This window comes from Haemorhous mexicanus, chromosome 21 (genome assembly GCF_027477595.1).
Source record: "Haemorhous mexicanus isolate bHaeMex1 chromosome 21, bHaeMex1.pri, whole genome shotgun sequence".
In the NCBI taxonomy this organism is placed as follows: domain Eukaryota; kingdom Metazoa; phylum Chordata; class Aves; order Passeriformes; family Fringillidae; genus Haemorhous; species Haemorhous mexicanus.
Window position 1 is genome coordinate 5421655 of NC_082361.1, and position 101871 is coordinate 5523525.

Here is a 101871-nt window from a genome sequence, read left to right on the forward strand (position 1 = left end):
TGATGGAAGGCAGGATGCTCACACTGATGTGAGAGGCACGTGCTGAGCACATGCAAGAGGGAGCAAAGACAGAGTCTCTCCATCACCCACACAGGCAGGAGGAACTCAAAGTTTGTCTTCCTCCACCCAGAGCCACAAGACAGAGCCACGCTCCAGCAAGAAGTTCATTAAAGCACAGGTAAACCCAGTACTTGGCAAGGGAAGCCAACTAAAAAGTCATGCAAGTGGACAGCTGGTATTATCCAAAAGATTGTAGATAACCCCACTGAAACTGAGACAAAATGAGAAAGCAGCTCTTCATTTCTCCTCCCTATCCTCCACCTCCTCCCTCACACTGGGGCACCATCATAGCTTAGAAAAAGAAACTCCAGCCCTACACTCAGATTGAGACAGACATACTCCAATCCCACCCAAGCCACAATAAATTGTGCAGGTCCTCAGATTTAGTTCCATTATCCCACTCAAGTAGCACCCAGCAAGGGAGCCACCCATTTCAGGTGTTTCAACATATTAACAGCCAAAACCTGACCCAGAATTTTTACCTTAAATAAAGGAACAGAAAAGAATAGACAGAGAAAAACCACATGAATTGGGAGTGGCTGGACGGCATCCCATATTTTGTGGTCACTGTTGAATGGGCTTCTGGGAAGAGAAGAAAAAAAGAATATGGTCAAGGTATGGTCAGCAGCTGGAACACTCCAGATGTGAAGCCAGCCCATGCTGCTGAAGCATGCACAAAGCTCACAGGACATGTCCCTGCTCAGGAGGCTCTGTCAGCCTTTTTGCACCCAAACATCCACAGCCAACATGAGGCAAAGGGGGAAAACCCCTCTAACCCCCCCAGTCAGCATTCCACCCAAAACTCCCCTGACACCACCACACTCATGGTCCACACCCTACCTTCGCACGGCCGAGGCTCCCGGATTACATTTTTTATTAACCAGTTCACTGCCTCGTTGAACACCAGCCCTCCCAAGAAAGAGATCTGTGAAGGCAAGACAGCTGTGTCATCCCCTCTAAGAGATCCTTCTACTTACCAGGCTCTCTCTGTTGACAAAACCCCAAACACTATGCTTCTAATTTTCTTTTTTGACTACTAGAGTTAAAACCAATGGCTTCCAAATTCTATACCTGAGAAGAACAGCATTTATTTTCATCTCACTTTATATTTGGCAACATATTGTGTACATGCAGCTTTTCAGCAGATGATACACAGAAAGACAAAAACGACACAGTAGGGCACTTCTGCCAGCACCTTGCACCAGGGAGTGCAGAAAGTGACCTTTTTAATAGGGCAGGTTTTGGGAACTGGCTTTTCCCAATGACCAACAGGGGGAGTGCAGACACTGTTATTTGGGTAAATAGTTTAAAACAAAGGTGACTTTTTAGGCTTTCTGGCTTTTCCTTCTATGAATATTTTCATCTTGAAGCTGCTGTCTTCAGTCTAAGATGAATTCACATTCTGAGCTAAGCAAGACCTGGTAGCATTTATTTTTGCTCTTCAACTTCACAGTTCATACACCTCCCCTAAATTAGTCGTGCTGCTGTGATCAAATTGCCAGCTGGTGATGACACTGCCTCCTTAGCACTCAGTCCCATTCCACATGATGAAGCAATTTTTCACTCCACATCCTGAGCCACAGATCAGACTGCTGCAAGGCAGCCAGGGTCTCTCTCCAGCCCAGTGGTGACTTCCCACATGAAGAACAGAGAATCAACCTCAACACTTGTCTTGCTACCAACACCAAGCAATTGAGAAACCTGTAAATCTGTGCAATAGTTACTCTGGCTTCTTTTCTCTTTTGGGCCAACACAAAACCTTTGAGTTGTCAAAGCTGTACAGTTGCCTTCCCTAGTTAAAAGTTCCCTATTCCCAGGTCCCTTGGGCCACTGGTTCCCATGACACTGTGGCCCTACGTTCAAAATGTGCTGTCAAAATCCTTTCAGTGGCCCCAGTTTTATCTGTTTACTGAGGACAAATGCTACAAGAGGTTTTTATGTCCTAGAGGGAGTTTATTCATGACACTGATTCCCAACTACCTGGCAGAGCAGATAAAAAGCATTTTAAGAATTTGGATTGAAACAAGTCTCTTCTGCCCCTGGTATTCAACTCACATTTGAAATACAAGCCCTTAAAGACAGATCCACTCCCTTGGAAAGCTGTAGGTTTTGTTTTTATCCCCTTTTCTGCCTCAGTAGCTCAAAGAAAGTGCATCCCCCTGAGTTACACACACCATTTCCTGCATATGCTGCCCAGTGCTATGATCCTACTGGATCTTGGGAGTGTTCCCACTCTGCAACAGCATTCTGTACTTCCTCAGACATCTCCCTCGATGGCTCTGGACAGATAATGTCCAAAACACACCAGCATAACAGAGAAGTCAGAAAAGGCTGAGCAGCCTTTTAACCTGGTACTGGTGCTAAGTGTCTCCTGCTGTTCCCTGACAGGAAGATGGCTTTCCTCAGCTTGCTCCTTTTAGAGAGAAAAAGAAGTGTGAATACAGGAGCCCCAGGTGACAAAGGAAAAGAATTTTGTCATAAGGAGAGGCTGGGAAGGGAGAGAAGGACTCACCGTGTGAAGCTCTCTCTTGAATATGATGAGTGTTACAAAGCCAACAATAATGAATATTGGACCAAGACTCAAATAAGCTAAAAGCTGGCCAGAGAAATCACCTGGGGAAACAAACAAGAGAAAGAAATCAGTGTGAACTTCACAGGTACTTGCCAGCCACCACAATATGAGTCAGTCAGAGCCCTGCATCACAGAGCAGAGGGACAAACTCAGCAGTGCAGCAAGTCCCTGTGTTCCAGAACAACAGAGGAGCTGAGGCAGGGAGACAGCAGTGCTTCCAAGCAGGTTCAAAATCAAGAGTGAAAGGAGCCTGGAATCATCCAGCAGAGATTTATACCCAGTTTACAACAATAACCATGGGTGTGGGCCCAGAGCCACTTTAATCCAACATGAGCACAGGCTGCTGCAAAAGAGGCAGCATCTTTCCCTTCCTCTCATTCCTATTTCTTCTCTGAGCCAGCAAACAGACCCCAAACAAATCCTTTCCCACTCCCTCACTAAAATGGGTTAGTTTTCAGCTGGATCAGCTTCCTAATCTGTCTCACCATGTGTCTGCATGAACACCAGCATTAGCAAAATGGGAAGGAAATAAATAGCTAAACATAGCAGGAGATGTCAGGGAAATAAAGGAGACTCTGCCTTTTTAACCAGTAGCCCACTTGTACCACACAGAGGGGGATTTGGGCCTCCAACCCAAATAATTAACAGTCTAGTTATCCCCCAGGGAGAATCAGGGAGCTGCAATGGGACCTCACAGAGGTCATAAGGTCCCTCAAAACCTTTATTCTGAACTACAACAGACACAGAAGTGGGCAGCAACAGTAAGGAGCAGCTGTGCATTTTGATCCAAATTTCTCTTGCCTCTCTTCCCCAAAAAGGGACACCTACAGAAATATCTGGAGAAAAGATGTCAGCACAAATTCCGAGGACACAAAAAATTATCAGAGCAATTTTGCTCCAAATCAGCAATTTGTATGGGAAGAGTGAGAACTGTCTGCCAAAGAATCTTTAAATACAGAAGTCACTACAAACTCACTGTATGAACCCAGCAAGCAGCAGAAGAGATGGGTACTTTGAGTATTGGTTCTCACAGACCAGATCCTCTCCATCCCATCACTGAACACAAAAGGCTCAGCCCCCACATAAATTTGTCCTTCTTCCCTCCTCTCAGAAGGAAACAGGATGCCTCTGCAAGTCTGAGCATTGGACTCATTCCTAGATCAATTCCACTGCAAGACACCCAGGCTCCCCAGCCCACACACCCACATTTCAAAGCAGCACTTGGTGAAAAGGACTTTAACCTCAGCCTCTGAGTGATGGAACTGATAAAAAAAGAAGTTATTGCCCCTTCACAACAAAGTTCATGCTGCTGATGTTATGGCCACATAGTTGTGGTTACATCAGGTACAGTGCATGGAAGCCTCTGGAATTCCAAACTCTGGGTTAAATTTGGGAACCAGCAACATCATCAGCAAAGATTATTAGCAGGAGTTAGGTGAAAGGAGGAAGATTTGGAGGACAAAACCCCCAGGCATGCTGGGTTTCCACTGAAATGAGGCTCTGCTTTGGTTTTAACCTGAAAAGAGTTGGAAGATGTTGAATTTGAAACTTTTCTTGCTCCATATGGCAGGTTTGTCTTGCATCAGGTGCATTCCAAATGCTCCCAAAGCAATGGATTATGGTAACACAAAGGGGATGTAAGTGACAGTACCAGTTACTTGGCAATGGACAATCAAGCCCCTTGTGGTTTTACATAAATCACAAACTCTCAACAAAATGAGTTCCATCATCAACGATCAGGGAATTCATGAGAGAAGCCACCTTGTCAAGAGACAATTAAACTGCCCTGAAAGCCTTAGGAATACGATCCAAAAGTCTCAATTCCAGCATTGCCAAATAAAGAGAGCTCATCTTCAAAAGATCACCATGTTTCAGATCACTTACTCTGTTAATCCACGGTACATAAAGGCTTAGCACTTCCACATTAAAAGCCATAATTTTGTCAAGTAGAAATAAAACCAGATTATTTATCTTCTCAGAGGGTTCTATTTCTTGTGCAGATGGTGGAAAGGTACTTAAACAAGTAGTCTTTTAATTTAAATAGGATCAGCAGTGGCAAACTCAAAATCCTCTGTTATGTTACATGATAACATTCCCAAAAAATCAAATCACCCAGGCTTCACAGGCACAAAAACCACACCTGAGAGGGGAACCAGACACCATCAAGTCCCAGATGTGCCTACAGGCACCAAGACCTTCACTCAATCTTAACACAAAAGCTCCTCAAATATTTCAGCAGTCCATTTAGAGCAGATATCACTAATAGCACTTCATGTTCCTGTGGCTAATGGCAATTAAACACAGTCACATTCTGAAGCCACTTTTTCTACAGAGGAGGCAAATAAACAGCTGGGCACTGAAGGCAGCACTGGACCTACCCCAGAAACACACTAATGCCATCACAAACAGCCCCACTGGATCAGCAGCTCAAGGCAGAGCTTCAGTGACTAACCCAGCTCAGAAAGGACTGGAAATCCCCAGTGGAGGAGGCAAAGTGAGCTCTGAGAGAAAGGCCAGCGCTGCTCAGCGCTCCAGGGGCCTTGGAGCGTGATTACTTCTGTCACTCCTGTCTCCTCTCACGCTCCAGTGCGCTCTGAGACTTATTCCCAGGGAAAGGAGACGTGCAGGAGAGCCACAGTTTAAAGTCCAGTCAGATCTAGCAAGCAGCACCCCTGTCTTTTTTTATAAAAAATTATTTTCCCTTTAATTTGCTAAACTTGGGAATTTTAAAGCAGTTCCTCCAACCAGCAGGAACAGAGGCAAAATCTCCACAAAAATACAAAAGGAGAATCTACTTAATACATATCTTAGGTTTCATTTAGTTTTAAATTCTGCTTTGTTCAAGTCCAGCTTTCCCTGGACATTATTTGGAGCTCAAAAAGCAAAAATAAAGGATGCAACTACCCCATTTTTGGGCAGCCAAGAGATAAGTGCATGCAGCACTATACATAGCTCAGACACACGCTATTTTTTCAGCCTTCATTCAGCATCTACTTCTGCTCCAATTCAACATTTTACCCAGCATCCTGTCGGTAGAAATAGCTGAGCTTCACCACATCTACTTAACCTGTATAGGATGTAAAAATGTGAATCAACAGCCCCCAACCACATCCTACCACAAGACTGAGCTTTGCCACCACCACTTCCTATTGAAGGATCTATTTGTGGCACTGCCACTGGTTGTGTGTTCTTGGCTAAGTGCACATGTGCAAGTTGCACAGACAGCATGCAGTGTATGTGTCTCACTAAATATTCATGATATAAAAGAGTCGTTTCCTCTGCTTGTGCATATGCCTATAACATGAGCTGGGGGACAGCAATAATATCTACAGCAGGCTTTAAATTATGGCACAAAGGCAGGAATCAGACATAACTTCTGCAGGGAGATTAGACATAAACCCTGCATTAAAGCAGCCAAACAAGAGTGGGATCTGCTTCTTCCAAGAGATACTGCTTAGCTCTGGAATGAGACCTGACTTGTGAGCTCCCAGCTCGCACAGAACCACAGGAGGGTTATCAGAACAAACATTCCTATAGGAGCTGCATGTGCTGATACTGAACAGCAACAAGAACTGCTGAGCCAAAGCACAGACACAGCACCTTTGAACATCTTTATCCACTGCACACCTGCCTCTCCAGCTCTGTCTGGCTGTAGGAAACATCCTGGAGAAACTGGGAAAATGGGAAGATTCTGTCATTCTGCAGAGAAAAGGTTTGGCACACCAGGTTTCTCTCCTTAAAGAATTTGTCCAGTGTGAGAAGGTCCAGAAAGTCCCAGAGCTCTAAGAATCCCAGCTGCACTGAAGAGAGGAAGTTTTCTTTCTTTTCTCCAAATAATAATAAAAAACCCAAACAAACCAGGAACTCAATGTTTCTCCAGTGAAACTCACCCTACAGGCAGGAAGTCCCTGAAGATGAGTTTTAAGTCTGCAGCACAAAGTCATCCCATGCAAAGCAATGCATACGGGAAAAAACAACCCTAATTATACCCATGACATGACAGGATTTAGTTCAGTTGTTATCAAACAAAAACCCTAAGACTCAGTGTGTGCCAATACCTTCAGAGTAGCATCCAGTGCTCTGCAGCAGTCAAAAAGCAAGAAGAACATTTTTAAGAGCACAACAGAAGTTACTGTTACAGCACTATAAAAATTTATTATGCAATTGTGGTGTCACCAGCTAAAAAGGGAGAGTACATACAGAAAAGGCAAATAGAATGGGGACAAAGATAAATATGCAACAGCAACCATTCAGAAAACACCAAATAAATCAGATTTTCAGCTGAAAAAGGAAAACAGATGATACAACAGCTCTATGAAGTCATGAATTATACGGAGAAATTGACAGCAAACAATTGCTGCCTCTCACTGCACATGAGAGAGTGTTTGATGAAATTACTGAGCAGTGGACTTAACAGAAAAGAAACAACAACCACATTAAGCTACAAAGCTCAGTGCCAAAGATACCGTGAGATCCAAAGCAGAAATGGATTCAAAGAACAATTAGAGATACAGCTTTTATACATCCATCAAAGGATTTCACAGTCCTGATGCAATCACCAGCTCATTACTGGAAGGACATAGGGAAGAAGGATTATTCCTGCCTACCTGCCAGCAACCTGACACTATGCCAGATCATTCCTTGGTCTCACCAAAACAGAGCTGGTAATATGAAAAGCTCCAGGATCAAAAAATTCCGAAAGCAGCATCAGGATGATATTTTTACAGGCTGTCCTCTGCAGCAGCGTGCTTTAGCACACGCAGCCAGCACTGCCATGGCTGATTTTTTTTCTCCCTATGTTTAATCCTAACATTCCCTATGGGTAGTATTTCAGTCAGGTCTCCAAGACTGCATTCCTCAGACCAGTCTGCAGTTGATTACCACAGCATTCATTTGCTGTTTCTCATTTGTTTTGCTCAAAGTGGACATCACAGAAAGCCCTGGAGAGCCACACAAGCAACTCGGGATGGGTTTGATGTATCACTATTGATAAGGAAACATTAGATCAGAACAGGGAGCACCTTTCTGGAGACACCTCTCCCCTTCACAATTAGAAGCAGAAGCCCAAATCCAGGCTTCATCTGCCAGGCAGGAATCAGCAGTGACACCATTTTACCTGGCCCCAGGGAGCAGGACCATCACCCATGGCAGATGAAAGCTGGGGTTCTGCACTGGAAATCTTTAAAGATGTGAGATTTTCAGAGGCAGTTGCCACAGCAGCTCAGCAGCCTCTGGGATCAGCCAAGAGCCGAAGCTGTTTGCCACAGAGCAGTGCATGACATGCCAAGACAGTTTAATAATTGATGCTGGTAAAAGCAGGATCCATTTCTCGTTCCAACCCTCTCAGCAGCACAAGGCTACATTAACTCCACTGTGCTGAGCCTGCTGCCAACATCACTCCTTTATAAATATACATTACCTAGGTACTTTACGGACCTGGAGTTCAGATGTGCCCAGGCTGAATGTGAACAGCTTTCTAAATAAAGTTAAGAGCACTTTCCCCAAATCCAGGTAAAGGCTTCAGATCTATGGTTTACTGCAAGTCACTATTTTAGACCAAAATGTTGTCTACCTTGCCTTAGTAAAGCCTTTGACAATGCTTTCCACAGCACTCTCCTGGAGAATACCCACAGCTTGGATAGATGCTCTGTTTTCCAGGTAAAAAACCTGTCCAGGCCCAGATTGGTGGGGAAAGGACCTAAATCCAGCTGGGGCTGGGCTCAGTTCTTAGGCAGGTTCTGTTTATATGTTTATTAATGAACTGGCCAAGGAGATCAAGTGCACTCTCACTTCACTGATGACACCAAGTCTCCCTGTGCTGGACACTGCTAAGGCCCCACCTCAAATCCTCAGGGCAGCTTTGTGCCCCTCGCAACAAGAGAGACATTAAGGGGCTGAAGCATGTCCAGAGGAGGGAACAGAGCTGGGGAAGGATCTGGAGCACCAGGAGCAGCTGAGGGAGATGAGGGAGCTCAGCCTGGAGAAAAAAGGAGGCCTGGGGGAACCTTCTGGCTCTGCACAACTCACTGACAGCTGAGGGGCCCGCATCAGGCTCTGCTCCCAGGGAACAGGGACAGGAGAAGAGGAAGCAGCCAAAAGCTGCACCAGGGGAGGTCTAACTTGTATATCAGGAAAAGCTTCTTCACAGAAAGTGTTGTCCAGCCCTGGCACAGCTGCCCAGACAGTGGTGGACTCCCTGTGCCTGGAGGGATTTAAGAGCTGTGTAAATGTGGCACTTGAGGATGGGGTTTAGTGGTGGCCTTGGCAGTGCTGGAGGAACAGCTGGACTTGGTGATCTCAGGGGCTTCTCCAACTTAAATGATTCTATGAAAATAAATTAACAAACTTTTATACCTCCAGCTGTTTTATGGTTTTAGTCCTTTGTCTCCACTTTGTAGGCTTTCAAGAACTCATGTTTTACCCAAGATAAACACAATGCCCATCCCCTCCAAACACAACCCTAAGTTGGGTGGTGATTTACCCCTCCAGACAATCATCTCCTCCCTTTGCCTGTCTAAGAGCTCTCAACACAGAGTGAAAATATTCAGGTTATGTCACACTGTTCAAGATCTGACAGATAACCCTAGTGCAGAGATTTCCACCACCTTCATTTCCCAAACCAATCCAACAAATGGAGCACAGGACGCTCTGTGTATACTGCCAGGTTCAGATAAGGAGATAAGATACAAAGATGAATATATCAGTACTACTGGCAAGATTATTTCCCATCTCTCCCAAACTGACACATTAATATATTTGAGAAGGGGGAAGGCAGAGGAGCTGACAGTGGAAAGAGACAGAAAAGGAAATGCCAGTATTTCACATAAAGCATCACAGAAAACCATGAAACAGCCATAAGGGGGAGGGCCAAGAAATAATGTATCTCCAGTGCCAGATATTTTTTCAGTGTTGCCACATTTCAAGTCTCCTATCTAAATAGGCACTTTCAACCCAGAAGATCCCTAAGCACTTTAAAAGCTTTAGGAATTGCACTGCTGAGAGGAGCTTTCATCAGGAACTAAAATCCAGCTACTGAAACAGGACATACAACAACACTCCATGGCAAGCTGGGGGCTCACTAGAACTGGAAATACTGAGAACACTGTTTAGACAATACTTGGATTTTGAGCAAATGGTTAATGCTAGAACTCTGACATTTCATTTTTCTATTATCTCTGATTATAACAAGCACCCAAACCCAGCACAGCACAAAGCACCCACAGGAGCCTCCAAAGGACCACAGGCACCGATGGGACACAGTTTAGGCAGCTGAACACAGACGCATTTGCTCTTACACATGAGGAATTCATTCCACCTGGTGTGCAGGACCTTTGTGGATCATACCTGTCCCAGCTGGAACAGCCCATCCTGCACTCAGGCACTTACTGCTCCTCAACGCTGCCAGGACACAAACCCACCTTGCCAAGAGCTGAGCCACAAAGCCTCCTGTGCCTGGAGCCCTCGGGGCATTTCCCTCAGCGCTGACTGACCAAAGAGCTCCCAGGAACAGCACCAGAAGCACGGGGACAGGGACACGCTGCCACCCTCACTGCCAGCACAGCCCCCAAACTCCCCCGGCAGCCGAGCCCACCCAGGGGACACGGCCACCCTGGCACATCCCCGCTCCCTGAGGGGGCACGAGGGCCCCAGAGTCCGCCGGCACGGTGGCACACCGAGCCAGACCCGCAGCGCTCGGAGCAGGGAGGTGACACCGATACCGGCACGCTGCCGGGGCGGCAGCGGGAGCTACACACCGTGGGTGGGATCCTCGCCTCGAAGCCAGGGGCACCGCACATGGCCAGAGGGCTGCAGGGGCGGCGAGGCAGCGGTGTGGAGCGGGCAGGGCGGCAGTGGAGGGCCGGGCGGCTCCGGGATCCCCGGGACCGAGCCGCCCCCCCGAGCCCATTCCCGGTCCCCTTCCCCGTACCCCCCCCCGCAGCCCCCCAGCCCGGAGCCCCCACCGCGCATGCGCAACGCCGCTCCCGCCGTGGCTCCCAATCTGGCAGAGAGCCTCGCCGCCCCCAACGCGCACGCGCGCCCTGCCGCCTCAGCGCTGCTGCTCAATGGCTCACAATTTGGCAGCCGCCAGCGCGGCCCTCGGCGGCGCCGCGGGGCGGCGGAAAGGGGCCCGCCGCGCCCGGAGGTGCAGTGGGGAGGCCCGGCGGCGGCGAAACGGAGCGTTACCTGCGGGATACTCGACGTGAGTGAGGGAGACCGGCCGCCACGGCGCGGGCAGCGAGCACTCCCCGACTGCGGCCATCTTACCCGGATACCGGGCCGGGCCGCTATGGCCAATCGGGACGCTCTTGAGGGGCGGTGCGGCCAATGGGCGGGGGCGCGGGGAGCGGCAGGCCAATGGCGGTGCGCGGCATGTGAGGCGCCGGGCAGCCCAGCACCGCCCAATTAAACATCCAGCCCGGGGAGCGCCTCAGCCAATCGGCTGGCGGCACCGCGGCCCGGCAGTGGGCGGGCGCAGGGAGCGGCACAGCCAGTCGGAGGAAAGGCGGGCTGCAGGACGTTTCGTCATTGGCCAGCGGTGCCGTGCGGATGGGCTAATCAGCAGCTCGTACTGGCGCCAGTTCTCAGCCAATCAGCGGCGTCGCTGGCGCGGCGGGCGCGGGGCGCTGAGGCGGGGGCTCGGCGGGAAAATGGCCGGGCTGGGCTCCCCTCAGAGCCCGGCCGGAACGGCCTGGGCTCCTCTCACATCCCTGCGCCCGGGGAGACCGGCCCCAGGTTCCCCTCACACCTCGGCGGGATCAGCCCGGGCTTCCCTCACATCTCTCACCCCCCGCGGGTTCCCGCTCTGGTGCCGTCCAGGCTGCCCTCACACCCCGCTGCAGCCGCCACAGTTGCTGTTAAAAAAAAAAAAAAAAGAAACAAAAAAAAATTACCGAAAATACGAAGGGAAAAAAAAAAGAAAATAAGGATTTAAATGAGAATCGTTCATTTCAGAAGGGTATTACTACATTCAGCTCTACATCACTGCCCTACCCCGGCACATTTCTCTGCCCCACACAGAGATGTGAATCACACAGAAGTGATTCACTGGTAACGTCTAAGTCTCGTTGAAAGTGAATATTTGGATTTTTTTGTATAACACCTAGGAACCACAGGTGTAAAGAATGAACAGCTCCTGTATGGGTGTGCACACATGAAAATAAAAAGCTGAAGTAAAGTCATCGAATCTCAGAATGGTTTGTTTGAGAAGGCACCTTAAGGCCCATCTCATTTCACCCCTGCCATGGCAGGGACACCTTCCACTAGTCCAGGTGGCTCCAAGCCCTGTCCAACCTGGCTTTACTCACAAGGAACAATTTATTCCTAAGTCCTGGCAGAAAATCCTTTAAAGATTCTGCAAAGGCCAGGCAAACATCCAGTCCAGGTGATACTTTCCCCCTCCAAATACCTTTAACTACTGAAATCACTTTGAAGACCAAGCCAAAAGGAGTGCTCTCATATGTGAGCCCAGAAATAAGACTTACCTGGGGAGCCTCAGGAAAAGCAGAACATGGAGCAGCATTGGACAGAAAAGCTTTCTGAAGGCAAATCCACCTTCAGACCAAACAACCAAAGTTAATTCAATATTAAAAAAAAAAAAAAAACTTATAGAAAAATAAATATGCAAGAGGCCCACACAAAGTGATCAACAAAGGCATGGGGTTGCCTTTAGTTTGCGTCAGAGAAGCACATGGACCAGGATTTCTATCCTGTTAATTAAGATTTCAAACAGGGTAGAAAACTCCTTCTCCTGCAGTTGTAATATGCCCCTCTTCAATTATGATTATATCCCATTAATTTCAACAAGCTCTTCATAGCTGACATTCTCCCTGGCATTTCAAGAAGTAAAATAGCATTAAAGTCTTATTATTTGGAAAGGAAGAGAAAATATTTACTGCAGGAGCTCAGTTCGTCGCAGAAGACTGCTATGAGGGAGCATGAGTGATTTACTCCTTTCATTATTCAAGTTAAATAAATCTCCTCCTTTCCAAGCTATTGAATGTAGAGTTATGCTGGCAGAGTGGATTACATTTGATCTATGTACCATGACAAGTACTGAAAATTGTGGGCTTCATTGCTGTATTCACCCACTCCTTCCTCAACAGGAGAAAAAAGTGTCAATACATGGAGCAGCCTTTGCTCTGTGCCTCAGCACAAGAAAGCACAAAGCTGCTCTGGAGCTGTAATGAGTGTGGAGTCTGACTCCATGGAAACTGAGATAAACTCCTTTTAACTCTCTCTACTAATGATCAGGGTGTGGCGTGAGACAAAAATTTTCCCATCCATGAACATTTTATTTGCATATATCCGAATTCATGACAGGCTTGCATTAATGCTAACAGGGTCTCGTTTTCACTTTCTTTATTTTCAAGAGTAGGGATGAACTTTAATCACTGTGGAAGAATCAGCCAATCTGATTCAGTCTGGTTTCTCTATCATTTGAAAATGAAAGTATTTAAATCCACTGTAGTTGTTTCAGGAGAGCAAGAAGATGATTTTCTTGCCTTGCTCAGCAGATAAGCAGCTCTGATACCAACCCACAGGCTTTAGTCTGGGTTTCACAGAGTTTGGGAAGCTGGTAAATGCTGCAGGAACTTGGACAATGTTTAAGAGGTTCTGCTCCTCACTGGGATTTCTGTTATCTCTTCATCACAGCCTACTCACACCACACCTCAACACAGCCAAACCACCACAGAAAAATCTGAAAAATGAAACTCCACAGTTTCCAACCACAGCTCAAAGTACAAGGAGTTGTTTTGTTTATTTTATAGCCCTCTTCATTTGTGGACTTTTCAGCAGACCCAGGAAGACTCCCCATGCAATCAAACCCTTTAACTTTACACTTAAATCTTTCAAGTTCCTCATTTTAGACCTAGGAACAGCAAGATGTTTGATACCATCACTAGCAGCAGAGGTGCCACCACAACTGTTCCCTAAATAAGAAACCAAAGACTGAGTTTCTAGCATGTTTCTCCGGGAAATTTAGGAAAAAAAACCACAATCATGATGGAAATTTTTATTTTACTTGTAATGCCCACATCCTAAGATTAAAGATATTTTTAAAAAATTAGCTGCAAAGAAAAAGATAAAAGCAAAACAAGAACAGATTTTTACACCTTTAGGAAATCAAGAAAAAATAGGCACAAGTTTACATTCATTAGTTTCAGATATGGCAAAGGAATGTTCTACTAAAGAGGGATAAATAAAATTCCTCTTTCCCACTTCCCTGTATGAGACAACACAAGTCATGCTCTTCAAAGCCACACTGATCTTGTAGATACAAGGCAGATTTTTCCTCATAATTTTTTTATTAATGTGCTTTAAAGACCATAAAGACCCTCCTAGAGCCATTTGGCATAGTCTCTACATACATACTAAAGTACCAAGGATGTACTTTAACCTCTGGTGAAGCTTGTTACAACCTCCACATCAAAAATGAAAGTCATGCATATTTTAAATTCTGTTTAAGCATCAGACACTATTGAGGGATTTTATTTCATTGCTGCTAAGCCACTTTAAATCCCCATCAGTGTTAAAATCTTGCAAGTGTCAGCCCAGGATGATTTAACCCCTTGAGAATAAGAGTTCATCATAAAAAAAGGTGAACATCTTATCTCAAGGGGTTCTATCCCAATACACAGCTGCTACTATACTGCAGAATTTCTGTTGCTAAACACAATATGCTGGGGAAGGAGTTTTCTAGGGATCTCCGGAAGCCAGAGGGCAGGCAGGTGTTCCATCACACCCTTTAACTCTACCCTGCAATACAGGTGAATAGGAAAGTCACCTTTTGGGCTGGGCCCTGCTCTGGGTGGGATCAGTGGAAGCAGCCTGAGGGCTGCATCCGAAGGACTTGAACACAGCAGGTGCCTGACACCACTGCTCAGGCCAGGGAAAGCTTCTTCCACAGGAACAGCTCCTGTCAACCCCCTGATCCTTGAAGCTCCCTTCAGAGGCTGCAGACACCTTTCTACCTTTCCTCTGGAGCTACACCGGGACTGGGGAGGGACAAAAAGCAGCGATGAAGTGAGGGGTAGGTGAAGAGAATTTTAACATCCATCCCAGTAAAGATAAAACCAGTTTGTCTCGGCAAACATCCCTGGCTGGTGCAGGACCAAGTCACTGCTGGTGGAAAAAGGCGGAGAATTCGACCTTCAAGAAGCTGCGGATGTTCCCGAGGCAGATTCCTCTTTACCTTCACTGGACGGGATGTGTAACCTACTTGCAATTAGGGCTAAGGAAAAGCATCAAGCTGTAATAAAACAGTCTTTCTTCATTTGATTGATAAGGAATTTACAATTTCTCAGCTTAAAAAGCCACACAGTGCAAGTTAGTGTTTGCTTCGGGGGGACCCTGTTTCAGTATCCTCTCCTGCAAGGATGCAAAAGCCCAAAGTCAGCAGCCAGTGTTTTTGTCTGTACACAAAACAGGCAGGCTGCCCAAGAACTGAGGACAAAGACACTCAAAATAGTAAATAAATACACATAAAACAACACTAAAAATAAACAAAAAAAATTAACAGCACTGATTGTTTAGAATTACAGTCCATCTCATTATATTAATATTCACATTTTATCTTTTTAACCACTATACAAAAGCTGCTGAAGTGACTTTCTTCTAAACCAGCCATACAGGAGCACAAAGCACAATCAACATTATTTTTTTGGCAAAGTAACTTGCTTTCAGAATATACCATACTTTCGAATCACAGTTTATAGGTAGCAGGTGTGTCATGCTAATACAACATTCTCCATTTCTTTTCTTCCTGCACACTACCAGGAGCCAGACACCTCAGAGACCCTTCCTAGTTCCAACTGCTGTCTCTTAAAGCCTTCTCATAACAGTTTATTCCACGCAGCCTCACCTGGGGCAGCTGATCCTAATTTCTGCCTCAGCATTGTCCTGTTTATTGCATTAATCTGGTTACCAGCATAAGCCACATCAGTCTGATGTGCTTACAGAGCACCAGATGTTACTGTGCTCTACAAGCACCCCCCTGCAAACAATTCAGGAGCATTTCAAGGAATCACAGAACCACAGAAGGGTCAGGTTGGAAGGAACCACAGTGGGTCATCTGGTCCCACCTCCCTGCCTAGGGAGTGTTATGAGCAAAAAGAGTTACTCTTTTTTTTTTTAAAGGGTTGCAGAATTACAAGTTAAGTTGAGATTTGATTGCTGGCCTGCTGGCCAAGGAAGGTTCTTTTGTTAGCTGACTGTTGTAATCACCTGTTAAGTATCTTTAACCATCTATTGTTGAGAATTCTCCTTTCTCAGTACCACCCTTGCCTGCTGCCAGGAGGATGGCATCCCCTGGGACAGCGGGACCAGGAGGAGACCTCATGAGTCTATTCAAATTATCTCAAGCCCAGAATGCAACATGAGGGGATCCCCATCAAATCCAGGAAAAGACTCCAAAAGCAGCAGAATTAAGAGATCAAAGTAGTGTCTGGACATCAGGGGCGAGGTCCGGAGCCAGCAGAGACGCTGAAAACCTTAGTGGCTCTTCACCATAACCTAGAAGATGTTGGTTGGAGCCAGGACCCAAGACTGCAAACTCTAAAGCAGAACACGGGGTATACCCCCATTGCCCTTTAAGGATGGGACCCCCAGCTCTGCTCCCTGGGGGACAGAGCTGTACTTCTCTCCTCCTCTGAGTTACTCCTGGGACTGGCAACAGGTAACCATGGACTTGTCAACCTCCCCATCCTGAATTATTCACTTTTAATAACGGTATTAAAAGGAGAAAAATCTCCTGCCTCATTTTATCTCAACTGGGGACTCTAGGAGTGCTGTTCCAGACTGCAAGGCAAAATGTATTCTATTACCATCTGTATGGCAGTTGTCTGGTGTCAAGTGGGCAATTTCTCCTTATCTCTCTCCCTGAGTGATCATAATCACTAGTCCCTTGGCAGGGGACATCTGCTGATAAGAAGCTATTGAATGTCACCGCATGGCTGATAAGAACTGTAACATCCCATTGTGAGATGCTCCGCCCAGAGGGAGGAGCCAAACTTGCTACCCAGATATAATCTGGAGATTCTGACACCCCAGCACAGCTTCCCACTGGATTCACCAGAGGAACAGCAGCTGCTTCTACTTCCACAGATCTGCAGAGGAAGAATACACCCTTTCTCTACAGGACACCCCTGCTCCAACAGAACCACACCTGACACTTCAGGAGGACTGCAGCCACTTTTCCAACTGGACTTGAGTTCTGACTCTATCAGGGTTGTTCAAGTGTATTGCATTGTTTTATTTTATCCTTTTATTTTTTTTCCTTCCCTATCAAAGAACTGTTATTTCCTGCTCCCATATTTTTTGTCTGAGAGCCCCTTAATTTAAAATTCATAGCAATTCGGAGGGGTGGGGAAGGTTTGCCTTCTCCATTTCAGAGGAGGCTCCTGCCTTCTTTAGCAGGCACCTGTCTTTCCAAACCAAGACAAGCACTGGTGTCCAGGGCCCAGTGAACGGGGCAGGATGAGCGGCAAGGATGGAAACGAGGAGTTCTACCGGCAGCTGCAGCTCCAGCAGCAGTACGAGGCCAAGCCAGCCGAGGGTGAGTCTGACCCCTTTACCTATGTGGACCCGGCAGATGGGGCTGCCTACGAGTGGGCCTTGGAGAAGAAGGCCTGGTTCCCCAAGATAACAGAAGATTTCCTGGCAACCTATCATGCCAACTATGGCTTCCATGCAGATGAGACAGATACTTCATCTGCTTCTGGTACAGCCACTGAAAGTAAGCAACCAGTATGTTTTAAGAAATCAGGAACACAACCATCAGCCAATGAAACAGGACGAAAACAAACAGATCCAAAACAAAAATTGGAAAAAAGGAAGCTAGAGCCAGGGTGGTTTCACGTTGAAGAAGATAGGAACACAAATGTTTATGTGACAGGTTTACCTCCAGACATTAGGAAAGATGAATTTGTACAAGTCATGTCAAAATGTGGTATCATCATGAGAGATCCTCAGACAGAAGAACACAAGATCAAACTGTACAAAGATAAGGACGGAAAACTTAAAGGAGATGGCCTCTGTTGTTATCTGAAGAGAGAATCAGTTCAACTTGCTTTGAGGCTTCTGGATGAAGCAGAAATCCGAGGCTATAAATTGCATGTGGAAGTTGCAAAGTTCCAACTGAAGGGGGAGTATGATGCAAGCAAAAAGAAGAAGAAGTGTAAAGACTACAAGAAGAAGTTGTCACAGCAGCAGAAACAGCTGGATTGGAGGCCGGAGAAGAAAGATGGGACAACTCGAATGCGGCATGAACGCATCGTTATTATCAGGAATATGTTTCACCCCAAGGACTTTGAGGAGGACCCTCTAGTGCTAAATGAAATAAGAGAAGATCTGCGGACGGAGTGTGAAAAGTATGGTCAAGTAAAGAAGGTTCTCATATTTGATAGGCACCCTGATGGTGTCGCTTCTGTGTCATTTAAAGAAGCAACAGAAGCTGATTTGTGCAAGCTGACTCTAAATGGAAGGTGGTTTGGTGGCCGTCAGCTCAGTGCTGAAACATGGGATGGTGTAACAGATTATCAGGTGGAGGAGACTGCAAGAGAAAGGGAAGAAAGGCTCAAGGTGTGGGAGTCATTTTTAGGGGACCCTGATGCAAAGGAGCAGCAGACTACATCTGATTAGTGGCCCCTCACCATAACCTAAGAAGATGTGGGTTGGAGCCAGGACCCAAGACTGGAACTCAAAAAGCGGAACATGGGGTATACCCCCATTGCCCTCGTGAGGAAGGGACCCCCAGCTCTGCCCCCTGGGGGACAGAGCTGCACTTTCCTCCTCGTCACTCCTGGGAGCGGTGGCAGGGAACCGCGGACCTGTCAACACCCACCCCCCCCCCCCTCCTTCATCCTGACCTGATCACTTTTAATAAAGGCATTAAAAGGAGAAAGATCTCCTGCCCTGTTTTATTTCAGGGAGGGTGTCCCTAAAACACATGGCACAGCACATTTATCTGTTCCTTTTACATCCTCCTGTTTACTTTTTTCTCTGTTTATTTCCTTACTGCTTTTACCAGCAGAATCCACATTAGATATCTGAAGAGGAAGAAAGCATTTGTATTCTCCAAGCCCACACACTGACTTTCCACTCATATGGAAATTCCAGACTCTTACATATTTTTTCCACTTGCAAAAATACATCCGGGTAAGCCTTGTGTTTTTCACCCAGCACAGGCACAAGGGGTAACTAATCAGTCTGGAACAAAAACAGTGAGGCTCATGTTTTTGTGGAAGTCCTGAAGTCCTCCTCATTCCAAGGGTTGGACTTGGACCTTTATTTGGACTGAAACAGAAGAAGGCACAGGCTGGATCTCTACTTTTATCTGTGGCATTGTACTCACAGAGGACTCAGCAAATCATTGCAAACCTCAGTCCTGCAAGTCAGGACTGCCTCAAGTCAACAGCATGAAGCTGAGTCAGGAGAGGTTTAGGTTAGATATCAGGAAAAGGTTTTCTACCCAGAGGGTGGATGGGCACTGAACAGGCTCCCCAGGGAAGCAGTCACAGCACCAAGACTGACAGAGTTCAAGAAGTTTGGGCAATTCCTTCAGCCCGTGGTGGGAATGTTGGGGTGTCCTGTACAGAGACAGAAGTTGGGCTCAATCCTTACGTGTCCCTTACAACTCAGCATATTCTATTATTCTGTGATTTTTATGATTCACTAAGTCCAGCACACTCCACTGCTGCTGTCCTACACGAGTATCCAGCTCAGTTCACATCCCAAAGCAGCCAGCTTCCAGGTGCTGGCTGGGCAGTCAGAATCACAGCATTTGAGAAGCACTACCATACACACACACATCTGATCATTACCCAAAATTATGTTGTATTTCCTAGAACTGACAAACTGTAAAGAGTCATTTCCTCTCTAGAAGCTTGATCCCAGCTCTCCAACTATCCACACACTTAACCTCACATCCAACTTCTACACCTCTCACTACCCTGTGCACAACAGCAATAGGCACCACGTTATTACCCCTTCCCCCTGCTTGTACACACCCCACACCTCCTACCCAGCAAAAGCTGCTGCTGGCTCATTCTGAAATCCAGCAAGGCACTTTGATGGGTGTCAAAGACTTTGTGCAAGCACAGGCAAAATGCAAATCACCCCCCCTTCTCAAACCAACCTGCCTTAGGGGCAAACATAAACCTCAGCAACCTCCTAAGCAAGGATGACCAGGACACAGAGCTCGTCATCTGGTCTCCAAAGAGCAGCAATTCCAAGGGAACAGACCAATTTCCCCAGAGCTTCAGACTCCTTTACAAAAGTCTGCATTTTACTTCAGTGCTTTACAGAACTATTTCTTCCTCCCCAGGAAAGAAATCTTTGCTAGTCACACTGCATATGTTATCACACTTAAGGTACAAATCAGCAGTCATTAGTGTCTGTAGGAACACAGCAGAGAAGAACGGTAATAAAAATCCCAAAGCACGCAAAGCCTCCTTGAGAAGCTAATGGTCAAGTGGAGAATTTACCAACAATATTCCTGTTCCCACACACAATCGTAAACGTCAGTGATTCACCTCCCGGAACACACAAAGGCAAAACAGGTACATACATTGCCCTATTCAAGAGAATTGGGCAAAAATCTGGGCCCGGGCAGTTCAGGACACAATGTATATATGAAACAGTGAAAGTAATAATAATGACAGGAAGGTGGAACAAAGAAGAAATTCAAACCATAACTTGGCAAGTGGTCCTGGATCCATCCCAGCAAACACTACTGGCTACAAAAAGCAGAAGGTCCCACCAGATTGCTGTGTGTTCACATAGTCTTGCTGCCACCACTGCACTTTGCAGGTAGTTTTATCCATCTCTGGGAGGAAAAGGTCCTTGTACAAAAGTGTTTTCCTCCACTGACATCAGATGAGCTCCTCCTTCAGCGGCTCGGTTTCCGCAGGAAGCACGCCGTTCATCTCCGGGGCAGTCTCGGTGCCCAGATATCCCAAGAGGATCTCGCTGCGCCGCCGCGACAGCTGCAGGATGTCCTCTGCCAGCAGCTGCACCGTCGTGTACCTCACATTGTCGAAGTCAAACATGTCCTTCAGATACTGCACGATCTGGTGCTGCAAGAAAAGGAAGGTTACAGTCAGGCCTCCTTCACCTGCTGGTACCAGCCACCAAGAGCACACATCAACAGCTTTATGCCAGCAGACAGGAGTCCCACACAGATGAGGCACAGAAAAACCACCTTACCTTGAAGAAACTGCAGACTTCAGATAGCTGCTGCTTGGGCCCCAAAAAACCAAAGGCAAGAACAGGACTGACATGCTCCGATACGGAGTAGAAATGAGAGATAAAGCCATCTGGTACCTGTCACAGGGAAGGACAGAATTAGTTTGTCTTCATTCTCAGACAGAATTAGCAGCTTATTCCATATCACCCATCAACTTCCCTGCCAGAAAGCTTCAGTATCTGAAATTAAGAGGTATTTGGAACATCTCTTCCTGCAAAACTACATTTATCTTTCAGATCCCTTGAAGAGCTTTTTATCTTCATGTTTCTAAACTGCTATTTCAAGAGGAAAATGAACAGAAGAAAATGAAAAGCAATCACCAGCCAGCCTTTATAGCCTCTATTTATAATTTGCTGACCAAGCCAGGAAAGGACATGCAAATATCCAAGGCAGAGCTACTGCATGACAGCACCAGTAGAGCTTCCAATTCTCTCATTTCTTTCTGTGCTATCTTAGGAGCCAAACCCTGTCATACCAGCTGGCTGTGGGATCGAGCTGAAAAACTGCCAGAGACCACAGACCCTGTGGCAGAACCAGGGTTGTGAAGTTGTGGCTTCCTGTTCCCCTGCTCCATAAACTCATCTGCTGTGATACTTTAGAAAGTCACAGATTTAAGTGAAACTCATCAAGTAATGGCTAATTAGCATCAGCACTGGGGAGTGGAGCAGTGCCTGAACCTTTCTTTTGCTGCCAGCAAGGAAAGCATAATTCAGGAGCAGTCCCTTGTTGCTTGGGGTCTGTGCCATTCCTACAGTATTGTGAGCAGGGAGCGGGAATTCCAGACAGGCAACGCTGTCCTTTGAATCCTCACATTAAGAAAAAGGGAGAATACACTCAGGCTGATTCAATCAAATACTGGCAGAGCACTGGAGCAGTGACTGCAGGACCCCAGGGCTCTAAAGCATCACAAAGAACATGACTCTGTTCAGACTTCTACCACGTAAGATTTCACACTTTGTCAAGATCTATGTGTTCTCTTTTCAGCCTCAAATACATTAGATTCTTTCCCTTTTGATTAATTTTGCTTACCATCAGAAGCCTCCTTTTTGCTTTCAGAACTGACCAGCAAGCAGTTGCTAGAGCCTACAATTAACAGAGAGAGCCCATTAGTTACTCAGATTATTTAAAAAACCCCAAGTTTACCAACACATTGTCATCAAAACATCAAAGCAGTCACCCTTTTGTGCCAAAACCTCTTTAAAATGACAAAATTAAAGCAAACTGGAAGCAGATTTAGCCACTTCAGATCCATTCCAGAGAAGCCAAAGGGTTTTTGAAGATTGTTAATATGATCTGACATAGTTGCCCAACAGCTCACGATCCCCTGTAAGCAGACAGCTGTTACAAAGTGCCATTTTACTCACAATCTATCAAACTAATCAGTCTTAAAAATACAGCTGGGGGGCAGAACTAAAGGAAAGCTTTGCAATTTGAACTTCAGTGTCTGCTGAGGTACTACCAGAAAATGGCCACATGCTAAAACCCACATATTTTCCCCTACATTTTGGCCCTTTTATTCTCATTCATAAAAATAGGTGCTGTCATCTTTTAACATCTCCATGGCACCACTGATAAAAGCCCCTAGAGCCATAAGTCTGGTTGCCAGCCAGATGCTTGCAAAATAAGGAAAGCTTTCCTGTAAACAAATTCCATGCACAAGCAGGCTGTTGTTTAGAACTTCAGGAAAGCGTGGCAATTATAAAGAGAGAATTCAGCTCAGCTGGGAAAGATGAGGTTATGCCCTTTCCTGGCCTTGGCACTGATCTCACACTCACAGCAGCCCTCCCTGTCTCACACACCGTCTCCTTGAAGCTGTCGGACAGCCAGCGGTTGCGCAGCACAGCCAGCACTGAGGAGGGAGGGTTCTCCAGATCCTCAAAAGCATCCATGAGGATGAAGTCCAGCACAATATCAAAGAAGCTCATGCACACCACCTGTCAGGGAGCAGAACAGTCTGTAAGGGGAACAGGTTTTAAAAAGAGAGACAGACTCTTTTGGTTTGAAGCAAGAAGATGTAACAAGCTGAAGTCAATGTAATCATATTTCAACAGCAGGTCTTTCCTACCTGGGCCATTCCTACATATGCATTGTAATACAATCACAGTGGTTTGGCTTGTAAGGGACTTAAAAACCATCCAGCTCCACCCCCTGCCATGGGCAGGGACACCTTTCACTAAATCAGGTTGCTTCAAGCCCTATCCAGCCTGCCCTTGAGCACTTTCAGGGATGGGAATTCCACAACCTATCTGGGCAAGGATTATCTTGCATCTCCTCTGCAGCTCTGTACAGACAATGTTTTTACCAACCCCTCTTCCCTCGAGCTCCTGCTGAGTGGTTGGCCAGGTCTCCTGCTTCAAGGCATAACGCAGCATCTCCTCATAGCTTTCCAGGAAAGCTTTGGGATTCTGGGAGAGCAGAGAAACAAAACAGAAGTTAAACTACTTGGATTTGAGCTGACATCAACATCACAGTAATCACCAGGTGATGAAGTTTTCTTCTTCCAACACACTGGAAAAAATCTGAGTTGGGATGGGGGAACAAGTATCCCTGTGCTCAAGACACAGTTTAGTTGTTACACAAACTTCCTACCTTTTCAGCTTTTGTCATCAGTCCTATCATCATCTGCTTCCCAACCTCCCCAAAAAACAGCTGATTGCTTTCATCCTCCAGCAGCTCCTGCAAAGGGAACACAGATGTCTCTTGTGAGCACCTACACACCCTCAAATTCTAAGCTGGGGAAAAAACCCAAAAGGGCAGGACACGAAGCAGTGCAATGCTGCACCCACCAGTGTTGTTAACCTTTAATAAGCTGGAACCTAGGAAACAAAACTGCACAGCCATGTGCCATGGAAACCTGGGAGCCTGGAGCCATTCTCACCTGGAATGCCTGCCTGACACAATGCAGCTTTGCCAGGAAATCCTGGTCACTGTAGCAGCCAAGGAGCTCTGTCCTAGAGGGAAACAGGAAGAATTGTGTAAATTCCAGTTCTGATGTTGTTGTTCCTACCACTATGGTCCCCTAAAAACAAAAAACTAAATTCCCAGTCTGTGCATAGGAGAAAGGAACAGTCACATTCCCTTTATCCAGTTTCCTGGCGGAACAGAGCACATCTGCCAGGCTGGTACAGGACTATGCCAGCCTCCCAGAACAGTCACACTTCCTGTCACTGATTTCCTGGGACAATTACTCTTTCTTAACTTGTGGGTCCCTAAAATCTGGGGTTAATTCCCTGGGAAGGCCAAACCAGCAGGAAGGATGCTGCGATTTTATGACCCCAGAGGGTTATTCTGGTTATGGGGCTGCTCAAAGGCAGATGATGTGTTCACAGAGCCCCAGGGGACACCAGGTCCCACAGTTCCAGCTGGCTCTTCACCTCAGCGTCCGGCACGCGACCTTCCCTTCCTTCACCAGCTGCAGAGCTTCTTCGTATGCTGCCACTGGCTTGGAGAGGTGGAATGGCATTTGCTCAAAGGGGAGAGAGTCAAAGAGCTGTAGAGGTAACAAGAGACATGGGAAGAACAAAATGAGCTCATTAAATAATTGCAAACACGCAAGCGAGTGCACACAAGCAAGGTAAGCCTTTTTCAGAGAATCTTCAGCTAGCAGAGTTTGTCAGTGACAATTGTTTCATGCAAAGATATTTCACTCTTCATTAAAATTTAGCCCTGACACAGCTCAGTATTCCATAAAATTTACACCACCAAGCCATCTTACATAGATATCAGCACTTTCCCAGCTGTTATGGCATGTTTTCAGTAGTAGATAACAAGACAACATGGAAGTGCTGGTTGGAAAAGCCTGCCCTATCCCCCTCATTAAAACCTTTTCCTAACATCCATCATGAACCTCCCAGTCTGGGGCTGTTGCTCTGTGTTTGATCATCTTCCTCTCCCAAGATATGTTTGGCTCTGCTGCCTTTGTGCCTTTCCCTCCAAAGCCACTGGGCTGTGACACACAGGTGACACTTCAGTCACCTCTGCTGCAGAGAAGAAGGAATCCTCCGAAGTGGAGCTGTCCTCATCATCCGTCCGCAGCCGCAAGGATCCGTCCGCCAACGGAAGCATCAAAGTCTTCTCTGGAGGAGAGAAAGAAGCCACATGTGTTGGAGTTCATGGACCAACATTCCTCTTAGCTCCTGTGCTCTCTTCCACTCCCACTTTGTCACTCCTCCTTCACTTGGCTTACAGAAAAGACACAAAACCAGGCAGAAAATTGACATTTTACTGCAGCCAGGTGCCCTACCCAGATCCAGCAGCACGCTGTCCGATGGGAGAGAGGAGCCAAACTCTTCCTGGAGGTGGTAGGCTCGGTGCAAGAGGGACTCCAGCTTCTCAGCAAACTCCCTTTTCTGGGAGTCCTCCTGGAACACACAGAAATGTCACCCTTAGTTAGCCAGCTGGGCACAGACAGATTGGACAGCACAAATACGGGAGGAAATTTTCAGTAAAAATGGGATTTGCAGTCTGCAGATTAAATGATTAAAAATAAAAAGAGAGAGGAGTCATTAATCCTACAATGCAGCTAATAATGCATAGGGAGGGAAGCTTCTACACAGCCTACTCAAACCCTCTGGCTTTTGAGCTTCACAATTTTGTTTTCCTGATAAAAAGGGAAGAAAGAACTAAAGAACTTTAACCTGCCACCCAGAAAAATAGATATTTTAATAAATTATACACCACTTAAATCTCCTGCCTTTTGACTTTAGCCTAACTTCAAGGAGAAATCGCATCAGAAAACCTGTGTTGAATATAACAGGATATCCAGAATTGGATAACAGAAAATTTAGATTAAGATGCTGGGCATAAGCAAAGTTTGCTGTAAACAACACAGAAGGATGGGAAAAAAAAAGAAAAAGGGCATGGGAAAAATAAGGCAAACAAATCTTGCCTTCATGCCCCTATGTTTGCATGAGTATCTCACCCAGAAGACAGAAGCATTAACAAGAAGCACTGAATCTATTTTCATAATGAATCAACCAGTTTTTAGGCAGTTTTAGAAACACTACAGGGCCCTTCAAGGAGAGCCAACAACAACAGAATCCAGATTTGCCTTGGATAAATATGATCCAGCACAAAAGACAAATGTCCCACATACTTACTACACCAGACTCTGTTTACAAAAGGCTGGGAACACTTTTTTTTCCAGTGAGAACTCCTGGAGAGTTCAGCTCCTTTCACAGTCCTGAGTTACAGCAGGTTTTTTAGCTTTGTGGCTGTCACTGAGCCATTCTAGTTTAAATCTCCCTTAACACAGGTCTTCCATGTGGAGCCCACAAGTCCCAGACAGCAAGGGGTGTACTAAAATCCTGGTTTCTGTAGCTGCAGAGGTGGAATGAGGTACACATCTCTCTGCAGGGACCAGGGCCATACACAGCTCCTACCAAATTCCCTCATCCACACACACAGAGCTGGGCTCTGCTCTCCACCCAGCTCCCACAAATGGCAGTGACCATCAAGATCTCCATTTTAAATCCATTAAAAAGTTACAGAGACAACACTGCCAGCCAAAGCAGTGCTGCATTCATCACAGCCTTCTCTCACCACAGGCTGTGCCACGGGAGGACACGTGTGACAGTGAGTGACACAGGGCTGGAAGGTGGATGGAAACGCTGGGGAATGAGGGGGCGAGACGTATTAAAAAGAGAAAGAAATTAAAACCACCCACTCCCATTGCATAAGGAAGCTGCAGATACAGACAGCTCTTAAACAGAGTCTGGCCTGACTCTGCCCTTAATTTGCTCTCCTTTTAACCTCCCACTGTTTACTGCTTCCAGCACCCAGGCTGGCCTTTCAGCATGTGGGGACCTACCTCTGAAATGTTCTCAGACATGCTCTCTTGCTGTTTGCTGCTGTCCCAGGGCACAGGGGTGCTGGTACAAGCACTGTCCCTCTGCCTGATGCTCAGTGCTTGTTCCCATTTCTGCAGGGCCTCCTCAAAGAGCTCCATGCCTGGAAACCCAACAAACACTGGCTGTGAGAGTCCTGGGGCACTCAGGAACAAAGAGATACAGGATGAGTCTTTGCTCACTCAGACAATCCAGCAAAGAGGGAAATCCCAAAATAAAGAATAAACATATTCTATTTCCTGTTTAAATATGGTTTACTTTGGATTAGAAGAAGAACATCCCCAAACTGGTTAAAGCATCATCCATGATACTGCCAAAATACTGTTCTCTGCACAAGATAAGCCTGTGGCTCAAGAACAGTATTTTGGAAGTAAATTATTCACTGACAAAAAAGGTTTGGTTTTTTGTAAGAGAAGATGGGATTTTTACTTGAGCTTAAGCTGAGAATGGAAGGAATCTTTCTGTTAGAGCTCTACATTGAGCTGCTGATGCTCTGTGTCAATTCTCATCCCCTTCTTGTTCTCACAGTGATTAACAACCCCCCCAGAGCAATGTTACCCTTGTGCCTGCTTACCTTGAACATAGAGGCTTTCTGCACTGGAATCACCAATGGCTCCAACATCTCCCATTGCCTGGGCCTCCCACATCCCTGGGGGAACTGGACTTGAGGAGTTGACTGCTACCATCTGCAGGAGGGGAACAGAGAGCAGCAAGTGCCTTTTGAATTCTCTTAATGTTAGAGATGCTAAGATCAAACAAGCACCACCAGCCTTCAGCAAAAAGGCATTTTCCTTCCCCCTTGTGCTCCCCTGTATTGATGAGCACTGAAAGGAGAGCCCTGATGGAGGAACAGCCCAGGAAAGTTCCAGAGTCATTGCTACAAAGGCATCAGGATTTTGATGGAAAGCTCACATTAGCTCCAGCTGCCTTTATGAAAAACACTGGAGATGGCAAAGAAGCAAGCACAGTCCAAACAAAAGAAACAGTTTTCCAGAAAAAATACAGCTGAGGATTCCCCAGAGGGCAAGGGGAATCCTCACTCTCCTCTTTGTAACCAGACCCTCTGGTGGGAGGGCTGAGCTTACAATCCACACAGCAGTGTCAGTTCAGCTTTGTCCAATTTCCCACAAGGCATCACTGTCTTCTAAAGTCTGACCCAATAAAGTGCTGGATTCCTCACTATCAGTGACCAGTGTTTTCCTGTTGCTTACAGAAGGATGTCCAAACATGAGCCTGGTACTAAAAATAAGCTACAATAATCAGCTGACAGATGAATTCCTGTCCTGCCTCCATTGATCAATCCCTGTGGAGTGTTAATAAATCACCTTGAGATCCTGAACTGCAAATCATCAGTTCACTGCTGCCAATTTACTGACTGGATGGCAAAGAGGAGCCAGGAAGCAAATGCTCAGGCAAAACATGCAGCTGTGCAAAGGATGAGCTGGATTTTACCACCAAGTAATATAAAAACTGTAAGTACAGGGTCAGCTAATCTGTACAGAAACAGATGCCTGTCCGTGGGGATATCCCCACCCAGGCACCAGCAGTAGAAAAAGGTATTTATTTATTTATGGATTGCTTTTTATTTAAAGAGAAACAGAACTTCAGTGATACAAAACCTGGACAGCATCTGTGTGAACTGAGAAGCCATGGGGGAATTACATAGAGTCCCTGTGGAGGGAGGGGAAAGAGCTGGACACAGCTTGGTGCTCACGGACACATCCCAGCTCCCCAGGGAATGCTGTGCCTGCCCAGCGCCGTGCCGGCACTGCCGCCTGCTGGAGACACACTTCGGCCAGCACGGATTCTGGCAACTCCTGGTGCTTCAGCTCTACTAAAAACAGCAACACCAGCATGTGCTGAGGAGTGCTGGCACCCAACAGCTCCTTTCAAAGGGGTGATTTTTCCCCTCTCCTTGCCCCAGCATTGCCAAGCAGCCTCTGAGCCCGGGTGATGATGAGGGAGGGCTTTGCAGCAGCTCACAGAGGTTCATCTGTGTCCCTCCTGCTCCAACAGAACGTTAGCTCTGAGCAATGGGGATGTGAAACAGGTCTTGAAGACATGAATGCTTCCAGTTCTGGTCTCACAAAAGGTGGATATAAGCACTGATGGCTTCTCCTGCCTGGTTAAGCCTGAATTACCTGTACTCATAGACTGCTTCTTTGGCTTTGGAGGAGGTAGAATGACTGGGCTGTGTTCTCACCCTGTGCTGTTTCCTGAACAGAGCTATCAGATTTTGGTAGCTAATTTGGTTTTAAGAAGAAAGCAAGCTGTGAGCAGCCCCAGCACAGAAGGGAGGGGCCGCTGGGCCACCCAAACCCCCATCACAGAGGGAAGCAAACAAGCTCCCCATTGCTGTGAGACCAGAAACAACCCAGCCTAACTCCTTGAGGGGATCACAGAGAGCTCCAAGGAATCATGGCCATGTCCCACAGGGAAATCCCTCCTGAGACTCCTCCTAGACCAAAGAACTGGCCAAGGAACCCAGGCCACAAAAATTGCTGCTCACAGGGAATTCCAGACACTCAGTGCAAGGTTAACATCAGAACCTGCCCTACAATTATCTGCAGCAATCTGTTTTGCTCCATGGGCCAGCACAAGCCCAAGGACTTGGTGATCCCACGACAGGTCTGTGCCCTGACATCTCCCAGCCCTGCTAACCAGATCCTTACCGAGGCCAGGCTGTGGGAGGAACTGGAATGTTTGCTGGGCTCAATGGAGGAAATCCCACTGAGTGTGTCATTGCTCTTGCTCCCAGGGCTCTGCACTCTCCTGCTGGAGTATCCTGCAGTTGGGAAGATCACACAAAAACAGATTTTAGGCCCAGGTGACTGCAGAAGGGAATAGGGAGGAGAACATCACCTTGTCCAGTATAAGTGTGAATGGACAAAGCAGTATGCAATACCTAGAATAAGCCACAGATCTCCTGTCTGCTCTGCTTTGCTCTGAGACTGGTGTCAGTGGGGATCTGAGGCTGAGGAATGTATTCACTGCTTGTGGACAGCAAGAGCAAGAGGAAACAATCAAGCAAAAACTCGTCCTCCTTCCCTCAGGACAGGCAGAACACGGACACTGCTCCCTTGATTTTCATGTTTCACCAAACAAATGCTTAATCCCTAAAATGTTTTGCTGAGGGCCTGGGTCAGTCTTACCCCTAAAATCAATACAAGTGGTGAGGAAGCTGACCAAGGACAGGGAGTCACCACAGAGCTGGATGGACACTCCCAACTGCCCAGCCTGGCTCAGGCCACCCTCCCCTCCCCTCAGCTGAGCACTGACATCACGAGATCAATGGAGAACCAGGTCACTGCATGCCCAGGTCGTTATTATTGGGGCCTATTATTGGTAATGGTCCACAGACTGCCTACAGGGAAGGGGATGGGAACTGCAAACCTCAGGGAAAACATCAGGACACCTTTTATTCCCAAGACTGTGAGCTTACAGTCTCTCCCATTGCTCCCCAAACCCCGAGCTCACAGCACTGCTCTTCAGAATTCCCACTTCATTCCACATCGGAGCACTACACAAAGGCTTTGCTCTCCCCTCCCCACACCTCCCCATCGCTCCCTGTACCACCTCCTTGGGGATCTTCCCCTTTGTGTGAGGCCAACCTTTCTTCACAGAGGAGACCCTCCTGGTTGGCAGGATGGGCACTGCGATCCCTCCTGGTTTAAAGCCACATTTGTCCGGAGCAATTTGCTTCTTTCGGCGGCGGCGCCGCTTCAGCTGATGAGCTGCGAGAGCCAAGGCCACGGTCCCCAGGGCTGTGGCAAAGAGCACCTTGCGCAGGCCTGGAGAGAGCCGCAGCTGAGAGAACACAGACTTCAAACACAAAAGAAATGGAAGAGCAACAATGAAAAACCAATTCCGCCGCTCTTTTAAAAAAAAAATAAAAAATTAAAACAGTGTTAAACATGACACACCTCGGCTTTACCCTCTCACCCATAAAACACGCCCTCTGCTACACAACTAAGACATAGCAGCAGAGAGACTGTGGAACATCATTTTGACAGGTGCTGGAGAACTTGGTCTCAATCCTCACTACTCAAACACATTGTAAAATCTGCACACAGCCTGAGACAGATGCAATCCAGGTTACCCAAATTCAGCTCTGAAACCCTGGTGTGAAGCTGAGCTTTACTGCTCCGAGTGCTGCATCACTACAAATGGGGAACATATTACTCTTCTTTAAATGACAAGTCTTTTTTTAGAACCTTTGATGAAGAGAAAGATTGAACCTGGGTGTTCTCCCAGGGAGGGATGTGGGAAGCGCTTTTCTCTCCACTCCAAACCCACTCAGAACTCTCTTCCACCACCCCAAACTCCCACTGCAATTGCTCCAATCCCTCAAACTGCCCAGGTCTCCCAGCACCACCCCACTGTGCCTCCATCTCACACAGACAACCCCGCAGAGCCAGCCCAAGGAATGTGACAGGAAAACCCTTCCTGCTCCTCGTACCTGCCCAAAGGTTGTGTAAACGAACACGGGGATCTCTGCCACAGTCATTGCCAAGGCCTGCATGATGGACATTCCCTCTGTCCTTCTGAATGCCATGGCTGCACCAGGATCTGGGCACCTTCGGGAGCCACAACGGGGAAGGGCACTTGTGGATGCTGTGTGAGCTGCTCACAAAAGAATCCAACTTTTCTCTGACATCTGGCTCAGAGTCCTGGAGTTGGCCTTCATCCAACAATCCTCCTCCTGCGGGAAGAGGAGGAAAATCAGGTGAGTGAGGGGAGCACCCACCCTGTTCCTTCCTGCACTTTACAAAACACACACCAGGTCACTTGGAGCAGTGAATCTAAAATATCTTCTCACCAGCAGCAGCAATTCCTTTGTTTGTCCTACCAACCACGGGGACAGATTTCCAAACTGCTCTAAAGCAGCAGCACTCTGGGGTTTGACAGCTCCCAGAGATTTCTACATGTACCAGACCTGGCTGCACATGGTTGGAGGGATTTTGTTCGCAGTCCCCATACAAAAAAAGTCCCAATTATCCCAAACAACCATACACGTTTTCATTGCCAAAACTCTGCTTTCACAGTTTCCTGTGCATTACAGCCCTGCTCGAGAGCCACCAAGCAAAGGGGGTTTGCCCAGGAGGTTTCACTGCTGCCAGCGGGACTGGGCAGGAGGGATGTGCTCAGGTCAAGGACAGAGCGACAGAAGGCGCCGATGTGTGACCCCAGAAGGCGGTGACAAAGCCCTGTCCCCGTCTGACACCCTCCCCGTACCCACCGCCCCGAGAACATTACGGAATGTTCTCCGGGCAGTGCGAGCCCGCAGGGACCGGACACCGGACATGGGCTCTCCCCACAAGGTTAAACACAACGTCCTGGCCACAGCAGAGATTAGAAGATCAAAGTGCGAGGAATTTTGGGCACAGAAAGCAGCCCGGGGTTACCGTACCGGCATAGGGAGCGCAGGCACCGAGGTACCAAGGGCAGCCCGTCTGTCCGGGCATCTCCCCCCATCCCTGCCCGCCGTGGGCACCCGGGGCCGGGGTTCAACCCTCCGGCCCGGCGGGGAGCGTCCCACGGGAGCCCTGCACCTGCACCTGCACTGCAGCACACTGGGCCCTGCAGAAAGGGCTCCCGCACACCCCGCAGCATCCCCGACATCCCCCGCATCCCTGAGCATCCCCCCTGCGCCCTCGGGTGCCTCGCACCCCTGCTGCATCCCCGGCCCCCCGCATTCATTCACCCCGGGGGCATCCCCGCCGCATCCCCGCCGCCCCCGCACCCGGCGATTCCGCACCCTCCACGCCTCCCACCCCCATGACCGGCTTCAGCCAGGGGTCCCCGGCTCGGCGCTCCCCTCTGCTTCCCCCCCGACTAACGATGGTGCGGCCCGGCGGGCCCGGCCCTCGCAAGCGGGCGCGGGCGGCACCACTCACCGCGGCGGGGGGGGCGCGCGGCCCCGCTCGGCGCCCTCTCCCCGTGCCGCGCGCCATGGCCGCGGAAGGGCAGCGTCTCCTTCCCCCGCGCCGCAGCCCACCCCTCTGGGGCGGGGCCAAACGGAGTTACCGCCCCCGCGCCCATTCCAGCCAATCAGAGCGGAGAGCCGCCCGCCTCCGCGCCAATCGGAACGCGGCCGGCTCGGGGATGCGGCGGCGATCGCGGCGGAGCGGGAAGAGAAGGGGCGGGGAGCGCGGCACGAGTTCCTATTGGCAGGTGCTGACAGCTCCCTCCGCCGCAGCTGCCGTCCCTAAAGGGGCCCCGCCCGTGCACCCGCCCGCCGAGGAACAGCCGGGGCTCACGGACGCTGTAAGAAGCCGTAGCCCTTTTAAGACGCGCGGAGCGGGCGTCACCCGATGCTATAAAAGGCGGCGGCGCGGCGGGTGCGGTGACAGCGGGGGCGCGGTGCGGCCGGTGCGGCTTCGGGGCCGCCATGGAGTTCAACGTGAAGAAGCTGGCGTCGGACGCGGGGGTCTTCTTCTCCCGCGCCATGCAGGTGAGGCGGGGCGGAGCGCCACGGCAGGAGGCCGCGGGGCGGGGGATCCGCGGGTCTAGGCCCCGGCGGAGCTCGGGGGGTTTGCTCGGGCCCGGGGAGGCTGGAGAGGGAGATCGGAGCTGGGTGGGTCCGTCCGTGTGAGCCGCGGTCCCCGGAGCACCGCCCGCAGGTGCATCCCCTGGGGAGCATCGCCCCCGGCCGTGGCTCGGGGGTGCCGGGGATGGTGCAGGGGAGAGCCCTGGGGGTGGCTCTCAGAATGGGGAGGGGATGCGGGGGGCAGTCGTGCCTGGCGTTACTGACCTTAAAGAAACAAAGCTGTATGGTCTGGCCTGCGGGTGCTTTGTCCGTGCCCAGACCCGCCGGAGGGGATGCAGAGATCTGGAAGAGCTGCCCAGGGGGGATGTGGAGTCTCCCACTCTGGAGACATTCCAAATCCACCTGGACGCGCTCCTGTGACACCTGCTCCAGGTGACCCTGCCTTGGCAGGGGACTCGGACAGGATGCTCTCCAGAGGTCCCTTCCAGCCCTAGTTTTTGTGGGATTCTGTGGGACGGTCCCTGTCGCTGGGGAAGGGTGCTGGAGGTGCCCTGCACCTGGTCTGCGCTTCAGCCCCTGGGGAGGAGCAGGAGGTGCCAGGCCCTGGGAAAACACTGGGGCTATAAAGGGATGGGAAGGAGCTGCTGGGAGCCAGCAGGTTGGGCCTCACGGGGCTGCTGAGGCACCGGGACCACGCAAGGAAACGGCAGGAGCTGAGTTGGGCAGTTAGGTTGGAATTAGGAAAAAGCTCTTCCCCAAGAGGGCAGTGGGGCACTGAACAGTCTCCCCAGGAAGGGTGACAGTCCCAGGCCCTGTAGAGCTCCAGGAGCCTTTGGACAACGCTCTCAGGCACAGCGGGGGATTCTTGGGGCTGCTTCTGTGCAGGGCCAGGAGTTGTACTTTGATGATCCCTGTGGGTCCTTCCAACTCAAAATATTCTGGTATTCACAACCTTGAGATCAGGAGTTTCTGGGGATGAAGTAACCCCCTCGGAGCTGTGAAGAAATTTGGGTTCGCATAAGCAGCAGACGTGGAGCAGGTGGTGAGATGGAACTGCTGTGTGTATTCATTTCATGGGCATAATGAGTGAAAAACTGCTCTTGTTTGGCCAGGAGGGGAGAGAGGCAGGTCAGAACTGGTTGGGATCCTGCCTGGAAGGTGAGGTCCAGCTGGTGGCTCTGGGACTGGGCTTCTTGCTCTGCCCATTGTGTGGGGGCTGGTAAACAAAGAGAGCAGAGCTGCCTCGTTCCAGACCTTCTGTGCAGTGGAGTAATTCTGGCTCTGTTGAGGACCGGTCTCCTGTAAGCAGATATCACCTCCTGCAACCGTGCCAGTGAGTCATATGTTATGAAAAAGGGAGATATTAACTACAGGTGCAAAATAAAGAGCAGATGGAAAACCTAAAGATGCTGTTCTCATGTAAATGACCTTGGATGCAGAAGAAATGCTGGAACGAAATCTTATGTTTAGAAGCCTTATTGTAAGTCTCTGATAAGTGTTTTTTAGCTTCAAAGCGTAGGAAGGAGACAGGCCTGGGAACAGTGTCTGCACACAGTGATTCCAGAGCAAGGAGGCGTTCATAAATCGTGGCTGCTGCCTTCTACACCTACTCCACTGTCTCGTACATGAATATTCATATGCCTAATTACAGTAGTAATTTCTTGAAACCAAATGAGCACTGGCACTTGTGGACAGCAAGCAGGTGTGTAAGGAGGGGGAACTGGAAGGAAGGAGATCTCTGAGGCTGAAAACCACCTCATGAGGGGTCACTGCTGGGGGAATTCAGCCTTTTTGGGTGCCCACGGAGCCCTGGTGTGGGTGAGCCCTGCCCCATCTCCCCCAGAGCCACCACTGACAGCTGAGCTCTGCTGTGGGCAGTAAGGGCTGGCTTTGTAGCCCTCTTTAGCGCTGCAGATCTTCTAGCATGGGAATAAGCTGTCTAGAAAAAGCTGTTTTCTGTAGTGTTTGGAGATGCTTTCTCCAGCTCCAGGCATTTAACAAAGTGATGTTTTACTGGAACTGCAGCGACTGGGAGATAAATGGACTGGCCATTATGTGCTGTTCCACTCAGACAGCATTTGCTCCTGCTGTCTGGCAGAGCTGTCTGACCAACACAGGAGCTTCACTTGAACTGGAATTAGGGCTCATCCAGGAGGAAAGGAGACAGGGCATGGTGAACACAACACCTCTGGGCTGGCTCAGGGCAGGAGCTGGTTTGAAATCAATCAAATAAAACCCAATGTAGGTGCTGGAAGAATGATTTTAGTCTAGGCTCCTCATGACAAAACCCAATCCAAACAGCTCAAACCCACTGCTTCCTTTACCTGGCACTTCCTTGTTCAGGCTTCAGTCACAGGACTCCTCCTGAAAAGCAGAGCAGCCAGGAAAGTTGGGGTAGGAAAGCAATGGACAGCTCTGCTACCCTGGAAGTGGGGAACGAGCTTCTAGGCTGGGGCACTGCAAGGGCACAGAGCTTGTGTAGGATTCAGCATTCAGCTGAGGATGGCCTCTGTTGCCACTTGCACCAGTTGCAGCCATCAGATCAGTACTCTCTGAGGGATGCAGCACCTGCAGACAGACTCCTATCAGGTCACCCTTCATCTTCACTTGAAGAAAGGCCTCTGTCTTTGGTCACCTTCCAGCTATCATAAGTGGGTCTGATTCCAAACCTTGGCCAGTGGAAGCTGTGTGGCCACACATTGGATTTCTCTGTTCTAGACAGGCTGCAAGCCAGGCTCTTTCAGGGAGGTCTGGAAATAACTGTAGGTGTCTGCCTTTTGTCAGTTCTGATGTAAACAGGCTCTGGGTAAAAATGCCCAAGGGTGAATGCAGCTTTTGGGTGCTTTTCCTCCCCTAATGTCATTACTAAGACAGCTAGAGGCTGACTTACTCATCTTGAAGCCCCTGCAGACAGACAGACTGCCCCACCTCCCTGAACTCTGGTGATAAAATAGACTTTTATCATTTGTAGATAAAATAAACCCTCTGCTTGCCAACCTTATTTGTGCTCACACTTTAAAAGTTGAGAGAGCAGAAGCTGACCCAAGGAAAGGACAAGGTCTTGGTAGGGATACAGCCAGGACAGCTGACCCAAGCTGCCCAAAGGGATATTCCAGACCATAGGACATTGCTCAGCAATAAAACCTGAGAGAGAGGAGGAGGTGGGACTTTATTGTAGAGCACATTTGTCTTTTGGAGTAACCTGGTCGTGGACTGAGGCCCAGCTTCCCAGGAAGTAGTCACACATCACTTCAGATGGGGAGGAGACAAGAAAATCTTTTGGTTTCCTTTGCTTCCACACACAACTTTATTCTTCATTAAGCTGCCTTAATCTTGAACTATGAGGTTTTTCCATCTTATTTTCAACTCCCCTGTTGTGCTGAGGAGGGAAATGATAGAGAGGCAGGGTGGCACCTCACGTCCAGCCAAGGTCACCCACCAGCGCAGTGTTTTTCCTCTCCTGAATGCCTGCTCATGAGTTAACCAAGCTGTCCCTGTTAATGGCTTCCTTCTGTCCTCTAGCACAGTTTCACTTGGCTCCCAGCCTGGCTTTCCTGCCTCCTGGTGACCAAATACTTGGAGCAAACTCTCTATCTGGTCCAGAGTTGCTGAAAATTGAGTAGTTTTCAGATGCTGAGTGGCTATGGCCTCTTTCCTACTGCAACCCTGTGCAAAGAGGGAGCCTGATTTGCTGAACTGACTGTGTTGAGCTTTTGATCACCAAAAGAGCAAATGTTACTGTGTTTTGGGCATTTTGAGCTATTTGGAGGCTTTGAAAAACCCAACAGTCTAAATCTACTGGCAGCTACAGGAGACTATGCCTGGTTTAAGTCTCCTGGCCCCAGTTAGATCTTTGAAATTTAAAGTGGAAAGTCATAAGTAACATCCAGCTGGATAAAATGGGGACCCTGCAAGTGGTACAAGGGCCTGAACTCTGCCACCAGATGCTCTGCAAGGGGGCTGCAGCCACCCTGTCAGAGATACAGCATACAGGCCTGGGCTTTTATTGTACTGGGACTTTATTCCCCTTTTAAGGAGAGGAAGGTGCTGGTGCTCTCAGCATGGGCTGTTTTAAAGCCTAACTCTGATGTCCTTCAGTCACAGGCCCAGCCTGGCTGATCTGTACCTCTGGTGCAGAGGGGCCCCTCCAGCTCAGCACTACTTGCTGACCCTCCTGACATCCCAGACTTGTGTCTGCCATCTCTTCCTTGGGGAGGGGGCTTTTCCCCAAGCTGTGAATGCTTAGGGCAGCTGCCCTAAGTGCAGTCCAGCACATCCATGCTCCTGCTGGGCCTGTGGCCCAAGTGCTGCTTTCCTGCTGGGTCACCCTGTTTGCCCATCTGGGCCCTGATAAAGCATCTCTTGTTCCTGCTGGCCAGCCAAGCCTCCCAGAGGAAACCCAACCTTTGGCTGAATTATTGATGTCCTGGAATGCAGCACAGCTCTGTTCTTCCTGGAGAGTGAGAGTGGCACTGACAAAAGGCTGCCCTGAATTATTAAGCACCTGCTCTGGGTCAGCTGCAAGGATGTTTCCTGCAGGGGAGCAGCCTCAGCACTGCCACCTGGCTCATGATCCCGGGATGCAGATCTGGGACTTGGTTCAGAGCTGTTGACCCAGTCCTCAGGCTCTAGAAAACAAATGGGAGTAGTTCTACCATGGCAGAATGGAGGAGCTGGAGGTTCTTCTCAGCACTGCAATTGCCTGTGCTCTGCCAGCCCTGCCTCTCTCCCCAGGGATCTGTGACAGACCAAGCCTGTAAATCAACTTGATAAAACCCAGTACCACTCCCATTTTTGGCAATCTGTTGTAAAAGACATCAGTGCTTCTAATCTGGGAGCAGCAAGATATAAAATACTCAAAATCTGTCTTTTTACAGTCAGGAGGCTTGAGAGTATGATGAGTTCATTTCTCTTGCATCTCTTGGTGTCACAGTGAAATATTTTTAATCAAATTTCTGTGTTATGAAAACAGATTCTCAAGAATAGAAATTCTTTACAGGAGAGTTCTGCTTGAAGCGCTTGAGTAGCCAAAGTTCCTAAACTGCTGTTCTTGTACCCTTCTTTTCACTGGTAAGAAGGGCCCAGCAGCTGAGATCTGTTGCTGCCCAAAATCTCAGATTTCTACTTGCAGCAGACAAAAACACAAGCCAGCTTGTAGGTCAGTGTAACTTACCTGTGATCTACTGAGCTGGCTGTGCCTCCAGGAAAAGCTTCATCTGATCTCATGGAGGCTGCTCCTGCAGCAGCAGGTGGTCCTGCTCTCCTTGCACTTCATGGCACATCCCCACGACTGCTGTGAAGTCAGGTGGGTTCTCTGATAGGTCTACAAAGTCACATTGTAGATCAAATTGAGCTGGATCAGTGACTCTGTGCACAGGGGCGAGGAGGAGGAGGTAGCACTGGGCAGGGCAGCCCCTGCAGTGAGGCACCAACCACCCAAGGCTGTGCCTGGGCTGGGTTCAGAACATCCAGCTCCTGTCCAGGGGTCAGGGAGGCACTGAGGGAGTTAAGTGTCAGTGCAGTCACAGCCTCCTGTGCCTTGCACCCACTTCATGCCCTCCTTTCCAACCCTGAAAGAAAGCCTGAATAAGAGATTGTTTTCTGGCCTGACCCTTTGGAACCAGGGGCTGTGACTGAGATTCCTGCCCACCCTCCCCTTCTGGCATTGCCAGGCATCCCCAGGCTTGCTGTGGTCCTGGTGCTGCTGCCCTCAGCTTTGTTTGCAATACAAACAGCTTCAGTGCCTGACTTGAGATAAGAATTGAGTTTCTGAGTTCTGCAAATGCTGAGCTGTGACCCCTGCACTGGGTTACACAAAAAGCCACAGAGGACAGTGATGCCAGAGATGTCATTTGCTAATAGAGCAAAGGACCCCAGAGCTGGAGTGGCTCAGGACAGTGGCAGTAGCACTGTGGAGATGCTGAAGGGCTTCAGCAGTGATCTGGCACTGCAGCAATGCTGTAAGAAGCTGACTCAATTCAGCTGAAAAGAAATTGGGTTTAGGTTTGACAGCTCCAGGGCAGATGCTGATGCAGGATAAGCCTAAACTGCAGGAAAAAGAGCTGGACTTGAAAGTGAGATGAGGTCTCAAAGTGCTGTCTGGGAAAGGGGGGGGAGAGAGACTTACCTTTGCATCAAAGAGTCTTGTTTAGGAAAGATCTTTAACAGATGACTCAAGAATTGGTGCCAGATACCTGGGAAGTCCCAGTTTGCTGCATGGCAGTGACTCAGCCCAGCCTGGCAGAGTCTGCAAACAGCCCTGGGCTCCCAAACAAAGGAAAGCAGCCTCAGCCACTGAGAGCTATGTGTGACCCCCAAAGAAATCACAGACCAAACAATACAAACACCCTCTCACACTGAATCTGCTTTTACCCCTGTCCAGCAATGGCCAGGGGACCATGGCAAGACCTGGGTAAAATTACATGGCAGTATCCAGGGGCTGCTGGTGCAGAGACCAGGGACAGGATCTCTGTCCCTGCAGCTGAGGAGCTGTCCCTGCAGCTGAGGAGCTGTCCCCACCCACATCTGACAAAGCACTCCAGTGCATGGTGCCAAACAGGTCACTGTGTAAACATACCTGGAGGCCTTGTATATCTCAGCCAGCTGGTAACAGGACTCCAAGGGCTGTTTGCCTCTGCTCTGGCCTCTCCTTATCTCACTTGGTTCCCAGCATTGGGCTGGGTGGGGAAGGCAAGAGCTGGCCAGGAAGCCTTTCAGGAAGGGCAGCAGGCTTCAGGTCAAGACCCCATGGAAGGGGCATCTCAGCCCACCTAGAGCTGAGCTCTGGAGTAGGGAGACAGAGAGAAGAAGGTACCAGTGGTAGATGAGACAGGAGCTGTGTTTCATCTCAGAGCTTTAGCCAGGCTGTAATCTTTGGCATCTGCCAGTGCCAGTATTGCACAGCACCATGTCCTGATGACTCAGCAATGGCATCAGAGACCAGTAACAAGGGTTAAGGGACAGCTGGAGCCTCCGTTGGACCTCAAATGGCACAGCTGTGCAAAGGGTCTTTTAGCATGATCCAACAAGATGCTGGTTCTGTCAGGAGCAGGGAATTGTGCTTAAAAATACACTGATATTGGCCAACTTTACTGAAAGGAGCAAGTGGGAAATGGGGATGGGATGAGAGGGAATGGGCTCTTCTCTCAGAAATCCCTCAAGGAAGCAATGGAGGGTGTCCAGGCCATCTGAGGCTGCATCTGACAAACCTGGTCAGATGCCACTGCCCAGTGTGAAAACACTGGAGACTTGCACCACCTAATTCTCCCTACTGCTAATTTTAGACTTAAAAGGAATTGCAGAGAGAGGGATTGTCCATTGCCAGTATGAATCTGAGTGCTGAGAAGAGTTGGACAGTGTTATATTTCAATTACCTGCTTCAGACTGTGTCCTAGAAGAAGAGTTACTTGCTGGAAGTGGTTTTATCTAAATGCTAAGTTTGAGTCTCCTGATTTCAGGTGGTAGTGGCATTCCTGACCCCTTGGGTTTGCAGGACATAGAGTTGGTCAGTAGGAGATGAAGGGATTTAGCACCTTCCCTCATGTGAGGGATGTCTGTTGCTCTCCTGCATGAAGCAGTGGAAGCCATGTGCATATTTAAATAGATCCCTCACAGCTGGAGTATTTTTGTACTAGACCTTATTAAAAGTTACTTATTCTGGAACACCTCTCAGACCTGGAGTCTCTTTTTAGCCCAAAGCTTGTTCTATTATATTCTGTTAATTTTCTATTAATTCTACTCTTGGGCAAAAAAAAATTGCCCTCTTCCCCTGAAAGATGCCTGGGAAAAAAAAGAATGATACCTTGAAGGGTTTTTAGCTCTAGTCTGAGGTAAATACACAAGACAAAAGCAGCTTCACTGTCCTTTATTAGCTCTCTAACACACTGTAAATCTGCTTTGGAAGAACAGACCTAATGACTGCCTTCTTCCTGCAGTTCACTGAAGAAAAGCTGGGCCAGGCTGAGAAGACTGAACTTGATGCCCACTTTGAAAACCTCCTGGCCAGGGCAGACTGCACAAAGAACTGGACAGAGAAGATCTTGCGTCAGACTGAAGTTCTGCTACAGCCAAACCCCAGTAAGTCCAGCTTCCCCTAAGGCTTGGAGGACAAATGTCACTTGCAGCTCAGTGCTGAAAGACGTGGCCTCTGGCAGGGAGCCCTGTAGGGTTCGTGGGGTTTGAGAGAAATGTGTCCTTGCAGGGCCTGTCCTTCTTCCCTGAGCAGCTGAGAGCACCTCACAGCCTGGCAGTGCCCCCTGCTCCTGGCACTGCTGTCCAGTGCATCACTGAGGACTGCATGGGCTGGTCTGCCATGATTCCCAGTTCAGGGACCCTCTTTCAGCCTCCCTGGTGTCCCCACTCCAGGTGCCAGAGTAGAAGAATTCCTGTACGAGAAGCTTGACCGGAAGGTGCCTTCCCGGGTCACCAATGGGGAGCTGCTGGCACAGTACATGACAGAGGCAGCCAATGACTTTGGGCCAGGGACACCTTATGGTAAGTCAGCCTGGCTAATGAAGAAGTCCTGGGAATCCATCCCTTCTCAAAAGAATATCCCTAACACTGTTTTACACTGAGGTGTTTGCAGCAAGCTCCTTCCTGACCACACAGAGCATCTTCCTGCTCTTAATCCTCACAGTTGTCCCTTCCTGGGGGAGGTTTGGGCTTCTTTAAGCAGCAGACCTGCACACAGACACAGCCTTCACTTCCAGCTGTCCTTGCCCCTGCCATGAGCTGTGTTCCTGCTCTCCAAATCAATAGTTGTTCAATAGCGAGTCCTGTTACAGCCAGAGCAGCTGTAACTGCCTCTATAGCCAACACTGCCTAATCAACTCATGTTTTCTGCTCTGCTGCTTTTTAATTTGCTGCTCTGTTCCTGTGCCGCTGTTTTACGAGGCAAAGAAGGATCAGTCTGCGCAAGCAGGTAGAGCAGTGAAGTACATCAGTGGCATGAGTGCCTCAGCAGGTAGATAAGATCAGAGCCACCCTGGGAGCAGTGAAAAGATGCCTCAGGCCAACAGCAGAGTGGGTAGGGCTGGAGCTGGGGTGGAACAAGCACGGTGACCTTGCCCAGGCCAGGTACAGCTGTGCCTGTGTCCCCCAGCACGGCAGTGGGGAAGCTCTGGCTGAGCTGGCTGAAGCCAACACATGTTAATTGGCTTCTCTGGAGCTGAAGGTTCCTGTTGTTGCAGGAAAGACTTTGATAAAAGTTGGAGAGACTCAGAGGCGCTTGGGTGCAGCAGAACGGGAATTCATCCGCTCTGCCTCCATCAGCTTCCTGACCCCACTGCGCAACTTCCTGGAGGGGGACTGGAGAACTATCTCTGTGAGTGTGCTACCAGGGCAGGGGAAGCTTGTCACATCCCTGGAGACAAGGAGGGCAGGGGGAGAGGGAAACAGTGCTAAGAGAGCCCCTTTTATTTCCCTATGATAAAGGATGACTCCATACCTCTCCCCTTAAAGAGTGCTAGGATGAGGAAGTACCAACCCTAGATCTGCTCAGGTTCCCCCTCTGGCAGGGAAGGGTTGCTGCTGATGTGCATGAAAAAAGTAACTCATTTCCCCACTCCTTCAGCTTGTGGGCACCACCCATCACAGGCTGCCCTGTTTCCAGGAGGTTATCCTGTATCCCTGGCAACCAGCCCCAAAACTCTTGCTAAGGAGATGAGCATAGCAACTGGTTCTTTCTCCCTGGCATGTTTTAATAAAGAAATAGATTTGATTCCTAGGTGATACCACACCCCCTTCTCAAAGCTGCTTCTAAGCAGTGTGCTCTGAGCCATCTCCTTCCCTTCCAGAAAGAGAGGAGGATCCTGCAGAACCGACGCCTGGACCTGGACGCCTGCAAAGCCAGGTTGAAGAAGGCCAAAGCTGCCGAGGCAAAAGCAGCGGTAACTCCTCCCCTCATTTCCCTCCCTTCAGCAGTAACTCCTCCCCTCATTTCCCTCCCTGTCCTTATGGCCCCAGGGCTTGGCTCACATGGTCAGAAATTAGGTTACCTTGCTGTGTCCTGTCTCTGGCAGGCATGGGTGGGGGAATTCCTCATCTGGGGTGGAAGGGAGCTGGGAGCAGGAGCCATGTGCCTGTTTCTGAGATGTCCTCCCTTGGGGGAATTGTTGAAGCAAGCAGTTCTGAGCTTCTGGAGTCTGGAAACTTGCACTTGACCCAGGCTCCTGCCCCCTGACTGATCAGGGTTGCTGGATGACTTGTGCTAGTAACTAAAAGGCTGCATCTTTTGAGGACTTGCTAATTTTCACAGAGGATCTTAAACCAAGCCAAGAGAGAGCTAAGCTGGGAGGTGCACGAGGGAAAGGCTGCTGGAGCTCTGCAGCAGTCCCAGCCTGTCAGACTAGTTAGGATTCTGCCAGCTCCCAGGCAGGAGTGCTGTGGGAGCCTGTAAGGGGTGGCCAGGGTCAAACTGGCTACAAGGTCTGTCCCTGAGCCTCTCTGCTCACTCAGTTCATGGTGCTCTAGTTACAGGCTTGTCTTGCCCTCTGACTTTGGGGAATTCATCACACTGGGCACTGATGGGTTCCCTGGAGGGCCTGGTTGGAGCTGGTTGTTGTCCTGTAGAGCTCTGGCTGTTGGCACAAGGTCCTGCCAAGCTCTGCTCTTGCCTTGGGGCCAGGAGCCCAACTGGCAAATTTGTGCAAGTCAGAATCAGACTGTCCTTGTCAGTCAGTCCTGGGATGCCCTGGGATACCAGCCCAGCAGCCCTGCTAGGAGCCTGTTTCTAACCAGCTGCCAGCTGCACCTCTGGCCTTGTCTCTCCCTGGGTAGCCAGTTCCCAGGTGTTTTCCCTTTCCTCCAGCTCCAGTTACATCCATGGCAGATGGGGAAGCTGTGCTAAGCTCAGCAGCCCTGATAGAGTGCTCAGATCTACACAGGACAGCTGTGAGCAGAAGTAGTAGCTGCCCTTTTAAAAAAGCCTTCTCTAATCAGTCAGGTCCCACAGATCCTCTGAAAGTAACTTCAGGAATCCCCCATTCCCCTTCTGGAGGGGACAGTGCCCCCAGTCTCAGGGGAAACTGGTGGCCATTTCTTTATCTTTAAGCTCAGAGCAGGAATTCAGATGCCTCCTGTGCTTCCTCCCTTTCCACCCTCTTTACCCTGCTCTGTACAGGAGGTGATCCCAAGGCCTCTCACCTGCACACACTCTCCTGGTTTAGGGACTCCCCTGTAGCTAGAAAAGAAAAACTTTGTTTCCCACTGGAACATTTGGGGAGCCCCAGGCAGGTGCAGAGCCAATCCAGGCTTTCCAGGGTGTCCTCCCCAAGCTGAAACACTGAGCACAGCAGCAGAGCACAATCACTGCTGCTCTGGGGACCCAGCTCAGCCTAAAGGTGGAGTCCCTGGGCTCTGGGTGCTTCCCTGACTGCTGGATGACAAGGTGGAAGCTCCCAGCAGTGGGGAGAGCTGCTCCCTCTGCTCTAAACACCTCATCTGGATCACAGCATTCCCTGTAACATGCCTGGAGTCCTGTGTCACACCTCCCCATCCAAGCTGAAGTATCCCAGCTCTCCCAGCTCACCTCTCTCTTGCTGCTCTTTCCCCTCTGTAGTGCAAATTCGTGTTCCCACAGCTTCTGTCTCCTGATGCCCCTGGAGCTGCTGCCCAGACCTGTGAGCTGCTGAGGAGCACCTGGGCTTGTGCATTTCCCACAGACTCTGTGCTTTGTCCTCCTGTTGATGCTGTTTTGTTTACTAACCTTTTTGTTTTGTTTCTTTGTGATTTGCTCAGTGTGAGGGAGATGTGAGTATTGACTGTGCTAACAGTGCTGTGATGATATTTATTTTCCTTTAACACCTCTCATTGTCTCTTTCCCATTTTAAAGAGAAAATTCATATCTCCTTTGTCCCTTTGGGACTGGCCCTGGAGCATGTTCTGAGCGTGATCAGGGCTGTGGCTGCCTGGGGAAGGTGCTCCAGAAGGATGGGAGTGTCAGAGACCTGCCTGCAGCCCCTCTGGAGCATCCCTTGGGTCCATCCACATTGCCTGCAAGCAGTGCTCAAGAGAGGCAGGGGCTCCCCTGAAGACCCCCTGGGGCTCCTCCAGCTGCAGGCACAAGGAGGTGGGGTTGGGTGGCCAGTCCCTCTCTGGAAGGGCAGCCCAGAGACAATGACAGGCAGGATGATCTGGTTGTGCTGCTGTTCTGCCCCCTTTTCCCCATTACCAGAGTGGAAGGGGGAGGGAGGTGGGTCCCTTTTGATCACTGCTTGCAAATACAACTTCTCCATGCACAGAAGTACAAGAGAAGCTTGCCTCCTTCATCCCATGTGCTGTGACTAGTTTTGGGACTCCCTGGAGACCAGGGAATGGGAGGAGAAGTTTCTTCAGTTGCTCTTGAGCTTCAAAAACCAAAAAGCATAAGCAGCTGTATTTCTCTGAAGCATCCTTTCTCCCCACAGGGAGGAGTCCAGCCTCCTTGCTATGCTGGCCTCAAACCTCCCTGGTGCATTTTTCTCCCTATATTCAGGTTTAACTTGCAATGGGAATTGCTCCTCCTTATTCCTTCCTCCAGCCATCCCTAAAACTCCTAAATGGTATGAAGAAAAAAAAAAAAATGGTTGGGACTGCCTGACTGTTCTTCCACACACTGGTCACTCATTCCAGCTGGCTGCTTGGGCCCAGCAAAGTGGGTCAGTGTGTATAAGTGGATCTGGGTGAGTGCAGAGAGATTAACCTGGGAGAGGGAACGAGGGCCTGAGGGGATTAACACCAGAGCTGGGATGCAGCAGGGCTGTGCCAGCCCTGCACAGCAGCCTGTGTGCAGTAAGGGCTGGCCAGGAGGATTCCTGGTGCCGTTGGTTTGTCTCTTTAGGTAGTGCTGCAGCCAAAGGCCATCCCAGGAGGAGGCCTGGTCTTACCTGAATAAAAGCAGCTCGTTCTGTGGTGGTTAGTGAGCCCAGAACTGGGCGGGGGGGGTGGGGGGTGGACTGGATCCATTGCACTTGAAGGGAGGAAATCTCTAGTGCTCAAGTCTTGGTGCCCCAGGGCAGAAGTTCAGCTATGGAGAAGGTGGTTTGGAGGTTTCCTGACCTCTGGGATGAAAGCTCCTACACTGCCTTTGGCTAGACCTGGCTTGGCTAAGCCGTGTGCCCTCCTGAAAACAGCAGATCTGGCTCTGTTAGGAGGAAACGTGGCTTAGAGAGAGTAAGAGCAGTAGAAGGCACTGTGGGAGGGATGCTCCCAGTTTTCCACAGTGCTGGAAAACATTCCTACTTTAAGGGCAAGGCCCTGTACAGTGGCTGTAGGCAGGAGACAAGGAGAAGGGAGGTCCTGCCCACAGGACTGAGTTAATGCAACAAGAGCAACCTGCTGGCTGCAAGGGAATGGGAATGCCTTTGGGATGGTGCTGTATGAGCTGACAGCTGTAAGTACAGAGTTCCTAACAGCAGGAGTGTCTGCTGTGCAGGTTCCAGGTGTGGCTGCCCAAGCCAGTCCACCTCCCCCTGCCCAAGCCTGGCCTCCACACGCCACTGCTGGGATGTCAGGAGGCCTCCTCTCATCAGAGTCTGAGCAAAGCTCCCAGCACAGGCAGGAAAAAAGTCACTGGTCTCTTGTTCCAGCCATCACCCAGTGACTGCTGTTGGCTCCTCTGGTGCCTTGTACATGACCCTCTGTTCCCCCCCAGGCTGTGCCTGACTTTCAGGAAACCAGACCTCGTAATTACGTGCTCTCCGCCAGCGCATCAGCGGTAAGATCACCTCCTCCTGGGTACTGCTCCTCCTGGATACTGCCTCTCCAACCTCTTCCTGCCCCTCTCTCTACCTGACTTAGGCCTAGTGCTCTGCTGTTTTCAACATTTTAATGTGACATGGGCTGCCCAGGCTCTGACTCGGCCTCCAGGATTCACATCACCCCTCTGAGGGTGCCTGCTCAGGGTCTGGCCCTTTGCAGCTGGGTTTGCTTTCCAAACCAGCTTCCCTGCCAGCCCTCCTCCATGTTTCTAGGGGATCTTCTGATGGTTTTTATTGCTAGGGGAGCAATTGAGAGGAACAACCCCCAAGAGTGGCCTTTCTGGATGGTTCCAGCTGTACACTGGCAGTGCCTGATCTGTACTGTGGTGTCAGAGTCAGAGGCTTTGAAGCTGATCAAGAGAAGCAAAGGTGGAGGAATCTCTCTGCCACCAGTGTCAATAACAGTGCAGGTTTGTCTGTTCTGCAAACAGAGGTCATTTTTTACAGTTTCATTGTGTTGGCAGCTGTTGCACAGCCAGATGTGCCTGGGGTGGGTGAGCAGCCCCCTGTGTCTCCACTCTATTGCACTGAGTGGATGTTGGCCAAGCAATTGACTTCCCATGCTGTGTTCATGGCTCCCCATTGCACAGTGTCACATTTCTCGTTAAAATGTTGAAAACTGATCATCTTGCTTCCTAACTAGCATTCAGAACAACACTGATGCCTGCTAATAGAATAATCTGAGAGTGGAAGTGCTGGGGAGTGGGATCTGCTGATATGAAAAAGGACAGCCCAGCCTTCTCAGAAACAAAAACCACTATGGAAACAAGCTGGATTTGGTTAATGGGAAAGCCATCCCACTTGGAGACAGAGCTGTGTCTGAGCTGACAGCATCAGTGTTAGTTCCTAGGGGGATCTGTCCTGACCTTCTTGGAGAGCGATGCTGGGATCAGAAACAGCTTTGCACAACACTAGAAAACAATTTCCATCAGTCCCAGGCTCAGTGATGAGAGTCCTGCAGAAGGAGCTGATTCTGGTGATGCTGCAGCTCTCCTGTCTCCTCGTGCAGCTCAGAGCCAGCCTGTGGCTCTGCCTCTTCCCTGGGAGGGTCTGTTCCAAGGGACTGCAATTAAGCTCTGGGAGACCCAGAGGAGAGAAACTGGGCTTTCCCTGCCTCTGAACAGACCAGGGCTAAAGCACAGCTGAAGACAAGCATTTGTACAGTGTGCATTGGCATCTCATGGAGTGCCCAGACAGTCAGTTGGACACGTCCAGCCCTCACCAAAAACTACCTTGATCTGCTACTGCTCCATTGCAAAGCTGCTCTGGGGAGCAGGTGCCACATACAGGAACATAAAACAGGAGAAGAGATTTTGTGAGGTTTTTTAGGCAACAAGTGTCTACCCTGGTGGCACTGGGCAGTGAGAGCAGGGCACTGGGAGCACTCCTGCTCTGGGAGAGCAGCCAGCCCTGACCCCATGGCTTTGGTAGTGGCACAGCAGGGCCTCCTACCAGGAGTGCCTGTGAGAAATGTGCTGGCCTGACCAGTGTCAGGCCTTGTGGCTTCCAAAGCTCTTTCAGAGGCTGCAGTTGGTGGGTGAAGGGCCACCTGAAGTCCAGCTGCACTGGCAGCAGGGACTGTTTGCATCTCTAATTAGCAAAACACAGGCTGAGCCCAGGCTGCTCCCTGGCTCTGTACAGGCAGGGCTACTTTGCTGCAAGCTCTCCAATCCCAGCATTCATCCCAAAGGGTCAGGCACTGCAGCAAGGTAGGAGCTCTTCATCCTGTTGCTCTGCTTTTCTTCCAGGCCAGAGTCCTTGTGCTACTTCTTAGTGTGCACTGAGAGTGCAGAGCAGTGGCTGCTGCTCACCTGCTCCTTTCTGGAGGGAGGGGTTGGTTATGCCCAAGGGAACAGCTTTGTCTTACAGGTGAGCAAACAGGTCAGCTCTCTCCTGGACCACATGCCCTCAGCTGGGCTCTGATTTGGATTCTAAATTTACTTTGTTGGTTTTTGGAGAGGTGGATAACATGGTGCTTTTATTTTTTTTCCCTTCCTCGACAGGAGGGCTCAGACAGAATTAAATCCAAGAAAAAAAGCACCTCCCTTGTTTTGTATGAGTTGGAGGCTGAGGAGCCATTTCTCCTCTCTCCCACACTGACCTTTTGTTTTTGTGTAAGAAGGTGTACATGAGCTGTGCAAGCCTAAATATCCCTTTCTCTCAGACCCTGCCACGTGCTGTACTCCTAGGAATGACTCCACGAAAAACACATTGAGTGCCTTAAAGAGGATTCCTCTGGCTTGAGCTGGGGTGCAGGAAGACAATAGCAGATCGTGGCCTTTTCTGCCCTCTGAGCTGTCCAAGAGGAGCCACAGAGAGTCATAGCCCAGGGACAGATCTGGGCAAAGCTGGGCTGTCCCAGAGCACCACGGGGTTGGATCTGGAGGTGACACAGCAAAGGCAACAGAGAAACAAATCTGGCTACAAATTCAGTGGGTGCTGCCCTGATTAAATGGGGCTGCCAGGGCTTGAGTACTGACCAGTGTCTGAGTGGAAGGCCTGGGATCAGAGGGGAGCTTCCCCTTGCTCCTATAGCAAACCTGCTCCAAAACCCTTGGGAGGTGCTGGCAAAGGCCTTGAGCCAGAGAAGCACTTCAGGATCTGTTTCTCAGCTCCGTACACGATGCTGCCACCACCTCCCTCCACAGTAGGAGCTCTTAGAAGGGGAAGGGACTTGTGTCCCCGCACATGGGGAAATTGGCCAGGCCTTACTCACACCAATTCCTGATTTGCAATAACAAAACATCCCCATAAAAATCAAAGAAAACACCCACCTCAGCACCCAGACCAGTACAATCATTCCAATCAAGTAAGAGGGGCTTCAGCCCCTCCCCAGTGTGGGCAGGTCCTGTGGGTGCTCCTTAAATTGGCTGCTGGAGTCTCTCTGCACTTGGGGCTCCCACAGCCCACCTGAGGACAGCTGGTGAGCAAAGCTCAGCTGGGAGGGCTGGTCCAAGCAGAGCCTGCTCTCCCTCTGACACCCATGTCCAGCACAGGTGCCCCCAGTGCAAATTCAGCTGTGTCTGGTGCCCTTCCCAGAGCTGCAGGGGTGACACTGGGGGGTGAAGCTGAGCTCCACAGGGGTCATTCCCCTGCCCCCTGGTGTGGGTGCTGCAGGCTGCTGTGCTCCTGGATCCTGGGGGATTTCACGTTGCCAGGACTGAGGCAGTAGTTGGCTGCTGAGGAAGGGCCAAGCCAAGGACCTCTGGGAAGGATCAATGTGTTTTTCTGTTTTTCTGGCTCCTCTCTCCCTTTGCCATTGCTGTGTGTGACTTCTGTTCATTGTTTCGTGTCCTGAAGCCAGATCCCACAAGCAGCTGGAGGTCTCCAGTGTTCTGCTGCCTCAAGTGTGCCCCTGTGGATGAGGAGAGTAGGAAGGAGTTGTGTGATGTTTTGCCTGGCTCAGAGGCAGCATCCAGCCCCTGCTTCCTCCTTGCAGTGCCTGAACAGGCTGTTGGCACTGCAGGCTGGGTGGAATATCCCATTTCTCTGGACTGTGGGTGAGGAGCACTTGCCTCTATGTGGCCTGAGCTCAAAAAGCTCACTTGCCTCTCCACAATCCTAAAAAAGGGCTGTCCTCCAACAGCAGCCTCTGCAGCTACAGCAAAGTGAGCCTGGCTGTGCAGAGGACTCTGCTGTTACTCCTTTTTCTCCTGGAGCCCATGCAATGCAGTGGCTGTGGCAGCCCTGGCAGGGACTTGCCCTCCCATTGTGAAACTGAACTCGAGGGTGCAGGAATGAGGGGAAGGGGCATAGATCTGGCAGCTGCTGCTGGGTGAAGGGCTGGCTTGTCCCTGGAGCTGGCCTGCTGTGTCCATGGAGGGTCCTTGCCTGTTGGTGTCAGTGCCCAGTGCCTCACGACGTCTCCAACACTGATCTCCTCTCCTGTTGCTCTGTGGCCCCCACAGCTTTGGAGCGACGAGGTGGAAAAAGTAAGTACCCAGCTGGAATTGTGCTCAAACCTTCTGGGGGTGTTCAGAGGACAGGGGTGCTGGGGAACCCTGCCTGTTCCTAGGCTGGGAGGATCAGGGGCTGCTGCTGTTGTTGTGTGCCCCAGCCCTGATCCCTCTGTGTGGTTCAGTGCAGTGACAGCAGCTTGGGATGAGCCGTGGGCCCCTTGACTGTCCCTGGTGGGAGACACTTCCCTGGCATCCAGGTGTGTGTCTGTGTGTGCTAAAAGGGGGCTCAGAACCCTGCACTGTGTGACAGGAGCAGAGGTGTTGGTTGAGGTGTGACCAGCTCTGCTCCTGTGGCCACGGCTCTGATCCTGCATGTGCCTCTGGTAGCCTCTGGGCTGATCCATCCAGCTGGCTCCACACAGAGCTGGAGCAAGGACAGAGCACATCCCCAGCTGCTGCAGGGAGCAGCTGGGTCAGGGGGGGAGGTTTGAAGCCTCATGGAGTTGATTCTCTCTGGATGAGCTGCACTTACCCTTCTGATCCATGGAGGCTCTGGAAGGGAAGTGTGACTTGTCCATGAGCATGGATGGAAGGCTGAGACCAAGGTGAGCTCTGTGTGGAGCTCCAGCACAGCGTGGAGCTTCCAGAGACACCTCTGGGCTCCTGTTCTTTCACACCTCAAACACCCCCAGCAGGCATTGCTGTGAAGGCTGAAGTGCAGGATGGCTGAGGTTCTGTGTGCTGTGCATGACAGCAGCCTGTTGCTGTTACCCCAAGGGCATCTGCAGAATGGACTGGCTGTTCCTGACCCAGCTCTTCCTGTTCTTTAAATCCTTCAGTCCCTCAACCAAACAAGCTGGCTACAGTCAGCTATGAGCATGCAAGGATCTGTTCCTCTGTCCTCTCTTTGGGTTATTCTGCTTGGATAGACTCAAGTGTGTAAGTAAATGTTGGAGTTCTCCATGTCTTGGAGAAGCACCAGACTGGGAGGGGCCTCCCAGGTCACCATCCAGCTCTGGCTTTGTAGGAAACTACATCCTGCAACTGCTCAGAGTTGGCAGGGAGAGGCAAATCCCAGGCAGCACCAAATGGAGCTGGGTCTGCCTGGCACAAGTTTAAATACTCTGAATACTGGAGTCTCAGCTCACAGGAGCAAGAATCATTTGGTGTTTTGAAGGCATTGCACTGTTTTTTTCTGTTACATCCCCCTTCTCCTTTAAATAATCCCCTTCATACAGAGGATGCAAGAAAATAGATCAGTTGAGTTGCAGCTTAAAATAGACAAATCTGATTAAAGGACAGACATTTCTTTGTTGTAGCCTGGCTCTACACTGGTAATGCTGCTACCAGATGAGAGCTGTGCTGGCCCCAGCAGCACCTCCAGCTTGTCCTGCTGGGAATGCTGGCTCTCTTCTGGGGTTACCAGGGATGTGGCCTCTGCTCTGAGACTGTCAGCCTGGCTGGATCAGCCCTCTGGGCTCAATTCCAGATGTGCCAGTCCTGTGCCAGAATGGTCAGGGTATTCCCAAAGCAGCAAAAGGAACCCCTGCACCAAGGCAGCTCTGATGGCTGCACACTCCTGAGTGGGTGTCACTCTTCTGTGACCAGTCACAGCACATCCCAAGAGGACACCAGCCCTGGTGTTAAGGAATGCTGCAGAGAACATGTGGGGATGTTTGTCACCCCTTTCCATCAGCAGGAGGGGAGAGCCAGCACCAGAGCACTTGGCTGCTCCAGCATGTCTGGAGATCTCCTTGCCAGGATCCACCTGGGTGTTCTGGTACTGCAGAATTGCCCCAGTGTAAATGCACTGTTTGGTGGGGGAGAGATGGGTCTCCATGTGAGTCTGTCTGTGAATCCCCAGAGCTGCTGTGGAGCTGCCTGCAATTCACCAGTGTTTAATTCCTCCTAGCTCAGAATCAGTAACTAGCCCCAAAGGAGACCCTTGGGTAGAAGTTGGATTGGGATGTTCATCTCCATTGCAGATTTAATTAGCAGCAGCAGTTTTGTAAATGCTGCCTGGCCTCAGTCTTTGTTCTGTGGTGATAAAAACAAAACCACTGCACTTCCAGAGAGAAGCCTAGGGAAGCTGTGACATTCCTTTGCCTGCAGGTGCAGAAACAGGGGATTAAAGGGACCAGAGCTGACATGGGACCGACTTCCCACATACCTCAGGATTAACAAAGCCTCCCCATCTTCATGTTCTGGTCTTGTGGGAGTAGGAGCTTCCTTGCTTGATGCATCAGTTTTGAGCTGCCATTCCATCCCCTGCAGTGGTCCAATGCAGGATTAAGGAGGAGTCAGGCTGAAATGCAGCCAGAGGTCTCTGGGATCCCAACCCCTTGTGCCTGCTGCTCAGTGTCCCAGCTGCAGGTGGATCCTGCTGCTGGGGGTGTGGAGGGGGGGCTGCAGAGGCAGCACAGGGCTCCTGCCTTGTGCTGCCTGAGCCCCCGTGCTGTTTGCAGGCGGAGCACGAGCTGAGGCTCACCCAGACCGAGTTCGACCGGCAGGCAGAGGTGACCCGGCTGCTGCTGGAGGGCATCAGCAGCACACACGTGAGTCCTCCTGGGCTGGCAGGGACTACAGAGACTCTGGGCTCCTGCCCAGAGGAGCATGGAGTCCTGCATGTGGAATAGAGGTGGAAGAGGTGGTAAACTGGGGGTACCTCGGGGGGGCAGTAGCTGCAGCAGGAGGGTTTCTGTGCCTGGCAGCCAAAGTCAGCCAAGCTGATGGTTCTTTTCCCTCCAGGTGAATCACCTTCGCTGTCTCCACGAGTTTGTGGAGTCTCAGACCAACTACTATGCTCAGTGCTACCAGTTCATGTTGGATCTACAGAAGCAACTGGGCAGGTAAGACAAGAGATTGCTTGTACTTCTCGGAGGGTTATTGATCTCCCTACCCCCAGCTCAGGGCTCTTTCCCCCCTCCCACATCATAATGTTGGGCAGAAGTTATAAAGTTCCCTCACAGCTCTGAGAGACTTTCTGAGTTTACAGAGTGGTGACCATTCCTAGTGGTGGTGCTGCATTTGGAGCAGGCTTTTCCACTGGATTTTTACATTCCTCTCAATGCATGATGGCCATGGGAGTTAGAACATTCTTCCTCTAAATTAGTTAAATCACACAGGACTCAAATTCCTGTTGCCAAGCAATGAGCCTGAGCATGCTCTGCTGCAGCAGTAACAAATCCCAGATTCCATATTCAGTGCTACTGGCTGCACATCCCGTGGGGTGGGCTGGGATGTTCTGTCTGGTACTGTCACACCAGCACAGGCCTGACCCAGGAGGGGCTGTTGCCTCTATGTGCTCACTCACACTCCTGTTCCATTCTTTTTCCATGCCTGCAGCTCTAAAGGAGAAATGTAAGTATGATATTGGCCAGGATGAGCTCTGAGGGCTCTCCTCCCCTCAGTGACTCTGGGATCTCTGTGTGATCACTGCCAGGGCCAGAGCTATACCCCCTTAGATAACTGAGCCTGAGCTCCATCACTGTGTCTCTCTAGAGAGCCTGCAAAGCCTGGGAGCCTCCAGCTGTGTTATCCAGTTCAACAGCATCAATGCCCCTCCCTTTCCAGAAGAATTAGCAGGCAGAACAGGTAACACAGACTGTGTGAGAGCAGGGCAGGGACACAGCACAACGGACCCAGTCAATCAGAGGCCAGAGCAGCACCTGCCCAGCCCCCTCTGCAGTGCCACACATCAGTCTGGTACTCTGCAAGTGGTGAAACAGAGCCCTGGAGTCACAATGGGCAGACAAGTGTCACCTGCTGCACGGCCTCAGCACCTGAGAACTGAGGGTGTTTCCCCACATGAAGGGCAGTGTGGCTGTGTTACAGCTGGCTCTGTAGGCTGCAGCTCCTGAGCATCATCTCTGCAGAGCAGCTGCTGAAAGGAAGAGCTGACTGTGGTTCCTCAGGCTGGAGCCTCTCTGAGCTGTGCTCTTTTGTCCCCTGTAAGATTTTCAGGTACGTTCGTAGGCAACGCAGAATCCGCGTCTCCCGCAGCCGCTACCTCTCCTCCTGTTGCTGCTGCCACGCTCCCTGCTGTGCCTACAATCCCAGTGGTGCCCACAATTGTTGGGGTGCCCAGCACCGTGGCAGAGGGTGTGCTGAACCCCAATGAAGTCAAGCCTCCTGCCAGTGGGACACGCAGGGCCAGAGTCCTCTACGACTACGAAGCAGCTGACAGCACCGAGCTGGCACTTCTTGCCGATGAGGTTGGTGGCTTTCCTCAGTGTTGGATTTGGCTGTAGCTACCCAGCAGCCCATGGTGTGCCCAACAAGGCCTTTAGTTCCTTTCCCTGCCCCTAAAACCTGCTTTATTGGTAGAGTCTTTTCCTGGATACCAGTATCTCTGGAGTTGGAGTGAGCTTGTGCTCACAGCCATTTACTACTTAACATCACCTAAATAACTCCTCTTGCTGAAGTCCAACTGTACCCAAAATAAAATACTCCAATACTCAGTATCTTCACTGTGACCCTCAAATAAAGCTGCCTTATCCAGAGCCATGGGTTAAGCTGTTGGCTGGAGGCCTGCTCTAATCATGCTGAGAAAAAAAGAAAAATCATCAAGTTGGAAACTTCTGTTCTGTAGACTGAACTTCCATATTCAGAAGGGATGACATAGCAACCTGTAAAAGTACCTTGAGTCACTTTGGAGAATGAAAAAGCAACAGGGACATCACTGGGCAGTTTTCCATAGATCTTGTGTTAAAGCTGCAGGTAGCTCCAGGAAAAGGACACAGATGGCTGCTAAATGAACTTCAGGAATTATTGTTCTTTCAGTCCTCATCTGACTGAGCTTCTTGGCTATGTCTGAAGAGTAAGGTCCTGTCTAATGTGCTCTCTTCTCTCCCCAGATGATCACTGTGTACAGCCTGCCAGGCATGGATCCAGACTGGCTCATAGGGGAAAGAGGGAACCAGAAAGGGAAAGTTCCTGTCACTTACTTGGAACTGTTAAGTTAAATGTTAAGGAAGAAGAATGTACAAGCAGAATGCACCCCTCATCTGGCACTTCTAATGCGGATTTCCTCATCCGAGACCATTGCTCTCTTCAGGGTCGACACTCCATTGCTCATCCAGGAATTGGGGGAAAGAAGTGGGAACACTGTTCTGGTGAGGTTTTGGGAAAGGGCTGATGGCACCCAAGACTGAATTGGTTATTTACCAGTGCAGCCTGCTTTGAGGTTAGTCCTGATGGCACAAGATTCCTTGATGACGTTTTCCCTTCCCTGCCCTAGGCTTGTTCCTCCCAGTGGCTTTCCTGGGGTGAGCAAGCTGTGTCCCTCAGCAGCTGCTCACCAGTTACACTCCCTGTGTCAGGTGTGGCTTAGTGCCTGTCTGCCCCTCCTCTCTTCTCCAGCAGTAGAATTGCCCAAGTCCAACCCTTGAGCATTCCAGCAGGGAAGTGTCCCACACAGCCCCTCTAACCTGTCCTGGCACACAAGGCAAGGAGGCTGCAGTTCAAATTTAGGAGCCTGTAAAGCCTACCCACCCTGCTCTCCCCTGGGAGACCAGCAATGCACATCTGGCCAGAGTCACAGTCACTGTCCTGGGGCTGGAGGCTCCCACCTCCCCCTGTCCCCTGAAGCTGGAAGATTTCTTTGTGAAGACCAACCTGCTACCATAGGGCCTAACCCCAAACCTCCGTGCAAGGGACCATGCATCTTGCTTGCATTTCCTCTGGGAAATTGCTCTTGGACTGCAAAGTTTACAAGCCTTTTTACAAGCTTTGCTCCCTGTGTTATTGTCCAGGCTTTAATTTCAGTGTGTCTGTCCAGGCATGTTTTAGCCTGACTTTATTTCCACCCTGAATCACTGATTTAATGAATGTTTCCCCTCCCATGTCAGCAGTGAACAGACTTGGTGCATCCTAGTGCAGAAAGGGACTGTCCCACCTGCTGTGACCCCCAACAAGGAGCTGTTCTTGGCCACACACACACCACAACCCAGGCTTAGCTCAGGTGTGTGTGTGTGTGCCTGCTCACTCTGGAATGAACTCTTAGCTAGAGCTCACCTAAAGGACTTCCACTTGATGTGTCATAAGTTTTCCACTCAAGCTGGATGGAAGAGAAACTCACCTGCACCAAACTCTGTTCACACCCTTCCCCAGGTATGTCAGAATTAACTTTGCTTGTTTATTGATCTTTTGCACTTTCCCCAAAGGTTTCGTGACCATTCTAATGTAACAGGGCACTGAGCACCTGTGGTTGTGGGGCTCATGGGTTTCAGCACTTATTTGCCAATAAACAAACTGCCTGACCTCCTGCCTCAGCATCTTCTGTGGGCTCAGGGCTGTCCTTGCTCCCCAGCCACGGGGCTGTGGGGACAAGCAGGGAGACAAAGGGAGCAGCTGAGGTGAAAGCAGTGCCCTCCTGCTATCCCAGGCTTGGAAGCTGAGGTTGAAAGAAAACAAAGCTGCTCATCCTTCCTGTCCCACCTGACACTCCCAACACTCTGTCAGAGCCTTGTGGTTCCTTTCCCAGCTGACACCTCTCAGTTGTACTACAGCTTCAGGGGCTCTGAGAAACAACAGCTCCTCCTGCACTTGAAGCAAAAATAGAGCAGCAGGATGACTTCAGCTGCTGAGAGACCCAAGTGCTATTCTAGATCTAACAGACTTTTTTAGTTGTTATGGAAACTAGATCTGCTGCTCATCTAAAATCCTAAAGTCTTATCCCTAACACCCAGCTTGGAAGGAACTCCTGGGAAAAGCAGCTGTTGAAATGCTCTGTAATGCAGCAGTAAAGCTTGGCTGTTCTAGTTAAAGAGAACAGGGAAATCAAATGATGCTGCTGTTCTAGTTAGCTTTAAAACTGCCAGGACTACCACTCCACAGTCCTGATCTATTAGAGATCGACTCCTGCCTATTTCCCTTCCAGCATGTATATTTTCCCTCAGGCCACTGACATCCCTGTTCCCCTATTATTCCTCTCCTTGGTACATTAAAGCAGCAGCAGTTTAATGAAGCAGAAAATGGTTTCTTCCCTCAGAGCAGCCAGAAGGAATTCTCTTCTTGGCACCAGCACGCTGTTCCCTCTGCAGTAGGAAAAAAAGCACATGGAACATCTATTGCTACTCCTGACTCTAAAGGTGACCATTGTGCTGCTGCTTTGCAGATGCCAGGGGAGCCCCCTTGGCTGGATCCCTCTGTGCCTGAGGGGCAGGGACAGGTACAACTCAAGACTGAAATGCTGCTGCAGCTCTAAAACACACATAACCAACAGCACCCACTGCTTTTGCTGTCTGGCACCAAGGGCTCCTGCCAAGCACCACCAACTCACTCTGGTGCTTGAATAAACATCTAGAAGAATCCATTCTTGTTGAACACCAATACAGAGATGAGCACACTGCAACTTCCAAAGCCAAAAGGAAGGAAGGAAGGAATTAAAAAGGAAAGATTCTGACCACAGCTGTCAAGTAACAGCCTCTGCTGTAACTGAACTTGCTTAGATGACCAGATTCCAGCTTTGCTTCCCCTCCCCTTGGCAGCCCTCATCCATTCTGTCTGTGCACAGTTGTTCACCTTCAGCTCTCCCTGGTCACACCCAGCTCCCCATGGCACAAAGTGTTTCTGGTTACAGGCTGCCCCATCAAAACACCACTGGGTTTAGGACTCTCAGGCCACCTCACAAGCCCCTCTCCCTTCTACTTTAAGACTTTACTCCAGCCAGTTCAAATCTCTTCAAAGCACACATCAAAGAAATGTGCCAGGATATTGCCAGCACTTAAGCTTATAAGGTAAAAAAGCCCAAACCTCAAAGCAAGATAATCTCATTTTCTAGCTCTAGTCTCTTAAAACCATTAAAATTAAAAAGGTTCTGGCTGGTAAAGCAATCAAGTGTCTATTTAGGAAAGAACTGGTAGGTTATTAGCTCACAGCTACACTGAAATTTGATTTCTTAGCTTAGATAAGTCTGTCTAGATTTCAGGCTGTATTTTAAGCAATAATCACTGACTTTCTCTTACTGTCATTACTACACACTGAGCCTCAGAACCTTAAAGAGTTTGTTGATCTAGAGCTACACCACATGGTGCACCTTCCCTGTGCAGCCAGGGATTCCTGTGCAGGGCCCTGACCACCATGTGCAAGGGAATCATCCCTGAGGAGTATTTTATAGTGCTGCTCGTTTCCAACCTCCCACGAGTTCCCCAACGGGAGAGTAAGAGAAAGGGAGTGGGTGTGGGGAACCCAGGGAATCAGCCTCTAATTACAATCATTTCAGACAGTCTCTGGATTGTCACCTGGAAGTCACAACATTAGCTGAGATTTCAGCTCAGCAGAACTACCACCCAGACACTGCAGAATTGGTGCTGCTGTGTCCAACACAAACCAATGAACACAGCTGCTGTCTATAAAGGTTTTAATATCAGTATAAATAGGGCACAGTTACAAAAAACTGCAAGACTGGAGCAATGGAATTTTGACGTAAAAACCTTAAGTGAGGCCTTGCTCTTCAGAAACACACACAACACACAGACTGCAGGGTGAAGGGAAGGCGTGAGCACACATACACCATCGTGCCTTGAACCATTCAGTACAAAAATAGCAGTAGAAAGATGGTCTCTGAATTGCTGGCTGATCCCTTGGGTGTGCCTTAGCTGGACTCCACGCAGGAGCTGCAGATTGCACCTTGTGTTAAGAGCAGAGTTAATGCCCAGCAGAAAGCATCTCCTCTCTCCACCCAGCCACAGCTTCCCAGCTGAGGTACAAGCTATAAAAATAAAGGTTTTGACTGTTCAGTGCTTGTACCCAGCCAGGATGCTCTGGCAGACAGGGCGAGCAGACTGTGCACGTGGGCTGGTCACGGGGAGCCAGCTGGGCTCTCCTTACATTCACTCTGCTCCTGGGTGGCAAGAGTTCCACGGGATCTCACTGCTCAGGTGACACCACTGCCCACACCTGGCCTCCCTCCCTTCCCAGTCCTCATTACAGCTCTGCCAAAGGTGATGCCTTCTGTGGTGGATGTGAATTGTTCCGCTGCAGGTCCTGACAAGGGAGGCAGGGCCAGGACGGGATCTATCTCTGCACGTGCCGGACAAAGGCCTGCACCAGCTGAAACAAGGGCTCCTGCCCCTCTGGACCCAGCTTGGAGGCAGACTTTCCTTGGGGAGAGGGAAGGACCCCGCTGGCAGGTGAAGAGGGACCACCCCGGCGGAAGTACCGGGACAGGCTGGAGAGCAGCGTACTCTGCAATGAAAGAGTGCAACAAGTCGGCTTCCTTCCAGCACACCCCTCTCCCTCCCCCAGCTGGGCGCTGTGGCACAGGAATGTGGCACTATGAGCAGCCCGAGGCTGTTCAGTCCTGCTGGAAATGGGCAGCCACAGACAAGACACACTGAGCAGTGAGAGGACAGCACGAGGCGCTCACCAGCTCCGAGCTGAGCTCCTGCTTCATGCGCTGCTTGTCCCGGGGGTGCACAGCCGGGTCCCGCAGGTACCGAACAGCCTGGGAGATGAGCAGGTAGAAACAGTTCTCCATTGTAAACATGAGCAGAGACCTGTGCAAAGAAACACAAATCAGCAGCAGCCAAAAAGGTCAGCACACTCTGGTTTCCAGGTCAAATAGATACACAAATGCCTCTAAACTTCAGTTCTGATCCGAGGAGCTCGGGCTGCTGCTTGGCTGTAACTACATCAAGTAACTGGAAACTTACTTGAGGGTTTTGGTTCCCTCTTGCATATTCAGCCCTGCAGCCTGAGGGAAAGGTTCTTTCTTCTTATCCATCTTCAAGGGAAAAAAAGACAGGCATTAGAGACAGGAGAGAGGAAAGAACTATTCATGCTCTTCAGAGCCTCAGTTGAACGCGCACTCTGTGATCACTGCGTGCTCCCAGACACAGAAAGGGCCAGTACCTCTCCCAGCATGTTCAGGGCCACGTTGACTGTGGCAAGGAGGGTCCCAAAGGAAGGTGCAACGTCCGAGTCAAAGGCTGGTGTGGTGAAACTCAAGACAAAGAGCACGTTGTACTCAGCAAGGTCCAGCGACTGTGGAGGAACAGAAAGAGGAGTGAGACCCAGGAGGCCATGAGGATGGTGTTGCCATAGGAACAGGAATACCCAGTCCCTTATCACACTTTTTATATGGAGAAATAGAAGCACTGTGATTATTTTCCAAGTCTCAGCTGTGCAGCTGGAGCAGTAAAGTGTCCTGCACAGCACTGCACTGGATCAGACTCCATTGCTCTCCTCTCACAGCTGCCATCACTGGCACACCCAAGTACTGGCTGCTTCCAGAGGCACAGGAGGATGTTCCCTACCCAACAGGGAACGTTGGGTAGGGAACTGTCAGAATCAAGGATTAAACCTTCCTTTTCTGAACCTGGAGACCAGGCATTGGGTCACACCACCATGGGAGGATGACAAGAGCATTTTTCCTGAAGAATGGTAAACTGAAGGTACAAACTGGGTTATTCTCTGCTGCTCTAAGGTCACACATACACAGCCTTGTGTAGATCACACAAAAGCTCAGCCAAGTCTTCCCTTCACACTGTGCAGTGCCTGATTCCCAAGGCAAATTCCTTGTCTCCTGCCTTCCTGCTCTGTGCAGAGCAGCAGACAGGTACACAGTGGGGTCACTGCATCAAGCAGGACACACACATCCAGAATATCCCTGGAAATGCCGGAATTTGGAGCACCCACCTGGTCAAGGAGGATCTGGCAGACATCAGGGGTGAAGTGGCGCAGGGCAGCCAGAGACTTGCTGAGGATTTTGAGGAGGCTGTACTGCACTGTGAGCAGGGCCTTCTGCTCTGCTGCCTCTGACTCGGGGCTGGGGTGCTTGGAGGAGGCCGGAGGGTTACGCTGCACTCGGGGAGTCACGCTGGATGGAAGGGAGTCACCGTTTTTTGTCTGTGGAGAAAGAAAAGAGAAAGTCTTGGATACAGATAGGATTATTTTGCAGTAAGACAAATGTTTGGAGAAAAAAAAATATGCTGTGAACAAAGAGAATGAGGAAATAAGGCACCCAAAGTCTGTCACTTGCTGAGAATCTACAGTTGGTGTGGGCTGGGGAGACACTGCATTGCAGGGAAGCAGCTGCAGAGGCTGTTTGGATTCCACAATCAGGAGAAACAATGATCAATACACCAAGCCTGAGCCATGCTGAAGGAACACGGCAGCAGCAATGCATCATCTCCACCTCATGCATCTGAAGATGTCCCAAGAACAAGAACAATCTCCCTTTAACAAATTAAATCAAAATAAGGACATCAGGTCAACAGTGGCTTAATTAATGGCACTCCAGAGCCCTACCAATGCAGCCTCCTTATAACAACAGGCCATTCAGCACAGGCTGCTGCTTATCTAGGACTGGCTTTACACAGTCCAAAGGTTGTCAGAGTCCAGACTCCTCTCTGCACCTTTTTTTTTTTTTTTTTTTTTTTTTTTTTTTGCTGTGAAGAAATGCAAATCCTAGCTGTTGATGGGAGTCAATAATCACCACAAGGATTATCAATAATCCATTCAATATCCAAGACCCTTGGTAATGAATAATGCTCCCTTCTAACAGGGAGCATGGTGAAGTTTGGTGTAGGATCCTCACCTGCAGGTAGTGCTGGAGCATTTTACGGCTGTGCAGGAGAGAGGTACAGGCCTGGCACAGGTAACACAGATTCACCTGAAAGAAAAAAAGTCAGGGAGAAATCTCATAAAAGCTCAAACCCTGTCTATTCACTGCCACTGCTGGAAGCTAGAAAATCCAAACATAGCACTGTGACCATAAAGGATCCATGCAGTTTCTTAATTTCCCAGTATTTTCTTGAAATCACCTGGAACTAAGAACTGAAAGTAAGCCACTGAATTCCCCAATTTACTCTTGCAAGCTACCACTTCCCTCTCTCCAAACAGTTGTATTTCCTCACTTGAGACCAGGTACTGACAGAATGGGCAGTTAAATAACCTCAGCTGTAATTCCCATTAAAGGAGTGGTAATAACAAAGTGATATTGTGCCATTTTCTCTTCAGACAACCAAATCGCTGCACTCCAAGGCAATGCATTATCCTGATTCCTACCTGCATGTCTCTCATAAGCTGTGGCAGGTGGAAATGCCACTCCTTTGTGAAATTTGAGAGCTGAAGAATGAAGCCAACAGTGTGATCAGCCTCTTCCAGACAGGCCAAGCTCTGCACGGTCCGTACTGCATTCAGGCACTGGGAAGGAGAGGGAAGTAAATCAGGGCCATGACAGATAAGGGACAGATGGGGTAACATCTCATCCTCCTCTCACAGCTATTTCCACTGTAACCCTTCCCAAGGCAGCAGTGACTTTTCAATGCATCTGCCCTTTCTGACTCCTTTCCACTGCTGTTGGAACAGAGGAGCCAAGTGAAGCACAGAGGCAGTTTGTGGCACACCTGAAGGATCCTCTCTTGATGGACACCCACAAAGTCCAGTGCTTCTGTCAGGAAGTTGTATCTCAGTGTTTTGAGAAGACGTTCCATCAGGGACATGGAGAGGCGATAGACCCCTGGCCAGGAGGGGGCATCCAGGGACTTGCGGGATGAAGCAGATGTCTGAACAAATCACATACAAAAAGAAGTGACTATTTTCCCTCCATGCCATTCTGGCAGCCTCCAACCACAGCCTGCAAGGGCATGGGAAGCTCTCTGGGTGCATCCCCAGCTGGAATGAAGGAAGCAGCACCCACCTGGATGGCTCCATTTGTGCTGAGCTGGTACACGCTCAGGAGGGGCAGGCAGACACTCTGGGTGACACCAGCTCCAGCCATTGCTGCTGCTCCCTACAAGAACAGACTGCAGTTGGAATCTGTGCCTCTGCTCTTTGAGACTGAAGAGACTTGTGCTGCAGTAGATATTTCTGTTCTTTGCACTGTCACCACCCTTTTACAGAACTTTCATCTACACACACCTCTGTGTTGCCAAAAGTTCAAAATCAAGAAAAGGAAAATCGAACCTGCATAACTGTACTTAAAATTCCCATTTATCACCTGCTCTGGTATGTACATAATCGTTCCAAAGGAGCTTGGAACAAGCTTGTTTTCACCTAAAGCCCCACACAAGTTGAATTTGAAATAGGTAAGTAACATTTTATTAAAAATAATGAAGAAGCAGATTCCAACACTCAATGCTGGTTTAACGAGGGGTATTTGCATTGCAGAATCCATTCAGTGAAAGTGCCTGCTCTAAATGACAGGTCTGCCTGGCTGGCTCAGCTTTTCCCAGATATCCCACTATGAAGAACAAGGCACACTAAGCAGGTGTACATACAGGACCTGCTGCTTGCCAATCTCCAAAATATACCGCTTTATCTACAGCTCATCATTCAGCTCTATCACAGACAGGATAATGAGATAAAAAATGAGACAGCCTTTTCTTATTTAAAGTGTACAGCCATGCACTCTCACTTCTCTGCATCTCTCACCTGCTGAGTCCTTGCTAAGGTCAGCAGCAAATGTAACGAGGCCTCTGTGAAGTGAAGGTTTTGTTTAACTCTCAGGCTGATCTCCAGTGCAGCAAAGATGGTAGGAAGCACAGGGACTTTCCTAGTAATCTGCAGCCAGTAGTCTCCATCTTCATCTACTTCACAGAGCTCCTTAGCAAGGTGCAAACCCAGAACACACACCTGCAGTGACAAGGAAAGGTAGGTAGGTACAGGGCTGTACCAAGAAAAATCTCAAAAGCATTTACTAACACCACCTAAAGATCAATCATTCTCAGAATCACAAATGAAGGCTCCTGCTATCCCTCACATTATACTCTGTACACCTCTTGGCTGTATTAGCACCCATGAAAATGTTTTTTTAGTGCACACCTGAAGAAGAGGCAGCAACAGCCACCTTCCCAGACTGATGTGAGCCAAGAAAACATCGAGTAATTCTGAAATAGAAACTGATGAAATTTCCTTTGAATGGCAGCAGGCCACAAAGGGAAGTTGTTCCAAGCATCATGACACTTTAGTCTAGAGAGAAGAGACAAGACTGCAGAGCAGATGAAGAGTCCTTTACCCCGTCTCGCTGGTCCTTGTGCTTCACTCGGGAGGCGTCGTCGGTCTCCATGCTGTCCTTGTCATCTGCAGCATCTCCCACGGTCAGGCTGTGCCGAGTCTGGTCCAAAAGAGCAATGACCTCATCCTGGAGAGTCTCACACACACTCAGCACCAGCTGGGGGTACTGGGGGATGTCATTCACTGTGACACACACAACAGACACCAGTTAACACACACTCCTTGTACTCAGCTTCCCAGTTTAACTGGCAACATCACTGAGCCACATTTCCTGGAATTAGCATTTATTCTGTTCTCATTTCAGAACTACAAAACAATGTGAGCAGCTGTGACTAAGTTAGATGTGTACATCTAGGAGGATATATTAAGGGATTATATCCATCTCAATAACAAAACCATGTCATTTTTGTCATACAAAAGAATATAAACTCATGACATGTCAAAACACAAATCAAGAACCAGTATGGACAGATTATTCCACCACAGCAATTCCCACCCACTGCTCCAGACTGCTGGTAGCAGCCTATGCACACTGGGTGCAGTCCCTGGTCTGTGAATCCATATAAATACTACATTCTTATCAAAACCATTATAATTAATTGCCCCACCTTTTACCAGCATGACTAGAAACTGAAATTCAACAGCAAAGAAAACAATTAAAATCAAACCAACTCTCCACTTTCTATTTATTTTTCAAACTGTACAGGTTTGCAGAGCCAAAGCAATGGGACAAGGAACACAGACAAGTAACCTGACACACTTTTAATCACAGTTGCCTTTGTATGTGTTGCACAGAGAAATATTGCCCAGATTTCACTGAGGATCTTCAAGTGCCACTGCACTGCCAGATGCCCCACAAGGGACACGAGTAATGACCAGACTGGTTTCTGTGGTTTGCAACAAAATGTACCCTTTCTTGTGTTTGTGTCTTTTGTTATCTCTAACTAGAAATCCATGTCAGAATCTAAGTTCTACAGTCACCCTGAGAGAGCCTGAGTTCCACATGCACTGAGCTGTCTCCAAAAACACACAGGAACTAAACTGATCAAACAGAGATTATTGTCAGGGAAAGACAAAAGAAGGGAACACATGAACACAGAGTGAATGAATGATAAACCTCACCTCTTTCCAAAACTAGCTAAAGAAGGGAAGAAAAAAGGAGAGAAGTCCCACAGGCTGGTGACTACATTCAGCACCCTGCACTACTACCAGCACTATGTGTTTATCTTGCACATGCTGGGGGTAAGGTGTGTTCAGCCCTGGCACCTCGACACCTGCACATGCACCACCTCACCTTTCATCTCCTTCATTTGCAGAACAGTGATAAGAGCTGAGAACACTTTGGCTTTGGTTTTCTCCATCATCTGCTGATCTGCCTGTAGTACTCCCTCCAGAATCTGCGTCAAGGAGTTTATGATTTTATCCACAGAACTCAACTCGCTGACAACAAAAAGGGAGAGCTCTTCAGATTAGACAAGATCCCTCAATAAATATACTGGCTTGAATGAGCTGTGTGGGTCATAAGTTATATGACCCCTAAAAACATAAGCAGGTCTTCAAAGTAAAGTTTAAGTCACCACCTGCATCTCACTAAAGACATTCCACAGAATGAGAGAATGTTTTTTCCCTTATTGTGAGAATCAGAGTGAGAAAGCAGGACTAACTATCACAAAAGCTCTTTTGCTACTTCTCACGAGCAAGCAGGAAACAAAATTAACTGTATTGCTACCAAAGATTTCTCACAGTTTCAGCAACAACCAAGAGACATTTGACATGCCAAAAGAGAATGCAACAATAAGGCTTCAGTTTTCTCCCCAGATCACTAAGGGATTCTCACTAGAGCAAAACACTTCAACATAATCTCCCAAATTTTTATTCAAACATGACCTCCAAAGTTTTTATTTCTAGCAGTGACTAAAAAATATCCAAACAAAATACCTACCTTTTCCACTGCTTGAGCAGGATCAGAAGAAGGGTACATAGCATAGACCCCAACTGCAGACAGGGCACTGACATGGGAACCTGGAGCTAAGGAGAAGTACAGTAAGAGTTACAGCTGGAACAGTCACAGGTAGAAACACTTCAGAAATGCTCAGCCCAAGCACCCACCACCAAATGACCAGGTTTGTTCTTCAACAGAACTGAGGGGACCAGAGGCAGGACCCTCACAGGGTCATTTAGTGATGACAAGAATGACACATACAAAAGAAAGATTTAAGCAGCTCATCAGTTCATGGAGAGACAGAGTCTCTGTTTCAGCCCATTTTCACAGGATCTAAAAAACCCTAAGATTACAAGCATCTGTAGGAATAGTGCAAAGAAGATAAGCAATTAGGAAATGAAAGAACTGATAGGAAGCGACACCTACCAAAACCCTGGTGCCATTTAGCACATCCAGAAACAGCTCTTGATGAACTGCAGAATCAGACAGATGCATGATATCAGCCTAAATCAACCAAGATAAAAATCAGTCAGCACAACAAAAGGTGTATCTTCTAAGCAGCCTCAAATCAGTCTACTATTTTGTTACTTTAAGAATCCATCAATATTACAGCTGCTGAGTTTTAGAGAAATCACTTTAGTCCTACATTACCATTGACAAGAAGTTGGTAATGACTAATTGCTTAATGGTGCATCCCTGCCTCACTCGACACAGGAAAAGCTTGTCAGGATTGCAGAATTACTTAGAAACCCTCCAAAAATTATTTACTACCTCCCTCCTTGAGAGGACAATATGCTCATTTTGATCAAACAGCAAAACACCACCCACTCTAACCTCTTGCACCATGCTCATGCCAACCTTGTACTGTGTTCACACACACAACAAAAACAAAAGAAAAAACCACTGAATTAGCTGGCCCTAGGAAGCTGCTGACATTGCATTATTCAATATTCATTTCAGCCTCTGATGCAGGATAAGAGGCAGCCCTTACATGGCTTGTGGAGATGATGAGCAGCATCCTCCAGGCTGAGATGAGCATTTGGTACTCGGTGACGGAGGCGCAGCTGCTGCCCTCGGTCTCTGCCACGTGCTGCGCCAGGGACCGCACGTACTCGGACCAGTAGGCAAAGCGCTTCTTGCTGGAGAAATTCTTCAGCGTGTCTTTCAGGGACTGGTCCAGTGAGCCCCTGACCAAATCAAGAGGAGAAGTTATCTTCAGTTATTGTTGGGTCAGAAAATATACTTCTTCTGAGATTCAAGGAGGAAAGCCAAGGACACAGCTTGCAAGTGAAGGCTATTCCACATATTTGACCTGTGCAGGGAATCCCACTTTTTGCATCAAATATGAAGGAAAAACATGATCCCTGAAGAAAATCTATAATTTTTTTAAAACAGATTTTAGTTAATCCTGACTTTTCAACATATGAAATAGATGTTACTTTCAGGAAAACAAATAATGTGGGAGAAAACTACTAAGTGTGATTCCACCACTACAAGGTTTACTCAGCTTAGCTGACAATTAATTTTAATAAATACTATATATTCTTATTTCAGGATACAAGGAAAACACTGATACACTCTCACCTAAAGGCTGCAGAAGAACTGTAGTATCTTTGTGCAATTAGTGATTGCAAGAATCTTGAATGTCTGTCATGTGTTCATGAATCCCCCCCAGATTTTCACAGGATTACATGTGCTTTGCCCATCAAAGCCCATATGGTGTATCAAGAGTTAACACACACAGTTTAGGTAAGTAACAAGTACAGGGATGAAGGAGAGACTACCAAAGACTCACTTGACAACATAGTAGATCTCCAAGCAGATGATTTTCATTATTAAGGCACAGGTATCCAAGACACTGAGCTATGAAGACAAAAACAAAACAAAACAAAACAAAACAGGAAAAAAAATCAAAATCTGAGCTCTACAGGGTAGAAATTATCCCTGCCCATCCACTTGGGATGATTGATAATCTAGTTCTGCAGAAGACTTATTTCTCCCATAATAGCAATACTTATGCCATTTTGGCCACAGCCTGATGACAAAAGGGACAGAATACTCAAGAGTTCAGTGCTCAGAGTTCAAACTCTTGAATGAGAGCACAGGGCTTTCAGAAAGAAGGAAAAAAATTGCCCAGAAAGGAAGAACAAGAACCTAATCAATTCCTCCATGATATCAGTCAGCCTGAGCCCAGATTATGGATACACTTCAGAGAGCACACCTTCTACAGTGAGTGTTACCACAGCTGCCACACAGCTATTTTTGTTCCATTATGTGAATAAATAGCAGAGAATTTCAAAAGGCAGTTAATGGCTGCCCAGGCTCTGAAAAGCCAGACAGCATTCACTTTATCTTCTGCCTGTGTTTAAACCACTTGGTCACAGCTCCCTTTAGGAAGCTGTAAGCAGAGGGAATGGCCACACACATCACTTAGAAACCTTTTTGGAGGAGTACATAAATCCCTTCATTTTGTTTGGATGTAACTCACCTCTGATGATTCGGAAGGCGGAGGAAGGGTCCCAAAGAGGGGATTAGTTAAATTTTCCCAAAACTTTGGCCTAAAAGACATAAACAAAAGTATTATCAGCTATCTCCCTCATGCCACATGCCTAGCAGCATTCTGAGTGTCCCTAACTATGTAAAAATATGCTTTGGTAAATACAAGTTTATTTAGCTTTGTATAAAAGAAACAAAAATATATTTGATTCTGACACACTGGGGCTTCTCATCTTCCACACTCAAAGCCCAAACACTGCGTACCCTCACTACACACTAAGATGCAAATGTCCCTGGAAAGGCTGATAAACCACAGAAAGAGTGTTCTGGAAAAGAGGAAGGAAAATGCCTTGTTGAGGAACACCAACTCACTTTGTCCTCAGCACGAGCATGGCGCTGTCACGACGGTCCTGCCACAGCGCGTGCAGGAAGGCGATGGCAGCGCGGTGCAGGAGGGGAGGGCACCAGTACCTCTCCTGCTGCTTGGAGTCAATCAGCTCTAACACCACTTGGAGGCAACTCCACTCCCCCAGGCTGAATTCCTAAAGCAAAAGGAGACAGGAGGTTATAATGCTGGAGAACTATACTGTCCATTGTACACAAATCTTTATTTTTCTCACTGCCAGAACGTCATGAACAAGTGTTTAAAGGCTGCTTAAAGGACAGCACACAGAGTGAAGAGAGCAGGTCACAGGCACCCTTGGTCTTAGTAGATGTTCTGTTGCTAACTCAGTATCTGCCTTGAAATACTGGGGAAAGTCTCTCTTTGGTTACAGGGAAAAGTGAAACTGGGATAGCACCACATCCATTAAACACAAGCACAACCTGCATTTATCTTTCCATTAAGCACACCAGGTTACAAGTAAGAACTATCCGATTTTAGCATTCAGTGCTGTAACATGCAAAATAAAAAAGCCAGTGAGTCCTTGGGCAAGTATCTGCTACTGTACCTTTGACCCATCACTGCCATCCTTCACTTCCAAGTTCAGGAACAGCTCAATGAGCCCAGGTTGTGTCTCCACTGCCACTGTGAGGAACTCCAGGATCATGACCTTGATGCGCATGTCCTCGATCTTGCTCTGCAGGTGGGTGAGGAAGGCGTCGCGGATGGCAGCAGCATCACTGCCCAGGCAGGCATACACAGACATGGGAGCAACCTGCCCATGGAAACAAACACCAGAGGGAAAAATAAACATGCTGTACACAATGCTTAATTCTACATAAAAGGTGATTGTATCGAAACTCAAAAATATTTAATATTGAATCTATGAACCTATCAAAGTAGGTTATCATTAAGCAGAAAGAAACGTGACAAGTGATCCAAACCTTCCTCTTCAGCAATTCTACTCTATCCTCACCTACTTCTCAAAGATTACATAAGAAATAGAAAAGACAAAGGAAAAAAACTGTTTTGGAATTACATTTCTTGAAATAAATAAGCCAGTATCTGGATTTACATGCTTTTAGAAAGCTACAAATATTCTGACGTTTAGCAGACAAAAAGAGTAAGTGCAAAAGGCTTCATAAGTCTAAAGTCTACTTTTACTAAGTCCAGAAGTCTAAAAGTTGAAAGGTCCCAATAAAAACTTAAATAGGATACTCTTCTCAGTAAGATGGTACAGTTCCAGGTAGGAAGGTCTAGGAATTCAATTTAAGAGTGTGACTACAGAAAGTTGCTCAAAACTTGGGAAGAGAGCAACTGGAGGTGCAAATACTTTGCAGAAAAAACTCCACTCATGGGATGCCTCTCAGTGAGTGCTGAGTGACTTATGAAACAGCAGATCACATTAAAAAACTAAAGGATCTTTTACATGATTTTTCATGTGCTCTGATTTAGGTGCCATCAGACCACCCTTCAACTGACTTGCACTAAGCTCCCTGATACAAAAAAAGCCTGAAGAGATTATTTGAAAAAATTTCAGTGGTGGAATAGTCACAAGGGGAGAAGCAAAGGAGCACTGATGTGTATCTTACTGTAGCCAGTCGTTTGAGCAGCTGGATGGCCAGGCGTGGAAGTGCAGGGTCATGCTTGTGGTAGATGTATTTGGCCAAGACAGCAATAAGGTTGTTCCCATGAGCACCTGGAGAGAACACAAATAAAATCTGAGAGAAGAAACAACAAGATGTAACTATTTATCAAATAATGATTTCCACAGCAGAAGATAAGAACTAAGTCGGTCTCCCTAAAGAACATGGTATGGGTCCAGCCAGAGGCATTAACAGCAACAGATTTAGTATATTCTGTAATTACAATAATCTCATTACAAAGCAGCAAACAATAAGCCATGTTTGATTAATCCTTTAAAAGCTGTCCCAGAGAGGAAGAATGCCTTAGAGGAGGGAGAAGAGGCATCCTCCCATCAGTAGCAACCACTTTTTGTAACCTGGAAACCTTAACTAGTGTTTGTGATGAGACACACAGTGCCATTTGCAGATGCCCCAGAAGCACAGCTCCCAGGCTGCCCCAGGCAGTACCCACCATGCTGAGTGAGTGCCTGCTCCAGGGGAGACACCACGCTGGACGGGGGCTTCAGCCGGATGACGTTGTTGGTAACGGAGAACGCCAGCTTCACTGTCTGGATCAGCAGCTGGCCTTGGCCCTGGGACTCATCACTGTGTCCAAAGAGAAACCAAAGGAACTGTGTTCACAAGCAACGTTTATTATTTTACAACATTCACAGAGGAAATTAAATCAGAGTTACAAGACATTTTCACTCAGAGCCAGCACACAGAAGCTGCCCAAAAAGCCACACCCCACTCACCTGCTGGACTGGGAGGCCATGACCATGTCAATGGTGTCCACCCCAATTCCCATGATGTTAATGACAGCTTGCCCTGCCTCCGTGTTGGCCAGGCTGAAGATGCACAAGGACTGCAGGCTGGGGGCATTGCTGTGACACAAACACAGCATAGTGTCACCAGGAGCACTTGAGGCATTTTGCCACATTGCACTTAGAAAACTACCACAAAGTAACCTCCTCATTTCTACACCCCCACTAACCCTTCCTTTACCCTCCCTTCTACTTTCACCAGAGTATACCAAATAGGAAAGTGGATGGAAGTCTGTCCCAAGAAATCTATGTGCTCTTCTCTTTTTTTTTTTTTACCAAGAGTTGTAGAAACCAACATGATTTGCTCTGTCCCTAATTTTTTGCTACCCTTCCTGTACTCAGGAGTGCAGCAAAGAGCTGAAACCAGCACTACACAACTATGTACTCCCTCCTACTCTTTTGAATTCAAAAACTGAAACAAAGTTACAGTGATTTCTGCACTGTAAACCAGGCTAGTGCAGGTGTGAGACCTCTCACCTGTCTTACCTGCTGCGAGGATCCATTTCAGGGCATAAGTTCAGTATAGCATGGATCAGCTGCAGAATTAAGCACCCTAAAACAGGATGAAATGGACTACTCAGTTTTTGAAAACTTTTGCCTTGTTCCTAGCATTTTCAAACAAATCACAGCATCTAACAGTATCAGGACATGTACAATGCAAATCCCAAATGGATGCTAGAAAAAAGAAGGCAAGTGATCCCTTTTATTCTCTTCCCCTCTTACTCTCCCTTTTAACATCCTTACCGATTTTCTCTCTCACTCCATGAGAGTTGTATCTCCATTTGTGGTAATTTGGTAACATTTCCTTCAGAACAAACACGATGCAGGGCACCAGGCCTTGGCTCTGGGTGCTACCAAGCTGTCCCTAAGAGAAACAGAAATGCTATTTAACCAGGAGGGGAACAAGAAAACTTTTGGAGGAAGATATTTCTTACTGTCTTTGAAATGTGAGAAAACCATGGTACACGGGGACATAGATTTACAAGCAATTTCTAGTCTTTTGTAGTCATTTGAGACAAGTCAAAACGGTTTTTTTGTAAGAATCAGATCAGAGAAAGCACAAACAGCAGTGCAGAAGGGAGAGTCAAGCAAAGATTACTTAGAGAGCCCTGCTGCAAAGAGACTGATCTCAGACATGGCCGAGATCACTTTCACTTCTATCATAACAGCTCAGAGCTGGTGTCACACCAGAGCACTCCAGAAACACTCACCCGGACAAGAGTTGTTACCAGGTTCAGGAAGGAGATGGTAACGCTGTACTCGCCTTGGGGCTGTTCCATGCTCATCAACAGGTTTCCATAGCCCCCAGCATTCATTCCCTCTGCACTGTGAAATGAGCAAGAGAGTTCATCACAGGAACAGCAGGATTCTGACATGAATGAGAGATGTCAGGTGCAGAGATTGCACACTGGCAGAAAGTTCTTACTGCATGTTATGAATTGGTTAGGCAAAAAAAAATGGGGAGGGGAACATGAATACCTAATCATGTGATTCATACTGGACAGTGGATTGGCAACAAATGGCAAGAACCCCGTGTGGTGAAGGTCAGTCCAAACCTGCAAGAGAAGAGGTCCAGATACTCCTTCTGATTTACATATAAATGTACTGGCTCTCACCAGCAGGTCCTTTCCTCACCTTGGCTGGCATCCGAGAAGCCAGGACTGTCAAGCAATTGACACAAGAAGCAATAACATCCACAGGAGGAGAGATTACAGTCGTTAGCCTACAAAAGAGAAACAGCATGCATGGAAAAAAGCACTGTCACCTGTGGTCTAGTCTGTTTTTTAATCAAAAAGCTTCTTTCCCTCTCACTGAAGTACACATATATAAAATTTAAGCAGATAAATACAGACACCAGAGTCAGCACTTTCAGTCTAGACTTGCCACCTCCCCCTCACACCTGAGTCAGATCAATTTACTGCCAGAGCAAGGCTGGCAAGACAGCAGGTTGTCACAGCAAACAATAATTATAAAGCTGAACATCAATTCCCAGGCAGTTAACTCTGGGAGGAGCTAATAATTACAACTGTTTTAAAACCTGTGAGTTACTGCTCTAATGCTATGTTTTATCCCTGTTTCATGTAAATACAGCTACTAATCAAAACTGCCTTTAAAGGGATAAAATTGCACACCTTTCAGGAAAGAAGCATAAAAGAGGGCCATTTCTGCTGTATCAAAACATGAATCTATGTGCAACCAGAACAGTTTTGAGAGCTGAACACCAGTCTTGGGGAATTCAAGCACTGACACACATCCTGTAAAGCTCTTGGCAAAATAAGCAATCAGCAATCCTTCAGGTCACTCTATCTGCTTAGGTACCTCTGCTGTCAGGGACTCACCTCTGCAGGAGCATGTAGATTCGTGATGTGATTGGCAGAAGACAATCTGCTATTGATACATCAGTGCTGATGACTTTATGAACCAGATCAATTATGGGCTTGACTCTCTGGCAATGCTGAATCACATCTGGATAAAGAAAACCAAACATAAGACCACAAAATCTTACTTCAGCAGTAATCAAGCCTGGAACAATGCACATTTATCTTACCATTTATCTGCATGACTCAAAACCATCCATCTCCCATATCAAAAAACATTTGTTTCTCTATCTCAACTTTTCCCTCATCTAAAGTGTATCTCATTACACTACATGCTCTTGGCCTTTTGCAATGAATTTTACAGAATAATCATCATCAGGTTTCTGAATAATATTCCATGCTCTTCCAAATGCACTGAGAGCTGTTCAGTCCTACTACTAAACTCAAATTGACACCAATTAATAACTATTTATTCTTTTTTACACTCCCAGCGTGTCTCACCTGCTGTTGACACAACATGGAGCAGCATCTCAATCTCACAGGTGAACAGAGTCCAGCTGCTGTAGGAATACTCCCACCGTACCAAATAAGCCCGATCATCCAGCATCACCTGGCCCACTGTTCCCTGAGGTATCCGTAGATTTGTTTGACCTAGTCCTAAAGATTGAAGAAGCAGGTGAAACAAAGTCACAATTTTACCCATAAGTTAGAAGCTAGGTAAAGAAAGAGCTAAATTCCCCAAAGCATTTCAGTAAGAAAAGGTGAAAGGCAGTTTCCTTACCAAGAGGATAGAGGAGCTTTGGAGCCTGTCTTCGCCACAGTGTGCCGTCCTCATGGGAGATCACATCTGGAGGTTTGTGCTTGTACAGCTCAATATAGAAGGACATTTTATCCAGGAAACTGTATACCTGCACCAGAGAGAGCTTCAACAACACAGCCAAAGAGCCAGAGCTTCTTAAAAATTTATCAACCAGGACATTTCCAGTATCAAGCAAGTTTACTTGAGGCGTACAACAATATCCTTCTAATACATCAACCTTTCCAAAACATTATTACACAACCCTCATATTCAGACAAGTTTCATCTAATGAATCAGGTAAGTACCACTCAAAAATTAGCATCTTAATCTTCAACCATTAAAGCTGAAAAGTTTTCTAAAAGCCAGAAAACAGCATCCTGCAACACCACACAACTCTGAAGGAGCCATGTCCTCTGTTCTTAGACAAAAGCTTACGTCTGTTATCTAAGACTGCAATTGAGATAAACACATGTAATGGAAAGAAAGAATCACAGAGCATGCCATCCCTGACTCGAAATAAATCCTCTCCCAAACACCAAGAGAGATCCTGTACCTTTTTTGCAGTAGATTTATCAGACACAAGGGCTTGGAGCAGCTGAAGGAGAGGAGTGAGAAGATGGGGGAACATCCCACAAACACTGTCCAGGATAATACCCAGACCTGCAGTAGGTTCCTGGGGGTGGAAAGAAAAAAACAAATGTCTTACTACTAAAAAGAAAAGTTAAAAGGGTCTCAGTATAGCACAAGGTTACAGCTCTGTTTTAAGCTGTACATTTAACATTAATCATGCACAAAAGTCTCACTCCAGTGACTGGAGATCACACTCGCACAGACTAAAGCATGAGGCAGTCTGCAAGTATAAGGCAAGAAGTAAAACTGTAAGGCATTACATATCATCCTAATTCTGTGACAACAAAAAATAAGCACAATGCTTTTTGCCAGCAGTTAGTTCAATCCTTGCAGCCCCAGCCCTGCTATCAACTATCACCTATATTAAAACTCCTTCCAGTATCCTTTTCAAGTGTAAAGCCAAGGCTGTACCTAAAAAGCAGGAAAGGGCAAAAGTAAATCAAAGATAGATGCAAATTTGCTCCTCAGGCCCTCCAAGAAACCAACTCACTAAATACAACCAGCTTGTTCCTTTCCTAAAAGGGAATCTTTTATAAGGTCATAGTTATAAACAAGGTAGGTCAAACAAGTTGCAAACACACTCACCGTCTTCCAAAAGAGCTGAGGAATGCTGGAAGCTGCCAGAACTTCACATGCAGCATCAATTATATCCTACAGAAGAAGACAGGATGGAAAAAATCAAAGCTACTTTACACAGGAGGATTTTGTTCTAACCAGGATCTCCCACATCTTTGGAATTTGTTACCCACCAAGATGTAACTACTTCCAGGAGCCAAAACACACCCAAACACATCCACCCCCAGACCACAACTTAAAGCCATGCTCCTCCTAATGAATGAAATGGCCACAACAAACACATACACAATATCTGCAGAGGGCTGTAAAATGCTCAGAAATGGAGTTTGTATTATTTCCATTGTTTTGGAAATAACAGATCACCAATCAACTTCACATCCATAGGACTTCAAATGCATGATGTGCTCTTTCATTACTAATCTGCCAGTCTGTAGAGGTGTTTACCACATTTGCATGGTGTAAATGCAGTAGGAAAACCAGCAAATCACTCATTTGGGTCTCCCTAAGCCACAAAAAGCTTTCAAATTTGCTTAAAGCAAATTTGCATAACACAAATTTGCATAAGTTATGCACTTTTGCATAAAGCTTTTCAAATTTGCCATCTGAAATGCAGATTATAATTTAATAGGCAATTATCATCAGTTATGACAGGTAATTTTAAATTATGTAACAACTGCAAAGGCTCTTGGATGCTTACCTGCTGATTGCCCAATGTATGCAATTCCAGTGATGTCAGGACAAAGGAAAGAAGTCCATAAATACACATACAAGCTGTGCTGGCAGTACACTGCAAAGACAGAATACACAAGGCTGTTATGGGAAAGATTATGAATTACAAACATGCTGTAACTCTACTCAGTCTGCTTTACACATCAAGTAACTGACATTTTTATGTATCCTTGCTGCAAAGGGGCAGCAAAACAGGGAGCAGTCATTAGTTAAGCTCCACATTAACAGGAAATATTTCACTGAAAGGAGAAGTCTTGCCATTACCATTATGACTAGAAATGCCTTGCAGGCATCAAAATAAAAAGAAAAGCACTCAACACTTCTGGGAATCAAAAGGATTTACTTTCACTGGCTTCTGTCCACAAAGCAGTTTACCCTAGCACGCCATGTTTTGTAATGAAGTCCTATACAGAGAACAGTGCAGAGTTAAATCATCCAATACTCAAGATCCACAATGGCAAATACACTTATAGAGGCAAATCAATAAAAAAAAAATTGATTAACTGGAGTCTATTCTGTTCAAGAGATATGTACTTCCTTGCTTTAAAAAGATTTACTTAATTCTCTGGACATAACAATCTGTTTTGCTCCAACTTGACTTCTGATCCTCACTGAAAGAAGATTAAGATGACAGAACATGCTTTACTGCATGTTTGAAAAGAACACTGGTTCAGTCTCTGCCTCCCATCACAGCTGTACATCAGGAGCAGCTGGACCTTCAAAAGCTTACATGCACAATTGAAGAAACTCACATTCTTGCCCCCACTGCTGAGGGATCTCAGCAGCTTTGTCAGATACTGGAAGACATTCAGCTGGATAGCAGTGCTGCCCATCTTCCTGATGATGTTTGTGGACTCATCTGGGTTTATGGTGTGACGGAGCAGAGCCCAGGCCAAAAGCACTGGAGCATGATGTGAGACATCCCCTAACTGCAGCAGCTGATTGTCCATCTCCTGCACAGAGACAAATCAAAATCAAAATAACTTAGATCTGAAAGTAATTCATACTCAACAAGCACATAGCTGATTGTGTCTTTCTCATGGTATGTGGATGCCAGTTTCTACACTTGGCCAACAAGCACAAGGACCAGAAGTTTACAGACACAGCCTGGGCAATCACAGTAAGTTCTGTATTGTTAGGCTTGAGGAGGGGTTGGTTACTCTGCCAGTGTTTCACCTGGTGCATGTGCTGATTGTTGGCCAACTTGTGCTCCTCTGTCCTGTCATCCAAAGCACGCTCATGGAGGGAGTCAATTTCCATGCCTTCCACCAGAATAAGAGCACTAAAGTAGCTACAAGCAGTAGAAGAATAAAAACAGATAGGTCAGTAACTTCATTTGAGAATTCAGGTGAGGTTTTTTTTAAAACTATAAGAGGTCAAAAAGCAACCTTTCGTTTGCTTTGTTCATCTTTCTTTGCACAAATAAGAAATTACAATAAATGAACAGCGCATAATCCAAATTTTATCTTGAAATGCTGGCACAGGAAAAATTACAATCTTCAGAACTACCTTTTTTGGTTAACAGACAAAAAAGGTTCACTGAAATTTGAAGACAGCTTTTCCACCTTTATAATTCTCTGCCACTAGGATGTATGGCAGGATTCTCACTTCCCCTTTGAGTCATGGCCCACACAGAACAACAAAGACATAATTATAAATGCATTTTTTCCTGAGAAAAACAATTGTTTTGCTCTGTACCCACATCACAAATACAACACTTACCCAATACGATCCACGAGGTGATCCATGCTCTCATCTACTAAATGTCTGTTGGTTTGTCTTGTGCCAAATCCCTGCTCTTTGAACATCTTTGCAAACGCCAGGAGCTCCTCAGGTGCCATTTCAAAGTATGCATAGTAGAGGAAAATGACTTCCAGGAGCATGGACTGTTCCCGAAGGCATTGCACAAACCACCGGGAAACCTGACGTTCTGTCTGCACAAAGGAAAGTTCCACCATCACATGTCAGAGCTCACAGGGCAGCCAAAGCAGCCAGAAGCTGAGAAGTGTGGAGGCATTTCAACAGCTTGTGCAGCCAGCAACTGTGTCAATGGCAAGGAAAGCCACTCTAGGTCCAGAGAGATCATGAACAACTACACATAAACGCCTCTGCTGGCCCAGTGTTCTCCACAGATTTATTACAAGGAACAGTAAGGTTCATGAAACTCTGTCTCTGAGCAAAAGTCTGTTCTGTTACAGAGAAAACAAATTTTATGTTTCTCGGACCAGGAGAAACATCCCATTTAACTGCATCTGTACAGATGTATTTTCCAATACACTACATATAAGAAATGACTTTATAAGCTTGAGAAATAATAGTAAGAAACAAAATACCATGAGATTTCCATGTGTTTCCCATGTAGGAGCCTCTGCTTTGTACAGCGCTTCAAACTGCTTGCGGTAATTCGGAACGAGCTCCTTGTCCAACTTTTCAACACACTGGAAGTACTGTGCCTTAAAGAGACCAACAAGTCCATGAACTTCTCACATGCTTGTGGGCTTTTTGCACAAGCAGGGAATTACCCCCCAGCTTCCCTATTTAGCCTGTTTCAATGGCATCATGTCCTGGACTCACTGTGTAAGGGTGTCTCTCATCCTGGAAGTAGGTGAGCAGGTGGAGGACGCAGCGCAGGATGCAGATCCTCTCCTCATAGTAGTAGTCAGCGAGCTATGAGTGTAAAGTGCCATCAATACCAGCCTGGCACAGTGTCCAACTCCCTGCCACCTCCCTCTCCCAACCACTGCCAAGGCCTTCACCACAGGAATACAGAGTTACTACAGAGGGAATTTCAACTGAGGAGTTCTGAATTTGGGGAAAATAACTAACAATTAACGTTACAGAACTCAATCTAGTATTGCCATAACAACAGGTCTATAATTACACTGTTAAATGAGAAAACATGGAAAAGAAAGGCAAAAAGACATCCCTATTACCCTCTGTAAGAAATGATCATCAATCTTGCCATGTCAGACAGTGACACACAAACCTACAAGCTTTGGAAAATAAGGCAGTGCACATCTACCCAGCTAAATTCCCTAATATCAAGCCTAAAATTTCATTTCTGTGGCAATTACTAACCCTCTTCAAGTCTACATGCACATCCCTCAATTTCAGAATCACCTTCTAAAAGCCATTCTTTATATGAAGGAATACTTCAATTATTTCAAGATTTTCCACAGAAATAAAGTAGGTTTGCTGCCAACAGATTTTTTTCCCCAGAAAATACAAATGGAAATTACTAACCTTCAGCATCAGAGCCTGACTCTGCCTTTCATCCTGAAGAACTGTCTGTAAACAAAATTTGACATAAAAATAGCTACTGGAGAAATACCTACTGACAAAATATATGTTCACAAAATGACTGAAACAAATAAAAGACAATTTTTCTTTCCTTTGGAAAGACAGATTTGAAAAGCACAAAGTCAAAACACTAATTTTTAATTATGTATTTATTTTTCAGCTCCACTCTCATTCACAAATCTGTAGCTTTCCTGTGACAGAGAGAGAAGCTGAGTTCCTGCAGAGATCCAAGAAGGAAGAGATATATGCCTGGACGCAGCTCCAGAGAAAAAAAGCTGCAAAGCCATTTCCCAATCAGAACCAGGATTCACATGTGACCATTTGCATCAAAAAAAAACAAAACCTGTTATTAGAGAAAGATGAGGAGTAAATAGAACATAAATGGGACCTTCAGGGAGTCTCTTGTTCCTCTGTAATCTTCTTGAAGATAAGATTGTAACAACTGCACACTCTGCTCTTCATCCAGGCCCTGAACAAAAGAAAGATAAATGATCTGAAATTAATAAAAGGAAACCGAATTAATTAAAGATTAAGATTCTCTCCAAATACTCAGTATCTTCAAAACAAATAACTCACCAAAAGAATATTTTTGCACCAGGCAGATGCTTTAATCAGCACTTCTTTTAAAGCTAAATACACAATCTTTAATGTCACTGAGCTGCACTTTAAATTCAGTTAAAGGAGCATCAGTCATTTAAATAAAAGTACCACCAGACACTGAACTCTCAACTTCTGGATTAAAGAAACAGAACCTTGCAGGTAAACTGAGAGGATTGTCAAACAAGGCAACTGATTTAAGGGACATTAGTTTTTTAGCTGAGCAGCTGGCCTGGAAGGACCCAGCTCAGACTCACAGCGGGTGGCTGCTGCTGAAAAGGACCAAGAAAACCACAGCATCTCAAAGTTACTCATCACTTTGGAAGTTTGACCTAGAGCCTCAACATGTACTTCAACATCCTTTAGATTACTTTGAACTGAAAGGACCTTAAGTTTCTCTCTACTCAACATCACAAAGGTTACTTCAGTATCAGAATCCTATAACAATTCATCCCAGGGATAAAAAAAAAAATCCAAGAGCAGCTTCACTCACCAAAAACTTGCTGACTCTCAGACCCAACTCTTTTAGTGGAGCAGCAACATCTTTATCAGCTTTAATTTTTTCTGCTGAAGTTGTACTAAAGAGGAAAAAAATTTTAGTCATTAAAAACGCAGCAATCTCAAGGAAAAAATTAAATAGGCATAATTTCAAAGTTCTCCACTCTATCAGTTTAAACTGAACATTTGCTTCTTCCTCAGTGACCTTTCAATATTTCATACAATATTCTGCAACCTTTCTTTGCTTACTAGGAAACTCCAAATTAGAGATTCATTTCACAGGCAGTGACTGTACCTTGGTGGTTTGTAGTATGACAGTCCCTCTAACAGCCTCTGCCAGTGCTTGTTCAACTCTGCAGCAATCTGGGCCTAAAACAGAACCAAACACCACTGAACAGACTCCTCAAAGTACATTACCAAATATTACATCTGTTAAACTTCAGCAAAGCAAAGTAATTCCACCACCACAAAGAGGCAGGAACAACACAAGCCAGGTGTCTGTGGCTCAGAGTGATTCCAGATGCAGAACTGAACAGGGCACTGCCTGTTCCTAGGGAGGGTGGGGAAAAGGGAGGCAATGGACTGGGTTTAGAAACATTTGGATTCCCAACCTCTGGGCAAATCCTTGAAAGCATAGGCTTCAGCCCTCCAAATAAGACAGCAGTTGTACCACACATGAACACCCCAGGGCAATCCAAGCAGCAGCACTTGAGCCCACTCCAGAAAAGGAACCACCTTTCCCATACAACCTCCCAGGCAGTTCATGCAGCAGCTGTAAACAAGCAGTGGAAGAATTAACAAGTGGCAGAGGTATGGGAACAAAAATCATGCTGAGAAAGAAGGAAGAGTAGCAGAAAATATTTTCACTAATATTCAAAGAGATGTACAAATGATGTGTTTGGCCATGGAGTCCAATAAGTGATGGCCAAACCTGCTCTGAGGGGAATGAACTTACTGGTTCTCTTAAAGCTGATCTGCCCAGCAGAATTGTCCATAATTCTCTGCTGCTCCTGTAAACACAAGGAAAAAGTGGAGAGTATTTTAATGATGAATGCTATTCCAGGCTTCCATTTAGCTTACACTTTTCAAACCTGCAATTAACTTACAATGCAATGTGAGAAAATGATTTAAGGAACATTAGCTTTTAGCTAAGGAGCTTCAGATGTTCTAGAAAAACCAAGGAATAACCCAGAGAGGGTGACAACTGACACAGCAAGACCTGTGAATTCACATCAAAGCTTCACATTGTTATCCAGTTACCAGCTCACTTCGATTTTGCTATCTGAACGTTTAAGGTTCCTAAGAAGAAAATGAAAGCATGAAGCAGTATTCTACTGTTACATTCAACACTCTCCTTCAAACAAATTTTTCCATCAGTTTCATCCTCCACTCGAAGCAGAGCATAAAACTATGAAGTGAAAAACTGCACCATCTTTATACAGAATCCAGAACATTTACACTCAGCTTCTCTTTTCTTCATGAGAACTCTGTAGAAAAGCCAACCTGCACTATAAGGTTTTACAGATCACACCCTGACCCTGGCACATGCATTCAAAAAGAAGACTCCCTACAACAGCCCAGAGAAAAGATATTTGCCAAAAAGAGTATTTCATTTAGACAAACTATTATTTGAAAGCAACACATTACAAATGAGGACATAAACACCCCAACTCCCCACACAAAGACTGTCTACACAAGAACACTCATTGCCTTATTTTTAGAATAACATTATTAAAATAACTCACTGTGGCAGTGAAAGTCATCTGTGACTTCTGCCATGTGGTGACACTTAATGACAACACCTGTTATTTCCAGCACACCCATCAGTATAATTTCTCCCAGCTCATTCCTCGATGGTTATGTGCACTTCTCTGCCATGAACCTCTCCAGCCCACACAGAGCACCCAAAGGCTCATAATTTTACCAGGAATTGAACAGCAATGTGAAAGAAGCAATTCAATGAATGCCAGGTTTGGTGATCGTGTCAGATCAGTGCCTTCTTTTCTCTTGCACAGTTTCTTTCACTTATTGTCAAATCTGAGCCCCAGCCTAGCAACGCCAACCCACCTACTTCTCACTCCTTCACAATCCCCTCTGTGAATAAAACAAACCGCGGTTTGTTGTCCCCTCATTAATAAGGCTCCAAGACAGCTAAGGAAGGAAAGCTCTCCATATACAACACAAGTAACAGTGCTGTCATTAATTTCATAAAAACTAGACACTAGGGAAACTCCAGAACATAAAAGCGTTGTAATAAATGACAAAAAACGGGCTCTAGAGAAACGAAACCACCGAATTAAGATGATCACTGAACACGGGACTCATTAAATCGCTTCCGTTACACATTTCCACGTGTGTATTTCGACTCGCACGTCTGCAGGAGCCGCCCGGGAGGCGCAGCCGGCCCTGGCGCGCCCCTCGCCTCAGGGAAGAGCCGAGAGCCCGTTGGGCACCCCCGCGAAGGGAGCGCGGAGCGAGCCCCCGGCCCCGCCAAAGCAACGGCTGCCACGGAGCGCTGCCCAGCTCTGATCCCGCACGACAGAACTGAATGACTACAAAATGCCGGCAGTCGCTCCTCACTGCGCTCTTCGAGCCGGGGGTCCCTGAGGGTCCCCCAGCCTGGGGGGCGGGGCCTCACCGCGCGCGCGAGGAAGGGGCGGAGCCAGTCCGGCGCGCGCCCCGCCGCAGTTAAAACCTCCCGGCCCCGCGCTGCGCCCCCTCCCCGCCGGCCCCTCTCGGCCCCCGGTCCCGCGGAGCGGGGTCCGTCCGCAGCGAGAGCCGGGGCCTCCCCCACGCTGCCCCCCAGTTCCTTCCGCCCAAGCGGCCCCGGCCCCGCACCTCGCGCTCAGCCCGCCCGCCGCCATCTTTGCTCCGTTGTCACGTGACCCGGGGGCTGACTCCCTCCACCACGCCGGTGTCACGTGGTGCCGTACAAGCCCCGCCCCTTGACACGCCCTCATCGCTGGGTCATGTGACAGGCGGCGCGGCAAGATGGCGGCGTCCTGCGAGGTGGGTGCGCGTTGGGCTCCGGGGGCGGCTGGAGCGGGGCCGCAGCTTCACGCTGGAACCGGGAATCACCCGGGAGCGCCTCCGACACCGCCCGCGGGCGGATGTCGTTCCCAGTAGCGGAGGCTGGGCTGTGGGTGTCGCGGCTGAGTGGGACAGGAGGTGGCGGCGAGCAGCGTAGAAGGACAGGGCGCGGGTAGCCCGCGGGGTCGTGGGGAAGAGAGGGAGAAGGCAGGGGCTGCACTGAGGGGAGGGCTACCGGATGTTTGGCAGCATGTCAATGGGAAGCTTCCCTGCCCTGAGCATCCGGGATGCGGAGCACGAGGCGGGAAGTAAACGCTCGGTGCGGCTTGAGCCGCACGGGTTGGGTCCCGTTCGATGATGAGAACGGGGGGACCGAGGGGCCTCACATTACCTGAAAGGAGGTGCGGAGGAGGGGATTGCGGCAGGCACAAGAAAACGAAATAACTCAGCAGTGAAATACATCGCGTTGCAGATTGTCAGGTGTACACATTCAGAGCTGCTGCAGCACAGACCTCAGGCAGGGTGAAGTTCTGCCTGCTCTGGCAGCCTGGAGGGGAGGTGTACGTGCCATTGATACCGGAGCTGCGGTGCAATCTTAAGGTTGCCAGACTGAGTAGGAGGGCTCAGTTTTTGGTTGGCAGGTGGCATTTACTCTGCTTCTTCTCAAATAAGCCTTAGCTTTCTCCCTCCCCGGTGCTCAGAAACAGCAGGGAGTACAACCCAAAAACAGTTATTGGTTGGAGGCAGATATTGCCCAGACCAATTCTGTTTTATTGACTGTATGATTAATTCTTCTCCTGTTTAAAAATTAATTGCAATGACAAAATATTACATTTGGCCTGAAGGAGCTGTGTAGCAACAGTGCATGTAATGAAGCTGTTTGGCAATCAAGTATTTCAGGCTATATGAATAAGGATGCCAAAAAGCAGTCTATCAATAATTAAGTTTTCAGTACAAAGTTATAAATATCTAAACACTGCAGACACACTGTCTAAGGAAGTTTGACAGTACAAATTGTAATAGTTTGTCCAAAGTAATATTGCTATTACTTTGTCAGCTTTCTAATCTGGTATCACCATTCCACACTAGCTGAAAACCTAAAAAAGAACCTTAAATAAACTTCTGGCCTTCCATGAGGGAGCTGGTGTAGATATTGGCAATGAGACTTGGCGAGCAGAATTTATTAGCACAATTTAGAATTGCTGCTAATCAGCTTAAGGGTGGGCCAGAAAGGATAAAGTAAGCCCCTGTTTCACAGCTGGATCAGCCATAATATTTCCCACAGAAAAAAAGAACCTGAGACCTTCAAAGACCCCAGAAGAGGTGCCAGTGTAATGGCAGAGGTTTACATATGGCTGATTATCAAATTATGTATCCATAGGGGAATCAAGGTTGCCAGAAAGCAATAAATGCTGGTGGGAATTGCACAATGTTGTCAATGCCCACAGTTCTTTGAAGGAGATGAGATTTAACCTAACAGGGTAAATGTGCCTGTTGCTGATTATCTCAACTGCTTTTCTTCCAGTCCAAGAGTTTAAAGGAAAGTTTGATTTGCTGGGCAGCTAGCAGTGGGCTGTGAGCCTTCACTTAGAGAAGGTGAAGTGCATGATTCAATCACCTCTTTATTTTTTTTTCTTAATCATCTGCATGTTGACATTAGCAATTGGCACTCAACTATCAGTTTAAATTGACTTTAAGAACCAAATAGCTGTGCAAACACTTCAGCTGTCCAAGCAGTTGCTTTAATTGCTTTTTTGTTTTTTTTTTCATAGCAACTGCAGTAGCACAGAAGGAAATTCTTCCTAATGGACAACTGAGCCCACCAGGCCTCCTGAGATTCTGCAAGCTTGAGGCAGGCTGGGCTGGCATCATGTTCAACAAGGCAGTGCTGGTGGAGTCGCTGCTGGTGTTCGGCGTGGTGCTGTCGGTGCACGCCGTGGTCTGGGACCGCTTCTCCTGGTGCGCCCTGGCCTTGGCCCTGCAGGCCTTCTACACCCAGTTCAAATGGGACCGGCTGCTGCAGCAGGGGGGGGCCGTGTTCCAGTTCCGGGGGGCGGCCAACAGCGGCCTGCTGCCCGCCAGCATGGTCATCCCCCTGCTGGGGGTGGTGATGAAGGAGAGGTGCAGGGCTGCCGGCATCGTCTACTTCGAGCGCTTCGGCATTGTCGTGGCTTCCACGGGAATGCTGCTGGCGCTCTTCCTGTCCGTCCTGGCAGTTGGCATCACCAAACCCGTGCCAACCAACACCTGCATCCTGACTGGTGTTGCTGGCAGTGTAATTATCTACACCATGAAACATTCCTTGACTGTCTCAGAAGTGATAGAGGTTCTAGAAGTGCTGCTCATTTTCGTCTACCTCAGTATGATCTTGCTGTACTTGTTGCCTCGATGTTTCACTCCCGGCGAAGCGCTGCTGGTTCTCGGAGGTGTAAGTTTTGTTCTCAATCAGCTCATTAAACGCTCACTGAACGTAGTTGAGGGCAGAGGGGATCCCATTGATTTCTTCCTCCTGGTAGCAGTTGTCGGAGTTGTTCTTCTTGGTCTTTTTTTCACTGTGCTCTTCACTTTCATGGATTCGGGCACGTGGATCTCCTCCATGTTTTTCCACATGATGACAGCAGTGTTAGGCTTAGGGGTCATCATGCCTTGGCTGTACCGACTGATACGGAGGAACCCTTTGTTCTGGCTGCTCCAGTTTCTGTTTCAGACACAGACAAGACTTTACCTCCTTGTGTATTGGACTTTCTTGGCTGCCTCAGCGTGTGGTGTGGTTTTCTACCAGAACGCCAAGAGATCATCTGAATCTAAAAAACACCAGGCCTCCACTATAACCAGGAAATATTTCCACTTCATTGTTGTAGCTACTTATGTTCCTGGACTCATTTTTGACCGCCAGCTCCTCTATGTTGCTGCAGTGCTGTGTCTGGCAGTGTTTATCTTCTTAGAGTACGTTCGCTACTTTAGGATCAAACCTTTTGGACAAACCCTGAGGCATTTGCTCTCTCTCTTCTTGGATGAAAGAGACAGTGGACCTCTAATCTTGACTCATATTTATCTCCTCCTTGGCATGTCCCTCCCAGTGTGGTTGTTTCCCAGATCTTGTGCTCCTAAAGGCACCTTGGCCGGGGCAGGAGCACTGGTCCCCTACTCTGGGGTGTTGGCAGTAGGGGTAGGAGACACCATTGCCTCTGTTTTTGGCAGTACACTGGGGGAAATCAAATGGCCAGGAACAAAGAAGACCTTTGAAGGGACAATGACAGCTATTTTTGCCCAGATCATTGCTGTGGCTCTGATTCTGATCTTTGACAGCAGTGTAAATCTGAATTCCAGCTATGCCTGGATTCTGGCATCTGTGAGTTTGGTTTCTCTTTTGGAAGCTTACACTACTCAAATTGATAATCTGCTGTTGCCTCTCTACCTCCAGATCATGCTCATGGCATAGAAGCACAGGAACAGAGTTTTCTCCCTTCTCAGAAAAAGGTACTAGAAAATGCACTTTAATGAAAGCTCAAAGCTGATGTTTTGGTACAGCAGAGAAAATTGTTGAAAACAGAAATGAAAAAGACTTATTTAAAATAAGGGTTTTGATTTGGTCTTGTTTTTACCCATCAAAAATAGACAGATTTATGTTCTAACAGCAACAAACATGACTGATAAAAACAGCACTTGTGTTTAATAATCCAATTTAAGTTTCTTCTGGGTACCCAAGGGAAGCAGAGGAAGAAGAGGTAAGTCAATTAGAGAGGACAAAATAAACAAGCAGGTCTCTCAGATGTTGATACCTCTGTACTGTACCTTGTTTTCTGTACCGAGTCCCATGTCTTGTGTTTGATGTGTGAACTCTCATTTCTGTATAAGCACGATGTAAAGCATGTTTGATAACAAGGGGGGGGCAGAGGAACCAGGTACAAGTGTCCAGCTATGTCCAGTCCTCATCAGCAGGAGTCAAAACCACACCACGATGCACAAACACAACTCCAAAATCAGCAGCTGCCACAGCTGAGTTATCCAGGGTTAAGGTTTGGGGATGTCAGACACTGCTCATTCCAGACCATACTCATAAGAACAGTGAATCTTTAGCCCTGAAGTTTGCTAGTTTGCTTCAGCAAGGAAAATGTTTTATCTTTCTCAAGATTTAATCTCCAAATTAATTTGGAATGAATATGGGGGGGGGGGGGATTAAGCAAAGTCACAGATAAAACTAATTACACATTACTCCTGAGAGCAGAAAAATCAGTTGAAGTCAATAAAATTTTCTACTATTACACTTTCCTACTTTTCCATTTTTTCAGCCAGATGTTTAATCAAATAATGTATAAAAATACTCCTATCAACAAATTGACTAAAGCTACTGAATTCCATCCATGTAATTAAAATTATAACTACAATTTTGTGGCCAAAAAACCAACTTCATTTCTATGTATGAAACCCTTCTGTATCAACAGTCTCTTCTCACTGTTTTGCCCAGTGTCCATTAGAACAACACAGAGGTGTCCTTCCTGTCTCCAGGGATGTGTCCAAGCAGGAGATTGTCATCCCAGGCTTCTAGTTTGCAACATGAAGTTCACTTCTGACTCTTTTTAAATTCACTTTTGGGAACAGTCTGGGAGAAGTCCAAGGTACCTTACACAACACTGTCCTGCAGGCCTGTAGCTCTGAGACCATGCCTTGGGAAGGAGCCTAAGACCAGGGGGGGAGTGAAACCAGTCCCTGAGTCAGCAGAATTGGCTCCAGAATCCAAAATTGTGTGTCCCTGCAACAAGCCAGGACTGGAATAGCTGAGAAGCAGCATTGCCCAATTCATCCTCCTGCCTGGGAAGGGCTCCTGGGATTTGGTGCTGCTTCTCCTGAGGATGCCAGAGCTGGTTACTAACACAGTAAATTGTCAGATACTCTGTAGGAAACCCAACAACTGCTGGGCTGTTTCCTTCATGTTTAACAGGAAATCCTGCCAATCAATCCAGATTTTTTAATTTTATTTCTGCACTTGAAGTAGATGGTTTTGCACACTGCAGGTAGTGGTGCAAGTCAGGACAAATCCTCCTCCTCAGCAGAATTCTAAATTATTAACTCCTCTCCTGGAAAGACATAGACAAAACTTAAGTTGCTTCTGTCACAAGCCACAGCCTTTACCATTGATGTCATAAATGACACCAGAGGTAGAGAAATTTACTTTCCTTCCACCCTGCTTCCAACTATCAAACAAACTGTAGGAAAGGTAGTTTTTGAATGCACAAACTTTGCATTCAATGTTCCTGCTGTTGCCATGACCCAGCTCCCCAATTTACTTTTGAAAGGGATGAGTCAGTAAGATTTGGGTCCACTCTACCACGGCCCTCAGCAGCCTTAGGGTTACTCTGATACAATTCCTGCATTGGTGACACTGGGCTCCTGTCTCAGGTTGCCACTGCACCAGTGCTGGTGAAATCACACCTACACAGCTTCTGTTCAGTTCAGGTACAGGCTGGAGCTTGCCTGGGATGTAGCTTGCATTTCCAAACATTCCCTGCTGTAAGTTGGTTTGAGGTTTTGGGGATAGAAATCATTATTGTGCATATTGAGAGTTCCAGCTGCTCACCAGACAATTTAGCACTGTCCCCACCTGTGGGAAGAAGGTCACACTGTGTCTTCCTCAAAGAAAAGATGATGGAGATGAAAAGAAGAATTTCTTTTTATTTAAGTGTAAAGAGTTTGATTGAGGTTCTTTGTTTCCATCATTTCAACATGAATCTTTAAAAATTGTTGTATTTTAAATCACACTCAAGAGATAAAACACTCAGCTACTGTCTGCCAGGATTGTTTAGAAGATTGACTATAAAAAGCAGACCTCTGGCTTCATTTCACCCACAACAAGATTGTTTTAAATCACTGTTATTCCAACAATAAGACAGAAAACTAGGGGTGAAAATCAAACTTCTCCCCACAACATGTTCACCTGCATTGCTGGAGTCAACCAGCCAAGAAATGCACTTAAGCTCTTAAACACAAGAAAATACTGAGTATCTGCAAGGAGAAGTGTTTGGTAAGTGGTCCCAGCCAAGGTGCAATGGTCTTAACTGGTTTGTTTTCAAGACTGAAGGTGTTTCCTTACCGAAAGGACTGGGTGACTACTCTCATACTGGCAGGGCTCCTGCTGCAGTAGAAGCTTCTGTCTATGCAGTTTTGGGCTGTGATAATGGTCCTGGTTTTGAGGAGGAGGATAAATTAAGATTGAGAGCAGATCTAGTAAAGGTTGTTTTTAAAGAGACCATGAATGAACAATCAAGAAGGAATATTGATCAACTATTGACTCCACAAGCCAGTCACTAACTTCAAGTGTAGAGTGATGGAAAAGGGAGTTCAGGAGTTGGCTGGAGCCTAGGGAGTAAAGAAGAGGAAAAAGCAAAACTTCAGAGGCTATTCCAGTTCTGCAGGTACAAAATCAACACCAGCTGAGGCACTACCAACAAACTGTACAGGCAAGACCCCCAGCAGTTATCCAACTATTGCACTGGAAAGGCTTCAATTTCCTCAGCCACTGGTGAGGATCACAACCTTACCAGTTCTCTTTGCTCCAGGTGGTGCCCTTGGCTTCCATCACGTGGAAGGTGAACGCGTGGCGAGAAGACTCCGAGCTGTTGAGCTCACTCTTATGGACAACCTCACCATGGATGAGGATGAGTCCACCTGTGGGAAAGAATCACCTGGACTGCTGCTTTCCAAAAGATGAGCTCTGGCTTTCCAGTGAGAGGGAAAGTACAGGGTTAAAATATGATTTTAGCTCCCTTGTGTTTTCTTGAGCTGTGAAGCACCACGTTTGGGGCTGTTTGTACCTTTCCTTATGGGCAGGGGTATGAACTGCTTGTCATCATAGGCTGGCTCTGAGCCTACAAACTCCACACACGTTGAGGCACCTGAAGCTGCACGGACCATCCTCCTGGTAATCCCATCTGCAGATCCACAGAATAAGCAAACACACAAAAATTAAACATCTGGCTACATTCTGCACAGCAAATGAACAATTTCAGTGATTTCTCTTGGCATTGATAGGAACTTTATTATTACTATATTCACACTTTCCTTAGTAATTTGGGTGAGGTCTTTTTTATTAAGTAGAGATTTAGGATTTCCAGCTGTGGCAGAAACAGAGAAAACAGGTGCCTTTTGTTTGCCTTTTTAGCCCCTTCTGTGCATTGCAACAGACCCTCAGGAACACAAATAGTCACACACTTATGCAAAACCACTTTGGTCCATTTGTGCTTTCTATAGGATCATAAACCATGAGGTAAAGTATAGCTGGCTCAGGATTTGAGGAATGAATAGCTTAAAATCTGAAGAGCATTATGATTACACTCACTGAGTGAACATCTAGGTGAGCAGAAGTTTAAAGTTGCCCTGTGTGCTCAAGAGGTGGGGAAAAGCAGAACTGTGCTGGTGACCAGCAGTGGTCAGGCACATGCTCTTACTGGTGTGAGAGCCAGGGATGAACCACAAGCAGCCATTCTCCTGTGTGGCATCTTCCAGGGCAATCCAGAACCCCAGGATCCTGCCCAGGGGCTCCGTGTGCAGGAAACTGGCATCCTGGTGTGGTGTCACTGCAAGAAGAGACTGTCATTGGGGTCTTCACTGGGATTCAGTTCCTCTAGAAGGACTTCAGGGTTGCATCTCCCTGACTCAGAGCCCTCCCCTGCCCACCCACCTATCACACACCTTAAACCTTACACAAAAATAACACCTCTTAGCCTGCTGCAAATGTAGAAACAGCTCTTTGTTCAAGCTGCATATGACGTAGAAACTTTTCAGAAAAAATGTGGATTTCAAAGACTATTTTATGAAGGTTTGGACCTGCCAAACTCACAGGTTTAAGTCTGATTCTGAGCCTTTTCCCTGGTAATATTCCTAAAGGAGCATTATCTGCAGTGTGATATAGAGATAACACAAATCTCACCTTCACCACCAATGCCAGGTTGCTGCAAAAAAAAAAAAAAAAAAAGAGTGATGTGTGAAGAATTTCACAGCTTCCCACTTAACAGGGTCTTATTTCTTGAGTGACAAGACAACTTGAATTACTGTACCTTGAAGATATACATGCTCTGCACAACTACTGGTCTCTCAAGGCCTAGTTTTCTTCCCAGTTCCTGCAAGAAAATTTTCCAAGATTTATGTTCTCTGCACACTATTTAGCATTATTCTTTGAAGATATTTAAATTTCCTTTCACTGACAAAATTACTCCCCCTGGGAGTGTAGAAAACAAAAATTAACTACTCTGCAATTTATTTTTTCCCCAGGGCCATCCTAGGAAGCAATAACAGCTCACCTGCACCTTGGGGGAGTGGGTGATTTGCTTGAAGACAGGATCATAAGCATGTAGAGCTAAGGGGAAAGAAAAAGCTCAGACAAGATTTCAGAAAGAGAAGGGAACATGGCAGCTCTCAGTGATGAGCTGCAGACACCACAGCCAAGCAGGATAAATTGCAGCCAGCAACTTTGATCCCTCCCAAGATGGATAAATGTGACTTACAACACCTAAGGTGATAGGACACTTACAGGTTGTACAGTCATCATTAAAGACCATAAATATAATCACTCCCTGGCCACAAACTGCACACACATAAAAGCCAGTGTACAACAGAGTGAACAAAATGGAATATTATGTGATTCAGTATAATGTTACATAAGTGACAACCATTACACATGACCCTGAGACACATGGGTGAATTCATCATTTAAAAACACACTCTTAAGACCTACCAGAAAAGTGAAGTACTGCAAAAAGGAGCTAGAGCTCATCTTTGGTGCCCTTCAGAGAACCCCAGCCAGCAGGTCAGAGTGTTTGTGTAGACTCTTGCTACAACCCAGCTCTGACAAATCCACAAAGCAAAGACTCAGAGTTGTTTCTCCAGCTTATCCTGATCAGATTTGCCACGAGGACACATGCTCAGGTCCAGTAGGAGCTGCTCCCAGGCAAGAGATGAGACTTGACCAAAATGAGTAATTACAGAAAATAAGACTACAGTAGGCTTTTGAATTCTTAAGTTGCTGGGTCAGCAGGAATCTACAGTTGTTTTCACTTCCCCTGAGGAAAAGCTGAAGTGTGACAGAATGGTAGCGGGCCTGGGAAGAGGAGAGTGTTTTTGTGAGAAAACCAAAGAAAAAGAACTCTTAGTACTGAATTTCCAACTGTAGTGAAGTTTAGTCTGAGCAAAGTTCATATTTGCAGGCACAGGGAATCCTGCTCTCATTTTCCATGTATTGTTGGAAAACAAATGGGATCAAAATGCTAGTCCAGGAACTGAGAGAGAATAAATAGGTCAAACAGACCTGTAAGGGTAAAGAAAAAGTGTTGGTGACACCACAGGAGGGAGGGCAGCTTCAAAATCAGCAACCCAGCACAGCACAGGACATAAGAGAGAGTTTGGTCTGTACTGAATGTCACCAGTCTCAGGTGGTAAATTTTTAGAGCAAATCTGTTACATAAAAGAGCCAAGGGCTGAAGTCCAAACTTTTGCATGTCAGTGACTCTGAGCTATTCATCACTGAAAAACCTCTGAGAAGGGGTTTTTGAAAAGGATTGGAACAGAAGATCCAGTCCTCTGAGAGCAGAGAGCGAGGGGCAGCATGGAGAGAACTGCAGAGACAGTTATGTACAGTGAGTAGGTCTGGAGAAATCCTCATGTCTGAAAACCACATCTCTTTTGCCCATCCCTCTCCAAACCCCATCCTTTAAACATACCATGGCCAATCTTGCTGACAGACTTCTCCTTTGGAATTAGAAAGTTACCTACAAAACAAAACCATAATTTAACATTATCTGAAAAGCAGGAATCGTTCCTTGAGCTGGAAACTGGCTCCTGATCCCTCAACTCAGCCTTTTCCTAACCCCTCTGGCCAGGGCTTACCTTTCTCATCCAAAACACCTTTCTCAAAGAAGAATCTAATCTTGTCTCCACTGGTTAGGAAATAATCCGAGCTACCCTGCAGGGATAAGAGCCCAGTAAAGACAGCATCCTTGTAAAAACATAAATGAACTTTCAATCAAAGCATTAACACTCACCTGCATCTTTTTCCCCACCAAGCCGCAGCATAAACAAAACAGTGAAAAATCACTCATAAAAAGGCTTTCCACGGCACTACAGGTCTTTGTGCTGATCAGGGCTCTACAAGAACCTCCACATAGAAGTTACCCTCGCTTTTCTTTTGCTAGCTGCCTGGAAAATACCAAGTTTTCTGTCTGGAGAACATTTCCAAAGTGATCTGTGAGAGCTGCTTGTGGCCACCGGGGGTTGAAAGCACAGCAGAGCCACACATTGATAAGACTCTTGATAAGACCCCAGCAAACATTTGCAGAAAGCTGGAGAACAAATTCCTCTCCCGGTGTTATGTGCAGTTAGAAGGAACCCTGATCAGCAATCTGCCTTTTCCCTCCCTCTTCCCAGCTCTCCAGGGGGGCAGCCCTGCCCTTCTCGGTACCTGCTGCTGGAGCTGCTCCTCCTCCCTGGTGGAGAAGGCGGTGCGGCAGTGCGGCGGCACTTCCATCTCCGCCACGATCCTCTGGATCTGGCTCCTCATGCTGTCACACTCCTCTGCGTTGAAAAACTGCTCCAGGACAAGGAAGCCATCCTTGTGGAACTGGAAGACAGGGTGACTGCTCGTCCCCAGAGTCCTCGGGGGAAGCAGCACAAAGCAAGAAAAAGCAGTTCTGGCCCTTTAGAGGTTGAAAAGCATCCCAGCTCCAGCTCTGCAGCCAGGCAGCATGTTCTAAATTTTTAATTTCAGTAGGGATTTCTGTTGCAAAAGATTAATTAAGAGTCTGAACTGGCAAACAGTTAAGAACAATCTGTTTCAATCCCTCAGTCTACACAAAACAGAGAAGACCTCATCACTAGAGCCTTTTGTGCCTCAAGGATATCTTATCTCAGGCCTGTAACCAGCAGGCATTAAACTACCAAGCCCACTAACACAAACAGGGCAGTCATGCCTGTGTGCCAAATCAGAGTAAGATTCCTTTACAAGCTGGAAAGCTTTGTTCTCTCCAAGGGAAAAAAAAAAAATCCCTGGGTGATTTCTCACAGCTCACTACACAATCCTTTACAAAATGAACTCTGCTGGCAGTGAACTCAGTTTCTTTATATAGAATACCCTGGAGATTATCCTTTGCCAGGAAGATTTCGAGTTCAGGGATGAGAGTTGAGCAACACAGACAGAAGGGGCACAGAGGAAATCCCTCCAAGAGCTCTGTAGGACAAGCTGCCCCCGGAAGAGTTTGTAGTCATGACAGTCACACACTAAAATTAATGTAATAGAAGAAGCTGAGGAGAATATAAAGTGTTTGTAAAGCAGATCTTGGCTAGACCTGCTGCCAGGTTAACCAGCAGTGACTCAATCTTACACACTGTGTCACTGACTGCACTCTGGACACGCTCCCTCCCTGCAGAGCTGCTCCTTACCTTCTGGATCTGCTGCTGGGTCACCGATGCCATCGGGGCAGAAGCTCCAGATCCCAGCACCAACACCACGATGCCACCTGGCTCTGCAGGGCTGACTCCCCGCCTCTCCACGTGATCCTTGTCCCAGCATGTGATAAAAGCCAGCACTGGGCAGTTGGACTCTTGCACAGCTCAAAGATTTTTGTCCCCGTTGCCAGTTCTTTGCTCCTGGCAGGAACATTCAGGAGTTCACAGTATTGCTTTGGATCTTGGTGATAACAAAGCACACACAAATTTTCTATTCAAGTGCAGTCACAGACTTGATGAACATCTGAGCTCCAAGGAGGAATCACTTTTAATTAATAACCCAGATTTAAAAATAGGGCAGTTAAACTGGTAATTACAAGGGTAAGTAAGATAAGGAGGGTTAAAATAAGATTCAAGTGTGAAGAAAAGATCAAGATGTCTTAGATCAAATTTAAAGTACTGATTCAAGGTCTTACAGAGCCCTTTTTGCTTAGCCAGTGAGTCCTGCCAGCACTTCAGCATATCCCCTGAAAGGGCTCCCCAGCCCAGGAGGTGACAGACTGAAATGTGGTTAAGGGCTTTCAGTGAGGGTTTGGTCAAACCCATAGAGAATACTTCTGCTATTTTCATTCACAGCTGCTTTTGGTAATTTACACCTTCACTTGCTCTGTTCACTCTCCTGCAGCTCAAGAAGTCCAGGTAATATTTACAAATAAGCAAAGCCAAATCCACCCAAGGTTCAAACCAGAGAGCAAAAATGCAGAAAGTGGGTCTGAAAGGCAGAGAGGGAAGAACAGTTGCCAGCCCAGTGGTGGCGCTCCCAGCCAACACATCCCTCCCACCGGGAATCCCTGAGGAAGGTTTCTCTCTCCAGCAGAAAATGTGTTTGGCTCCTACAGGAAACACCGAAAACACCCTTGCAGCAGCACTTCACAAAAATAACACCATGGGGGCGTGTTCTTGCATCACTCACCCAGCCAAAGGAAAACCCAGCAAAAGGAAGGAATGCAAAATGCTCACAGGAAAGTGTTTACATCCTAGCAGCTGAAAATCCATTTAAAGAGAGGTTGTTTGAAAAAATAAGTTTTCTGTTCTGTAAGGGAATTGTGGGTAAAATCTCTCCACACCTTACTAAAACTTTCCTTTTTTTTAATAAAGAGGAAATTAGGGGTTTAACTTTTTTTCAGGCTTTTCCCTGTACACAGGAGGATATGAATTCAGTAGTTTAAAAAGCTAAATTCTACCAGAGACTTTAATCACTGGACTACAAACCTGGAGAGGGGAAAAAAAAAGTAAAAAAATCAGTCTCCAATGCTGCAAAACTCAAAAAATATTCCAGTATTCCAGAATGTAATACTGGAATATTTTTTTTTTACTTCCTTTTAACACTCCCTCACGAACTGATGGAGTGGAAAAGTTTTTAAGGAAGATGCATGACCTGTGGGGGAACAAAACAGCTGTAGGCTGTTGCCTGCAAGTTGATTGTGTGACCCACCTCACCCCTCCCTAGGAGGCAGCAATCCTGGAGAAACACTCCTGGAAAACACTCCCAGGCCACTCCTCAGTCCCTCTCTGTCACTGTGGTGTCATGTCCTCCTCATTCCCACTCACGGTGGTTTTTACCAGCACTTCATCACGTCACCTTCTCCACTCCCCAGCTTACGCACACACGATGACTCCAGGGGCTGTTTTGGTTCGTGCCACAGCAGCAAACCACAGTTTCCCTGTTCCATGGAATGTTTTGAGCAATATAAACAGCAGATCACAGCAAACAATGCAGCACCTACCAGGAGATAAAACCCATCCTGGTTCCAGGAGCTCTCCATGTCTGTCCTTAGGAGTCCTCCTGTTCCAGCCATGCCCCTATTTTGAGGCTCAGAAAGAGCTTTCCAGCAAGAGAAAAACCACTGCAGCCACACAATGCCCAAAAAAAGTCAAAGAGAAGGATGCTACTTTGCAAAGCCTTCTCTCCCCATAAGTTTACACAGAAAGGTTGACAGTATTAGACAAAACTGGGAAATGGCTCCTTTTCCTTCCCTTCCTCCCCCTCCAAGAGCTCTTTTTGCAGACTCAGCATTTTCTCCTGCCAGCTCTGCAAGAAAACTTCTGGCAAGCTCCATAGGAGGCTGCCAAAGCCCAGCCCATGTCTGTAGGAAAGGTGCAGATCAAGTGTTTCAAATGCCTTTTGGACTGGCATGATTATCCCAGTAAGGGCTCCTATTGAAGCCATTTGGAGCCAAGCCAGCTCAAGCAGCTCAGCACTCACACCAAAACTGCTGCTGTGGAGCTGCCAGGGTTATCAAGGAAGAAAATTTTCCACTGGACTACCTCACCTCTCCAGCAACAAGTGAGAGAATATTTAATGAGAAACAAGGAGCAAAGGAAGCATGATTTCCTCAGCTCCTCAAAGACCAGGTAAGTCCTCCAAAAGGTAAACCAGCCAAAAGGAGCTGAGGTCCAGATGAGCATTAGATGACAAGGGACACTTTGTTCAGTCTAGCATTTCATTAAAACTCATCAATAAGCAGCACTATGAACTCCCACTCACCAGTTTCAAAGCCTGATTACGTTCTTTGTCTGAAGTGGGGCCAATGTCACTGTGGTCAAGTAGTAGACAAAGGAAGTGAGGGAAGGAAAAACTCAAAAGAAACACCTTTCTACACAATAAAAGAGCGGCACAGAAACTCAAATTTTCTTTGCAAGTCACAGGGTGAATCTCTGTAACACTTCATGAATTGGGAAAGACACTACCTCCCAGCATTTCCAGTTAAGGAGCCCATGGGGAAGGCAGGGACTGAAATAATTTACCAGTCTGAAGACAATTCCTATGGCAACAGCCTTAAATTCAGAAACAGAAACTGTTCTGGACACTTGTAAAGTGATAGTGAAATCTGTGACACAGCCCCAGCTTGTAACAGAGCAACCTCTTTCTCTACACATCTACTTAATTCATAGAGGATTGTCATCATCCATCAGGACTTTTGTAATGAGTAAAAGAACCCAATAATCCTACACAATAGCTGGAATTATTAACATCTGTCTTTTGAAAAGTGACATCATGGAAGGCTGAATGTCTTCATAAACAGGAAACACCAAAGAACACAGACATAGAAAGAAAATGCAAATTAAAACTTTTATTCTGGTGAAGTGTCCAGTTGTACAAGTCTTTCAGAGCAAGCAAGAGCAGCCTTCAGTGCTCACAGGGAAGGTGCTGTTGCTCAGCTGCCCAAACAATCCCACATACAAAGTGAATGTCATGATTCTGAGATGTTACACCAAGTTTCAGGTCCCAGATGCCAAACCACAGCCCTGCTTATGCATTTACACAATGGGAGTGAACCATGTTTAAGCCATGAGTAGTGACTTATTGAAATGGACACATTTGTCAGCCGTAAATATGACTCAGGCTCAGTAGCCCCCTTCTCATTAAGCCTCCTCCAGAAAAACTCTTCCATTGTCAAATAAAACTCCTTTAAAGGAAATGGAGGAAGGGATGGAAAATTCCAGGAATCCTAAATTAAGCCTTTGTGTGAACTCACACAAAGTTGACCTTTGCCATTGGGATCCAGCAATTCAAGTGTGGCTACTTTGGAAACTGGATTTTGGATATGAGATTTCTGGAAGATTTCTTACTCCCAAAGCAGTTTAATATTAACCCATTGCCACAGCTGGAGGGAGAAGGGTCTGAAACAAACTTTAATAATCCTGCCCCATTCCAGTTGTGCTTTGTACACTGTTAGAATGAGGTAGGACAGAAAACTCATTCACTTTTGGCACATGCTTGGGAAAAGTACAGTCTCTACTCTGGCAAAACAGTAGGGTTAAAATAGAAGAAAAACCTTAAAAGTGAAGTTTAAGCAATAATTTTCCTAGTCAGCATCCCCACAGCCTTACCTTAGGTGACCTTCAGAGCAGGTGACTCTGCTTACAGTATGACAGTATTGTCTGGCAGTGAGAAATCACCCCAGAAGTTAGGAAATCTCTCCAGGGTTGAAAGAAAAAGAATCCAAGGGATGAGTTGGCTTCAGGCAGGCACTGCTACAAATACACTCCAGAGAGCAAGTGCCTCTGGGGAGATGTTACATTAACAGATCTACAGAGAAGGCACAGCTATTGATGAGGGGGAAAAAAGTTATTCTTCTCCTGAAGGAGGACTGAAAAAACATTTAAAAATCCATGGAACTCAAACCATGTGAGTTCCATTCTAAAACAGGAAAAGAGGTAAGGAAAGGAAACAATGTCACAGCCTAGGAATCAATAAAATTTGAAACTTTTTTCCAGACAACTCATCCTCTGTAAAGGATGTGTTATTGTTCTCAAAATTCCTGGAATCAATTGTTTAAGAGGGGGAAAAAAAAAAAAAAAAGAGGACTTCATGTGGTTCAGCAACAGAAAGCCACTTAATACTATTTACAGTAATGAACATCAAGAACTTTAATTAAAATGGAGTGAGCTAAATAGAGTGTATAAATGGTAGTAAGAAAAAATAAAAAATGAGGTAGGCTATTAAAAAGAACTGACAATTAACACGAAAGAACAGCACATCATAAAAGATACCTGTAACAGCTATTTAACCACTCAGACTGACACAGTAAAATACTTTCAGCTGCCAAATTAATTTGGGATCAATTAACAAAATCAGAAAGTAATCTGAAACACAGAACAACTTCAGCTAACATTCCAGTGCACAGTGTCAGGGTACTGCACAATTTTACACATTTAATAGGTTTTGTATTCCTTGCCTTTCAGCTGGTTCAAAATAATTAATTGCAACTTATCACTTTTTGGGGTATTTAGCAGGAAAGGTAAAGTGCACGTCACTAACCTTCAATCCTAACATGGGATGAGCACCCTTGTGATCTCCAAGAACTTGTTCAGCTCAGAAGTGCTATTAAGGAAACAGGTGGGTTTAATTCAAGTTGCTGTCTGGTTTAGCAGCTAATAAATAATCTGGTTTGCTACTGTTTTGAACAGGTTGTCAGGGGAACAAGACACTGACCAGAGCAGTGACTGTCTGCTTAAACTGAATGCTTTTTGTGAATGCACTGATCTGTGTCAGAAATAAACCCCCTAAGCTTCAGTCTGATGGAAACTGGAAGGAAAATGCAGACTATTCATGGATTGGATACTTGCAAGGGAGGATGGATTGTTGATGTAAGGACATCCCTCACAGAATGAGCAATCCAGTAAAGTTTGGGAAGTGACTTGCTCTGCTGCGGGTTGAGTTTTGCAGCAGTCCTCAGTCATAAACATGTTCAGGACTCATGGTCTAGATCCTATCCTTGGAAGTTTTAAAACTTTTTCCATCTCATCATACAAGACTGATACTCTGGAATCAAAAGGAAGACCAAGCAGCACATATCAGAAGTAAAAAATGCATATTGCTGTCTTTCAGAGTGACAATGTATTTGTGTCACCTGTGTTTCCAGTACAAAACATTATCAGACTGCTCATCCCCATTCTGCCACACAGGGAGCTCTCAAGCCCCAGCAGCCTTAACCAAAAGAGTTAAGCTTGGACTATTGCAAAAGCAGCACAAAGCTGGCGTTTTCATGCATGATCAATTACCAGCTTGTCTTAACAATTGCTGTGCACACCTCAAGCCTAGGGCAGTCTTTACTCAGGAAGCAGCAGGAGCACAGCACTGTGACTTGCTCAGGAATTGGAGGGAGTCCCTCCCTTCTGGCAGAATAGCCTGTTGTTCACCCATCCTGTTGGGATTCAGAGCTGTTCAGGAGGCTTGCAAGCTTCTAGAAGCACTGCAGCATACTTTCAGGAGCTGCTTATAGAAACTCTAACTCAGCTATGCAAAGATTAGGTTGTATAACTAAAACCACACCTGGAATCAAAAGTCAAAGCACTCATCTCCAACCTAGAACTCCT

The 101871-nt window shown here is 47.4% G+C and overlaps 7 protein-coding genes and 1 long non-coding RNA gene across 12 annotated transcripts in view; 3 read left to right on the top strand and 5 right to left on the bottom strand.

Annotated features, from left to right (window-relative positions):
* The window catches only part of DOLPP1 (dolichyldiphosphatase 1), a 14147-nt gene extending 3178 nt beyond the window's left edge, over window positions 1–10969 (bottom strand). The window contains exons 1-4 of the mRNA XM_059865081.1: window positions 10817–10969; window positions 2573–2673; window positions 901–985; window positions 543–642 (exon numbers count right to left, since the gene is read on the bottom strand). Coding sequence (XP_059721064.1) covers window positions 543–642; window positions 901–985; window positions 2573–2673; window positions 10817–10892 — 362 coding nt within the window. The 5' untranslated portion in view covers window positions 10893–10969. The remainder of the gene's footprint in view (window positions 1–542; window positions 643–900; window positions 986–2572; window positions 2674–10816) is intronic.
* Window positions 10970–13631: 2662 nt separating this feature from the next.
* On the bottom strand, window positions 13632–31316 carry MIGA2 (mitoguardin 2). The gene is made up of 15 exons (XM_059865141.1): window positions 31182–31316; window positions 30334–30544; window positions 29395–29507; window positions 27297–27408; window positions 26686–26825; window positions 25120–25237; window positions 24852–24952; window positions 24251–24366; window positions 23755–23827; window positions 23466–23552; window positions 23183–23281; window positions 22676–22810; window positions 21906–21959; window positions 20837–20953; window positions 13632–20706 (listed from the first exon to the last, which is right to left on the bottom strand). Exons 1-15 carry the CDS (start codon window positions 31275–31277, stop codon window positions 20503–20505), a joined length of 1776 nt encoding a protein of 591 aa, XP_059721124.1. The 5' UTR covers window positions 31278–31316; the 3' UTR covers window positions 13632–20502.
* LOC132337041 (HIV Tat-specific factor 1 homolog) lies at window positions 17108–18453 on the top strand. Its single transcript, XM_059865144.1, has one exon. The coding sequence runs from the start codon at window positions 17108–17110 to the stop codon at window positions 18269–18271; it is 1164 nt and encodes a 387-aa protein (XP_059721127.1). The 3' UTR covers window positions 18272–18453.
* Window positions 31317–33015: 1699 nt separating the features above from the next.
* SH3GLB2 (SH3 domain containing GRB2 like, endophilin B2) lies at window positions 33016–57108 on the top strand. 2 transcript variants are annotated; one of them, XM_059865142.1, is made up of 11 exons: window positions 33016–33176; window positions 41147–41288; window positions 41577–41705; window positions 42401–42534; window positions 43007–43099; window positions 46843–46905; window positions 50857–50880; window positions 53313–53402; window positions 53596–53696; window positions 54803–55061; window positions 55704–57108. In XM_059865142.1, the coding sequence occupies exons 1-11, from the start codon at window positions 33114–33116 to the stop codon at window positions 55809–55811; spliced, it is 1206 nt and encodes a 401-aa protein (XP_059721125.1). In that variant the 5' UTR covers window positions 33016–33113; the 3' UTR covers window positions 55812–57108. The 2 variants fall into 2 exon arrangements, with proteins under 2 accessions (XP_059721125.1, XP_059721126.1); XM_059865143.1 differs by lacking the exons at window positions 46843–46905; window positions 50857–50880.
* LOC132337094 (uncharacterized) lies at window positions 36426–39702 on the bottom strand. The gene is made up of 3 exons (XR_009489066.1): window positions 39340–39702; window positions 38386–38535; window positions 36426–36591 (listed from the first exon to the last, which is right to left on the bottom strand). It is a non-coding gene; the product is annotated as an uncharacterized LOC132337094 (long non-coding RNA).
* A 2084-nt stretch (window positions 57109–59192) lies between the features above and the next one.
* NUP188 (nucleoporin 188) lies at window positions 59193–84445 on the bottom strand. Its single transcript, XM_059865490.1, has 44 exons — window positions 84364–84445; window positions 82481–82535; window positions 81821–81894; window positions 81521–81605; window positions 80819–80899; window positions 80374–80418; window positions 79705–79797; window positions 79464–79583; window positions 78853–79064; window positions 78307–78421; window positions 77883–78083; window positions 77099–77188; window positions 76411–76476; window positions 75749–75868; window positions 75178–75304; window positions 74898–75053; window positions 74418–74544; window positions 73714–73801; window positions 73558–73634; window positions 73290–73404; window positions 72823–72943; window positions 72565–72631; window positions 72010–72138; window positions 71727–71860; window positions 71222–71328; window positions 70198–70404; window positions 69620–69789; window positions 69240–69309; window positions 68547–68614; window positions 67743–67938; window positions 67178–67255; window positions 66752–66837; window positions 66104–66249; window positions 64811–64992; window positions 64228–64428; window positions 63494–63586; window positions 63201–63359; window positions 62860–62997; window positions 62390–62464; window positions 61489–61698; window positions 60703–60834; window positions 60504–60574; window positions 60218–60347; window positions 59193–60036 (listed from the first exon to the last, which is right to left on the bottom strand). The coding sequence occupies exons 1-44, from the start codon at window positions 84387–84389 to the stop codon at window positions 59866–59868; spliced, it is 5214 nt and encodes a 1737-aa protein (XP_059721473.1). The 5' UTR covers window positions 84390–84445; the 3' UTR covers window positions 59193–59865.
* A 1980-nt stretch (window positions 84446–86425) lies between these two features.
* DOLK (dolichol kinase) lies at window positions 86426–88822 on the top strand. Its single transcript, XM_059865491.1, has one exon. It carries the CDS (start codon window positions 86426–86428, stop codon window positions 87995–87997), a length of 1572 nt encoding a protein of 523 aa, XP_059721474.1. The 3' UTR covers window positions 87998–88822.
* On the bottom strand, window positions 88222–97994 carry PHYHD1 (phytanoyl-CoA dioxygenase domain containing 1). 4 transcript variants are annotated; one of them, XM_059865494.1, is made up of 13 exons: window positions 97776–97994; window positions 95983–96189; window positions 95006–95164; window positions 94435–94510; window positions 94269–94316; window positions 92853–92908; window positions 92610–92672; window positions 92483–92504; window positions 92001–92129; window positions 91368–91484; window positions 91095–91221; window positions 90647–90736; window positions 88222–89633 (listed from the first exon to the last, which is right to left on the bottom strand). In XM_059865494.1, the coding sequence occupies exons 2-13, from the start codon at window positions 96013–96015 to the stop codon at window positions 89603–89605; spliced, it is 951 nt and encodes a 316-aa protein (XP_059721477.1). In that variant the 5' UTR covers window positions 96016–96189; window positions 97776–97994; the 3' UTR covers window positions 88222–89602. The 4 variants fall into 4 exon arrangements, with proteins under 4 accessions (XP_059721477.1, XP_059721476.1, XP_059721478.1 ...); XM_059865493.1 differs by lacking the exon at window positions 97776–97994 and adding an exon at window positions 97484–97719; XM_059865495.1 differs by lacking the exons at window positions 88222–89633; window positions 97776–97994 and adding exons at window positions 89640–90157; window positions 97484–97717.
* Window positions 97995–101871: the final 3877 nt, after the last annotated feature.

What these genes read in the sequence shown, in the direction of transcription:
- LOC132337041 (XM_059865144.1), top strand. Translation starts at nt 17,108, where the DNA reads ATGAGCGGCAAGGATGGAAACGAGGAGTTCTACCGGCAGCTGCAGCTC.
- MIGA2 (XM_059865141.1), bottom strand. Translation starts at nt 31,277, where the DNA reads ATGGCATTCAGAAGGACAGAGGGAATGTCCATCATGCAGGCCTTGGCA. An exon ending in TTTACACAACCTTTGGGCAG is followed by an intron (nt 30,545 to 31,181) that starts GTACGAGGAGCA and finishes TTGTGTTTGAAG; the next exon opens with TCTGTGTTCTCTCAGCTGCG. An exon ending in CCTCCCACAGCCTGGCCTCG is followed by an intron (nt 27,409 to 29,394) that starts GTAAGGATCTGG and finishes CCCCTCCTGCAG; the next exon opens with ATGGTAGCAGTCAACTCCTC.
- SH3GLB2 (XM_059865142.1), top strand. Translation starts at nt 33,114, where the DNA reads ATGGAGTTCAACGTGAAGAAGCTGGCGTCGGACGCGGGGGTCTTCTTC. An exon ending in CTGCCGAGGCAAAAGCAGCG is followed by an intron (nt 43,100 to 46,842) that starts GTAACTCCTCCC and finishes GTTCCCCCCCAG; the next exon opens with GCTGTGCCTGACTTTCAGGA. An exon ending in CTACAGAAGCAACTGGGCAG is followed by an intron (nt 53,697 to 54,802) that starts GTAAGACAAGAG and finishes GTCCCCTGTAAG; the next exon opens with ATTTTCAGGTACGTTCGTAG.
- NUP188 (XM_059865490.1), bottom strand. Translation starts at nt 84,389, where the DNA reads ATGGCGGCGGGCGGGCTGAGCGCGAG. An exon ending in GAACAAGAGACTCCCTGAAG is followed by an intron (nt 80,419 to 80,818) that starts GTCCCATTTATG and finishes TTTTGTTTACAG; the next exon opens with ACAGTTCTTCAGGATGAAAG. An exon ending in ATGAGAGACACCCTTACACA is followed by an intron (nt 79,584 to 79,704) that starts GTGAGTCCAGGA and finishes GGTCTCTTTAAG; the next exon opens with GCACAGTACTTCCAGTGTGT.
- DOLK (XM_059865491.1), top strand. Translation starts at nt 86,426, where the DNA reads ATGTTCAACAAGGCAGTGCTGGTGGAGTCGCTGCTGGTGTTCGGCGTG.
- PHYHD1 (XM_059865494.1), bottom strand. Translation starts at nt 96,015, where the DNA reads ATGGCATCGGTGACCCAGCAGCAGATCCAGAAG. An exon ending in AGGTGTTTTGGATGAGAAAG is followed by an intron (nt 94,317 to 94,434) that starts GTAAGCCCTGGC and finishes TTTGTTTTGTAG; the next exon opens with GTAACTTTCTAATTCCAAAG. An exon ending in GTAGTCACCCAGTCCTTTCG is followed by an intron (nt 89,634 to 90,646) that starts GTAAGGAAACAC and finishes ATGTCTTTCCAG; the next exon opens with GAGAGGAGTTAATAATTTAG.